The 108703-nt window shown below is 34.9% G+C and overlaps 3 protein-coding genes across 22 annotated transcripts; all 3 read left to right on the top strand.

The window, feature by feature from the left end:
• The first annotated feature begins 8364 nt into the window (after positions 1-8364).
• Positions 8365-9162, top strand: LOC110104687 (transcription repressor OFP7). Its single transcript, XM_020833910.2, has one exon. It carries the CDS (start codon positions 8365-8367, stop codon positions 9043-9045), a length of 681 nt encoding a protein of 226 aa, XP_020689569.1. The 3' UTR covers positions 9046-9162.
• A 9494-nt stretch (positions 9163-18656) lies between these two features.
• Positions 18657-69491, top strand: LOC110104664 (probable serine/threonine protein kinase IRE4). 4 transcript variants are annotated; one of them, XM_028695797.1, is made up of 20 exons: positions 18657-19230; positions 25084-25181; positions 25271-25447; positions 25631-26122; positions 26224-26925; positions 38888-39057; positions 39184-39430; positions 41177-41269; positions 41832-41972; positions 42053-42145; positions 42362-42551; positions 42632-42717; positions 50090-50178; positions 64173-64224; positions 64331-64387; positions 66152-66307; positions 68046-68120; positions 68214-68295; positions 68837-68921; positions 69048-69491. In XM_028695797.1, the coding sequence occupies exons 1-19, from the start codon at positions 19020-19022 to the stop codon at positions 68842-68844; spliced, it is 3219 nt and encodes a 1072-aa protein (XP_028551630.1). In that variant the 5' UTR covers positions 18657-19019; the 3' UTR covers positions 68845-68921; positions 69048-69491. The 4 variants fall into 4 exon arrangements, with proteins under 4 accessions (XP_028551630.1, XP_028551628.1, XP_028551627.1 ...); XM_028695795.1 differs by having other exon boundaries at positions 41817-41972; positions 66152-66298; XM_028695794.1 differs by having other exon boundaries at positions 41817-41972.
• Positions 69492-71679: 2188 nt separating this feature from the next.
• LOC110104675 lies at positions 71680-103627 on the top strand. 17 transcript variants are annotated; one of them, XM_020833890.2, is made up of 16 exons: positions 71680-71809; positions 83404-83618; positions 89343-89479; positions 89548-89661; positions 89772-89873; positions 90248-90362; positions 90449-90649; positions 90999-91167; positions 91318-91399; positions 91486-91588; positions 91845-91941; positions 93316-93409; positions 93985-94057; positions 97929-98102; positions 98503-98625; positions 103279-103627. In XM_020833890.2, exons 1-16 carry the CDS (start codon positions 71797-71799, stop codon positions 103438-103440), a joined length of 1974 nt encoding a protein of 657 aa, XP_020689549.1. In that variant the 5' UTR covers positions 71680-71796; the 3' UTR covers positions 103441-103627. The 17 variants fall into 17 exon arrangements, 16 of the variants coding, with proteins under 16 accessions (XP_020689549.1, XP_028551613.1, XP_028551612.1 ...); XM_028695779.1 differs by lacking the exon at positions 89343-89479 and adding an exon at positions 73498-73572 and having other exon boundaries at positions 71703-71809; positions 89551-89661; XM_028695781.1 differs by lacking the exon at positions 89343-89479 and adding an exon at positions 73498-73572 and having other exon boundaries at positions 71703-71809; positions 83401-83618; positions 89551-89661.
• The last annotated feature ends 5076 nt before the right edge of the window (positions 103628-108703 follow it).

Below are 108703 nucleotides of genomic sequence, written 5' to 3'. Positions count from 1 at the left end.
GAATCTATGCAGATACGAAAATCAAATCAGTAGTCAATGCAGCGGTAGAAGAATCAATAAACAGTAGGAAATCAGTCGATCAGTCAAATCAATCGTATCAATCAAAATAATACTATCTGGTCGATCGGTATGAAATCATCAAATCAATACAATAAAGCCCAGTCTATACTAGCAATAAATTCAATGCAGCAGTTCAATACAGTGTAGAAGCAATAGTATCAATCAATATCAATGAATCCATAGTATCCATATCATAACATCAATGAATCAATCACAGTATCCATATCCATACAGTATCTATAACAGTAGCAATGTGCAACGACCCGAAATCGGCCCGGACGATCCTACTCCAGAAAATCAGCTGTATTCACTGCACTGATCGTCCTGGACGATCTCAATATCGTCCCGGACGATCCTGGGAGGAAAATCTGATCTTGGAAGGCAAATCAAAGGAACGAGCTCTCACACAGGCGAAAGTCCGACAATAGCCGGGGAAGAACTTCTACAGTGGTTGACGAACGAGCGGAAGTTTTGCAGTGGTCGACGAACAAGCGGAAGTCTAATGGTGATCAGGAAGAACTCTGACGATGGTCAACGAACAAGCGGAAGTCCGGCGATGGTCTGGAAGATATTCGGTGGTGATCGACGAACAGGCAGATGTCTAGCGATGATCAACGAACAGACGGATGTCCGACAATGGTCGACGAACGGGTGGAAGTCCGACGATGGTTACGTTGGAAGAACTCCGACGGTGGTCAACGAATGGGTGGAAGTCTGGTGGTGGTCGAAGAATGGGCGGAAGTCCAACAGTGGTTGACAAACTAACAGAAGTCCAGCGGTGGTCGGCAGCAACTCTTCTCCTAAATTCCTCCATTCTCTTCTCCTAAAACTTTTTTGAGAATGGATGACTTATAAATATGAGGAGGATCAAGGTCAAGATGTGAGTGATTTGAATGAATGACTAATATTGATCCCTTGGATCATGAATCATTTATTGATCATTTGAATGTCTTCATGATATCAAAATTTGGTGATCTTGATCTCGTTGGATTTGTCTCGTCGAGCCTTTCGATTTGATTATAAGCATGTCACGTTTGGAATTTGTTTAATATTCCAAATTATAAGTTGTACCCTTCAAATATGATATGGACCCTTGATTTGGGCTCATTTGGAGTTTGATTTGACTGATTTTGGTGTCATTGGGTTCATCTTTTTGAGACGTTCAGTTTGAATATAAGTTTGCTGAAATCGGAGTTTGAATTGTCCATATTTAATTTCGGAAGCTTCCAACTTAATTTTGTTTCGAGATTTGTGCCGATCAAGATAAATTTTTGATGATGTATCATTAATAAAAAATAATATGTATTTGAAAAACAGCCTTTTCATTAGTTTTTATTTTATTTTTAAGAAATTTTTTAAAAAATATTATGATTGAAAAATGAGTTATTAAAACAAAAACATAAAAACTTAGGATTCCTTAAGAGTGATCGTAACTTTTGTAAAAGTACTTATTACAAAATTATTGTGAAGACAATAACTTTTTTAATAACTCCAATTAGAAATAGCCGATCATATTTGAAAATATATGGGCTCCAAACGTCCCAAAAAGTGTATCTTGTCATAGGGTTAAATGAGCTTTTAGTATTAAAAAAAAATTGATTTTCAGAGTATCAGTATCTAATAGTTTATTAGTACATCTCTCTCTCTCTCTCTCTCGGTATAATTATGTATTTAATGGTTGAAAATTAGTAAACGCTATTAATTAATCCCTAATAATGGGTTAAGCTTTAAAGTTATAAATAATTAAGATCTTTTAACTCACTCTTTTGGCACTATTGCTTAAGCTCTCACTGGGAGGGCAAATTATTGCATCCGGTCACCGGACGCAGAGATAGGTCTGGATATTAATAAAATATTATATTATTTTAAATTAAGCGCAGGTAAAGCGCAGGTAAAGTGCAGGTAAAGCGTAGGTAAAACGCAAGTAAAGCGCAGGTCAAAGTGCAGTCAAAAAAGCGTAGGTAAAACGCAACTAAAGCGCAAGTCAAAAGCGCAGGTGACGTAGCAAAATTTTATTGGATGTCCGAACCTATTCTCCGAGTCCGGTGACCGAATGCAATAATTTGCCCACTGAGAGAGGAAAATTATTAGGTGCGGAGTGTGCACCGTCCGCACAAATATGAATACCTAGCGAAACCCATCGATACCAAACGGTACCGAGTGCCGATACCTAGCGCAGAATAAAATTTGTGCGGACGGTTCTCCCGTCCGCACTCCGCAGCTAATAATCTCTCAAGAGAGACTCTCTCCGACGCTAAGAAAAAAAGTATTAATGCAACTCCATACGCAACTGATACATCATTAGCTGAGCAATGACGTAAGATTTTGTTGATTGTGACATAAATATAATAAATATATTTGAAGTTAAAACTTTACACAAAGTTGATAATTAAGGGGAATTTTTTTGTCAAGAGGTGCTAATGAAAATTTGAGCTTTTAATCTTTTTGCGTGATGAAATTATCATGATAATAGAGAGAGAGTTTAATATACTAGGGTTATCAGTTGGGGAAATATAATCTTTGAGCTTTTAATCTTTTTGTTGCTTTTAAGTTTTTTTTCTTATTTTGACAAACAAGGGTTGCAAGTCGGGAAAATATAATATGCTGAAAATAATATCGTAGATTTGAAGATTAGCAAACAATTTTTTTTCTTATTTTGAGAAAATAAGATCACTGTTTGGAGATATATACCTAAAATATTATTACTATAATTAATATATTCAAATTTTGAGGGTGGCCCGCCCTTAGGTAACTATAGATCTACCATTCTACCCCAATGAAGGGAGTCAAACTATTTTGAATTTTATTTATATTTACATGACAAACAACTTCGTATATTTATAGATAAGCTCCCGACTCCCCACTCTTTAGATAAAAGAGGAGCTCTAGATTTGATTTTGGCTTGAGATTCATGAGAGCTCGATGGCTCTAAGAATCTCAAAGTTCAACTCGAGCACGACTGTCAGGCCACATCCTACCATCACCACTCGACCAATCTCATCTAGCCGCCACCCTACCGCCTTCATTAGACAATCGCTTCACCGCCACTGTCAAAATATCGTCAAACCTTCACCCTTGAAAAACCATTCTATAATCGACATCGAATCATTGCTCGATTGCGACCATCAGAACATCGTCCAACCAATACCAACAAAACACCACCCAATTGTTATCGATGAACCACCTTTCGACGTATGTTACCCTCCTATGATTCTCATACCACAATCACCTACCTACAATTTTCCAACCAGTGTGGCCCATCTATAGTCATTCGGCCAGTATCATTCGACTATTGTCATATGGCCAATGTTGTAGGGTATGGTCGCCACATGACTATGGTCTTCCAACCTCCATCATCTGACTAAGATCTTCTAACCTCCTTTGTTTGATTATGATCATTCTACCACTATTACCAAAATACAATCCTTCAATCACTTTCATCCAACTATGGTCCTCATACATTTATTCCTTTGATTGGATTCGCTTGTCTACAATGATGTCTACTAATATCATGACATAACATCACTAACAATGCCAACACAGATCATCACTTATAAAATTGTTGTACATCAATGACATCAACTTTAACTCCTGACACTAGCATCAAGATTTACATTGAACTGCTTCGTCTCTCATCTCCTATTCTCAAAAGAGTACGAACTAACAAACAATCTATTAAAGACCGCTCTTATGACAACATACTATTCCAACTTAATTCAACTAAGTAATATATTCTATGCATTGTATGCTTACTTTCTCTAGGTAAAATACATCATTTGTAACTGATGACAAATACCAGTTGAATCATTTTAATTGGAGTATTGAACCATACTCCATTGTTTCCCCTTTTTCAAAATTTTCAAATCAAATGTCTGGTGTCTTATCCAACTCTTCACACTTTTCTCTTATTTATGAGCTTATTAGATTTTCGTATAATATCAATATGTTAAATTTTATATCTCTCTACTGATGCAAATGTTATGGGACACAACAAAAGCAATTAATCATGCTCTAATTTTTGTTCAAATTTCAAACTCATACTTTAAGATTCAAACTAGTTAGCTTTTATTTTAGTTATAATTTAATAAATTATGAGGTACTTGTCACTTGTAGTAACTCTTTAAATACTTTTTTTCTTGTGTCGCTTAAATAATTAATTTTCTTAATAGATCAATGGCAATTGATATAATTTTGAAATCAAATTCTCGACTTTTTTTTACTTTTATAATGCAGATGATCTTAGGTTTCGTTTAAGATAGTTTTGACATTTTTTAAAGTATTTTTTTAGTATAAAAATATTTTGATAAAAAACTTTATAAGAAAATAATAAAAAAATCATCACAAACTAAGCCTTAATTGCTTGGTGTAGATTTTAGATTTTCAATTAACAAACTTTAACCGTCAGAAAACATAGTGGAAATATAGTAGGCCCGAGCAAATTATACATAAACTATATAGAATATAGTGGACATAGATTATTCTTTACTTGTCAATATTAGCTCCAATTTTACGAGTTTTGGGCCCTCTGACCTGCTCAAAGTTTTGCTTGAAGCTTTCGTACACCTCAATATAGTATTGGGCTGGGCTCTTAAAAATAATGCCTGAGAAGAATATTAAGCTTACACGTGGTGCCTCAAATACGAGAGAAGCTGAGTAACTAATCCCTCGGCGGACCTAACGGCAACCAACCCCACAGGTGCCGGGTCACGCACTTATTTTCGCCCCACTTAGCTAGGGAAAAATACCGCATGAGAGATGAATTGAAGGTTGGAGGTTTCCAACCACGCTCACCCATCAACCCAACTAAGCCCGGCGGGGTTCCAAAAAAGGTCTCATTGTTTAACTATGCTACATATGACTTTTCTTGTTTCAATCATGATTCATACATATGTGAAATAATAAGGGCTTATGATGATGAAGAATTGGTTTCTATTCACTACAACACTATAGTGATGATGGCTCCAGCTTTGCCACCTTAAATGACATTTCTCGCTGTATGTCTCATTTTACTATTAATCTTTGGGTTATTTTTGTGCCTCATTATCTTGTATTCGCTTTCATAGAATTTTTTGTCTATTTTTTTTTCCCATTGTAAGCTCTTTGTGATCATATATTGTATCTTCTGTGCAATATTTTGACCAATTAATAAGTGTTGGGCATGGTCCTCAAATTCCAAAAAAAATATGAGTCTCGATGCATATTTAAATTAAAAAGTTTTAGAATTAAATTCAGCACAATTTGATCTTTAATTTGGTTTTAGTTAACTTATAGTTTAATAAATCAACTCGGTGAGACAAATCCCAAGTATTCAACAACAAAGAAAAATAATTTGATTCAATGAGTCCAAATAACCTTAGATCAAGATCTTGAAGCATAATTAATTAGAAATTTTATGGCATCAATTAGAAGATCAAATTATTTCCAAATTTGATATTCTTATATTCAAATCAAGTGTCTAAATGAGAAAAATCTAACAAACTCAGGATTGCTTATAAGTTACGATAATATTAAGATACATAAACAATGAATGAATGATCTACGATCAAATAAGATAATATTGATCATGCGATGTAGTGTTCAAGATTTTTTTTTTTTTTCATATTTACGAGACATACTACTCTAAAAAATCTATAGATAAACACTCTCTACATAAAGAGGACTATTAGCTTGAGATTCAAGAGATTTTATAGGCTTGAAGAATCTTGAAACTCCACTTGAGAACCACCATCATCTGACTACTACAATCTGACCACCGCATAGCCACTATCACTAGACCACCATCATCAAACATTTGCTAGCTGACCACTATTGTCGGACTGCTCAACCCGATAATAATTGTCAAACCTTTGTCATTGTTGAACTACCACTGATAAACCTCTACCATATGACCATTGTTGTTAGACATCCACCTCACCACCATTATCAGACAACTGCCACCCAATCACTATCATTGGATCATTGTCACATACTAAATACTATCATACAATTGTCAACATCTACAATCATCTGAATGAGACACCCTATCTAAACTCCATGATATTTTTTATGAACTCCCCATACTATAATAATGTCATCTCTAAATTAAGAGACATTCAAATATTTGTAATTAACGCTCACATGACGGAACTATTTCAATTAAGAAGGTCCTTACAAATTTGTCCCTTATTGTGTTTTCGTTGTAAAAAAGATGATATCATCTATGCTCTTTTCATTTATTTATTATATGCTTGATATTCGTGCAAATCTAACATGCAAAACTCTTACACTCTATTGCCAATTAGGAGAATTTTAATAATACAATTAATTACAAGAATATGATTAGATTAATTTTTATATTTCCCCCCCTTGATGTTTAATGTGTTGAGTCATTATTTAAATGTCTTTCCTTCATTTAGGACAATTGGTGCAATGTGCTTCTAATTGAGATTTGAAATTGATGGGAGCATAATCATCTAAATTTATTTATATGATTTACTTGTTGATAATATATTATAAAATATGATTTATTTATCTTTTATAATTTATATGATCTTTTTGATATGATGTGATAGGCAGTTTATGTACATTATTTCTATTGCATGGAAATAATTATAGCTCATATAATTATATATTATGTTGATATTTGATCCAATATTTCTCTTAAAATAATTATCTACATAAACAATATTTTATTCTTTTTTACAATATAAAAATAAATATATTACATTTGCCATATCTAGCAAAACATTGTATAATGAAAGCAAATGAATTTAAATAATTCCATAGATAAATTTTTCACCTAAAAGTAATTATCTATATTATATATTATAGTAGCAAAAAATTAAGTCAAAGATAAGTCTACTTTACAAGAGATTATTATGTGGGGACACAACTTTAGGTCTAGAGGCGAATCAGGTGCAGTCTTGTTATCCAGTATCGAGCAATATTGAGCTCGGTATCGAGCAGTACTAAGCTAAGTACCAAGCTGCGACACCGAATAGGGGGTGATGTGGCGCATTTTATTGGGCTCTGAATGACATTCAGCGTCCAAACAGAATAATTCATCCTATTTGACATAGTTTTCTCGTTGTTTTTGTTCTTTTTTTTTAAATTGCAACCACAAATTTATTTGACTATTATTTTCTTACGACTTTTCAAAAAAATTATATATAAAATTTTATTTGGGACGACTTTCTTATTCTTTTATAAATCAAAGTTTTAATTAAAATTTTTTAATTAATTTTTTTACTAAGAAATTATAAGAAAGTTATTCCAAATAAAACCTAAAACACTATTTTTTGCAACAAATATATCTAACTACTTCAAAAAGATCCTAAATTTTAAACAGCTCTGAAAATCATGTTAATCACTTTGGTTATGGCAATTCTTTTATGAATAAGAATATATATTTTCCCCAAAAATAAGAATATATAAAACAAATCGAATTAAATTAGTAAAAAGCTGCCTCCCTACAAGAGAACACTTGGGAACAAAAACATGCAGGCCCTATATATAATACTACATGAATGACATATACAAAGAAAGCTGGAGAGAAGAAAAGCTCTTCCAACTTCCACGTTTCACCCTCTACAGGGAAATAAGAACCGCGTTCTAGACAGCTCCCCAGCCGACGCACGCCGGCTTTACCAACAATTAATTTATATTATCATACAAAAATATTCGATGATCAATAAATGTAATTGAAATCATTATTTTTTAATAAAATCATACCATTAACGCTAAATTCCTAATATATTTTTTCATTATACAAACATTTTGATGCTGAATTTCTATTTTTTATTATTTAACTATTTAGAATTTTTTTTAAGAATGGTTATATTATTATTTATTGTTAAATAAATATTACTAATTTTAAGATTAATTGCGTTATCATGATTTAACTCTTTGTTGAATCTCAATTGAATATTTTCCCACAATTTAATTTATAATTTATAGTTCATAATTATTAAATAAAACTTTTTTTTATTAAAAAAATGTATCATGATTAAAGAAAATTGATATCTCGTTCATAATAAAATTTATTTTTAAATAATTATAATATATGATTTATTTGATTAGTTATATATATACACTATAATTATCATTAAATAAATTTAAATTTTGATATTCTTATTCTATTCTCTTAAATAATAATTTAAGAGAAAAAAATAGATGAGTAAATTCACTTATAAATTCAGCACCGCTTTCCATTGCCCCGATGGGGTAGAAAACTTGGCAGCTTTTACGAATCCCCATACTCCTCTCTTTAGTCCCACGTCGCTTCCACATCTACTAACTTCTTCCTCATTTGTTGCACCGGCCTCCATGCATCGCTTCCGCCGCCTCCTCTTCGATTCCTGCCGCTCAAATGACGACGCCGTCATCCCGCCTCGAGGCTCCCGCAATGCCCCCGTCGTCTCCTTCTCCTCCTGTAACTTCCGCTGCACCTCCGTGCCTCGCCGGAACACCGTCGCTGCTGATGTCGCCGCCGACGACCTCTCCCTCGCACGGGAAACCCCTGCCTATCTCTGGCGCAAGGAAGAGAAATGGCACGTTGTCGCTTACGATGAAGTCGCCGCCGGCACCTACCCCCGCAGCAAAATCGACTCACACTTCGCCGACGACGGTATCCTCTTTCCATCCAAGTTAGCCGCTCGCCGGAAGTCGAAGGTGGGCCGCGGAGGCTGGTTCTCAAGCGACGACGAAGGCGAGACGGCGCTGATGTCTTCCTCGTCCGATTCCAAGGAATTCGCCGTTGAAGCGGCGGGGAAGGCCATGAGAGAGAGTACGGCGGTGGTGAAGAGGTCGAAGGATCCCCGGCGGGATTTCCGGCGGTCGATGGTGGAGATGGTGGTGGAGAAGGGGATGTACGATGCCGATGAGCTGGAGGAGCTGCTCCGGTGCTTTCTATCATTGAATTCGCGGCACCATCACGTCGCGATCGTTGCGGCCTTCGCCGACGTATGGGAGGCGCTCTTCTCATATGATTCCGGCGGCTGCCGATGAGAATGCCGGCAAAAAAAAAACTCTTCTTCTTTAGATAGCGGGCGTGGGTTTTCACTTTTCAACTTTCATATTGTAAGAAAATTTGATAATGCGATACTGCGTTTGGTGCTTGGTTTTTTTGATCGTTTGGGGCAACTTTGTTGTTAATTTTAAAATAAATTTTTAGTATAATATTTTTAATTTAAAAATTCATTAAAATAATATTTAAAAAAGCATCAAATTAAGATTTTGTTAGGGGTTTACAAAAAAAAATTATATTATTTATAAAACATTATAATTTTTAAAACATATTAAAAATGTTGCTATTAATTTATTTAATATTTCTTTTTCAAATAAAAATATTATATAAAAAATACTCATCGTGAAATTCTTAACTATCCACCATTGCTTAGTTTGGTTGGTGGGCGATTACTATTAGGAACCTCCAACCCATACTCGATTCTTATCGAGCAAGCGACAACGTCTCTTAAGTGGGGCAAATTATTGCGTCCGGTCGCCTAACATGCGGACATCCAATCCGGACACGCCACCTCACCCGGATGCACTGGGCCCCGGCTATTTTTGAGTGACATGACACGTTTTTATTTGTGTCCAGACAAATCCGAACACCGAACGCAATAATTTGCCCTTAAGTGGGCCCAATCAAGTGCAGGACATGAGATTTCTGGGATGAGTGCCTCTTATAGGTCAGCTAAAAACTAATCATGCCATCAAGTGCCCTTTGGAGAATGACAATTGTTGAATATGGAGGTCCCAAAAAATTAAAAGGAAAAAAAAATCTTAACGGTAAGAGTATTTTGATTAGAAAGAGGTAGCGTCATGGGTTATCTTCGGAAACGTATGCGTCTGGAGAACATATTTACGAACAGTGACGTGCACATTTAAAGTGAAGGTATAGTATTTTACTATTTTTCAGCAACTCACTATTTGCTAGACTTCCATAGCCACCTCAAGTCAAAAGCGTGTCAGTCATCAAGCTTTTTCAGCCGTTGATGTCAAATCGTCCAGGAAAAACAATAAAATCTTGCAGTTTTTGACAATTTTCAGATTAAAAAAATATTCGTAATTTTCAGACAAAATGTCAAGGGAGAGTACGATTTAAAGAAAATAAAAAACATAATTTTTTTTATCAAATATTTTGATCCTATCAAACTTAATTATGCGTTATGAAGGCTGCAATTTTGCTAAATTATTTTATTTTAGTCAAACTTTAAGTTTTAATAGATAGCTATTTGGTTTGAAATGAAAAAGGAGAAAATATTTGGAATATAAATATAGAGATTTTTAAAGTATTGATTTATAATTAAAAATAAATAAATATACATTTTAAAATATTTAAAATTCACTTTATTTTAATTTGACCAAGTTCTACCTATGCTTAATTTGAACAAGTTCTACTTATGCTCTAAAATCTAAATATGTTGTCATGAGTGTCATGGCTAGCCGCTTGTTGGCACTACTGATAAACAATGGTTGGATATCCATCATTATTGTCGAACTTACAAGTCGCCATCTGCCACTAGTTACTGTTGTCGGCCACCACGTTGTAGGTTTTATTATGTATTTATTTTACTTAAATTTAATAAATAAAAACTAATTATTTACAAAATTATGTTTGATGCATATTTTCTATTAAATTTAGAGTTAGATTTCGACCATGTGCAACGTGATTGAGGCATTCATTGACACAACCTAAACATATTTTTATGACAAAGTATGTATTTTTTGTCCTTGATGAACTAATAATGCACGTATGTCAAGTACACAAATAGGTAGTTAAAGTGAGAATGAAAAGATACAAGAAAAATTTTAACGTGGAAAACCTGAATAGGCAAAACTCACGGGCATCGCCCAAAAGAGAAGAATTAACTAAATTTTAGTAAACTATAAAGATTGGCCCGTCCCTTGACTTGGAGGAAGTGAAATTATAATAGTTTGGAGAGTTGAACAGTAGTTCGCCAACAGTCGACAATCGGGCGGTAGTCCGAAGATGGTCTAGTGGAAGTCTTGCGGCGGTCGATAATCGGGTGGAAGTCCAGTAGCAGTCGGCTGTCAGGCGATGGTCCAACAATGATCAAGCGGAAGTCCTGCATTAGTCAGCGGCCAGTCCGTGGTCAAGTGGCTGTCGGCGGTCGGGCGATAGTCCGACGATAGTCGATAGAGGTTCATCGGCTGTGGTGTATGGGTGGAGCTCTTGAAGCCTTTGAGCTCTCTCCATTCTCCAATCAAATGTCCAACTCATATGGGCACTATGGGTCTATTTATAGATTTTCATGAGTGACACATCTAGTAAATATGTAGAAGATCCTAGGCAGGTTCGGATACTCCATTTGATGGCCCATATTGATACCCTTGATTATAAAGTTTTTTTTTTCATTTATGTGCCTTAATGATGACAAAATTAAGTGATCATTGGCTCGTTGGATTCATCTCATCAAGCCACTCGATTCGTGTACACTAAATGTATAAGCATGTCATGTTTGAATATTATATATTCATTTAGTTAATGCTTTTAACCTTCTAAATATTCTTTGAACTCTTAATTTGGACCCATTTGGGCTCGGATCGTGACGATTTCAGTGTCATTGGGTTTATCTCATTGAGAAGTTTGATTTGACTATAAGTTTGTTGAAATCAAAGTTCATATAGTCTTAAATTTAATTTTGTAAGTTTCTATCTTTAATATGCCTTAAGATTCATGCCTGATCAATATAGTTTTTGGTGATGTATGAATTGTCCCTCTTTTTTTGGATGTTATTGCATACGGAGTCCGAAAATATGTATTGGTACTTTTCAAACGGCTCTGATTGGTATTTATAAATTTAGGCAATTTATGAGGCACGACCGCTCCCTAGTCGCTAATGCGGACTTTCTTGTTGGGTTGTGAACCAAGTAAACTATAATTTATCATAATTTTAGTTTATGCTGATGTTGGGATGTATATTGGAGCAAAAAGAAGCACAAAATTTTGCTCCAAACCTATCTAAATTGAGAGAAAGTGATTATAGAGGCTTTTTTAGGCTTTGAAAGTGCTAAAATTGAGTATTGAATGTTGAAAAAACAATCCTGATGACCTCAAAAAAGTCAAAATCGAACAATCCATGCTAAAAATTGGACCCGGACACGTATTGGCAGCCGAAACGACCGAATGGATGGTGCCCGCAGGAGCATGTACCGTGTGCTCCTTCAGCTTTTAAATTATGTTTTCCTTAGGGGTTAGGAAGAGAGTACCACTTCTCTAATTAAGCCGGTCTAAAGTTTATCCCGTAAATTAAGATAAAAATGGACAGGCAAAAAATTTGAAGGTTTTTGGCAGCGTTCAAGACTCGATACTCTTATGTAGACTCCAATTATCATGGCCCCCGATGGGGAAAAAATGTCTAACAAGTATTTAAATACTAAAGTCAAAGTTGATCAAGGCCCGATACTCTTATGCAGGCTTTAGATCTCCCTTGATAAGAGAAAAATTACCCAACAAGAGTTTAAATACTAACAACGACTGTGATCAAGACCTGATACTCTTACACTAGCTTTAATTTTCCCTTGATGAGGAAAAAATTGTTTGACAATAGTTTAAATACTCGGCAATGATCAAGACCCGGTACTCTTACGCATGATAATGTTCTTCCCCGTGGGAGGAAAAAGATTCCAATAAAAGTCTAAATATTGTGGGTGGTGATGATCAATATTGCAAGCTTTAGTTCTCTGGTTATGTCATCAATTAGAGGTGAGAGTGCCCTAACTAGCTCTCGAAGAATTGGTTTTGGTTTGTTCAACTTGAAGTAAGTTCCAAAGAACCCAAAGGATTCATCAAGTGCATTCTTTTTTCCTTTCTTCTCTCATTTACATCCTTGTCTTAGTTGCATTTAATTTCAAGTACTTACAAATGTCCAATTCATGCTAGCTCCTCTATGTAGTATGTCGGTAGACATGTTAGAAGTTATCCATTATGCTCGTGAAGTATTAATGTTAATGCTGGAAAATTGTAAGTACTTGTGACTTGACATCAGGTCTGGGCAAAAAATGGATGTCAAATTTTCTGAGTACCACCGACTACTTGATTAATCTTCTGAGTGGCTCAATTTTTTAGAGAATATTTCTCATTGAAAGATTTATATATACCCCAACGACATGAGCTCCAAAATATGGGCACAATTTTCTAGCTGAAAGTATTAATGCTAATGTTATTTTATATGCTAATAGGAAGTGACCCTTCATCTAAGAGAAGATCTTGATGATATAATAGACAAGACATTGCATGTTATTCACCTCTCTGACTAAAATTGTGTTATATATATATATATATATATAAATATTGATTTTGAAAGTAGTGTGGATGTGAGGCCAAATATGTTCAGAGCTATTTGAAAGCTTCAAGATATTTGTTTGTCCATTTGAACCCCGGGTTAAGAGCACCTCTTAGTATATTGAAAAAACCAGTTAGTTCTCCATTGGGTAGACCAAAAAACAAGATAAGGATGTTATTCTTTCGTTTAAATGTTGGACTGCTTTAATATTTCTTGGGGGAATTATATCTCTTAATACCTTAATCATTTGAGGATTGGCCTCAATCTCAAAAGCACACTTGACATGTTTAAGTTGCATGTTGTAGGATCGATGCAAGTAGAATAATTGTTTCAAGTCGGAGATATATTGTAATTTTTAAGACTTTTCACATGCATATCATCTACATATACTTCTATAGTGTGCCCTATAAGGTTTTTGAAATTTTTATTCATGAGGTGCTGATACATGGCTCTAGTATTCTTGAGTCCGAATGACATAACCCAATATAAGTATGGTTTTTTATTAGTTTGGAAAGTTGTTGCTTCCTTATATATAGGGTTCATCTTTATTTGGTTGCAGCTGGAGTAGACATCCATGAAGCTCAATATTTTATGCATGCCCAGATGTAGTGGTGTCAAAATTAATAAATTAATAGGTTTTCAGGTTGGGTTTAGATTGAAGCTAGAATTGACCTGGGTATAAACATGTTGACTTGATCCCAACTCGGTTCTATAAATGAGTCAAATATATAGACTTAGACCCAATCCATGCGGGTTACTCACATTGATCCATCTTGACCCGTAAACATAAAAATAAAGCATGTGGAGTGCAGATGCGAGAGCGAGTTCAAGTATGTCAGTTTGGAGTCTAGATGTGAGAGTGAGTCTGCATGGAGGCCTCATTAGCACTATGTGTAGAGGGCGGAGTTCAGAGAATAGTGCGGGTCCATGGGAGGGTTCGTTGACGCCTAGAAGCTGGTGCTACAATGCGAGGGAGGAGTCCATGTGAAGGAGTGGAGGGCATATTCCATGTGCTATGTGGAGGGTACGTGGAGTTCAGGTGCAGTGAGGATGGGGAGTTCAAATGCGAGATTGAGATGTAGAGGGGTAGATTTTAGGTGCCTCCATGTCATTTTAAATTTTTAAGTCAACCTGAACTCGATCCAATTTTATAAATGAGTTAAAATCTTGAATTCGAACTTAATCCGTATGACAAACATATTGACACAAATCCAAAAAAAATTGGGTTGGGTCTGGGTCGGATTAAAGTTTGACACCACTACCCAAATGTGGCATCGACCAATTGGTCAATAAGAGGGAGCAAAAAAACTATCATTTGGCATACTTTATTGAGGACGTTTAGTCCACACACATCCTTCAAGCTAAGCTAGCTTTTTTAACCATAACGACATCTTCCAACCATGCTGGATAGTATACCTCATATATAGATTTAGCTTCTAGGAGTTTATTAACTTTATGTTCGGTTGCTTACTAGAGATCTAGAGTAAAATTTCTTTTATCTTTTAATAACCGACTAACAAGCTGGGTTTATTTTGAGGGAATGTACGATTATCTCTGAGTCAACTCCAGACATATATGCTAGACTTCATGTAAAAATGTTTCAGTTGGAGAAGAAAATATACACATTATCCCTTCTCCTCCTCTAAGAAAAAATATCCAATTTGCACCTTTATTTAAGGTCTTCCACATAGGAAACCTTTTGAGGGACTTCCTCATTTTGGAGGTAAGGTTATATGAGCTAGATGATTCATCATGCCCACAATATGATTGCATTGGTGAATAAGAAATCAAACAATCAACAATTGTAGTTAACATAATGTGATATTATTTGTTATTATTCTCATTCTTGCCCAGTTATAAAGCAGGAATAGTATGTTATTCGTGCTTCATTAAAGCCTCACATTTCTATCTTACATTGTTGTGTGTACAGTTGTGTTTTTCTACATGACCCAAAAGCTTCTATTTTCTCTTCCAGTTCTTAAATCCTTCACCAACAAATGAGTGTCCACATCCTTAACATGTACTAACTTGCTCTTGATGCTTAAATAAGTAACAATAATGATAAAATACAACCTCTTTATATACATTATATTATATCAAATCAAAAAAATTTTTAAACCATTTTGAGTTAAAAATACGTGCAATATTTCCCATTATTGTTTGGGGAAAATGATGATTTTTCAATTGATGGGGACCATTCAACAAATAAGCTCTACAAATTTTATCCCTCTCATTCTTATCATAACTCCATATTGATGGTCGAAGAATAGAATTAGCAGGGAGATTATCAATATCAATCTCAACACTTCTTTCCACTTAAAAAATCGTTTCATTTTTTGAAATGCTTGATAGTTGTTGCATCCAAGAGTATTCGCGTCGGTAGAGAAATATCATATTTAACGTCTTAGCGTTGTATGAAAATCCAGCACGCAATCAGATAAGGGAGAGGGTCTAGCATTCACATGAGACACAAATGTTTTTACGTGGAAAACCCCTGAAAATGGGGAAAAAAACCACGGGGCCTAGCCCAATTTGAATGAGTCCACTAGTATTGTAGTTGATTACAAATGAGGTCCTTCCTTGGTGGAAGGTTTTAGCTTGATGTACATCTTATGGAGTACATTACATGATGTTAATACAAAGAGTCATTGTTGACATGTTCGTTTAGTCGGAAGGATCGTAGTCGGAGGGCGGCGGAGGTCGGAAGACTTGTAGTATGTGGGCGACGTATGTCAGGAGGACCGCAGTCAGTTGGTGACGGAGGTCAGAAGGACTATAGTCGGCGAGCGACGTAAGTAAGGAGGACCGGCCATAGTCGGCGGGCGACATAGGTCGGAAAGACTGTAGTCGGCGGGCGACGTGAGTCAGGAGAACCGTAGTCGGCGGGCGACGGAGGTCGGAAGAACTGTAGTCGGCGGGCAACATAGGTCAGGAAGACCGTAGTCGCAAGCAACAGAAGTCGGAAAGACTGTAGTCGGCGGGCGACTTGAGTCAGGAGAACCATAGTCGGTGGGCGACGGAGGTTGGAAGAACTGTAGTCTGACGACGAAGATCAGAAAGACAGTGTCAGGTAGAAGTCTAATAATGGAAAGAAATCCATCTTCGCATAGACGTCTAGCGAAGTCCGATAACTGGTAGAAGTCCGGTGTCGGGTAGAAACTTGGCGAAGAGTGAAGGTCTGATGTCGGGTAGAAGTCCGACGTTTGTTGGTGGCAGAGGAGAACTCCGTCTTCACTTGGGCGGAGTTTCGGCGTTATGAGGGAACTCTGTTGTAAATTGGGAAGAATTTCAGCATCACATGGAAGTTGGGCAGAATTTCTGCGTTCTCCCGAATATCACACAGAATCCCGGCGTGTTCGGGCGGCTGGACGAACTCCGGCGGTGGTCGAGGAGGAGCTAATTCTCCTCCTCCTTCTCTTCTTATTCTCTTCTCTTTCTTCCTTGGCTCCCCTCTTATGGAGAATGATGGCTATATTTATAGTTTTTCTGGAGTGGTTCGGCTTGTAAATAGCCGCGATATCAGGGGGAAATAGGGAGTGTCCGAATGAACGGCTGATATTGAATCCTTCTATTGTGCACCGTTCGTTGGACATTTGAGGGCATTATTGATGTCATAAATTGGTCTCAATAGATAGAGGTTGAAAAATTCTACATCTTCCATAAATGCACTTTTAAGTGTTTTTTTTATAATTATTCTGACTTTTTTTTGCCTCCAAAAAATCCCTCCCTCTCTCCCTCCTATAATTTCAAATGAAGATAAAATTTTAATTTACAGCATCAAAACTCCCAAGTGTCATATAATAAAGCTTAACATATGATTTACATAAGTATATAATATCAAGCTTAACTTAACAAAGCATGCCAGTTATTCACCTATAAGCTATGATTTGATGTCATTCACATATAAGCTATGCTTTAAGATTCACATTAAACGCACTCATATTAAAAATGAAAGGAAAAAAAAAAAAAAGAATTTTATCAACTTTTCCTTGCATTCAATCCAAGAGACGAGAACAACGAGGATAAGGTGACGGCTAGCTCGGTTGTTCAGGAACACTAGCAAGTAGGGTTATAGGGGATCACGATTCGTATATGCCGCAAGGATCCATGCTTGTGCGCGTCACGATGGAAAGGGCAAATGCTGTTGGGTGGCTGCGATTCACACAAAGGGGTGCGGGCAAAAAATAGGGTTTGAGGGCAAATTTTATTTTTGAGGGGTTGTAAGTGGCAACACGTGTACATCGTGCCCCCACAACTCATTAGCTTGAAAATGTTTATATTTAAATAACTTTGATTCAATTAAATTGGCTTATATATAACATACAAATAAATTTACTAGTCGTTCAAATTTTACATTGAAATACATATTTATGGATTTATAAGAAACACCAATAAAATTGAAAAATTATGTATGATCACTCAAATCACACATTTATAATTAACAAAAGCAACAATGCATCTTTCTTTGCATAATTAGAACATATTTGCGTAAATAATGATCATGATTAATGATTTATTTGCTTATTAAGTAGTCCTAATTCAATATGAAACTTAACTTAATATCTAACATGAACTTAGCCCAAATTTAAAATTTATTATAATGCAAAACTAGGTAGGACATATATATATATATATATTCTAATTTTGGCAAAGTGATCATTCCATCCCCAGATACAACGATAGAACTAGGGGTGTCAATTCCGGTCAACGGGTCGGGTTCGGGTCGAACCCTGAACTGACCCAACACTATTCGGGTCAACCCGAACCCGACCCGTTTTTAAAAAAGGGTCAGGTTTCCAGACCCGAACCCTAACCGATTCAGGTCCGGGTCAACCCGGACCCAATTCAGGTCCGGGTCAACCCGACACGACACGATTGACCCGGTTTTTGACCAAAAATTGCTAGTTTTCAGGTAAAAAATCAGTTTTCGGGTAAAAAATGGGTCTATCTCAGGTTTTCTGGTCAAAAACGAGTTTTCGTGTCACTTTCGGGTCAATTTCGGGTTGCTGGGTCAATTAAATTATTAAATAAATAATTAGTAGGAATATTATTTAAATAATTAGTTATTTCAAAATAATTAGTTAATTCAATTTTAAATCTCCAACCGTTTTAAATCCTGTTATCTTTTGCCAAACATCTTTCTGAATTTAACAGGATTTAAAAATTATCATACCAAACACAATTCAGAATTTAAGAGCCCAAAATTTATTAAATCCGAATTTACAGGATTTAATAAATCCTACTAAAATTTAATCCAATCCTATACCAAACACCCCCTTAAACTCACAAGTCACAAGTGTCAACCACCGCGGATTTAACACAGGCAACGCACACGCGCCCCGCCCTAAATCCAACTCTCAGTCGGATACCCGCCTCTATCCTTCCGCGGAGAACTTCGCCCAGTTGAATTCCCGCCCTTCAACTCAATCCTCGATCTTCCGCCAACCCTAACAAAGATGACAAATAACATAACGGCGAGCGATATTTCAAGAACGGCGGTTTCTTCGTCCTCCACGGCTTCGCTTCGGCACGTCTTCTCCTCGAGGTAGATGGAGGAAATTGGATATGGTGCAAGGGTTATTCGCACCCGAGACGGAAAACGTTGTGGAGGGTAAGGGGTAAGGGGTTTAGGGTGCGGTGGATGGCGCATTAGGATTTCGGTGCGATATGGCGGAGGTCGACAAGAACGATATTCCATACGGCTTGAATAGGATCAGGACTCAGCGGGACGCATCGGAAGAGCCCTGTAGCTCGGGCGGAGATGATTCGCCAGCCAGGGCTGGCTTTTGGGGGGGCCTTGGCAGGGATGGGCTTCGGCTGGCGGGTCCGCGAGCTAAGGCCGCTGGTAATGGAGGCCGGAAGTCTGGCGGCGGGAAAGGTACGTTTCTTTCTAATTTTTATTTATTTATTTGAATTTGTGTTGTGAATGGTGTTCATGCAACTCTTCCAGTGCCGCTAGTTCATAATCTCTTGAACCCCTGTCGTACTTCTCTTCACCAGCTACTCTTCCCACTGCTGGTTTTTTTCCTCTCTCTCACACACACACACACACACACACACACACACACACACACTCACACACGCCCTCTTTCACTCTATTTCCCTACAACTTTCTCCGCTTGTGAAGCTTTTTGCCATAGACATCGTGCAAGGTATACAAAGAGACATCGCCTCCTATATAATCCTCTGCTCGTCTTTTTTGATGCGGCAGGGGGAATTTGTACACTTTTTTATAATTTTTTTACACGATAGGACATTCATTATTGATGCGGCTAGTAAGATCTGTGTGCATCTTTCTTGACACAACGTGGGAAATTTTATTATCCTGTTTTTGCGTTTTTCCTTTAGGGCATGCAAAATGAAATGAATGCACTACAACAACAAACAACATCAAGCCTACAACAACAAAAAACATCAAGCCTTTATCCCACTACATAGTGCTGGCTAAATGAATCCTGTTTCTCCATTATGTCATGTTAAGAGTCAAAATTCTCATTTAAATTAATAAAAAAATGCCATGTTATAATATTTTCTAATCAAATATTTTTACGTCTAGCTCAACCTTTCTTAACATAGGCCATATCTAATACATTTAGTCTTCTAACATGGTCATCGAAAAGCCGATATTTTGTGTGACCAAACCATCTAAGGTGACTCTCTTTAATACAATCTACCACTACAGCTACTTCAAACTTCTCACTTGTACACTTGTTTTGCATTCCGTGTCTTGAGTGAAGCCACTCATCCACGCGAGCATCCTCATCTCTGCAACACTTAAACTTAATTTTATGGTTCTCTTTTAATGGCCAACATTATGCGTCATAAACCATTACAAGTCTCACCACCATCTTATATAAATTTTTCTTAAATTTGAGGGGTACTTTTCTGACACACAGCAGGCTCGATGCATTCCTCCACTTCAACCATCCAACTTGAAGTATACTAATAATACTCTTTCCTATTTATTCACTATCATTTTGAACAATAGACCCGACATATCTAAAATATGTACTTTTATTAATGACTTAAGAGCCCAAATTCACAATCCCCCACTAGATATTTTATTAATAAAATTGCACTCAATTTATTCGGTTAGATATACTCAAACAAAAACCTTTAGACTCTAAGGTTAACCTCCATAATTCATGTTTTCCTTGGACTTCCTCTCTAGTCTTATCAACATGAAGAATATCATCAATAGAAAGCATATACTAGGGTACATCCTCTTGCAAATTTCTAGTAAGAACATTCATGAATAAAGCAAAAGGATATGGGCTTAAAGCAGATCCTTGATGTAATCTAGCTGAAATAGGAAAATACTTGGTCAAACCACCATGTGTTTGAACACAAGTAACAACTCATGTATAAATATCTTTAATGACTTGAATATAAGCATTATTAACTCATTTATTTTTTAGAATAAAATGAATGCAGTGTAAAATAAAAATAGTGTATTGAAAATGTTGATCAAAGGTGGCAGATGAAGAGGGCGGCGATTGATGGTCTACGGATGGTGAATGACAGTAGTCGGTGATGACAGAGTGAGCGAAGATGGTGGGTGGCTTGTAGTGGTGCCCCACAAACATTACCTTTACCCAAATTTTGTATTTAGAATTCGCTCAAAATAGTAAATCCTCAAAATGAATTAGATAATTATTTCTAAATGCACTTCCAAAATGCATTGCATTTGAAATGTAGTCATTTAAGCACCCATATTTTCAAAATCCAATGTGTTTATTTTACACTCAAAACACAACTAACCAAACAACCCCTCACAAGTAACTCGAAAAAGAGCACTCGTGTTTGCTTTTGATGGCGCTTATGGTGGGCCATCTCACGAATGCAGCTCTTTGCATTCCTGTCTTCCCTACTTGTGTGTGGGATGCATTCCTTCTGTGTGGTAACTTAAGTTTTTTTTTTGTGATTCTTTGGCGTTCACACCTTCTGGGATTAACTTCTCGTGCCTTTTTGGTGGTTACGTCATTAGCTACCTTACATGTTCTCTTTTACAACTAGTGAACTTTTGCACTTCTTAGCACGCTCATCATTAAGCTAGATTGCTTCTTTTACCTCTGAGTTGTGCCAAGAGCCATGCTATTATCATTTAATCTTCCTCGTCCCAAGTATTGAATGTTGGGTTTACTTGCTTTGGAATTGTACCAAGTAGTTGATTCAATTTCCCTTTACCATTGATAGAGAAGTTTGAACCAATCAGGATGAGTTCAATTAAAATTTCCCTTTAATCCTTACACAACATGAATGCTTTGTAGATTTCCAAATAGTTGATGTATTATTATTTTTTAAGTTACCTCCCTAAAATTCCTACTCAATAGAAACTGTCGTTCTAGACATGGGCTGATCTTGGTTGTGGGAGTAAGTATCAAGCATTGCAACAACTTCAAATTGAAAGAGGGAAGGAAACAAGGATGATAAACTTCAATAGAGTTAAATAACCTTGCCCCAAAACAAAAAAAAAATCAAGCAAAACATATGGCTGGTTGATGAACAAAATGATGAAGCACTCAAGTAGGAAATTATAGTAGGAATGTAAATGAAAATCAATTAAAGCAAATTGTAATAGCTCAATAATGAAGAGCAAGCAAACAATTGATTCCTAGAGAAACTTAGCCTTGGAGCTGTGATACCATGTGAGAAAATGTTTGCAACTTGTATTATTCTAACTAGATTCTAATTACAAGCAACATTGTGTTCATATACAAGCTATACATAGAGAAAATTAAGGGAACATATATAATAAAGGAAACAAAAAATACTATCCATTTGAATGAGATTTTCCTAGCGAATCATTTCAAGATCCATAGATTAAACTGAGTTGATATCATAAGGATCCACTCCTGAAGAGGGCATGACCACATGATTTTTTATTGCAATTACAACACATACAAGTATTAGCTTTTGCCATGGAAGATCTTTGTCCAATATTGCATAACACATGCGTGCCTTCCAACAATAGGTGCTTGTGCCTTCCAACAATAGGTGCTTATGGGAATACATCATATTAGATTCATCGGATATAAGTCACGTGATTCTTTCACAAAAAAAGAGTTTATTTTTGTTTGGAAATGCTAAGTTGGCTAATGGGTTTGGCAAAAAAAAAACCCAAAACAGATGGCACAAAACCTATTAATTCATAGATTTGAGAGATTTTTCCATGTCACTTTTAGCATAGTTGACCTTCTTCTGATTCTTCTTATTTTTTGATGGGCACACACATTTCTATTTTCCTTTACTTGGCTTTTCATGACAAACTTGGGCGATGCTTTATTTTTCCCTCTTAAATTTTTATTTGAAGTTTTTAGAACCTTGAGAGGTTGTTTGGCAACAAGATTTATGCAGGTTTAGCATAAATTTTGCCAAACATGATTTTGACTTGGCATAAATCTCACTGTGGAGTAAATCTTACGTTACCATTTTTTTGCTGTAAGTCTCAACTTTACTAAATTTGGGAGTTCGGCGGATTTACGGGATTTGGCCGAAGAAGCTTGCAAAAGGGAGAAAATGGTTACCTTCGCAACGAGCGAGCTCTCTCCGTCGTCGTTCTTACTTCCGATCCAACAAAAGAATGATGAGCTGTCATGAATTTCGATCCGATAGGAAGGTACGTCATCGAAGGAGGTGAAGTAGTTTTTTAGTGACTCCTTCAAAACTCTTACCTCTCACATGAAGCACATACAAAGTCGAATTGCTGGAGAAGAGGAAAATAAAACCGTAGGCCTATAGCTTATGGGAATACAACATATACATTCCTGGAATAGGTGGGCATTAGCCGTACGAATTAATTAATTTAATTAAAATGAATCAAGAATATAATTTAATTAATAATTAATTAGTAGCATATTTAATAATAAATAAAATTATACAATTAGCTTAATTAATATAATTTGAAATAGAAATTATTAATTATATAATTAACAATGTAAATAAGAATTAAATAGTTAAAGTATTAGAACACTTAAGTGATTAATGAGATTTTAAAAAAAGAAAAAAAAGTGATTAATGAGATAATTAATAATTAAAACTAATTAAATAACACAAATAATTAATTAAATGATTAGTATGGGTATTAGTTAAATAATTAGTTATTTAAAAAAGAATTAACTAATTAATTAGATATCAAATACTTATTATATTATTTATTATTATAACTTATTGACGGTAATTAAAATTTAAATTAATAAGTAACTCGTACTTTACACATAAATTTAATTCTAAATACAATAAATTTAATTTTTAAATGAATTAATCGCCTTAAATCCTGGATTACATTGCCAAATAGTTCCATGAGATTTAACAGGATTTATCAGCTGTCTTACCAAACTGTTTTCAAGATTTAATTGCTCCAGGATTTACTAAATCCTATAAAGTTAAATCCTACCTTTTGCTAAATAGGCCCTAAATTTGAAGGAGGTTTTTAATTTAAAAAAAAGAAGAAGACTAAAACATGGTTTTAATTCTCCGTGGAAGTTGGCTTTATTAGTTAGATTTGAAAAACATTTATATGATATTTGGTAATTTGATTTTAGCCAATAATGGTAGCACTGCTGCTCATCCTAGGCACTCATAGAGGCTAGAGTGATGGTTGTGTTTATGGGATATGTTGTGGGTTAAAGGCCGAGACTGTAGTGGATCCATTGGGGCTATCATTACTTGCTGGTTTGGAGATGGCTATCTCAATACATTACATGGCTTCGAGCTTATTCCCAGTCATTTTGTAGGTGCGCCTAAGGAGATTGCATGTTATTTTGGGTTTTTAACTGCGTGAATTTTGGGCTTTATTTTTAAAAAAAAGTTTTGGTGGAGTTTAATACAACCATTCTGCCAAAAGTTCTCTCACTCATTTGTTCAACTAATATGAATATATGAAATTACTCGTGTAATTGAAGATTTGGCATACAATTTTTCTTATTTATATGGATTATGTTTCACAGTCCTTCCAATAACTATTTGTATTGGTTTTACTATGAATAAGAGGCACACGCTGTTTGTGCATAATAATGAAACATAACAGGGGCATTGAGTATATTCTGTTTGTAAATCCTTATTGCTCAAGAAGATTTCATCATGCATTTTATTTATTGTTAATTTTCAGAATTTTAATTGCTCATGAAAGCATTCTAGTTATTTTTTGAAATATTTAATGAATTTAAATAATTCAAGATATTAAAATGATATCCCAAACTTGAAGTTGAAATCAAATGTAACAGTGAAAGTGCTTTTTAAACACTTGAAAATTTTGTCTCCATAGAGCAGCCTCAAGTTAAGTCTAAAACCAAAAGCAAAACCATGGTTTAAAACCTTTTATTAAACCTTGCTTCTGGTATTCTTGCGTGTTTGTTGAATTGATTTTTGGCTGTTCATGTAAATTCCTAGTTGTCCACGTGTTTCTTAAATAAATCTTATGGAGAAAACTCTGATTTGGTTATGTTTTGTGTTATCCACAATGTCTTTTTCTGTTGGCTGAACAGTTGCATGCCTGAACAGTTATATGCCTGTTTTTTTCTGTTCTTTAATGTTGTTTGAAAAACTTTATCTGTAATTCATTGATAAAATAACACTTTTACTTTGCGGTCATGTTGGTTTATTGCCAAATTTATCTTCATAGCTTTTTATATACCTTATATTGTGTTCATCAGACTTGTTACGATTTTCATTTTAGGAGCATTGTGGCTGCCATTGGTTCCTTATATTATGTGATCATTTTTTTCATTAGGATTCCGTAAAGGACGGAAGATTTCTCGTTGGTTTACTTCATATCTTGCATCAAAGGATTTGAATAAATCTTCAAAAAGTATTCCTCCTAACAGTGAGGTTAGTCTGCGGTTTATAACATTATGCTTATATTGCCTTTGTCTACCGAGATTTATTTTCAGAAACCTTACTGTGCATGATTTCTGCAGACAAAGAGGTCCAGTTATTTTCCTGATCTGAAAGAAATAACTGAAAATCAGTTGCTGCAAGAAACTAACTTAAATAAAAAAGCATGTGGCGCACATAAAAGTTTTTCACATGAAATAGCGCCCAGAGGTGGTACTCAACCTGTACAGCCGCGTTCGCGGAGTTATAGTGACTTAAAGGTGATTGGCTTGTTATTGGTATTTTTGAGATAACATAGGGGATATATAAGAAGTGCTAGTTATTTTTTTGCAGCACTTTCTTTACTATTTTGATCTTTGATCTCTCTTTCTCTTGCGCACACACACATTCTAGAAAAAAGAGTATATGATGCACTGCTAAGTTTGGTATGGTTTGAAATTCAGGAGCTTTTGGGTTCATTTCATTCAAAGTTTGAGGCAGCTAAGGAAGAGGTGAATGCTGACCTGGCTGCTTTTGTAGCAGATGTTGCTAACGGTCTTGAGAATGGCACTTTATCAGGAGAGCAGGAAACAGCTGGCTATCTTATTTTACTCTCTGAGAAGTGCATGGAAATGCCACCTTCTAGATTCCGGGATGATTGTGAGGGAATTGTTCAGGTTCTTGCTGAGAGGTGGCAGAAGTGCCAAGGGGGATGTATGAAGCAGCTCTTAACACGCATACTTTTCATCCTAACACGCTGTAACAGGATATTGCAGTTCCAGAAAGATGGTGACCCAATTAATGAGGAGTCTCTCAATCGATTCCAGCTGTGTATTGAAAGTGTTCCTGCTTTTGACAGGAAATGGAATGTCAGTTCTCAGAATGATTATTTTGATATTAACAATTTCCTGGAGCAGGATTGCCACGCTACACATGAAACAGAGGATTATAACAAGGTAATTAGAAATTGTGTTATATTTGTGGTATTTCTGCTGTTGAACTGCCAACTCAAGATATTTTGATGTGAACTACCATATTCCTGTTTTATCCTTTCCAGATCTCTGTCACCTCAGCAAGGAACCACAAAACATTCCCGAGTGCATGCATATCTACATCTCCCGAGAACAACAACAATGGGGATGGTTTGCTACGGCCCCAAAGAATTTATGGCATCATTACTGAAAGGCTATTGGACATTTGTAATAATGATTTTCTTTATGAGAAGGAAGGTTCCGAAGTTCCTGATTTGGTAATCTGCAGGATCTGTGAGGAGAAGGTTCCAGCTTCTCATTTGGAGGCTCATTCTTATATATGTGCTTATGCTGACAAGTGTGATCTTGAAGGCTTTGATTTGGATGAACGGTTACTTAATATTGCGGATGTTTTGGAACAGCTTGTGGAGTCTTACAATCAAAGCTCTCATGCATCATGCAGCAGCCCTGAAATTTCAAGAATCCAAAATGCTGATTCCATACCTGCTTTTGAAAGTTTTTCACCCAAGGCTCAGGATTCTCACCAAAAAAATGATTGGATGTTTGATGATATTCATGAGATGGATACAGCTTCTATAGATGATCCTCTTACACCTGCCTCTGGTCATTGGAAGAGTCTTCTTGCTATGAAGCTAGGATCTTGTTTTCCATCTTCATCTAACGGAAGTCCAACCCCAGCTTCCTCTATGAACACCCCTCGATCGACCCACTTTGACTTGTTTTGGTTAGAGCATAACATCACCACGGAACATGAGGATCTAAACCAGGTTATTATCTTTATTATTATTATTATTATTTTTGATTGGTTTATTTCTGCAATACTTCCCAATTATGACCAAGGATTTGAGCATCCATACTACGGGAGGAGAAAACTAAATAATCTTGCATTTTATCTTTCTCAAACTTAAGCACTTGAGTCATGCAAAAATCAGAACAATGATGAGTTCTCTTTTGTCATTTTGGTCTATCTTGAAATTTGATTCATAGTTTCTATAGGCTTGGCTTCTTATATGCACTACGAAACTTCGTTGGGAGAACCCCAGAAATGTGCTTGTAGTGGCTGCTGCTACGCTGATGAATTGGGGTCCCAAAATATGTTTCACAAATTATCCTCTTCTTTAGTCATATCATAATCAGTTGCGGTTGGCATTTTGAATTCTCATTTTATTAATGTTGAGCGTGCATGGATTGTTAAATCTGCTATACATATTTTTGCAAAATTTTTATTCATATTATTCTTGGCTTATTTCTTTTTGTTTCCTATTTCTTTATATTAATTTTATGATTTTTATCCACCTATTATATTGTTGCCATCTCTTCCCCTGTTTTGTATATGCCCAATAACATAGTTGTATTTTACACAATTTTAGCTTCAGTAAGTTCCACTCTCTCTATTCACCCCAAATTACCATTTCACGTGTCATTGTTTGTTTTGTTACACTTCTATCATAATTCTCTTTTTTAGCATTCAATTTGGGTTTCAATTTGTTTTTTATCATCAAATTTCGATCTCTATAACATGGCCATTTTAATTGTAATTTTATAAATTTTATTTTTTGGCTTCATGATATTATATTGTTGCATGGTACTTCTCAGATATTTCTAAATTTTAACTAACTTTAATCCTAGAAGTATATCTTCATTCTTTGACATAACAGATCTAAAATATTTAACCCTATGACATTTAGGTATCACTTGATTTTATAGTTTTATTGTTTCACACTTTAAATTATTATTTAACCAATATTTTTTCTGTAAGTCTTTGATCCCTCATATTCTTAACACTTCTGCCATATTTTCATTTAAAATCATTTTCATATTTTAGTTTGTTACACCCCGTCTTTATTGAATCTCAAAGTGTTTGAGTTTAGTCAACTCAAAATCAACTAGGATTCAAAATATGATTCAAGCTGAGTTGACCAGACTCTAAACATTTCATTTTGAATCAACTTGAAATGTGTTCAGGCTGACTTGGAATAATCATGTGCAACCTAATTGTTATCAAGTTGGCTTTCAAGTTGGTGTAAATTTATAAGCTATAATAAATAAATATTAAACATGATAACTTTAACTGATCATTTTTGATATTTCATAAAATGTTCTTCTTCTTCTTCTTGTGAGAGCACTAGAGAAGGGAGAGAGAGAGCTCGAGGTGTGAGCAAGCGCAATACCCACCAGTCGTTGGATCGTGGTTAATCTTTCTTATTTACTTTTTCTTCTTTTTCCCATCCTACCCGACTCCTCCTCCTTCCCCTCCCACCACCGGCCATCCCCTCCCACCACCGGCCATCCCCTCCCACCACCGGCCATCCCCTCCCACTCAAATTTCCCCTTTAGCTCCACCACCTCAAAGCCCACCCGCCAACCTAGACCACCCAACCGCCGGCCTAGCCCCACTTTTCCCCCCAACCGCATTCCCAAGCCTCCCACCACCATGCCGCCGGCTCCCCATTGGCCATCCCCCTTTAATGATGATTAATGCCATCATTACCACCTACCAAAATAGTCTCCATTGATTTAGGAAGATAACTCCTCAGTTTGAAATTCAAATTTTGAATTTCAAAATCTTCCCTAATTGGACAAGGTCATATTTGGAAAGTTTTAAAGCTCATTCAATTTATTTTAAATTGGATTTGATTTAATTTTCCTCTTCCTTATTGAGAAAACCAAATTTGGAAGCTTTTAACTCCCCACCAATCCTTCCCCTCTTCCCCCTATGCCGCCGGCCCATTAATGGGTTTCTCCCATTTAATGCCCAATTAAGACTCAAGCCTTATTTGAATTTGAATTCAAATTCAAATCCAACTTCCTCCAAACCCACCCAATTAAAACAAAGCCCTCTCTCCCCTCTTTAAATGGCTGGCCCACTTAAGCCGCCCCTCTCTTTCTCTTTCTCTTTCTCTTTCCACTTTGCCACCTAAGCATTAATTAATTCCTCCCAATTCCCCTCTTTGACTGGCCACCTAAGCTCCCCCTTTTAATTAATTAGATCCCATAAATTAAGGATCTAATTAATTCAATCCCCTCCCAACTTTCCCTCCTAATCTCCACTAATTTCAAATTCAAAATTCAAAGGAGATTAATCTCTAATTATTTGCTAAATCTAAAATTAATTTTAGATTTTATTTTTCTCCTCTACTTAGCTTGGCCGATCCCCTCCTCCCCCTCTCTACAATTTCTCCTGGACAACTATGCATGACTGATCCGGATATTGATCAGAGATTAATCTTTGATTCCCAAGGACGTGTGGATGTTTTGAGATTGTCTTTCGTGACGTCAACGTAGAGATCGATGCCACCATTGAAGATTATGTGGATCGAATACTATTTTCTCTATCAACTGCCCTCGACGAATACTACCTTCCATCCGAGTGGCAACTCTTACACCTTCCATCGACTCCTCCAACTCCGACTAGCTTTCCCATGGACAGTATTGTAAGCTCCCTCTTCCTCGTGGTGATCACATCAGTATTGCTAATATCTTTCTTCTGTTAACCGCAAGAGAGCTTGAGTGAGGGAAACTCAAGGCGACTTTTCTAAATATTAACCCGCAGATTATTGTTAAAGTGCATTCGTCATCGAGTTTGTTATTGTTTTAAATTGTTGTGCCTAACGAGTTTGCAACATTGCCTAAGCAATTTTGCAACTGAGATTTCATTAAATCATTAATTGTGACTCGTTAATCTTTATATTGACTTGCTTACTCAGTTGTCTTATTCTTTCTCTATGCAAATCCGATTCTGTTTGACATCACAGTTCATAAATGAAAATCCAAAGCAATTGAACTTTCAGATAATGCAATAACTATGATTTAATTATACTGGAGGAAGCAGAGGAGAGGTGTGAAGGAAGATGCTATGTTACCTGTGAAGAGTAGAATACAAAATGATGTTAGCAATAACGAGATTAAGTGGTGGTGGTGCAAGATTCATATGCCGGCAGCCGTGTCCTTAAGCTTCCTCTATCATCTCTAGAGGTTGCCCTTAAGTTGAATGTGGATGAGGAGAGAGAACTGAGAAGATGATTGCTGCTTTTTGAATGTTTTTTTGGAATGCCGTAATATTGAGGTTCTTCCAATATTTGGTGGTGAATAGACGAGCAAAGCAAATCTCCTCTATCATCTAATAGATTTGATGAAAAAAAAAAGTGCCGGAGAAAGGTAGAATTGCTAGGATTTGAACCTAAAACAAGCATAATTTACCTAACTTTACGCTTTTTCACTTGGCTGTCATCCTCTTCATAAAATTTAAAGGAATATATATATATATATATATATATATATATATATTGATGAGGCTTGAATCACATTTCAAACAAGCTACATTAGGCTCGAGCTTGACTAGGAAAAAGGATTGAGTTTAGAAATCTGCTTGAAACTTGGCTCACAACTCAAGCAAGTTTTTAGCACTATTTCAACCTTGCATATGCTTGGTTTATCTCTTTTCAGTCTACTTTTGATGCATTTGTGGATTTGAATTTGAATTTGAGATGTGAGTGTGATCATGAGAATTTGCTAGGAAATTCAAAAATATTATTATTAAAAGCCATTGATGAGTAGTTATTTGGTAATCAGTTCTTTTTTTTCATAATGTTTGGCATTTTGATTACCTTTCATTGAAATTAAGATGAAAGTCATTTAATTTTCTAAAACTGTTCAATAATTCATTTCATGCTCTACTAAACTGTTCTTGATCAACGGTGTAAAATTTTTTCTTAAAATTATTTTTTCCTTTGAACAAGAAGTTATATTTTGATTCATTTTTCATGATAACACTTTTGTTTGCGCTCTTCATATTTTCTTAATTTATTTCTTTAGTCTTGGATTTGCTTATTGGATGGTTGAAGTGGAGGAATGCATCGGGCTTATTGTGCGATAGAAAAGTCCCTCTCAAATTTAAGGGAAAATTTTATAAGATGGTGGTGAGACCTGCAATGCTTTATGGTGCCGAATGTTGGCCATTAAAAGAGAAGCATAATACTAAGTTAAGTGTTGCAGAGATGAGGATGCTTAGGTGGATGAGTGGCTTGGCCCTTAGAGATAGGATACGAAATGAGCATATACGTGAAAAGGTTGGAGTAGCTCCAGTGGAAGATAAGATTAGAGAGAGTCGCCTTAGATGGTTTTGTCACATTAAACGAAGGCCTCCCGATAACTCGGTTAGGAAAGTTGAGGTATTAGATTTAACTTATGCTAAGAAAGGTAGAGGTAGTATCACGACCCGGCCTGGATGCTCGTTCTAATGAGGCGGGTACGAAAAGTCGGACGGTAAAATTTTCATTAAATATTTCACTACTTCTTCATTTATACTGAATAGCCACTAAAATACAAAAATGTATATTTACCTGTTGTCATTTGCACACCGACTTCTATAGACAAATTATTCTCTTTCAGCAATTTCTTTTTTTAGGAACTTACCTGAAATATTAAACTCGTGGGTTGAGTTTACTATGTAAACTCAGTGGGTAATTATTTAATATATATTATATAATTTCTTAACTTTATTTAATTCATTTCAATAATTTATACGTATTTGATCATTTTTTTCCTTTAAAACATTTTTAAGCTTTTTTTAAAACTTCAATATTTCCTTTTCCAATTTAATTCGTACAGGAGCACCGTCTCAATGTACCCAAAGGTACAACATTTTTCATTTATCCTTTTCCATTTTCATTACCTTTTCCTTTTCCTTTTTACGTGCACGAGTATGGAGTCCCCAGCCAGTACCATAAGGGGGTGAACTCCTAAAATTTTCATACATATCATTTTCCTTTCTTTTCCATTTATCATAAACATTTCTATTCATTTTCATATGTCATTCCTTTGTTTTATATTTCTTTAATACATACATGTATTTTCTTTTCATTCATATACTTTTTTTTTTATTTTTTATTTTTTTATTTTTTTTTCTTTTCATTCATATACTTGATTTCATTATTTAATGCATACAAATATTTAGGCATTAAATCTTTCAACATTTCGTACACGGTAGTCTTTAAAATAAACCTTTGAAAGCAATATTATAATGCAGACTATTATATCATATTAAAAGAATAATGCTAAATTTTGGATTTCATAATCATAATTACCCACTTTAATCTTTCCAAATTCTCGATCCTTGGAGCAACCTCAACTTTGAGTTCCTACAACATCCACAAAATATAACTTCTATAAAAACGTGCTTTCATAACAAAGTTGAATTAAATTTGTATACTAGGAGAATCACTTACAAAAGGAAAAATGAGGATTTTCTCAAAATCCCTAAATCCTTCTCTCCCAAAATTCCTTCCCCTTGCCTTCGATTCCTTCTTTTATCTTCAATTTAATGTTTCTAATTGATCAGAGAAATAATTAGGAATAATTTTATACAAAAATTTGCAAAACAAACCTTTTCCCTCTTTTTCTCGTCGTTCCTCTCGCTCAATGAAACTTCTTCCAAATTTATCTCTCCTTTAACTGTGGGAATGAAAATGAGTTGATTATTCTCATCTTTTAACACGATCGATTGTTAAAATTGGAAAAAAAAAAAAACGAACTTACCTCACTCTCCCGCACGTAGCTGACCGTCCGCTCCTTCAACAGAAACTTTCCTTCTCACAATTTCTCTTACTGGAAAGAGCGAACTAACTATATCTTATGAGAGGAGTCGTTAATTTATTCCTACGAACACGATCTTTCGTTCAGAATTGCAAACCGACCCTCCTAAGCTCGCCCGTGCTCGCGATCGGCTTGCCTCGGTGGCAATTTGTCCGTTTGCTTCGTTCCCCTAAATCGGATTTTAAGAGAAGCTGGCCGGTTTAGTTGAACCGGCCCAGCTAAACTGGCTATTACAAACTTCCTTCTTATAAAATTTCATCTTCGAAATTAAAATCAAGTATAAGGAAACATACCTTAGTTAAAAAGATGAGGATATTGACTTCTTATCTCAGCTTCATTCTCCCATGTGGCATCTCTGTCTGATCCATGCTTCCATAAATTTTTCACAAAAGGTATTGCTTTATGACTCAGCTGTTTTACATCATAATCCAATATTCGTTCAGGTTCCTCAACATATTTCAAATCAGGCTGCAAGTCAATTGATTTGGACTGGATTCTTTTAGAATTATCTGAGACATACTTTCGAAGTACTGATATATGAAACACATTATGAATTCCTTGCATATTCACTGGTAGATTCAATTTGTAAGCCATATTTCCAATTCTTTCAATGATTTCATAGGGACCTATAAATCTTGGGCTCAATTTTCCCGTCTTTCCAAAACTTTGCACACCTTTCATTGGACTGACCTTTTAAGAAAACAAATTCCCCTACTTCAAATTCAACTGGTCGGTGCTTTGCATCATAATACTTCCATTGCCTGTCTTGAACTGCCTTTAGCCTGTCTCTGATCAATCTGATTTTTCTAGTAGCCTCATCTACTAGTTCAATTCCAATTACCTTTCTTTCACCAACTTCTACTCAACACAAGGATGTTCTGCATTTTCTTCCATAAAGAGCCTCATACGGTGCCTTTCCAATGCTAACTTGAAAACTGTTGTTGTAAGCAAATTCAATCAACGGTATGCGAGTCTCCCAATTTCCTTCAAAATCTAAAACATATAATCGCATTAAATCCTCCAAAGTTTGAATTGTTCTTTCTGATTGCCTATCTGTCTGTGGATGAAATACTGTACTGAAAGTCAGTCACAAGCCCATAGCTTCATGAATTTTCTTCCACAATTTAGAAGTGAAACGGGCATCTCTGTCTGAAACGATAGATTTTGAAATTCCATACAATCTCACAATTTCATCAACATATAATTTTGCCAACTTCTCCACTGAATCTATATGTCTGATTGGTAAGAAATGAGCTGACTTCATTAATCTGTCAATAACAACCCATATTGCATCTCGACTCTGTCTTGACCTAGGTAATATAATTACAAAATCCATTGCAATGTCCTCCCATTTTCATTCAGGTATATGTAAGGGTTGTATTTGACCACTTGGCTTTTGATGTTCTGCTTTGATCATCTGACAGGGAATGCATTTTGCTATAAATTATGCAACATTTCTCTTTAGCCCTGGCCACCAAAATAACATTCTCAATTCCTGATACATCTTTGTACTGCATGGATGAATTTCATATGTTGAGATGTGAGCTTCCTATAATATCTCTTCTCTTAAGCTTCCAACATTTGGAATACAGATCCTGCCCTTATACAGTTATACTTTAATAATCCTTCTGCATCCATGAAAAAATTTTCTAACTGCCCTTTTTGCACTTTCTTTATGATGGCTTGAAATTTTTCATCTTGAGATAATGTATTGAGCACTTTATCTTTCAAAGTAGATTGGATCACTAGCTGATTTAAGAACATATCTTTAGTCTCTTTCTAATTGACTACTGAAATTTTTAACTTTTCTATATCTCTAATTATCTGCTCCTGCTGGGTGATTAGCCAATTCGCATTTCCAAGAGCTTTTCTGCTAAGTGCATATGCAACTACATTTGCCTTTCTATGATGATACTGTATGTCCAAGTCATAATCCTTAATGAGCTCTAACCACCTTCTCTGTCTCAAATTAAGTTCTTTTTTATTGAAAATATACTTCAGACTCTTATGATCTGTAAATACTTCGCATCTGACCTCATATAAGTAATGTCTCCATATTTTGAGTGCAAAAATCACAGTTGTCAATTCTAAATCATGAGTGGGGTAGTTCCTTTCATGAATTTTCAGTTGCCTTGAAGCATATGCCACCACTCCACCATGTTGCATCAATACACATCCAAGTCCTCTCAAGGAAGCATCACAGAAAATTTGAAACTCTTCTGAACCTGATGGATTGTCAAAATCGGGGCAGTCACTAGGCAATTCTTTAACTTCTGGAAATCTCCTTCACACTGATCATTCCATTCAAATTTCACTGCTTTCTGAGTTACTCTGGATAACGGCATGGCAATCTGAGAAAATCCCTCTACAAACCTCCTGTAGTAACCAGCAAGTCCTAGAAAACTCCTCACCTCTGAAACTGTCGTTGGCCTTGGCCAGTCTGATATAGCTTTAATTTTATTCTTATCCACAGAAATTCCTTCACCACTAATCACATGCCCCAAAAAATTTACACTGCTCAGCCAAAATTCACACTTTGATAATTTGGCATATAATTTATTCTCCTTTAATGTTTGCAACACTGCCTGCAAATGACTGGAATGTCTTTCTTCATCTCTTGAATAAATTAGAATGTCATCGATAAACACAATCACAAATATATCCAGAAATTGCTTAAAAATTATGTTCATCAAATTCATAAACATAGCTGGTGCATTTGTCACCTCAAATGACATTACCACAAATTCATAATGGCCATATCTAATTCTGAAACTGTGTTTACTATATCTTCTTCCTTAATCCGTAACTGATGGTATCCAGATCTCAAATCTATCTTAGAGAAAACTGTAGCTCATTCCGGTTGATAAAAAAGATCATCAATCTTGTGCAATGGATATTTATTCTTAACAGTAAGCTTATTCAGTTCTCTGTAATCTATGCACATTCTAAAGCTCCTATCTTTATTCTTGACAAATAGTACTGGAGCTCCCCATGGTGAGGAACTTGGCCTGATAAACCCCTTATCTAGCAATTCCTGTAACTGACAAGCTAGTTTATTTATTTCTTTAAGAAGATCTTTGATGTATTTTTGCTGTGAAATGAAAATCCATTGGTGTTTTTAGTCCCAAGGCTTTTGAAGGTAGTTGGTTATGAGATATGTGACGATTAGTAGGGCTTCCCCCAGTAAGATTTGAGTATACTGTGGTGGAATAGGAATGCTTGGGTGGAGGCTAGAATGTGACAATTTTTTCTTTCTAGAACCCCATTTTGTTGTGGGGTATGAACGCAGGAAGACTCATGAATGATAGCTTTGTTTTGAAAGTAGCAAGATAGGTTTTGGTTAAAGTAGTCTTTGATATTGTCAGAACATTTTTTTTTTTAATTTTTATCCCAAATTGGTTCTAAATCATGGTGTGAAAAATGAGAAGAATGGTGCTAACATCAAATTTATTTTGGAGGAGATATATCAAAGAGACTCGAGTATAGTCATCAATGAAGGATACAAACCAACGAGCCGTAGTGATGTTGGAGATTTTTTAGGGTTCCCATATATCACTATGAATAAGATAAAAGGGAGTATCTCATCTCTCATTTTTATTTGGGAAGAAAATTCTTTTATGTTTGACTAACTCACAAGTTTCATAATGAAAATATTTATTTTTCAATTTATAATTTTTTTTTGGATACATATATTTTAAGTCATCAAGAGATGGATGTCTTAATTTAAAATGATGAAGCCAAATAGTAGATTTTTTATCAACTAGGGATAACATAGTATATCTATTTTTAATGCTATTAGATTTGTTCAGCTCTTCCAAGTAGTATAGTCTTGCTCTCTCCTTTGCAAATCCAATCTTCTTCCTTGATCTCTGGTCTAGAAATAGGCAGTAAGTAAGGTTAAATAGTACTTGACAATTATCATCACTGGTAACTTTTTGTATAGTGATTATGTTTCTGGATAATTGAGGTACGTGGAGCACATCTTTGAGAGTGAGGGAGGGAGATAATGGTATGTCTCTTTGGCCTGCAACTGTAGTAAGAGAATCATTAACAGTGATGATTTTCTTATCACTTGGCAAGTAGTATAATTGATGAAGTGGTTAGTGGAGTGTGTTATGTGATCAATGGCTCCTTAGTTAATGATCCATAAACCTTTCCAATGATTTCTAGAGGCACTTAATCCAATGGATATAAGAAACATACTTGAAAGTGCAAGTGAAGAAGATGCATGAGGTTTTCAATATCTTTAGCTTATCAATATATTTTTTATTGTGCTTATCAATATCTTTTTTATTGGGCTCTTTAAAGCTGGATTGTGATTTAAGGATGGGCTGACTTGTTGTAGTGTTGGCTTGTGATGTGTTATTTTGTCCATTTCTTTGGTTCTATTATTTACTGGGGGACTTTGCATGTATCTTCCTATAGGGGTGTCAATATTTGACACGACACGAAAACCCGACCCGGAAAATTCGGGTTGGACCCGACCCGATTTCAGGGTCGGGTTGACCCGAACCCGAAGCGGGTCGGGTTCGGGTCAGGTAAATCGACCCGTTTGTAAAAACGGGTCGGGTTCGGGTTGACCCGAATGGTGCCGGGTCATTTCCGAGTTCGACCCGAACCCGACCCGTGACCCGAAATTGACACCCCTATCTTCCTACATATCTCTTTTGTATGTCTTGATTTCTTGCAATAATTGCACCAACGAGAGTCTTTGTCTTTAAATAATTTTCAGGCTTTCGACCTCCTTTCTTGATCGATTCTTCTGGTGATGCAGACATTCGGTTCACACGTAAAGGAGGCTCATTCGACTCCGCCCTTTCTGACCGCAAACAAGAAGTTTGTGTTCGGGAGATCTTGCTCATCTAGTTCGGTTTTTGCTTCAGCACGCAGAAAGGACCGTACACAGGGAGGGCTGAAGCCGACAGTTTGACGATCAGTCTTTACGGCAGTGAAGGCCTCCCTCTTTGCTTCCTTTCTATCTTCTCTTACGAAGGTTTGGCAATGGTAACGGCAATGAAGGCTAACCATGGCTTTGATACCATGTCGAATTCAGAGATTTGAGAGTGAAAAGCCGTAGCTTTATTATCAGTGGAAACCATCAGCTTGGATTTAACAATTGCCAACTTTAACAAATATAAACTTGAAGATTTGCATCTACTATAACTTTGTTAATATTGGGTTACTTTAATGTTGTTTTTTATAGAACAATTTTGATTTATCTAGTTGACATTGCAATGAATCTCTTGCAATAAGGATGGCCTTACCGTGCCGAAATTCTAGATTTGCTAGACTATTTCATATAATACCACACAACTTTACGAAACAAACTCTATATTTAATGGCTTATTTTTCCCTCTGTGGATACCATTTATTGGAGAGCGCAATATCTAAACCATCCTCATATTAAATGCATAGATTCTAGCTTTGCATCAATTTTTTTATGTTATACTCATCATCCACCTATTGGATTTATTCGTTACTCTTTTTTTTTTTTTTACGTGTTATCCATCTAAATACGTGAAATATCATATGAAATCCATAAAACTCTTTATTTAGAGGATATCCTCTTTATTAATGTATTTGAATCTGCCTTCTGATTTTTTTGAAGAATGTTAGGGTTGTCTCAATGAACTTTGGTACATCTTCTGTAATTTTTCCATAACTATATCTCCTATTAAAAGGGATGTGACATTTATCCCTCTATGAAGCATGGACAATGAATGGGGATGCATACACATTAAAATAGTAGGATGCTAATATGGCAGTCAAAACGCACAATCGGTTTATTCCCTTTTTTAATGTCTGGGTTCTTTCTGAAGGACACTACTGTAGTGCATAGTTTGATTTCATGATTTGTTACTGTGATTTCTCTGGATTGTATTCAAAATTCATATGTTTTAGTTTCATTACATATGGTAAAGCCATGAGTAGTTAAATGAATGGCCAAATGCATTTCAAGACATTAAGTCTGCTAAAAAGCCACATCAAAGTAAGCTAATTTTGCTTAACTTCAGTAAATTAGGACCTTGACTGATGATTTACAGCTGAGCATCTGTTACGTGCAATCGACAGCTTTCATGTCATAAAACAAAAAAAATCAGTTTAGTGCTAATTATTTTGATTTTTCTCTCCCAGATGACTGAGCTAGTTGATATAGCTCGCAGAGTTGCACAAGTTAATCTTGCAAGTGATGAGGTTTTTGAGTATCTGAATGTGTGCTGGGAAGATTTATTGGATATTCTTCATAACAAACCTAAAGCTCTTGTCCTAGACACTTTCGGAAGGCACATCAGAAACTTGTTGAAGTGAGTCTTTTTTTTTAATCTTTGAGCTCATGTGATATGTTGCCATTTACAGCAAGCCTACTGCTTGTTTTTGGATTAGTTTTAATATAATTCTTCCAATGGATGGCAACATGCATTGGTTGTCAGGGAGAAATATTTGCTGGCTATGGAGTTAGGGGATGAAAATAGATTGAACAGCATTATCCAAATTGAAGCCAATGGACATGTCTCCAGAAATGCATCTGAAAATAAAATATCACCTCCTTTGCGTCTCTTACACAAGGAGAGGACTGGAATTGATGACTTTGATCTTATCAAACCTATCAGCAGAGGGGCTTTTGGCAGAGTTTTTCTAGCAAGGAAACGACGGACGGGAGATCTATTTGCAATAAAGGTAGATACAATAAAAATTGTTTTATCATATTAGTTTGCCCTAGTGCAACATGAAATCATAAGCCAGGCTCAGTTATTCTGGCTGCATTTGCGTAATTGAGTTTCCAGGTACAGTTTATAGCTTTAAATATATTACTTTACTGAAATTTTCTTTTAGTCTTTTACTTGATGTATTTTGCTTTTGTGTAAGCATTTCTTACAGATTGATATTCATATGGAAATAATGTATACTTTGTGGGATATTTTATTCAGCTCATTAGATTTTTCTATCTTTGCTTATTTCTGGTGACTTACATGCATAGAATACATGAACTTTTTTTATATGCTACAATAAATTTTCTGCCTTCCTTGATACGCAGCATTATAACTCCAGTATTTTGAAGTGGAGTGTTAGACTAATTTTATCATTTTCTTATTCCTCAAAATTATAACTCACCAGTTTAATTCCGAGAGATAGTTATATGTAGAGCTGATTTCTTCTTGCAAGAGTTAAATGCGTTATTTCTTTATTTATTTGTTTTTTATGTCAGTTTCTTGGCCATGTATGATAAAAATTCGCCTTCTTCTACAGTATTGATTTGATAGTGATTAGTGAATTATTTTCTTTCACAAATTGATACATTTTTTACATCCATATTTACGTATTTCCAAGAACTTTCTTTTCTTCTGCTCACATCTTCATAATTGTGTTGGGATAGGAATGATGATGGCTTCATTATTGCTCTTTCCATATGTCCATGATATTCAGAATTAGGTTTATCATCAAGCAAAAGTTTCGCTATGCACGCCGTGATCCGTCATTTAGTGCACAACAGTGGATGAATTAGATTGTCTCTCTTTTACTTTTAACTCCATTCTGATTCTGTTATTCATCTCAAGGGATGGCTAAGCTGTATTCTACATAAATTTTATTGGAACGGATCGTTTTATACCTTTTATTGGTTAACTTTTAAACATTTCCAGGTCAAGGTTTTTAATCCTTTGTGCTGTTGAACCCATTTTTTTTTTCCATCCATGCAAATTGGTTTGGTTGTTTTGTTACACTGTCTTTAAGATACACTATCATGTTGCTTAGTTCATATATTGTTCCTCTCGTTGTCCATCAGCCGGCTAATGTCCAGCAATATATTTATTTGAAAATTGCTATTGAATGTGTGCATTCATGTACATGCACATATTATATTTTATGTACTATAAGGTTTTTATGTTTTTTGTGTGTAAATATGCTTTTTCTTATAATTTTATCTAGACTAATTTTTGAATCATGCATCATCATTAGTTTTATCCCAACTATTTGGTGCCCACATAATGAATTAGTAAATTCCATTCATTAGTTTTTGAGTCTTTGGAATTTTATTTTATAGTTCTTTCTTATAGGATAAATCCAGCTGATAAATTGTGCTGATTTTTATTTGATATTTTATGGTCAAAATGTAATTGTTAGAAAAAGTAAACTTTTTCTACTGATAGGATCTGAATCTAACACATTCTCTCTCTCGTCTCTATATTCTTTTTCTATGTGTACAGGATTGTTACTTGTGAATGTTTGTGCGCCTGTGGGTGGTTATGAAGTGTAGTTTTTTTTTTTTTTTCAATTTATATTTAATATTTTAGCATCAATTATAAATTTAATAAATTTGCTTTAATTTTTGGTTAGTGCCTCCTTTTTTTGATCCATCGTAGAGAAAGTATGTTCTGTCTCTTTGCATGCAAAATGATAGCAAAATTCAAATGGTTTTTGGTCCAGGTGTTGAAGAAGTTGGATATGATACGGAAGAATGATGTTGAGCGTATATTGGCTGAGCGTAACATTTTGATCACTGTCAGAAATCCATTTGTGGTAAATTATTAACTTCATCAAACACTAGCCAGTGTTAGTAACCAGCAATAATTGATAGTCTTTATCGTATGTCATATTATAGTTATTGCATGTTGTTTTCTTATTTGTCCATACATCCTTTGCTTTTTTATGTAGTTTTAAGGACTTCATTTGCCTCATAACACTTCGAACTTGCATTTTATGACCCCTACTTTTCTCTTGTTTTGGAGTGTCGTGGCAAAGAATTTCCTTCAAATTAACATTTTATTTCTGTTATTTCATTACTTGTCAGTGTGAATGTAAAAATAGCTGGCTTGTGACGTGGGCATCCAGTTGGCTTTTATTCTCTTTGCTATTCTTTACTTCTCCCTTCGGTTGGAGTATATAGTGATAACCAAGCTGTAACAAGACGGTTCTTTGATTTTAGTTTTATTTTGAATATTGTTCATTTAATTGAAATTCATTTGCAGACACTTAACGGTCATGGTTCCATATGACCTGAACTCTTTTCCAGTATCTTTTACTTCATAAACACAATCATTTTTTTTCGTCTAATAATATTGCATAGGCTACTTTTTTGCAGGTAAGATTCTACTACTCATTCACATGCAGAGAAAACCTTTATCTGGTTATGGAGTACCTAAATGGAGGAGATCTGTATTCCCTACTTTGTAAAGTTGGTTGCTTAAATGAGGATATTGTCCGCATTTATATGGCAGAACTGGTTTGATCTAAACTTATGCTTCAGACATATGCGTAATTGAAAATTTGAAATCTTTCTTTGTGATCATATTATATTCTCAGGTTCTTGCATTAGATTATTTGCACTCGCTTGGAATCATACATCGCGATCTAAAGCCTGACAACATACTCATAGCTAATGATGGACACATCAAGGTTTGAAGTAGAATTTTAACAAATTGGCATCCTTGCCGTTTTATAACTCTCATATTACGTTATCTGTTTGCATTTAAACTTAAACAAACATTTTAGGCTAGATTACATCCCATCATAAAATTAGACTCGTTGAATATTTCCTTCATAATTGCTAATTTATATTTTGTACATAAAAAATTATACTGAAGATGCTTGCTAATGCCTTCATAAAAACAGCTTACAGATTTTGGATTGTCAAAGATTGGCTTTATCAACAGTGCCATCCACTTGTCTGGGACTGCAATATCTGGTCCAGTTCAGTTGGATTCCTCAGGAAGCACTCAACAGAACGGAAGAGAAAGTCAGAGTTTTGCTGTTGGGACGCCTGACTATTTGGCACCAGAAATTCTTCTTGGAACTGGACATGGTTTATATTCAACTCACTTTTCAACCTTTCTTTCTGTTTATATGCATTTGGATTTACTTTCTCAGTCATTCTTATTACAGGTTATGCTGCAGACTGGTGGTCAGTCGGAGTTATCTTATTTGAGCTTATAACTGGGATCCCACCTTTCACAGCTAGCCTCCCTGAGGTAATCCTTACAACTTTTGTGCATCTTAGTATATTTATGCTGCTCAAAAGTAGTTTGTTTTTCATGAAGTGTTCTGCATTGTTTTGAAAGAATGCAGGATATTTGCAGATCCTTCTATTGTCTGTTTGGTAATTATTATTCGGATAACAGTGTCATCTTAATTTTAGTAGTTTTGCTGCAATTATTAGCTGTTTGTTTTAGTGAGACATTTTACTTAATGGAATGCTGTGCAGCAAGTTTACGCTATTTGGGTTGATGATATCTGTGGTTTAGGCATTCATTAGAAATGTTATCATTACATCACAGAAAGAAAAATGCCTCTCCATTACCTTTTTCTACTATGCGATGAGTTTGTCTGAGACAATGTGATGCAGGACTACGATGCTTTTAAATGGATGCGATAAGAATTTGCACGATTTCTTGATAAAACAATTATGATTAAAACTATTAGCAATTTATACGGAAAAATAAAACATAAAAGTCGTAGCTACACTTAGGCCAAGTCACATGACAAATACTTGGATTATCAAAACAAGTTAGAAGTTCAACAAAAACGAAGTAAATAGCTTTCAACAAAATCCCTAATCTAACAATAAGATAGCAACATAGAAAGCACACTCAATCCTACGTTTACTAAGCTTGGCACAGATAGGTGGACAAGACCTTCATGAATCAATTCAAACCACAAGAGAGTTAAACTAAGAGAATACAAGAGTAAGAAGATTGGAAGGCCTTTGTCACGGTTTGGATGCAATCCACCACTGAATGGCACCAAGTTGATCCTCTATGGCTTCGGTGAGAGTATCTAGAATGCTCTCCACGTATTCCTCGACGGTGTTGTTGATATTCGGATTGACGTCGAAGAAAGTGGAGTGAATGATGTAAACGAAACCTTGCTCGTTATAAGCAATGTTGTAATCAAGGTCAGGATCGGCCATGCAACGATCTCGTTGCGTTGAAGTGTTGAAGGAGGTGGTCCTTTTGCTGTCCTTGCTGTTTTCCCTTGAAAGAAAGGGGTTTTTCTCAAGAATCTAAGTAGGAGAAGGTAAGAGAAGGTGGCCGACCAAGGGGGAGAGACTTGGGGAATTTTGGTTCATATTTGGGAGATTAAAGTGGAGGGAAATTTAGTTTCTAAATCCCTTGATTGAAATAATCAAGGGGAAGGAGGAGAGGGGCCAGCGGCAAGGGTCAGAGGGAGGGGTTTTAATTTAATTCCAAAAAGAGAGGTTCTCCTTTGGAAAGAAATTAACTAAGAGGGGCTAGGGGAATTTCGGCCTAGGATGAGGGGAGAGAGTTTGAATTATTTCCAAGAGAGGAGGTGGGCTTTTTGGAAACAATTCCTAATTTAAACCACAAAGGGGGCCGTCGGCTATAGTGGGAAGGAGGAGTTTAATGGGTCATTCAATGCTCACTTAAATTATTAGATTAAGTTTGTAAAGAAATATCTCATCATCTCTTAATTTAAAATTTAAATAGGAATTGATTTAGTAGGTTTCCTAAAATAGGATTTATAAACCAGTTAACTATTTCAAATTCAAATTGATTTGAATTTGATCATAAATAGAGTTGCCAAAATTATGAAATCTAATTTAGGAAAGATTTGGTGGCTAGTGGGGATGGAGGGAGGAGCCAAGGGGAGGCCGGCGGTGGTGGTTGGCCGTGGATGGGGGTGGCGGGTGGTTGTGGGGGGTTAAGTGGCCGGCGGCTAAGGGTTTGGGGAAGGCCTTGGCCGACGTTTAGGGGATGAAAGAAGGAAGACAAAGAGATAATGAAGAAGAACCACGAACTTGGCCATCTCCAAGGTTGGTGAGTGATCTGATTTCCCTCTCCTAGGGATTTCTCTCTTAAGCACTCTCAAGATCTCACAAAGAAATCAAGCAAGGGAAAATTTTTATCATTCAATCATCCTTTGAAGAGAGAACAATAGGGCTATATATAGCCTTGTACAAATGACTCAAGAAAATAAAAAGACGACGATGCCCTCTGGGCTTACATACGACCTCCCTTAAGTAAGGGGTAAAAGCGGAAACACTAATAAAACAAATACAACATAAACTAATAAAGAAAAAATACATAACACGACTCATAAGTACATCGACTCAATTGTGGTCGTAGATCGGCGTCCACGTATCTAATATACTTTCCAAGCTCCGATGTCCCCATCACAATGATATTAGGACCCCAAAGTGTGACCATATGTCGTTGGATTGTTGGATAGAGCTTCTATTGTTGTGTTAACAAGGGAAGCATGAAATCAATAACTTGCCCAGGAAGTCCAACATCTTGAGCTTAAGGGTTTTCTTGGGGTATATATGAAACCTTCTACTTAACGAGCTTGACAACCACTTCATCAGAGGACTAGATAAGACATGCTTACAAATTAAATGGCAAGAGAGTGAAAGTTTGAGAGATGATGTCGTGTTAAGAGCCCCAGAGCAAATATGCTGCTCCAATGAGGCTTATGTCTTGGTTTGACCTATTTAAGACCTTGCTTATTGATGATGACATCAGCAGGAGATTTTGGCACGTTTATCAGAGGAGGCACCGTAGATCGACGATTACGATTAGGAGCCTTTTTTATGCATTTTATATATTGTTTTATTTTATATTTTGATTTTTCCTATTTTATCTCTATGGGTAGTTAGCTTGATGTTGTAGCTTTGAGGGCACTTTAGTCATTTTCTGTTGTCATGTTGAGGCCGATATATAAGGGTCATCTCTATTGTATTTGGTATAATGATTGATGAATGAAAAAAATTACTACTTTCTTGTTCCCTTGAGTGTTGAGAGCTCTTGAGAGGAATTTGGTGTGATCCCTAGGAGAGGGAAGTGCAATACCCACCAGCCGCTAGAGGGATATGAGCTCGTGGTTTTCTTCTTCTCTTCCCAAGCCACCTCCTCTCTTTCCTCCTTCCCTTCCTATAGCCGAAACCCCTTCTTTTTCCCTCATACCCGTCAGCCATCCACCAATCCTCCACCCTAAACCGCCACCTACTTCTCTCCACCGCCCGCCTTCTCGATTACCCAACCCACTGCCCAAAACCCACCGCCAAGCCCATCCTCCACCGACCCAAAACCCACCCCTCTCCCAGCCGCCGACTTGTCTGGCCACATCCCTAGCCGCCGGTTTACCTAGGGCCAAACCTTTGGATTCAAATTCAACTGGCCTCCTAAATACTTTCCTTAAGCATCGAAGTATTGATTTGGAAAGTCCTTTTTTAATTTGAATTCAAAATTATTTGAATTTCAAATTCTTTCCTTATTGAGAAGTCTAAATTAGGAAACCTCCCTAATCCCCTCAATCTGAAATTAAATTAGGATTAATTCCAAATCCAATATTTATTGAATGTAGACACATTCATTGAATGTGGACATCACCTCTCCCTTTCCTCTCTCTTGGCCGGCTTCCTCTCCTCCTTTTTATTAATACATTCCTTAATTACAAATCTAAGGAAGGAAATTAAATCCACCCTTTCGCTCCTCTTCCCTCTTTTGATTTGAAATTCAAATTAAAATTCTCTTATTTAATTCCAACCAAAAATCTCCCTTTCCTCTCTCTTGGCCGGCTCCCTCTCCTCCTTTTTATTAATACATTCCTTAATTACAAATCTAAGGAAGGAAATTAAATCCACCCTTTCCCTCCTCTTCCCTCTTTTGATTTGAAATTCAAATTAAAATTCTCTTATTTAATTCCAACCAAAAATCTGGAATTAAATTTCAGCTTTGAATTTAATTTTCCTCCCTTCCATATTCCTAAAAATCTGAAATTTCCAAACTCCTTTCCTAATCTTGGCCAAAACCTTCAGCCCTCTTCCCACCCAAGTCCGGCCAGCCCTTGCTCCTCCCTTTTTATCATCTTCTTGTTTCAACCTACCATGCATGATCGATCTGGATGTTGCTCACAGATTTGTATTCGACTCTCAAGGATGAGTTGATATATTGAGTTCACCTTTCTTTGATATCGATTCTACCGTGAAAGATTACATCGGCAGAATATTCTTCTCCTTGACAAACGCCATTGCCGACTACTATTATCCAACACAGTGGCAACTTCTACATCGTCCACCGCCTCCTCCAACTCCGGCTAACTTCTCCCTGGATGATATCGTAAGCTTCCTCTTTTTTTAGTGGCATCGTCAATAGTGCTAAAATTCTTCGCCGCTAATCCATATAGAGATAGAGTGAGAGAAATTCAAAGTGAAAGTTCTAGATATTAATCTGAGGATTATTATTACGGCATAACTAGTTTTACTTTACTTTTTGGTTATTATTTTAATTATCTTGTTATCTTAGCTTGTAACCGCATGCCAAAGCAAACTACAATTGAGAATTCCTAAGGTAAAACCTTGTGTTACATACATAATTACATAAATTTGCATAGTTATCCTAGTGTATTAAGGATGAAGATCAAAAAATACTTTTCTTAAAACGAGAATTTGGCTTTTAATAGGACACAATGGAGAAAAAGGATTCATGTAGCCGACCCCACGTAGTGGGATAAAGGCTTGATGTTGTTGTTGTTGTTGTTTGATATGTATCTCTTACCTAATCTTTTTCCTAAGAACTGCATATCTTCAATATTTTGTCTCAGCTCAACGATTTGAATCCTTAACTGTTTCATATAATATTCATTTGTATTAATTATTGTTAAACCACTTTCTAAAAAAATCAAATGCCAAGGTAGCGTTGAATTAATTGGATATTGGTAAAAATAATTTCAAATGCATCGGACATCATTTATATAACATTAAATGTTTCTAATTTACCATATCTTAATTACAATTACAACATCTATTGTTAAATTCTAAAATGATTGAAAGTTAAATTATTAAAATTAATTACCTCGATTAAATTTTCCTTCCTTTCTCGTCGAATCAAGACTCCCACAAATTTGATTTTTTCATATTGAATAATTATATACTGCTCTTTCAATCAAACTAAAAAATTATGCATTTATTTTTTGTCTAAATTTAAGCAAGAAAGAAGAAAATTTAAACGGCTTGCTTCTTCCCTGTTGTAAAAAATGAAGCTCACTACTTCTCGCCAAGCTGAGATCTTTCGATAGCCTCAACAGTAGAGAAACTCCCTCTTACAAATTTTCTTTTACACAAAATTTTCCCCTCTTTTTCTCTCACCCAATTTCCTTTTCTTCCTCTCAGTCATGGTCTTCTCGACTCCTTTTTTTCATGCGATACTTCTGGACAGAGCGGAAGTTGATATCTCACGTGAGGAGTAGCATTTATATTCTTTCGATCGCGTTGGTTTGCTCATTCACGCGATGTCGTGCTCTCTCGCTCACCATCTCTCGCCCGTGCTCGCCCGTTCGCTTTGTTGCTCGCCCTCGCTTTAGTCAAGGGACCGGTTCAATTGGAACTAGTCAATATACGACCTGTTCTTACATGTTTTGTATTATGCAATGCCTTGGTGTCAGCTGGAGTAGATGATTGATGAAATGTCGAACATTAATTACAACAACAAAAATCTTAAGGACCTTGTGTGTCATAGTTGCCACAAAAAGACACTTAAATGTCAATATAAAGCCCAACTATTGTACTGAAAAGAAGAGGATTCCTTTGAATCATTGTTTGAACAACATTCAACTTAAAATGTGCTGCTTTTTTATGATAACTTGTATAGAGACAATGATAACATAGGAGTCATGAGATTTCTTACTTTAGGCAAATCAAAAATTGAAAATTGGTGGAGCAAAAACATCTTTACTCGGTTTTTCATTTGCAATTAAAAGAGTTATAGATTAGTGATTGTTGGGGATAGTGCCATGAGTATAGTTTCAACTCATACCCAATCTAAAATTTGAACCACAATAGCGACCTTTCCATGTGAGCTAGGTCAACTACACTTCACTGCTTGTGATAACGGATGCTTATTGCCTATCAAAATATGTGACTATGAAGATAATATTTGGTGTGATATACTACATATTATTAGGTGACTATGGCAGAAGGAATTCTTATGTATTCTAACATCAGGAGGAAATAGGCAATTTGCTGAAGCTACTAGAAAAATCTGTATCAAGCACCGCTCACAAGAAAAATTCTAAAATCGAAACAGCACCCAATCACAACAAGTATTCCAAATTCAATTGATCATGATCGGTCAACCCTTAGGAGAGTCTATAATTGATTCATCAAAAGGTACCCCACTCATTAGAAATGAGGTAGTTTTGATCATTCAAAATATAGGGTTGACAAAATAGCAGTTAAGAACCTGAAGAGAGAATTCTAAGGTTTGACCGCTTTGAATCTTTTGCATGTAAAATAGTTAACCCAAACCTCATTGAGACTCACATACACATTGTGGTATTTGATTTGTTTAGTGAGTTTAGTGACATATCATGTAAGGGGTTACTTAACAAGCTCGTCCCAAAGGGCAAATGCAAAATGCTATAGACTTAATCCGAGGTTCAAAATTAGCCGATCTCCCACACTATAAAATGAACCTAAGTAAGCCAAAAAAATTAAACTAATGTGTAGATGAGCTTCTTAAGAGAGGTTTTCTCTGGGAGAGCCGTAGTCTTTGTGATGTCGCAATTGTACTCACTCTTAATAAAGATTGCTTGTGAGAATGAGCATAAATAGTAGAATCATAAATAATTCATCATTATTTTGGATGGCATGTTTGATCTTATTTTTGGGCAGTTTGTTTTCTCCCAAATTGATATAAGGAGTGAGTACCACTAAATTTGAATAAAACTTTGAGATGAATGAAAAACAACATTCAAAATACTTGATGGTTTTCATGAATGGATGGTCATGCCTTTTGGACTTTCAATGCACCTAGTACATTCATGAGGGTAATAATTATTGTCTTAGAACCATTAATAGGGAAGTTTTTAGTGGTCTTTTTTTATTTTATTTTGATGTATAGCACAAAACAGAGTAGCAAATTGGAGCAAATTAGGTTAGTCTGCAATAAACTGAGAGAAAAATTGTTCATAAGAGCAAAATAGTTTTCAAAGACTAAGAAGTGAATTCCATAGGATTCATTGTTTCTTCTAATTTCATCAAACCAAATTCTTCCCAAATATAAAATTCATTATAGACCGGTCAACTCTTAAGAGTCTCACGGAGGTAGCAGTTTCCATGTACTAGCAACATTTGCAGAAGATTCATAGGCAGATCTTTGCACTCTTAACTTCTGCGCATTGTTCATCCTTTCATGGATAATTGATGATGGCCTCTTTCACATTTTGTCAATATTGTACATTATCATTCTGGTTAGCTAGTTTTGTCAGTTCATCTTATTTGTTTGTGCTTATTATTTTGTCATTGATATCTGCTATTTCTTCCCTACTCATGTAGTGTTAATGCTTTTGTTCTTATATTTGACTAATTTTTTTTTTTATGTACAGATGATCTTTGACAACATTTTAAACAGAAAAATTCCATGGCCACACATTCCTGATGATATGTCGCCAGAAGCCAAAGACATAATTGATAGGTTTGAACTAGTATCCTTTCATCTTCCTGCCAGTCTTATGTTATGTACTATGCTTAATTTATTTTATCTTTTATGTATTTTTTATGTTGTGTATTAGGTGCTAGTCCTTGAAAGTTGCATGTTGCATTAATTAAAGATAATAATAGAGTACGTACTAGTTTGAAAACTTCTCTGTCTTCCCAAGACAAAAACAAACAAAAGTGTGAATAACTATGCTTCTATCTATGTAACTTCATACATGAATACAACAAAAAAATGAAAATGATGAAAAAAGAAAGAAATAGGAGTTATATTTTATGAAAAGTGAGTTTAGAATGACCAAAATGTCATGATTTGTAAGCATTGCATTTATATATATATATATATATATATATATATATAATTTAAAAAAGTGCACTAGATATATTCCAAGGCATTAAATATGACAACATGTGAAAGTAACATCCACTTACTTGAATATGCATGATATATCATGAGACTTATATTTTATGAAAAGAGTATATAATGACCATTTATTGTGTAAACATGTTCACTAAATTAAACTTCTAAAAACATAAGATAAACTACCAATATGCTCAATATGAAGAAATATCTACTATATTTCGCATAAAAGTTCAATAGCATATTGTAGGGAGTTTATAAGCAATGGACTTGAGTATAATTTTCTCTCTATACTAGAGATCGATATCTCTTATCCAATAGTAGATGGTGTTACGATCCGGCCAGAATGCTCGAATTAATAAGGCGGGAACAAACGGTCAGACGGCTGATTAAATTTTCAATTACTAACTAACTAATTCCAATATACAGAAAGAGCCACTAAAATCTAAAAAATTTAAAATCAAATGCTATAAATACATTTCTCTCGAAGCATTACACCAACGATACACATTCTCTCATCTTTTACTCATTTTAATTATTTGAATAATACTTGTATTCATTTGTAAATATATGACTGACTGTATGAGTGAGTCATAAAAAAACTCGATGAGCATATCATGCTTCTACATTACAGTAATAAAAGACATTGAGAATAATATGCATGCTCATTTCAAAATATAAGGTAATTCTAATTAAATATTGTAAAGATGTTCATTAATGTTATGCATATTTCATATATTTTTCTTTCTCATAAATAATATAACCGTTACAGGAAACATGCCTAAATTAGTACAAATGAAGGTACTCCTTTTACATTTCTTTTTCTTTTTCTATAACCTTTTCTATTTAAGTGCACACAAGGTTTAAAATTGCGTATTCGGGTATTGAGGCGTTTTTCGTTCGTGAGACGAGGCGTAAGCCTCAAAATCAAAAAATTGCGTAAACATAAAATAATAAATTTTGTATATACTAATGAGTAAATAATATATATAACATAAACATGCTATTTATCACATATTTGAGAATAAGTAAGGGAGACATATCACATAAGAACTCACTAGTCATCAGCACTGTCATCACTCATCAGTCATTAGCATTGTCATCAATCATCACTCATCAGTCATCACTAAGGGGGTCTTCATTTGAATCATCATTATGATGAACTGCTCTCTCCTCTTTCCCCTCTCCTATAGAGTCCAATATCTCCCAATCAGCTTCTTCTTCCTCATTATTAGTTATCTTCCTCTTCCATAAATATTTTTGAACAATATCATAATGAATAATAGTGTAATACCTTAATAAAAGTCTAAGAAAAGAAAACTATATTATTTATATATATTTTTTGATTTGTTCTTGAGTTGTGGTGGATGTGGATGCTTTAAGACCATCAAAGAAATCAACATTTAAATCTTCATCTTGTAATTCAGATGGCATCACTTCAACTTCATCATCTACAAACCACTCATCATCAGATGTCACATCATCGCAAAGCAAAGGATCTTCATCATCCATTAATCCTTTTTTTTTTCAAATTTCTATCTCTGAGTGTCCTATTGTACATAATGTACACCAGTGAGTTCATCCTCAATGTCGACAAGCGATTTCTCCTCTTTGTATGTACTTGGTTGTAGGTACTCCAATTTCTTTCACAACCAGATTATGAGCATGTCAAGCCCAAAACTTTCACAGCAAAACGCTGTAATTCTGGAGTCCCATCACCAAATTGAATCCACCACTCAACTAGAGATCGTTTGGCAATTGTATCTTTTGCTTATTGTAATCCAAAAAAACCTTCTTTATTCCTAAAAGGTACCAATTGCAAGTCAGCATTTGATCTTTCAGTTGCATCACTTATTAGACGATCCATGCAATGATATAATCCCAACTTTATTTCAGGGTTTGTAGACTTGTTCTCTGCATATTGATACTGAGGGTTTAGGTAGTAGCCAGCGGCATGCAAGTGTCGGTGAAGCTGTAGTTCCCACCTATCATCAATAATATTCCAAATTTCCCTAAAGCTTCCCTCACTGCCTCCTAAGTTGGAGGCAATCATCTCTTTGGCTTCATCCATAGCATTGTAAATGAAACCCATTGCAGACTTCTTTTCAGCATCCACCATCCTTAAAACATGAACTAAAGGTCTAGTGGTTGTAATGGCATATAAGACACTTAGCCAAAATCTGTCATTTAAAACAATCTTTCTAATCTCTTTTCCCTCAGCCTTCTTCGCCCAAGCACAACTCAACCACTGTGTAGATGTGAACATAACCTCTAAAGGTTGCCTAGCATCCAGCATGCTCTCTAAGGTCAAGTAAGCGGTGGCAAATTTTGTTGCGGCTAGCCTTAGAATTTCTTTCTTTGAAAACTTTCATATAAGAGCTAGAACCCAAGAGTGGTTGTAAATAAACTTGGTTATTTTTTTGGCTTTAGTGAGTGCATTTTTATGTTCATGTTCATCCAACACTTACGATTTTTGGAACAACAAGCCTATGCTCTTTGACACGGTGGGGCAACGAGTCATAAAATTTTCACTTTTGTTCTTTCAGCAAACCAACCAGCAGGGTAATGTGCGAGGATTCAATGATTGGCTGTAATAAAATGTTGTTTGAAGAAACAGAAAGCTCGATTATATGGTCGATTTGCAATTTGGCTAATTTATCCCTTTGTTATTCTGCAAGTGCAAGTAATAAATGTAAGTATGTAACTATGTAAAAACTAAGAAATAGATACTAAGTTACTAATCCAATAGTTAAACTGATTAATTGAATACTAAGTTACTAACCCAATAGAGTGGAGAGATGTATAGAAATTTATGGTACTTGTCAGGCATAAGGTTACACTTCTCATCTAACAAAATGACAAAAAGATCTACATGTTCATTGCATAAATAATTGTCGCTTAATAACTCGTCATTTTCAGCTCTGCAAATAAGAATGTTACTAACAAATAAGATAATATCGTCCCTGCACAAAAAAAAAATAAATAAATTAAATACGCATTGCATAAGCATACCATACGCATATCATAAGCATAAAATACGCATATCATACGCATAACATAAGCATACCATATGCATACAATACGCATATCATAACATACACGTATAATAAGCATACAATAAGCATAAGTAACGCATATCATACGCATAACTCACGCATACCATACGCATAAAAATATTCAAACATAAAATAAGTTGCAATTTTTTTACCTTCGATTGTACTTCTTCAAACATTCATAAATAAAATTTCTCTTCTCAGAACTAAAACTCAGCAGACTTTTTTAATTTTCTATTTCAATTGCATAAACAGGAATTATAGGATTTATCTGAATGTCATCTACTAGGATTGGTTCTTTTGGATTTGTATATGGAATAAGCTGCATTTCTGCTGGGATTGGCTCCTTTTTGGATGGGATTGACTCATTTTTGGGGATTGATTCATTGGGGCTGTGGGGAGGGATATATGATTTTTGTTTGTTTATTGGAAGATGAAGAGTAGCTAACAGATCTTTTCTGAGTTGGTATTTTGCTCTGATCAATGTAATTATTGAGTTTGACCTCCATAACTTCAACTCTTTCAGTTAGGTCTTCAAACTTTCTGCTCAGCCTATCTTCAAATTCAAGAAAAAGTTTTCTGCATGTTTTTTGGCAGGATTTGATTATTCTTTCTTGTAGGGATTCAAGTGCTTCAGCAGAAAAACTTAAGTGTGGTTGCTGAGGAGATTGATGGAGGTCTTGCTGACGAGGTGGGGTATGATGGGGAGATTGGGGGGGATGTTTTGATGGGTGAATATTTCATGAGGGGAATCAGGGGATGGAGGGCTGTCTGATGGATATTTCTCGACATTAACCATATCCATTTCAGCCTGAGAAACTGCCTGGAGGACATTACAAATCTGACTTTTCTTTATATTAGCAAATAAGTTAGTGATCACCTATGTAGTATATACAATATCATCGGCCCATCGTAAAAAATGGAACATTTTGTCAGCATACATAGGAGAATGAAAAGAAGTATGCTCCATGAACAAAATCTGCATAAGATGAAAGAAAATTTTAGCACTCATATTGAGCCAATAAAATTTTGAATGAATTTAGCACTTAGCACTCACAATTAGTAGAAGTACAAAATCGTTGATGTAACCTGCTGGCTTATTATTTGAAATCTTGGAAGAGGTCTTATTAAACTCTCAAACTAAAAATTTCGTAATTGAACTAGCCCAGTTTATTGACAAAAAATCATCTGGATTATTTGCTATTCTTTGAAGCAACCGAGGGATTTTGAAGTTGTTAAGTTGAAAAAGTAAATTTGAACATAAATACTTAATAAACGTTCTTAACATAGTCTCGGGGGGGGGTTTGCTTGTTCAACTCCATCATGTTTGTCCTAATTTCTGATGATGTAACTGAAGTATGTGCTAAAGAAAGTCAGGATATTTCTTCTCCTTTATTTGGCAGACCAGTGAAAAGGGCCACTTCATCAGCAATGAAAGGAATGGCAATACCTTTTAGAACAAAGCATTGTTTTGAAATGTTCCACCTTGAGATCAGCTTATAAATAAGAGGGACATTTTGCTCAAACCTAGAAAATTCTAAAAACTGTATGATCTTTAAACGTTTCAATATGTCCACGACTTCAGGAGTAATTTGCTGAGCAAAGTTATCACAGACTGATCGAAACGAAGAAACATAGCATCGATAGGTAATTGGATGAACATATATCTGAAATTTTTTAAAAATAAATAAATAAATAAGTAAATGAGATACGCAAAGAAAACACACAACATACGCATAATGTAAGCAACGGTCACGCACAGTGTACGCATAACATACGCATATATTACGCACACCATACTCACAATAACCCACATTTCATAGCAGCAAATTATACAAACACATACAGTACGCACATCATAAGCACTAATCACGCATTGTGTAAGCATAACATACGCACAAGAACGCACATTACAGAAAACATGACAATAAATTATACGCACGCAGAAGGTACGCACAACATAAGCAAGGGTCACGCAGATTACACGCATATCATACGCACAACATACGCAGTGCGTACGCACAACATACGCATAGATTACTCGGTGCTTAAAATTTTATTAGGGTTTAGGTTTCAAATTTCAACATAATTTCGAGAACCAATGCATACGCATAGAATAAGCATAAAATACGAAGATCTTCGGAACTTTGAACACCAACGCATAGCATAACCATAAAATACGGAGTACATAATAGAAAACATTGCATTAAGTTACCTTTCTCTTTAGGGGTGACGACATCTTAGAAGAAACTGAGTAAAGAATGCTTGAAATTGCTCCTGAGTTAATGCTTGAAAGTTCGAATGTTTGCTGGAAGCCTGGAACTTGAAAATCGATACGTCGCCTCTGTCATTCGACCTTTACCAGGGTTTGAATGTTGATGCCTCGTCGACATCTCACTAGGCGCGCCACGTCGGCTGTGGGCTCCGAAAATTCGGCCTCGGCCCCCGCTCGCTCTTCTTTTTATTCGGCGAGGGAGTTTTAACGGAATTAAGTTCTGGGGTAAATTTTGGAAGGCAGATGGGTTTGTAGATAAGACACTACCCAGAGATTTCGCCCTCATTTTGAGAGGACTTTATGATCTGAGTTCTGGTTTCCTATAGGCGCAAGCCCCTATAGTTAATTACCCCTCTCGATCACGAGAGAGAACTTTCAATTAAGGTCGTCAATCAAATACGTAGAGATACGTAGTATCTGGCATATAGTAGCAGCATTACATATGGATTTGGATATTTGAAGATTTGGATTGGGAATTTGAAGGTTTGATATTTAATATTTGAAATTTCACCATCTTGCACTTAAAGCGGATGGTGGGGGAATGGATGATGGACCCGATCAAGATCCCATGGTTCTGTCGTCTCGGGCCATCGTGGTCCCTGGTCTACTTAGTCAAAGGAGGTAGTCGACCCAACCTGACAGAAGGATCCTTGTCGGCAGCCATGGGTTGCTTCGTCCAAGGGGACCTTGTAGACCTGGGATGGATATTTGCCTAAGGGGACAAATTTGAATCAACCTTATCTAACAGAGGGCTTTGTGCCATGTCAATCATATCTTATTGATTCATATCTCAAGGATTTGATGCCAATAAGGAACGTATCGGCGCTGGCCATAACCGGTATTTTGTAGTGCCATTTGGCAGCAAAACCACTCGGTTCAGAAGGCCCCGGGTCATAACCGTTTATCCTGCGGTGCCATTTGGCGGCCAACCGCCGGTTAGAGGACACGTATCATGTCCTTATTGGCAGGAAATTGATTGAGAATGAATCCTAGTGATATTTTCGACTAGGCATTTGGCTCTTTGTGAGCTGAATTTATATTTGAATTTGTCCACCTCGACAAACTTTTTGCGGAGGGTGGATGGATTTTGCTTTAAGTGTTAAATGATTTATTTCAATTTTAAATATTTTGAATTTTGAGATTTTTTTGGATTTTTGGATATTTGATTGTCATTTTGAATTTTGTAGTGGACCCCTCTAGTTAAAATTTTCTATTCAACACGGCCATCATCAGGGTGTTTGGGATCATTTCTCTTTGTTGATTGAACCTTGTCAACTCTGTCTGGATGTCGACAGAGGATCGGGTTTCGCGTAGGCTTTATACATTTATTTAGTGAATTCTTTTGATTATAGGCCTTGAAGGCCTAATATGAATGTATTAAAATAAATACATCGGTCCCCACAACCATGTATATTTGTTTGAAGGTTCGAACCCTGTCGACTCCTATTGATCTGCATAGAAGAATCGGATTCGAACTTGAATTCACTTATCGACCCGCGCAGCATCCCTGGACGTCACGTGTGTACCAATAACACCCTTGCCGGGGCCCATGCCGGTGTTGATTGTATACCCTCTTTTAGTGTATCTAAGTGTGTACAAACTACAATGTATGTGCGAGGGTATTTTGAAATATTCATGAAACGCCTTCTGTCTGCTTGTATAGAAGTTGCGGATCCGGTGGCGGATTGTAACAGCTTGTGGATTGAATTATTTTCTGCTTTGTACAGGTAGACTATCGTGCGCTACTTACACGATTTGTGCAAGAAGATTGTAGTGCACTAACGAATCTCCTGCTTTTTGTCTCGTAGGAGCTTGCCCTTGTTGAAAGTCTTCTTTATTTGTTTGAGGGGTAGCACTCTGAGGACATAGCATGTTCCTTACGACAGTTCGTAGTATTTGCATTCGTCGTAGTTATTTGACATTTTGCTTGTGGTCAATACATTGGATGTATGACGAGTCTTCCTCAGCAAATCGTAAGTGCTCACATTCGTTGTACTTATATAAAATCGTATGCGTAGATGACATTTTGCATACATCGGGTCTCCTACAACCCCGCAAACATTTGCACTTATTGCTTGTTGTATCTTGTATGCTTGAGTTTGTCACATGTCACCTATCAAATTCTTCAGCTCGTAGGCGACACTCTTTTCAATGGTTTTGTGTGATATGCCTACTTTGATTAGGAGTCGTACAACCCGTGACACATAAGAGTGCACTATTTTGTCTCTTTTTGAAGACATATGTTCACGGGTTGTACGAGCCGCCTAACTTTAACAGCTGGCGTGCACGCAACTCAGAGTGCCCGTGACTTGCAATGTGACGGACACATTTTTTATCTTCTCATAAAGGGGTTCAGTTTTTTTAGAAAATTACCGGGGATGTGCGGGGATTCCTACGTGTTTACGATGATCACAAAAACATCTTGTAGGAAAGGTAAATTTTTTTACTTTTACTTTTACCCCCCTCCCTTAAGATAATTACTAACCGTATCGGGGTGTATTTACGTTTGTATTTACTTTCGTATTTACGCTTGTATTTCACCTGCTAGTGAATACTCTAGGAATCCAATGTCAGAGCCTCGAAATGGCATCTTAGGATCCTAAGTAGATGGGGCCTGCAGGTGTACCTTCTCCGTCCTTTAGCAAAGGATCCTAGGCTGGTGGGGCCCACAGGTAATTCAAACTCAATGTTATAAATAAGAGGGGGTTTCAACTCATTTCTTCCCATCCCATTTTTGTAAGGAGTTTTTGGTGAGGGACTTAGGTGTGCAAGTCATGAGTTAAGAGGAAGGGGCTTGATTCCTACCTATTGGCGAACAACTAATTCCCTTTAAGACTCACTGTATGTTGCATTTCACATTGATTTATATTTCTTTTGTATTTGTTTTCCAGTGTCGGGAGCCTAGGGTGTCGTGTATTTTTTTTTGTTAACTTAAAACTTTTAAGTGGATTTTAAATCTCTTTTAAATTTTCTAAGTTATAGGTTTTGCTGAAAATTTTGGCAGCACTCCGGCGTAGTCTCCGCGTAGGGGGCTGCATCGGAGTGTGTAAGGCCTTCCCGCATGCCAAGAAAGGCAGTAACAGTAGGTGTCGGGTGACACCGCCGCCGCAGTTTCAATCCCCGCTCGCTAAAAAAAGCGGTCACGGGGTCTTTGAGCATAGATTTAAAGTATATCATTTTCCCCGCCTAAAAACAGTGACGGGTACTTAATTAAATAATTTTTCTATAAATAACAAATTTCCCCGCCCGCTAAAAAAGCAGTCACGGGTACTTAAGTTTCATGCATACGAATTTCCCCGCTCGCTCAGAGCGTCACGGGTACTTAAATTTCTTCGCCCGCTAAAAAAAACGGTCACGAGTAGTTATTTCATGCATAGAAATGTAAAATACTAGTGTCGGGTTTTTTACCTTGGATGTGCAGTAATCGAGGCGGCGACGACAGATGGGGCGACGATGAGAAACCTGCGATACACAATTTAAATTTTTTTTTTAAATATTTTGTGCAATTTAATTAATCATATCTTTTTTTTATTTAAAACAAAAGCTAGAGAGAGAAAAAGGGGAAGAGAGCTCTCTTTTTAGAGAGAGAAAGAGAGGAAAAGAGAGGGAAAGAGAGGACTTTTTGGTGGAAGATGCTTAGGGTGTGTAGGAGATTAGGGGGGTGAGATTAGAGAGAATCTCTCTTTCTCTAATTTTTGGAGATAGAAAGAGAGAAGGGAAATTTTTCTCTCTATGGAAGGAATTTGGAGGTGTGATGGAGAGGAGAAATGCTTGGGGTGGAGATAAAGCCATTCATGAAGAAATTTTACTCTCATTCTAGAGAGAGAAAATTTTCTCTCTCTAGGTTAAAGAGAGAAAATGAGGGATGGTGAAAATTTTTTTATTGGATGGGTGTAGGATATGTGTAGGAACATTTTTTATGAAGAGATGTGGGTGGTTTGGTGAGTGGATGTGGAGATAAAAAAGAAAATAAAATTAGGGTTTTGTAGGTTTAGAGAAATAGAGGTTGGAGGAAGAAGAAGAAGATGAAGGAGAGGAAGGAGAAGAGAGGGGAAGAGAAAAATGGAAGAAAATGAAAGGAAACATGGAGGGAAGATGAAGTGGAAAGAAAAATGGAGAAGGGGAAGAAGAAGGAAGGAAGAAAAAGAAGAGAGAGAATGGAGAATGGAGGAAGAAGAAGAAGAAGAGAAAGAAAGAGGAGTTACCTTGGCTCTTGGAGGGAGGATGGTGGCCGACCGGTTGGAGAATCGCAAGAGAGGAGATGAGGGGGCGGCTCTAGGCATGAAAGTGTCGTGAGAGTGGCGTGAGAGTGTGAGGGAGTGAGGAGTTATGAGGTTAAGTGGGTATTTAGGGCATTTTTGTTTTTTTTTTATTAAAAGAAATTCCTTTTTTATTTAAAAAGGTTCTCTTTCTCTCTTTTCTAATTTTTTTAATTAAATTGCACTATAAAAATAATAATTTTCTTTATCTCGCATTGAGTTTTTTCGCCGCGTCGCCGCTTTCACAAGTCGTCGTCTTAACTCGCGTGCTCAAAATTTAATTTTTCGCCGACTGGCGACCCCCGTCAATTTTGGGTTTTCGGTCGACGCACGTCGGGTGAGTTTTTGCGCGATTTCGAGCTCTTTTGCTTTCGAAATTCACTTTGCGCGGTCGACTCGATCCCGACACTGGTATTGGGGTCAACATCGGCAACTGGGGGTCCGAACTGAAAAAAAAAACTTTAGGTTAATTTTTTTAGAGGCAGCGCCTTAAATATATGAGGCAAGGCGCGTCCGCCTCAGTAAACTTGAGGCGTAAGCCTCATAAACTGAACTTATTGCATGGGTTTTGAAGCTTAAATGGACCAAATTGCGCTGAGGCGCGCCTTTTATTGTGCAATTTTAAACGTTGAGTGCACGGGTACATTGCATCTCTAGTCAGTGTTATAAGGGAGTGTGCTCCATCAGTCAACATGCACATGCAAATATATCTATCTTAATTATTTCATTCTTATATCATTCATTTACTTTCAATGAAAAATTTGAATTCACTAAATACCACTTATCGTCCATACCAATATGAGCAATCATTGAATATGAGAAAATAAAAATATGTTTTAACTTACAACAATAGCTAAACAAATATGAATAATATCCTTCCATGCATTTAAATTAAGAGAAAGCAAAATAATTACTGTAAATAAAAGACATGATACTTACCTCGAAATGGGATGTCTTAACAATTTACTTTAATCATCCCTCTATCACCATTAGCTTAAATCCTATATAAATACATTCTCATTGTTATACTTGGAATATTATCTAAATCTATTATTAATTTTTACTCTCATAAATTTATGAATCTAACAATTATAATATTAAGTATTATTTTTATGATTTTTATTTTTATACCAAATAAATTTCTTTTTTTCTCTCTCTAATTGCTTATTAAATATACCTAAATACTTCTCATTTTTAATTTAAAATTTGTTCTCCTCACTTTACCATTTAAATATGAATAAAATTATAACTTAATTATTATTAATTTGTACTTTCTTTTTTTTAGAACTTTTTATATTTAATAGCTTCTTGCTTTAATTAAATAATTATATATACTCTCATTCTCTATACAAGTTATTTTTTAACTTATCAAGTATTTATTCTTATAAATCTAATTTATGATTTAATATAATATAAGCTTAATTTATTCCCTATCTAATTTAAAATCTTATATACGAATTTAATTATGCTCTTCGTATAATCATACTCAAAACTAATATTTAGTTTTAATATTTTCTAAATTATAGAAATTAGATTAAACTTTCTTATTAGTATTTACTATTTACAAAATAAATCACTACTTATAAATTTTAATCTTACCTTTCCAAAATGTATGTGCTCGCCGCTCGTTTGATCCTTTTTCCTTGCTTCTGCTCTCACTCTTTTGGTCTCCCTCGTCTCTCCCTCTCAATCCTAATTTATAGGATAGTATAATCCCTTTGACTGAATCGACTCGTTTGCTTCGTTTTTTGCGACCCAAGTGAAAGAAGCATCGCAGTCGATTCAGACTTCTCGCACGACCTTAAGTGTCGAAACGACATGACCCTTCAACATTTTCATCCTCACGTGCTCCAAGTAATGAAAGCTTATTCTTCCGCTTCGTCTTCTTCGAATTCTTCATGATACATGATGATGCAATCAAAAATATGGGAAAACTAAGATTGCAAACAAACTAGCGTATTCCTTTCAAAATTGACAAAACATTAAAAATTAACACAATAGATAGGACACAAAACCTAATAATAACAAATAAAAGGACAAACAACACGTTTTAAACTTTTATATATTTTAGAACGGACAATAATTACCACTCACGATAAACATAATTTTAGAACATAAAAACACCGCTTTTCTTTGATTCAGAAGAAAGATACATATGAGGTGGAACTTGCGGATAGAAAAAAAGAGATTAGAAACCTGAGAAGAAATCAAGAGAGGAGAAGAGAACGGGGAACATAGCTCGCAAGCAATCAAAGAAAAAACCCTCAGGTTTTCTTTCCAAAAAATTATCACATTTTTCATCCTTAAAACAACTGCAAACAACCCAAATATATAGGAGAAGAAAGGGAGCCAAACAACCACTTAGCCGCCCCAATGACCCAATCAAAAAAGAGAAGAAAAAAGTCAGCAGTTACTCACGTCGGGAGCCCAATAGCCAAAAGAAACCAGCCATAAATATATGCATGAACCGAACAAACAGCCAGGGAGCTGAACAGGCAATCCACGGGAAAAATAAGGGAGCCGAACATGCAATCCACGGGCAAAGCAAGGGAACCGAACAGACAAGCAGCCAGCTCCCCATCCCACTTCTTTCCAAACACCAAACAGCAATACACCTCAATGGGCCAAGGCCCTTAAGCCAATTTCAGCCCACCTTTAATTGCCCAAATATGGGTATTGCTTGCTTACATCACATGACCTTGGTTTGGGTATTACATATTGACTCCATAACTGTTTTCCTCTTGCTCATCACCCTCAGACTTTGGTCCTTTTAACAAAATCTAAGAAACCAATAATTTCCTCAATTTACGTAGTATTTTCTGTCACCTACTTAAATTTCAAATAAAAAACAACCTCAAAATGATCACTTCTCATGAAATACCTAAGGCTTAAGTCGATTCGCCAGAAAATAACTTGAAAGATCAGATTTCTACCTCTCAAACCTAGCTTCCAGCCTTTGATTTCTCTTCTTGAACATATGGTTTGAGCTTCTTACAACCTTTACTATCAACTGGTGGGCTTATAGGTTTGAAAATAAGGAAAATGAGTGCTTAAGTGTCCGTCTAAAATATACATACATACATTGATACAGACCTGATGAGGAGCCATGACATCAAGCAAAGCCTTTTGAGGAAATAATCTATTTGAATATAATAAATTTTGATCATGCTTTTTTAGGTAGGTATTGTAACTTTTTTATTGGGACTTAACCTCTTCAACCTCTTATCTTTTTGTGGCCTTCAACCAGTAATTCATTGTTGATTTGGGTTCAACTAACCTAAGCCGAAACATAGTAAACCAATCAGTTCCCAAGTCTTTTGATGCTCGGTAGCCTTATCCAAGTTGGCATCTTATTTAATAATCAAATCTTCCATGTATGATTAGGCTTTTTCCATGTGTCTTGGGTCCAAATGATAGTATGATACTTTTATTTAGTTTCAGGATTTAACTTCAAGTATGATAGATATAGGGATCAATAATATGTGCTTATTGCAGTCATTTTTGTTGTGCATTACGGATAGAAAACAAAATAAAATTAACATCATTTTGATCATAACACTTGGATTATTCCTCGACATGATAAAAAAGATGCGCTTGAGAATTGTTAAAAGATGTTCCTCTAATATTTTCAATGATAATAATATTAGGAAGTTGCTCGATTGTGTTACAGAGGAAGAATATTATATTTTTTAACTTACGTTTCTTTTCTCTTTGCAGTTTTGTCCATTCCTTTTTAACTTAAATCACACTTCTTTCATACCCATTTCTCAATCATTAAGACACCAAAACACGTGATATGAGTATGCGGTGGTAATTATTTTTATGATTATTTGGATATTTAGATTAATGCAAGGTTATTGAAACTTAGGTTTATGACTACTCAAAAACAGCAACCAAATTAAGTGTGAAGTACACTTGGGGCTCTGAAGAGCTTCACATTCACTTTGAATATTTAATATGGGATCATGAAAAGTTGTTATTTTATCAAATATTACTAAATATAAGTATGGAACTCATTTACTGCAGATTACTTGTTCAAGAGCCAAACCTACGACTTGGCGCTAAAGGCGCATCAGAGGTAATCCTAATATTTGCAACAACATTCTTCTATGAGTTTTTAAGTTGTTATGTGGAATTAACCATAGTTTAATACTAAGATATTCATTTTGCTATTGCTCTTTCAGGTGAAAGTGCATCCTTTTTTCAAAGAAATTGATTGGGAGAATCTAGCGCTGCAGAAGGTCTGTACAGAAAATGATTGTGAAGTTGCCACTTGTGTCTAATCTACATCAAACTATTTTTCATCTTCGCAATTTATTTGAGATTAAGCCCTGGCTCTGTTGATGGGAAGAAACTATTTCCCGCCCATTTCCTTTCACAAACTAGTTTGGCCTATGTGAATTCCCAAAATGTGTGGTAGAGTTGCCGATCCTCATCTTCACCAATAAAATTGGGTTAGAAAATTTTTGAGCAAGCTCTACAATTAAGACTTAACTTTTTTAATTTTCAAGAACAAGTCATATCACTTTTGGCATCTTTCTTACATAAGTCTTTTTTATGTCCCTTTGACTTGATGTCTTGCTAAGATGCTGTGAAATTCTTGAAATTTTATTCATATATTTTTAGCATAGTGTTTTACATTCTCTTCAATAGAAGTAGAGCATAAAAACAGTTTACTTAGTTGATATGTTTTTGTCAAAATTGAATCGTTATGGGGAGCAACAGGCCAAAAGCTCATGACTTAAATAGTCTAGGCAGTTTTGTGGGAGGGGTAGCTCGTTCTATTCCATAAATGAAGCCATGCATGGGTTATTGATTGTTTGATTATGAGGAGTACTTGTTTTGAAATAAAAACTTAACTCAGTTCTTGAATTCTGTGGATATCCTTTTTTTAAGGTCTTTGCCCCTTCGAGAATTACCTTTGTTTTGGATTCTCTTATTCAAAGGAACAGAAAATCTACCAACTCAAAATAATTGATAAAAGTTTTCCGTAAGTCTGGTTTCCTAACAATTCATCTTTCTTCAGTTTGTCCATACAAATGGGCGAGCTTGCATAAATTTTAATCTTCTTGTTTGTATTTTTATGGGTCTACTTCAAATTGAGGGTGTCCTCTTTCTATTTCTTCTTTTGCAATTTCCATTTTGCAAACCTGAGCTCCATTGTCTGCTCTCAAGGCTGTTCCTACTATCAAATCCACATCTTACTATTCTTCAAATTTTCTCGTGTAAAATTCTGTTTCCTGTGATTCTGTTCTGCAACTCAAATCTCAATGTCCAAATTTTATATAGTGCCTCTGATCCCACTGTCATTATAGTTGAGGGGCTAAATTAGAGCAACGTTATGATCTAGGACTAAAATGGACATACACAAATAGTTGGGGGACTATTTTGAAATTTAACCCTGGAAACAAAAAATTTCAAAATAGTCCTTTGATGAAAATATCAAATAAATAGCTAGATATGTAGATTGGAATATTTTCTTATTAGTATTTATACTCGACCAAACAACTTAACTAATACATAATGAACTATGTCAATTTTTATTAAAATCATAAATCCAATTATAAATAGCAATTAGGTTATATGTTTAAATCATTACTATCAAGCATATGATTAGTTAAACTTAATTAAAGCTCAATTATGACTTGAGCTTGATAAGAAAATCAATAAATAAGCTTGAACAATATTTTAAAACTATGGTCATGTTCAAACTCGACCCAAATTTAGTAAGAAAATAAATTAACAAGCTTATCGATTCATTTACAAATCTAGTTGCATGTCTAAATGCAGCAAATGTGCTATTATTGGTAATATCTTATGCTACAAATGAGTTAAAGCGCTGTATTTAGGCCATTTGCCTTCTTGCAAAAGCATTTGGCATGGAAATATAAGCAGCATTAACAATATCTAGCGTAGGTTTTTTCCTTTCATTGTATGAGGTGAGGTGTATCATTTTAATTAGTGCTTGTATTTTCATTTAATGAATCTGCTGTTACCATTTGCAGGCTGCTTTTATCCCACATCCTGAAGGTGCAGATGACACAAGTTACTTTATATCACGTCATCCACCTAGTACTTGCCAAATGGAAGACAATGAAAGCTCCGGTGACTTTACCTCAAATGCATATAATGCTAACTTAGACATGGACCCTGTGAGCAATGTTCGTATAAGTTAGTCTTTTTTAGTTATGTGAATTTATTGCAAAAGCTTGTCTTAAGATCCAGTTCTTGATTATTTTGAAACGCATTAAATCAATACACCTAGATTCTTTCATCTTGCATTGGAACAGATAGACAACGCTGCATCAAGGGTTAGAGTTGATAACATTGCCACCTAGCAATTTCCAGGATTTAGTATGCTATTTGACAATATTATTGTTTAAAATTAATTTCCCAAGGTAAGCTACGTGTCACAACCTATGCCGGAGGCTCGAATTAACGAGTTGGAAACAAACGATCGAACGGTTGATTAAAATTTTCAATTATTCACTATTTCCAATACATAGAAAGAGCTACTAAAATCTCAAAATTTGAAACAAAATAAAATATTATAAATATCTTTCTTCTGTTGCGCCACGTCAATGATATACATTCTCTTCTCTTTTTACTCATTTTAGTTAATTGAATTATACATGCGAATGTTTTTCAATGAAAAGGGTAAGTCATAAAATAACTTAGTGAGTATAGTAACACAAGGAATCATGAATAATATGCATGCTCAATTTAAATACTAAAGTAATTCTAGTTAATCATTCATTTCATGACCTTCAATGTGATGAAGATATTATATCTTTATATCCTTTCTCTTAAATAATACAACTATCACATGAGTCACCATCTAAATATAATATCAATGAAAATACTCCTTTTTCATTTACTTTTTCTTTTTCATAATCTTATTGGTACAATGCGTCCCCAGCCAATACTATAAGCAGTGTGCTCTATTAGTCAGCATGCACATTCAAGCATAACTATCTTAACCAATTCATTCATATATCATTCATTTACTTTCTATGAAAAATGTGAATAAAAAATCACTTATCGTCCATACCAAATACCAATAGGAGCAATCATTGAACACTGAGAAAATAAAAACATCTTTTAACTTGCAACAATAACTAAATAAATATGAAAAATATATTTCAATGAATTTAATTTAAGAGAAAGCAAAATCATTACTGTAAATAAAAGACATGATACTCACCTTGTTCATATGTTTTAAAGTTCCGCTCTTACTCTGTTGTCGATATGATTAACGCCAATAAAAATAATTCACAAACTCTCTTACTCGGTTTTAAATATTACTTAACATCTTAATTGCCTTATGTTATTGAATTTTTTAATTATATTTACTTATCTCTCTATATATTACTAAAATTAAAAGTAATATTCATAACCTAATAATTATTAAATAATCTTTTAAATAACTTCCAATCTTTTACTTATCCTTTTCTCAAGTATATAGAAGGTCAACAGACCATATCGCTTTGTGTAGATTTCAATGGTTTTGGTTTTCAGCACTTCTAAAAATGCTGAAAAATGGCTAATTAGATGCTAATTATGTTGTCTTTCTGAATGGGAATTATCGGTTAAGGGCCAAATCTCTCTCTCTATATATATATAATTCAAAACCAATTGAACTATTACATGCTGGTGTTCAAAGGGGCATTTCTTGTATATTGTTTTGCCTTGAATAGATGAGAGCTCATTGTCATGCTTTAAAATTCAATAAAAGTAAAAAAAAATAGTTAATTTATGTTTGTTGTCGTCTTTCCTTTTGCCTCTCTGTTCCTGTCCTTTATCTATTTATTTATTTATTTATTTTGTTATTTTCAATGCCGACCCCACATAGTGGAACAAAGGTTTGATGTTATTGTTGTTGTATTTTGTTATTTTCAGGTTGATCAAAAAAATGAAATGAAGTTTGACGCAAAAGTCAGACTAGATCTTGCCTCTCTCAATTTTTCGTTCAAGGTAATTTATTTGTTTAATGAAGTTAACCTTGTCATATACATTTTTTTTTCCTTACCATTCAGCTTGAAGATGACTTCTGAGATTTCCATGCAGAATCTTTCACAATTGGCGTCAATGAATTTTGATGTCCTAGTTCAAAATGGGAAAGCTTTCAAGGGCCCTTCCCAAGTCAAAGGTTCAACCTCTTAAACTCGCCAATATTTGTATCTTTTTAGTAAACACAAAACAAATATATTCCTTAAGCAACCATTACCTTATATATAAGTAAAATAACAATATATAACTAATATCAGTGAACCAAACCCTTTAATTATATTGCCATAATGTTGCCTAAACTTAATTAAGAAAATCCCGTGTGTTGATTTCTCTACTCCCATATTTTTTCCAGGGGAAATTATTAGGTCCGGACACCAAACCTAGAGATACGTCCGGACGTCAATAAAATGTCGACACATGGAGTGGACACGTGGATATTCAATATGTTTAATGTGTCCGCGGAACTTTAAGCCAAGCGCACCAAAAGCGAAACTAAAGCTCAGGTAAAGCGCAGTCAAAGCGAAACTAAAGCGCAAATAAAACGCACAAAAAAAGCACGACTAAAGTGCACTCAATGTGTCAAATTTTTAGTGGATGTCCGGACGTATCTCTACATCAGGTGTCCGAACCTAATACTTTTTCCTCTTCCAGATACTTATTTTTCTTATTCATGTGCTTAGATGAATGAAGATGGTGAAAAGGAGCTCGATATGCAAGGCCGGTCACATATTGCCCCTCTTCATTGATCATTTGCGCAATTCAAGGGTAGGCTTGAGAAAATTTTATAAGTTTGTAATTTGAAAAACATGATTAAGCAAATTTTATTACGTTTTGAAACATGATTTCTAACCTCAAGCAACCAAATTTTATTATGTTTTGAATATTTTGCAGTTCTCATCAATGAATTATGATCTCGTTCAATGGGTGAAAGCTTCCAAGTTTCCTTCCAAGGGAAGGGAAAGTGGCAGACCTCGTAGTGGCAGCATTTTTGTGAATAGCAATCATTCTTGTTCTCAACACAGCCAGTTTTTCCATGTCCACAAAGCCCATCACCAGAACATTTTCATTGTATTTGATTCTTGGGAGGAACTTACAGGTTCCCATAAACGATTGAGGGGGGACTTCTTTTTCTTCATATGAGTTCTCTGTATTTTCGATTCTCCTGTCTCCTCTCTGGAAGAGTGAAATCGCTCCCCAAAGAAATTTACACTAATAAATCAATGTAGGGTTCACTTCGCTACTGTCACAATCACATTTCCCTAATAAAATCACATCGCACTCTATCACTTTTATTGAACCATCTGAACAAAATTGGTTCTAAATTTATTTTTGTTTTTTCTTTTGTGTAATTTCGTTTGGGAAGTATAGCAGCACTTATGCTAGCATTGGCCTCAATTTTGGGTGAAATTATTAGCTGCTGACATCGAACGCCTTTCAAAGCCCAATGAAAATGCGTCACGTCATCCCTACTCGGTACCGTGGCTCGGTACTGAGCTCGGTATTGCTCTGCACCTTATTGGTTTCTGGACGATAAGCTGTGTCCGGTATCTGCACAGAATAATCTCTCCAAATTTGGTTCTCTTTTTTAACCCTCCAGGCCTGGAACTTTTATTCTATCCAGTGAACGTATGCAGAGGAAGGTTCAGTTTTAGGCAAAAAAGTGTCTGTACCGAGTTTTTCGCGCCTGTACCGAGTTTTTTGCCTAAAATCGAACCTTCCTCTGCGTATGTTCACTCGATAAAATAAAAGTTCCCAGGCCTGTATTATATCTGGGGACAAAATCATTTCTTCAGAACATATCTACAAGTCTTTCCAGAATGATGTGCCCAAAATTTAGCTCTAACTTGCTCTGTCAAATCATGAAAGTCTGGCTGCAGAACTGTGAGCTTTACTTGATATGACTTCAAAGTCAGATTTGATTAATGCTTTGTTTGTGATGGCTTTCATGTTGTTTTTTAAAGCAATTTTTTAGTAAAAATTTAAAATTTTTTAATATAAAGTAGCTTTAAGAAGCAGTAAGAAAGTTGTCTCAAACAAAATTTAAGTATGACTTTTATATGTTTTTTCAGATAAAAATGGCTAAATTGTATTCGAATTATTGGTGATTTACCCATCTTAGTAAAGAAGTAAATACATAAATAACATAAGAATTTACTAGATGTTATTTATAGATATTTTTGGGAAAACAATAATAATAAAAGTAAATATTTTATTTAAATAAAGTGAATTAGCAAGAACGAGTAACTCATATCGTTAATAGCTTAATGATCTTATAATTAGATGACCTTGGATTCTTTTCATCAAGTCACCGAAGTTGATTAAAAACATGTAGGATGTAGAAAGCATTTGGTCTTTCAATTAATATCTTGAGGCTTTTAAATACTCTTCAAGTACCTAATTTTGATTCATTTGAGCTCAAATCGGATCACTTATGACGTTGATGAGTTTGTTTCATCGAGACATTCAATTTGACTATATGCTGGCCAAAATTAGTATTTGGATGATCATTAATTTAATTGTGAAAGTTATAAATACAAATATTATCTTGAGATTCATGTTGATCAAGTGAATTTTATGAGGACGTATCAAGTGAAATAATTATAGCTAAAAAATTTATGGTAGTAGATAAGTAGAGCATTTTATATGTTAGCATATATAAAGATTCATCACGTATATAGATGCATCATAATTTTTAAGTAAAAACCCCAAAAAGGTAGCAATAATGGGGCTTGGCCATAGTTTTTTTTTTCCACTATTGGTCAAGCCCCATTGTTGTTACCTTTTTTGGAGTTTTCATTTAAAAATTATGATCCATCTATATGCGCGATGAATTTTTGTATATACTAAATTATTAAATACTATACTACCATAAGTTTTCAACTCTCGAAGCAGTTTTTAGCAATTTTTTTTTCAAAATAATGATAAAATAAAAATTATGATTGCAATATGAATAATAAAATTTATTTCAAATAAAATCTTAAAATCTAAGCCTTTCATGTTTGGATGGACAATATATTCACAATTTTAATTTATTTATCCAACCCGAATGATCTTAAATGGGGAAGATCCGGTCCAGGAGTGAAACGGCTTTAGGCGCCAGCTCTCAGAAAGCATGAATTTTTATTGCGTCCTCCCACCTGACGTAGAGATACGTCCTCCCACCGCCAAAAAACTCGGTTTTTGCTCGATATTGCTAGGTATTATTTGATAATAACGAGGAATATCATCATGTGAAGACCAATACCGAGTTATACCGAGCTGTACCGAGCAATACAAAAAAATACCGAGTTCTTTCTAGGAAAAACTAGGTTTTTTTTTTGTATTGCTCGGTATAGCTCGATATAACTCGGTATTGGTCTTCACATGATGATATTCCTCATTATTGTTTGGTATTGCTAATTTTTTAGCGCAAATTTAGCTCTAAAAGGACGTATCTCTACGTCAGGTGGGAGGATGCAATAAAAATTCGACAAGCACAAGTTAGCTTTTAGCTACGAGAATCTTCGGTCCACGTTAAAGTTTTATGCTTCTGCGGATCACCAGAAAGCTGTCTCCAGACTTCCCCTCTCCTTACTAAACTGCGCTGGTTCACTTCTGTGACAGTGAGGCTCTGCTGCGAATTGCCGAATAAAAAAATTAAATGGAGAAATCAGGTGAGTGGTGAAGTTATGCGCAGTTATTTGATATAGTGAATCATTGAAATTTCTCTCAGAAGCTGTGCGATTTAGCTGTTTCTTTTCATCTCTGTTTGGCAATCAAACTCTAGGGTTTTGCTGCTCGGTTCATGTTGTGGAATTGGTTAAAAATTGCTGATTGGTTTCGAAGTTCAGTTTTAATTTTTATTGCAGTTCCCGATGTATTGCTATTGTGAATGTTCTACTTTTTCCGCTTTGTGTTCTGTGGATCCCGTTTTGATTGCTATGTTGTGTGGTTTTTTATGATTCTTGATAAGTATGGCATTCATTTGTATATTTTATAATATTGAGTTTTTGATGAAGTTTGATCTTTATCGTCCAGGTAGAGTTGGGGAGTAATTGTGTCAGTATATTTTCTTAGTTAATTCAGGGCACGGTTTCAAGTGTAAAAGATGATGGGAAACGGATTTAAGTAATTGCTATTCTCTTCTATTGCATGTTTTGAGAGTATCGACAATAAGGTTATATTTTGATGTGCTACAATTTGGATGGCGAACACTAAGGGATCATAAAGAACTAGGCTGGATGTAGTATAAATGCAATTTTAAGATTGATGTGCCGTGAAAAGCTTGGGAAAGTGTTGTATGAGGTGAGTATGTTTGAGGAACTGTGTAAATAGCACCTGCAGAAGACGAGGCCGTTGAAATTGAATAGAGATTTTTTTACAGCATAATGCGTATGTCAAAACCATGTTTTGTTGTAGCAGATAGAGTTGATGCGAAAAGGATAGGAAGAGAAAGTGCCGTGTGAATGCTAACATGCTGTCAAAAGCTTTTCATAAGGATTCTATCAAAATATGATTAGCAGCAATTCATGCTACTCTTTGGTGGCAGGCAACACTCCTATATAATTTAAATATGTTTAAAGTTCTATAACTCTTCTATTTCTCTCTTTGTACCAATGTTGTTCAAGCACACAGAATTCTTCAACTTTTAGCGATTATGGAAAACTATGTACTTGTTTCTAGCTATTTTGCTGTATAAATTTTGTTTTCTTTAGCAGTGTTCTACATTTTTCTTAAGGTTTTCAGTTTTGTTGCTTATCAAATTTTACATGCTAGAATTGTCTTGAATTTCCTTTTCTTTTACCTTTTTTAGACCATTTGCAAGATTTTATTTTTAGTGGTTTCACATCAAATATATGCTATTACCAATTGTTTTAGTGATTGTAGCATCATAAGTTAATATCTATTACTTTCATGCATATTACAATGTCTTGCAGTTGGTTCATCAACATCATCACTAGCATTATCTCCCACTATTTGGGTTTGGCTTTATGAACTTTTGTCTACTTGGTCATGTTGACTGTTGCTTGTGATGTTAAACCATTTCTTCACAAAATATTTTGAACAAAATTTATCCATTTTACCGTAGTTCTAGTATATGTATTTCTATCATTCATTATATATGTCCAAATTATTTAAGTCTTTTTTCAACTACCTCGTATTCATAGATGTGACTATAGCTCTTCTACTAACATAATCATTTCTTAATCTATGCTCTGAAATTTTTCACTCTCCCATCTTAACATTCTTATTTCTTTCATGTTCAACTTATCTATCAACAACTTTTTTAACACCAAATTCTCGAATCCATATGACATTGTCAGGCTATTTGCGGTTTAATTATTACTATTATTATGTGCAGGAAGGTGAGGACAATTTTAGAAAAAATCACCTTTAAGGCTCCATGATATTCTTTCATTGCAATGGTATTTTTAAGGTACTCCATTTTAACCAACTAGCCTTAATTCTAAAAATTATATTCTTATTTATTTCATAAAGTAGGATTTTTATAGTTAAGAATACGCATGTCTGTACAAAAGGGAAAAGCTAGCATTGTTGATTGTTGGAATATACGTTAGGTGGGTTTTATGAAATTTAAAATTAAAATTGTAGCATGCTTTTATCAAAATTTTGTCTTAATACATGACAATTTAGGGTTAGAGTTTTTTTATACAAGTGGAATGATGTATCTAGATTGCATAAAAGACTTAAAATTCACATATCACAATCCTTTAAATACACAAAAAATTGATTTCTTTAAATGAAAATCAAATCATACGAGAATTAGAATTGAAATGATAATGCAATGAATGAATAAACCCAAAGAAATTCAAAACACACAAAATAAGTGAGAAATTACAATTTATTCACTATAATTAGTATTCTAGCTATAAAATTGGAATAAAATATGGATTTTTAACAAGCCGATAATAAAATATGTAGAAAAAAAATTCCTTCAACGAAAGAATTCACAAAAGACATTTGTCTCATGTCGGTATAAGGAAATGTTTTATCTCATAATTATGTAGCCATCTGATATTGTACTTGATTGAATTTCACATCTAAATTCATGCACGCAGTAGAAAAAAAAAATGTAAATCCCCTTTATATTTTTGCATACAACCCATAACAGGTAGGAGTAAGGCATGGCACAGTAGAGGACCATTACAACTGCAAGCATCAATAACAATAGCAAAGGCCATATAAGGCACAGGAGAAGAAAAGAAATCATAACCTCAATAGGAAAAGAAGGGGGCAACTATGGTCGACAGAGCAGTGTTGTAATCTTGAAGAACAGTGAGAATGGCGGTTACAGCCCTGCAGCAATTTGTTGGTCTAGGAAAAATTTGACTTTAATAAATTGAGCTTACAAAATTCATGAAACAAATCTTGACATAAATGTTATGCTTCCTGCAACGCAAGTCATGTGTCATCATTAATATGGTGTCATGGCAATGAATAAGATATCCATAGAATCTACCATCAACAATCAAGATAATCATTAATCTCATCATCTAAGATAGATTAAAGAGGCAGGTGTATAGATTGTCTAGTAGAGCGTTAAATGCAAATTTGCTAGGAGATGGAAAGAGAGAAGAATTTATAAAATTGATTTTGATTTCGTGAAATAATGTCAAATCGTATGTATTGAAAATTGGATTAATATCATTTTTTTCTTTTGAATTTTCAATTTGTAGGTGTTAGTTTCAATATGCAAAGTGGAAATTAAAGTAGTGTTTTTACTAGCTAGAGACAAATTTATATGCATACAATAGTTATTAAAATTTACCAAATTTAAACCACATCAAATAATACATTTTTAACAAATATAATGGTACATTAATGATAGTAATTTTTGGCCATTTGAAAGCAAAAAAATCAAGGATAAAAATGATATAAATAATAAAGTGATGTAAAAATACTTAAAAATAGGAAATATACTCGTGAGAATGATTGACCAAATAGGATGGAAAGGCTAAGGCAATTGGAAAAAAGAGAGTGTGAAGATGAAGCGTTGAGAAGCATTCTCAAGAAGAATGTTGGAGCATGAAGTTACTAGTGTCAACTGCCAACAATAAGAATTAATGAAAAGTGAATAAGAGCTAGTGGGGGAGTAAGTGCGAAGAAAAGAACCACTAAGACTAGACCAACTCTTGTGGGAGTGAATGAAAAACCAACTCAATGAGTTAGAGAAATAGTGGGGAGAAGCAAATGATCATACATAGTTATTATGGTACTAAATAGAACCATAATATAAGGATTTCACTTCGAGAGGGAGCCAAGCTCACAATGCTATGGCATGACGCAGTGAACAATATGACAAATGTGCTTTGTTGCGAGCTTGCACTTCACAGGCATGCTATACATATGCTCATTGCATCGCTTCACTTTGCTCCTAAGCTGTTCTTTTAACTACACTGAAGCAAGTATCATGCATATAATCTAGTCACACAAACCTCTTCAAAAAACACCAGTCCAAATGACTTAAAAATCAACTGTGATGAATTATTCTTTTTTAGGATTAACATGATGGATGAAATTTTTTAAATTTATTTTAAAACATTAGATATTAAAATTTCATAAAATATCACCCTATGGTTGTTTTATGAATTGGTATGCAAGTTGACTAACATCCAACCAAAAAGTCAATACCAATTTGTCCATTTGAAGTACATATGACTTTCATTGCTAAGTCATCAAGTGTTACCTTCCATTTTGCTTATTTGATGCATTAAGTGCAATATAAATAATTGATTCAATTTCAAAATCAGGCGTAGCCTCGATTTCCATAATGAATTTTGGTTCATATTTGATTTCATTCTCATTTTCCTTTTCATATTCAAACTTTGGATCTTGATTAAACATATATTTAGGTTCATTCTAATACACACGTGGTGGGATAACGGATTGATATTGTTGTAGTAATATGTTCTAATGTAGATGTATATTAAGATTCAAAGATATTAAATGTTGATTTGTATTTAAACTGCAAATAAATTTCTATAGTTAATATATCTTCAAAAGAATATTAATGAACTACAATCTCGTTAATAAACTCATTCACTATGCATGATTCTTGCATTGGTGTATTTTCAATAAACTTTAAATGAGATATTTCTAAGTTTTTCCTATGAATAATCATAGATGTAAGTCTTAATAGGAGAATAGTTGTAACATTTCTCAATTTTTGAAGTTATGCATAAAGTTTCATTTAATACTTTTGGTGAATTGTAGCTTAATTCATCCATAAATTGGCGCTTAAAATCTTTAGTAAAACATATAATAATAACTATATAATCTAAAGACAAATAATGCTTATCAGCCTTAGCTACAAGTTTTGTAAGCCTCATATGATACTTAGATACATAATATTTACATTCTATTTATCTTGTTTACAATTGTTAAATTAATCATGCTTTGATCCTTATATTCACCAAATGATAAGGATTACTCTTTAAGTCTATGTTTTATATCAACTCATGATGACTAAGCAAAAACACTTTGACATAATGATTGAGCATGCTCCACTCTTTTTAATTTAACATATTCAACTTAGTAGGAATCAATTAAATTGAATTAAAAAAGCTTCTAAATTATCAATCCAAATTGAAAATCTTCCAAGATTATACCTTGATCAAATTCAAGAATATATCTTATCATTTAATAGATCCATCATAATCATTAATACAAAGCATGCATAATTTAAAATCATCAAAAGAGGCTACAAGCTTTGAATAATTTTATAGAAAACTTACACATACTTGAAGACTTTTGTGTACATCATTTGCATTCTTTTCTATTTTATATCTCAAATTTGTACACCCATCCATAAAACTAGAGTATAGAATAAATTAGGTAACATGCTTATGATCCTGCCTGCTCCTTTATTTTTTTAAATAAAAATAATCATCATAATATATGATAAGTTAAACGCGCAGCGCAGCGAGATAAACAATTCTAATATAAAGTTCAATTATCAAAGAAAGAAACAATAATACTCATGTTTGTCTTTTGAACTAACTTGAGTATTTTTTATTATAGATTTAACTAGCTTAACGTTGTGATAAATTTTAAAGAAAAACTTGTTTTGATATTCAAATCAATAAAGCAGTTAATTTTAAGCAAGGAGTTTTAGTATTTGTAAGAAAATGAAGTGCATCTTTCAAGTGTTAAATCATGAATTGCACTTTACTTATCAATTACTTGTCACTTTCATTTTTTATTTTCATTATTATTTGTTAATTTCTAAGAAATGACATATAATGCATATAGGCCTTTAGCACATTTATATCATTCATCATCAGCTGGCCTGTCAGCTCTAACAATCACTAATAAAGTTTTTGAAAATCTAACAGAGCAATTTGTCAATAACTCCTTTATTCGAGGTTAAATACTATAATATTAACTTTCTAATATCGAGAGGCGGAAACTTTTTTTTCCTTGTTGAGGCTCATTTTGTCAGAACTTATTTGTTATATATATCACAAACAAAATTCTAGTTCTATCAAATTTGAGCAAATTTAGGAGTTTTTGATAGTTTTATAAAATACAGAGAAGTTTGCTCTTCACTGTTCCATTGAAGTTCTTCTTGCTTGCTAGTGCTAATCTCTCACAGGATACTACATCAGAATTTGGTATCAGAGCTAGATGGCCAAGAGCAGCAAACGGGTGGCTCCGGGTGAAGACAAAAGCCTTGAAGCCCTTTGGGTTGAACACTCAGGTCTCGTACATCAGCTGCAGGAGTTGACGGAGGAGTTCTACTGTTTCCACACTGAGGTATGTCGAGACCTGAGAGCTATTTTGGCTCGTACTGAGCGGAACCCAAACCTACAGACAACATTGCCCACAATCATACTGGCGGCTCGTCGAGGGTTTGAAGGGGGGCAAAATCCGTTACGTGATGTGCCTGCATTGGAAGTTTCCGATTCAGATGAAATAGTAGAACAATTTACCGCCCTGGAGTTTTCAGAGTCTGAAGAGGAAGTAGCTCGTCCTCGTCGACGACGGCTGAGGGAAACATACCGACACTACGGCGAGTTCCGCGTCAAATTGGACATTCTGTTCTTTGCGGTAAGCTTCACATTGAAGATTACTTGGATTGGGAGCGATCAGTGGAAGACCTTCTTTGAATACATGGAAATTGAGCCAGCAAAACAGGTAAAATATGTCGGGTGCCGACTTAAGGGGGGAGCTAGTGCTTGGTGACTTCAATTGCTGCAATCGCGGCGTAGAGAAGGTCGTGGCCCTGTACGTAATTGTTGTCGTATGAAACGGCTACTTCACGAACACTTTCTTCCTACAGATTATGAGCAGTTGCTCTATATGCAATATCAGCATTGCCATCAGGGAAATAGATCGGTTAACGACTACATGGAGGAGTTCTATTGATTGAGTGCAAGAAACAATCTGAACGAATCGGCAAATCAGCTAGTTGCTCGTTATGTCGGGGGCCTGAAAGAAGCAATTCAGGATAAACTTGAGTTGAATGCCGTATGGTCACTGTCTTAAATAGTGAACTATGCTTTGAAGGTGGAGATGCAGTTGGCAAGGCATAATAGGGGCAGCCAAGGAAAAAGAATAATGGAACCTGCAGCTGATAGCAATAGATCTACAACTGTGAATGTTAACCATGTACCACAACCCTCACCTCCTGGAGTTCAGATTGCTGGAAATAATAACAACAAAAATGTTGAAGTGAGAGTGAACTCAAGATTCAAAGGTATGGCCAAAGACAACCCGTATGCGAAACCGACCACCATCAAATGTTTTAGATGCGTTCAGCAGGGACATAAATCAAATGAATGCTGAACAAGACTGCAAATTCAGTTGATTGAGGCAGAAGATGAGGAAGGATTAGATGATGGTGAAGGAGAAGTAAATACATCTCATGAAGACGTGGGAGGCGATGAAGGTGAACCTCTTGTTTGTGTACTTCATAAACTTTTATTAGCTCTCCATCACCCGAATAAATTGCAGCGGAATGCGGTGTTCAGGACCAGATGCATAATCGGTGGTAAGGTTTGTGACTTATTGGTTGATAGTGGTTGCATGGAAAATGTAATATCCAAAGCCATGGTACAAACGTTACAGCTCAAAACCACGAAAAATCCGAATCCATACAAGATTGGTTGGGTGAAGAGAGGCATGAAGATGATCATCACAGATATGTGCCGAGTTTCCTTTTCTATTGGAAAACATTATGCTAGCGAAGTACTTTGCGATGTGGTTGATATGGATGTTTGCCATATCATACTTGGGCGGCCGTAGCAATTTGACGTGGGGGCAACGCATGATTGCAGAGCCAATACATATGCTTTTGAATGGAAGGACAAGAAGCTTAGGTTGCTGCCCAACAATCAAGAAGGTAACTCTTTGGTGGCTAATGATAAAATTGCTATGTTCACTGTGAAAGGGAATCAATTAGTGAATGCTTGGAAAGAGTCAACCGAAATCCTGGCTATAATTGTAAAGGAGCAGGAAAATGCCTCACTTCCTGCAACGGTTCCGAAAGCTGTGGAGACTTTGCTACATCAATTCTCAGATTTGGGACCTGATAAATTGCCTAACAAACTACCGCCGATCCGAACTATTCAGCATCAAATTGACTTGGTGCCTGGAGCAACACTGCCCAACCTGCCGCATTATAGATTGAACACCCGACTGAACATCAAATTTTGCAACAAATAGTGGATGAATTGTTAGAAAAACAACTTATACAGCATAGATTGAGCTCGTGTGCCGTTCCAGCTCTATTGGTGCCGAACAAGGGCGGCAGTTGGAGAATGTGTGTAGATAGCAAAGCAATCAACAAAATAACTGTTAAATTCAGATTTCCGATGCCATGTTTTGAAGAGATGTTGGAGAAATTAGCGGGTTCACAGATATTCTCTAAGTTGGACTTACGGAGTGGCTATCATCAAATCAGGATTTGGCAAGGCGATGAATGGAAGACGACATTTAAAACGCGTGAAGGACTCTACGAATGGAAGGTGATGCCATTCGGTCTATGTAATGCACGGCAACCTTCATGAGGCTTATATTATGAAGTTTTAAAATCATTCCTAAATAAATGTTGTGCGGCCTACTTCGATGACGTGCTAGTCTTCAATAGCAGCTTGGAAGCCCGTTTACAACATTTGAAGGCCATCTTTGAAGTCCTAAGGAAGAATAAATTATACTTAAATATTCCCAAATGTGAGTTTGCAGCACAAGCTGTGCTGTTTTTGGGGTTCAGGATCTCAGTTGAAGGAATATCAGCAGATCCAAGAAAGGTGGCAACAATACTTGATTGGCCAACTCCAAAAACTTTCTCCGATATAAGGAGTTTTCATGGACTGGCGAATTTCTGTAGGAGGTTCATCAAAGGGTTCAGCATTATTTTAGCTCCGATCACTGATATTTTGAAGCTCAAGCAATTCCAGTGGAAGGATGAGCATCAGAAAAGTTTTGAAACTATTAAGAACCTATTATCTACAGCACCAGTCCTCACTCTACCCAACTTTGATAAGCCATTATCGGTTGAAACGGATGCATCCACGGTGGGAATTAGAGCTGTTTTAGCACAGGATAATCGGCCCATGGAATTTTTCAGTGAAATTATGCCCTTCAAGACAACGATGATCGGTTTACAAACAAGAACTGTATGCAGTCGTAAGAGCATTAAAGCAATGAGAACATTATTTATTGCATCAAGACTTTTTCTTATGCAGTGATCACAAGGCTTTACAATACATAAATTCCCAGAAAAACATTAACCGAATGCATGCGAGGTGGATCTTGATCTTGCAGAAGTTCACATTCGTGCTGAAGCACAAAAGCGGAGCCCAAAATCGAGTGGCTGATGCTTTAAGCCACCGGTCAGCTTTGATTACACAGTTGCAAACAGAGTTTGTGGGATTAGAGAGCCTTTGTGACTTGTATGCCGCAGACAAAGACTTCGCCAAAGTTTGGTTTAGCTGTATCAACAAGGAGCCAATAGAAGAGTATTCCATAAGGCATGGGTTTTTATTTAAAAACAATTTGCTCTGCATCCCCAATTCGTCCTTGCGTTAACTACTCATACAGGAAGTACATAGTGGAGGTCTAGCAGCTTATGTTGGGCGTGACAACACGCTGGTGCAAATGCAAGCCAAGTTCTATTGGCCACATTTGAGGAGAGACGTTGCTAGATATGTAGAGAGATGCTCTGTATGCCAGACCTGCAAGGGAGGGGGACAAAACACCGGCTTGTATCAACCATTACCTGTGACAGATTCAATTTGGGAAGATCTAAGCCTCGATTTTGTACTTTGGTTGCCGCTTACAAAACATGGAAATGATTCCATCATGGTAGTTGTGGATCGATTTTCAAAAATGACACATTTTGTAGCGTGCAAGAAGACTTTTGATGCGTTGAACATCGCTAAACTCTTCTTCCGCGAGATTGTAAGGCTACACGGAGTGCCAAGCCTTACATCAGACAGGGATATGAAGTTTCTAAGCCACTTTTGGCGGGAATTATGAAAGAGGCTAAGTACACAACTTCAGTTAAGCTCTGCTTAACACCCGCAGACGGACGGACAGACCGAAGTAGTGAATCGAACACTGGGAAATCTACTCCGCTGTTTAGTGCAAGAACAACTGAAAGTTTGGGATGAAGTTCTCGGCCAAGCTGAATTTGCCTTCAACTCGATGTCAAATTGATCTACGGGTATGTGTCCATTTAGCATTGTATATACAAAAATGCCCAACACTTGTGTTGATGTTGCAGTAATTCCAAAATGTAAGAGCAAAGCGGCTTCAAAATGGTTTGATCAATTCGCTGAGATGTTAGCTAAGGTTCGTCTTAAGCTGCAAAGTTCTAATGATAAATATGAGGCGGACGCTGATGTTCACAGGAGGAAGAAAATATTTAAACCAGGAGATCTCGTTTGGGTTCGATTGAGAAAGGAATGATTTCCTGTAAGCACCTACTCGAAGCTCAGCAAGAGGAAATTTGGGCCCTTCTCAGTCGTCAGCTGTATTAATGATAACGCATACGTTGTTCAACTTCCAGCAGACTTTAACACTTCCAGTACATTTAATGTGGCCGACTTATAACCTTATCATCCTCCAGGTGATAGTTCTGTTGTTGTTGAAAACCAAGTTGTAGCTGCAACTCTTTTTTGTGCAAGGGGCGTATGATGCGGAGCATCATTAGACGAAGGAGTTGGGGTATACTGGACCGCAAGCGATTTGCACATGCTCTGCTTGGTTTCCACTTTCTTTTATTCCCCTTTTAGTTTGTTAGTACTTGAGTTCGTTTCTTTCTTTTAGTCCTTATTAAGTATAGTTATTACAGTAATTAGTTATGCCAATAGGTTTTACTTTTCAGCAATTACATATAGGAAGGGAAGTAGAAAGATGAGTTTTTGATAGTTTTATAAAATACAGAGAAGTTTGCTCTTCACTGTTCCATTGAAGTTCTTCTTGCTTGCTAGTGCTAATCTCTCACAGGACACTACATCACACTTGCACGAATTATTCATCTAATTGGTGCACACAGGACTTAAAATTAGAAGAAGGGATTTTTAGAATCAATATTATTCAATTACATGTCTTAGACTATTTATTTAATACTCTTCAGCCCTATGTTTGACATGTTTGTCACAAGGGTCAATATAGTTTAAATCTTGGTAACCATTAAATTGAAACTTTGATTTTATTTTTTTCTACAATTCAAATTTGTGGTAGTAAAAGAAAAGAGAGAAAAAAAACCGTAAATCCCCATCCCATCAACGCGAACAACCCATAATAGGCATTTGCAAGGCACGGTGAAATAAAGTAATAATTGTAATAACTAGCCACAATAACAACAAAACCCGTATAAGATGCGGGTAAACAAAAGATATCATATTATAACCCAAGAAAGAGGCACAATTACGGACCTAGGGAGAAACATTACAATTATGTAGAAAGCGGCTATACTCTGCAGCATGACTCTTCACTCTTATATTTTCTGTTTATTGCTTAACCTTTGATTTCCTTTCTTTTTCCTGCCACTGATGATTGGATTCAATTGCTATCTCTGAGAGTTATGATGATGCACTGCTGTTATTCATCATGTTTTGGTAACTAATTTCAATGCTTAGTGATTGATGTGGTCTTAGGCTCTTAGCTATCTTTTGAGAAAATTCTTAAGTTGGAGTTTTTTTTTTTCTTTTTTTTTTTTATGAAGAAAATTCCCATGCTTGCCAAAAGAAAAAATAACAAACTTATGATTTCTTCTTTTTATGAACTATGAAAGCAGGAGGGAAGCAAGTGAGTGTTGTCGTGCCCCCTTTAGAAGGGTTAGCTGGAGGGGGTACTGCTTATGGATGGAGTGATGGTGGCCTTGAGGATTCAATTTTGTACACAGGCAAAGTCGATCCAACCAAAGTTCCAACAGCTGATTTGTTACATGTATGGTGCATGCCAAGCACAGCTAATATTGGACAACAAGAAATTCCTCGACCTTTGGAGAATGTATGGCTTACTTTTTCTTGGTAGTTTTATCTTGAAAACCATTTTTTGCAATTCTTTTTCTTGAAAGAGATGTATTGGGTTTTTCTTTACTTGCTTTCTTATTTATTTTGTTTGCTTCGGTGAAGCACTAGGTTGAGTTTTGCTGAATTATATAGTTATATTGTCACATAAGGGGAGTTTGCTGCATGATTTCTTCATGCTTTATTGGCATTACCCGAGTTTCATGTGCATTATTCACATATTTTATAAAATAAAATAAATTTGAATAGGCTAAAGAAAATCATTAGCCATCAAATAAATTGATCTCCATTAAAGATAATCACTCTTCTGGCAAACCTTAATTAACAAAATCCCTAAAATAGTGGAGTTAGACCAACTTAAAAACCCTTTCTTATTTTCTGAGGAATTCATGAAGAATAATCTATATGCTATATGTAAATAATCAATATACTTCTTAATGTATTCTCACTTGAATTTATATTAGAAGTTTAGGTTTTGAGAGTGATGTTCTCGGATAGGTATATTTATGTGCTTAGGTAAGAGAGACTAGTTTGATGGACTTTTAGTTCTATTAGGAACTTAGTTTTAGGAAAAGAGGGTTCTCTAGGATTTAATGAGAGTTTTGTGTACTTGATCAAGTTTGATGGAGTGGGTTTTATGCTCACAAGTAGCTTGCTTGGGATTAACGTTAGAATTTGGCCTTATGTAGTATCTTTTCATTCCCTGGTATAGAGGGAGAATGAGGTGCTTGGGGTAGGTTTAAAGCCTTAATTGCTAGAGGATAGTAGAATCTATCTTCTTAACTCATGAATAAACAACGGTTACATAACTACCTCTTCCTCTTAAAGGTGGCTGCTGATGAAAATATCATTTTAGTATATAGTTGAAATTTGAAGAAATATTAATAACACTTACACAAATTCAAAAGATTATAGATATATGCATTTTAAAATAGAGGAATAATAACCCTTACGAGAAGGATTAGCATCTCTTAAGGGGTATAATGCCATAATTACCTTTTTCATGTAGGCATATAGTTTTGATGTAGCTAACCCAAAGTGGTGTGATTAGCTCAATGTAGCTGTCCTAATGATTGTTTTGGTTGGCCAGTTGTCCTTAAGTGTCTCTTGAATCTTTCCCTTACATACACGTAACCTAGTTAGAGAAAGAATTTTCAATTCTTTTATAAGTACTACAACAACAACAACAACATCAAGCCTTTGTCCCACTACATGGGGTCGGCTACATGAATCTTTTTTCTCCATTGTGTTCTGTTAAAAGTCAAATTCTCGTTTAAATCTAATAAGGAAATATCAGTTCTAATATTCTCTAACCAAGTCTTTTTAGGTCTACCTCTACCTCTTAACATAAGTCAAATCTAATACATCTACTTTCCTAACAGGGTCATTGGAAGGCCGCCGTTTTATATGACCAAACCATCTAAAGTTACTCTCTCTAATCTTATCTTCCACTAGAGCTACTCCAAACTTTCACAAATATGCTCATTTCATATCCTATCTCATCCACTTAGCAGTGCTTTTATAAGTACTAGGTTAAATTTCTTCCTCAACTATGTAATATCCTGAATTTTCAAATTGAACCATTTTTTGATACTGCATTTCCTTCAAATGCTATTTGCGTGTAGTTATTAAGAAGGAAATAGCTAACTAAAGAAAGAATAGAGAAAAAAAAGTTAGTATCCTCACCCAACTGCTCTTAGCCTCTTCTAATGGCAATTCTTTAGGAATTGGCTAGCACCTTTAACAACAGTAAACTCCAGTTAGAAGTTTTCCAAACTCCAATTGTGGAGGAGGCCTTGAGCTTGGAGAGAAGCTCTAGGGTTGTGGGAGAATAGAATAAACGCAAGTAAAATTAAAATGGAAAATAAAGCTACTAAAGAAAAACAACACAATTCCCATAAATAAGTATGACGGTTCTGGCCTACAAGCCTACATGAAGGAAGAAGACATTATTAAATTCAAATTCTAACGTAAAGTTTTATCTTTTACATTGTTTTAACATATCTATCATTTACTTCTCACTTTAAACATTTGGAATTCAAAATGACAAGGTTGGTCAATAATTACAAGGAAGCAGTTTTGATGGCTGCTGTTTTAAAGTGGATGAAGGGGCAATTTCATTTTTAGGGACTTCATGGTGAGCCCTAATTATACCTTTTGATGTGCCCCCCTTTGAATTTGAATCTTACATGGAGTTGGTCTGTGGTTTTGAGATGTAGAATTTAATTGCTTTAATTCTTGCCCTAAATTGTGCCTTCATCTATGATGCATCAACACTTCTCTTCAATGAGGTATGCAGTGTCTGACATGCATCGGACACGACACACATCCAACCTGCCTCCAATACATATCGGACACGCTGAAGACATGCCCAATTAAACAAATATTAAAATTAAATTGGGTATACGTGTCTTAAATATTTTATGAAAATCTTTAAATATAATTTCTTATATTTTAATATTTATTTATTAAAAAATAAAAAATTAATTCTTTATTTCCTCTCAATAATCTCAAATCAAATGCCCACACTCAATACCCCATTCCCTAAACATACCATTTTCATTTCTATCTGCAGATCGTGGCTAGTGTTTCACAACAATGCTCAATGGCATCACAACATTAACATCCAATGCAGTCACAACATTAATGTTTCAAAACCATCTGAAAATCAAAGGTTGATGCTAGCAATTTCTACCTCTACAATCACACCCCTACGTCGTCTCGATATCTCATCTTTGACCAACATTATCTCAACATAGACGATCGACTCTGTGTCAACATCAACGCTTGATGCCTGACTTTTCATATCATTGTTTTATCCCCTCTCAACATTTGAACCATGACATTAATGTATAACTCCCGACATTATAATATTAATCATATTAAGCACAAATTTTAGTTAAATGATTTATTATTACTTAATTATTCTTAATATTTTGCTTACTCAATTTTTATAAACTATTTTTAAGATATAAAAAATATAACACTATATCCAATTCATGTCTATGTCCTATATTTTTAATAATTGATGTATCTCGTGTCTGTGTTGTGTTCTTGTCTATACATCATAGGCCATCATTGACTTGAACTTAGGATGGCTAGCTACATCATTATTGCATGGATAGTGAACCATCAACCACTAGTTATTCACATTGCAAGTAACTTCCAACTAAACTAACCTCCAATTAACTTTTATCTAACTTTTTAAACTGAAGATTACAATAATTAATGTTATAACAACATCATGCAAAGTGTTGAGATTTGACAACATTTTGGACCTTGGCTTCCTTTAAAATCCACTTGCATTCATCCCATCCTTGTTTGCGTGCTTGTTCTTGAGCCCATTTCTCCTGCAAATTTTATTAGTGGTCAAGTTGCCTGCATATTGATCAAGGCAAGCACCTACATCTTTCTCTTAGGAACATTTTAAATTATTTCAATGTTTGTTAGAATCTAAACTTCTAAACTAATTTAGTAGCTTACACACTTTTCTTAGATATGGCATTGCATCTAAAATCTCATAAAGCTGCAGTTGATATTTAAATATTTACTTAAGATGAGTGGGTGCATGCTGCACCCAATTTTATTTGATTTTGTTTGGAGAAATATGTTTTGAATTACGTTATTAGATATTTAGATTCATGCTAATTGCTAGTCAATTCTAATAACTATGTTGCTCCATGCAAGTTTTTTTTATATTTATATGGTGGGAGGGAAATGGATATTTTTTTGTTGCAAAAATTATGTACATGCCACCCAAAACCTGGCTACTTATGAAACTAAGGTCTAACTCTGAATAAAAAAAAAAAAAAAACAAACCTGCATATTTCGGAATGCCATGACTTTCTCATTAAGAATTTGATGAAAGGAAAACTATGACTGGTTTTGTTACACTCTTCCATCATTTAGGCGGTCATAAATGAAGGTCATTGGGTGTTAATTTAATAGGATTTAGAGGTGGTAGAGCTTTAAAGAAAATGAAGTGTGGAAAAACTAGTGGACCTGATAATATTCCAATAGTGGTGTGGAAATGCTTAGGAAATGAAGGAATTTCTTGGCTTACTAAACTTTTTAATATTATTTTGAATACTAAAAAGATGTCAGATGAGTGTGTTGATTCTTATTTTTAAGAATAAAGGTGATGCACAAGATTGTGAGAATTATAGAGGAATTAAGTTGATGTGTCATACTTTAAAACTTTGGGAGAGAGTTATGGAGTATAGGTTACGACATGATACTAATGTTTCTCAAAATCAATTTGAATTCATGTCAGGTAGCTCTACTATGGAAGCTATTCATTTATTGAGAGGTTGATGGAGAAGTTTATAGAGAATAAGGAAGATCTACACATGATATTTATTAATTTAGAGAAAGCAAATGCTAAAGTTTCAAGAGAAGTGCTAGGGAGAGTTATAGAAAAGAAAAGGGTTAATAATGCTTATATTCAAGTCATTAGGGATATGTATGCAGGAGCTTTTACTTGTGTTCAAACACAAGATGGTTTGACCAAGTATTTTCCTATTTCAGTTGGATTACATCAAGGATCATCCTTATGCCCTTATCTTTTTTCATGGATGTTTTCACTAGACATTTGCAAGAGGATGTACATTGATGTATGCTTTCTGTTGATGATATTTTTCTTGTTGATAAGACTAGAGAGGGAGTTGAAGGTAAACTCGAATTATGGAGGTCAACCTTAGAGTATAAAGTTTTTTGTTTGAGTAGATCTAAAACCGAATGCATTGAGTGTAATTTTAGTAGTAATAGACCTACTGAATGGAGATGGGAGTGTTGGGTGGGGGGGGGGGGAGGTTGTGACTTTGAGCGATCAAGTCATTAATAAGTGTACTAGTTTTAGATATCTTAGGTCTATTGTTCTGAGTGAATGGTGAAATAGATGGAGATATTATTAGTAGAATTCAAGTCAGATGGTTGAAGTAGAGGATTTGTTGTGTGATAAAAAAGTACCACTCAAACTTAAGAAAAAAATTTATAAGATGGTGGTACCTGCAATGCTTTATGAAGCAGAATGTTGGACATTAAAGAGAAGCATAATATTAAGTTAAGTGTTGCTGAGATGGGGATGCTCAGGTGGATGAGTGGATTTACTCTTAGGGACAGGATACGAAGCGAGCATATCCGTGAAGGTTGGAGTAGCTTTAGTAATAGATAAGATTAGAGAGAGTCACCTTAGATGGTTTGGCCATATAAAACGGTGGCCTTCTAAAGACCCTATTAGGAGAGTAGATGTATTAAATTTGGCCTATGTTAAGAAAGGTAGAGGTAGACCTAGAAAGACTTGGTTATAAAATATTAGAAATGACATTTCTTTATTAGATTCAAATAAGCATTTGACTCTTAACATTATACAATGGAGAAAAAAGATTTATGTAGCCGACCCCACATAGTGGGATAAAGGCTTGATGTTGATGTTAGAGGTGGTGGGGCTAGATGGAATATGGATTTTTTTTTGTTCCAAGATTTTTTTATATGATATTACTCATTTTAAGGCATCTGATTTTTTCGTGCTGAAGCTTCTAACTGTTTTTTTTAATGCTGCTGCCCATGGGAGTTCCGTTTGTTATGATAATTTAATTTTTTCTTTGATGGTTATCGTGGTAATTGCATTTCAACTTTTCTTGTTTTCTGTCCCTATATATGTAATCATTCTACAATTGTTTCTAATGATGAGTTTTCGTTGAAGATATCTCTATTGGCTGCAAGAAATGAGAAAGAAAGCGTTCAAATAGTTTTGCGCCCCAAAGTTTCTTGGGCTTGTTCTGGTATTGCTGGTACCGTACAGATGCACTGTACTGACCTGTGCTCCTCTTCTGGTGATAGGTTAGTTTTTTTTCTGGAAAATTTTCTTTTACCCTTATTTTTCATTATTTTTGTTACGATTGTCTTAGCAGGTTGGCAGTGGGTCAGTCCTTAACTTTGCGCCGTGTGGTACCTATCTTAGGTGTGCCTGATGCTCTTGTTCCTCTTGATCTACCGGTCTCTCAAATAAACTTGCTTCCTGGGTATTGGCTTTACATATAATATCTAAAATTGAATCCAGGTGACGATGACCTTTTGAAGCCTTCAGTTTTCCATTAGCGATCTAACAGTTTTTTTTTTTTCCCTCGCACAGAGAAACTACGGCAATCTGGCTTTCTGTTGATGTGCCTCCTGGACAGCCACCTGGTCAATATGAAGGAGTAGTTTCCATTAGTGCTTTGAAGGGAGAGGTGGGGTAAGTCGGCCCATTTAGGGTTGTTTAATCCCACATAGTTAGCTTACTTGGCATATGAATGCAGTATCAAGTGAATATCACTTTTCAGTTAAATAGAATAAAATTCATTTATGAAATTAATACTCTCATTATTATTATTCCAAAATCTAGTTAGTCATTTTACTTGCATTTATTTAAGAGGCATTTATTCAAGAGTAAAGATGCTTACTCGCCAAACAACTTCTTGAAATCGTTTGGCTAACTCACAATCTATGCCTGCAATAGTCTAGCTTATAATTATTTGCCTCGTTAGACTGTGTTTCGTGATTTAGTTGGCATTCTTTGTTAGTTTTATTTATCTCAGTTTGTATGCTGAGGTTTATCATATTTTCTAGTTTCAGATGTACATCACAATCTATGCCTAAATTAGAGAAGTCTGAACTATATAGAGAACTCAAAAGCTGCCTTGATTCAGTTGATCCAGTTGATGGAAGAACAATGGATGAACTGGTAAGTTCGAATTATTTATATTTGATGCAATGGAAATTTTTATTAAATATGTTCACGTGCACTATTAATTGCCTTGTAATATTTAGGTGGAGAGAGAAAAATTCACAACATCAGTTTTGAGAAGAATACTTTTTTCACCAATGTTCCATGAATTTTCCTCTGATAATGGTTCAACTGAAATGATGGATGAGGATGCTTTGACAAATCTATCCGTTTTGTTAAAGATAACCGTTACAGTGTGGGATTTTACCCTTCCAATAACACCTTCCCTTCCAGCGGTAATTGGTGTATCCCACATTACTATCTTCATGTTGTTGGAGCTGCACGGTTTTGTTCAGTTAAATATTTCTTTTTTCATTCTGGTTTTAATAGCGATAATGGTGATTTTTTGCAGTGTCGCATTTTGTTGAGTTCTGATTAGCATTATTGCCAAGGAATATGAACATGTTCTTGTGATAAGGAACGGCTATACTTATAAAATCAGTTGTTAATTTGTGACAAATTCAAAGCATGATTTATTCGTCAAGTCAAAAGTCTCGTCAAAATGCTTATCTTAGAATTCTTTACCCTGTTTTACATAATGAGTAAAATGTTGCATTAACGAGACAATTGAGTATTTCTTGACTTAAAGTTTAGATATCTGAAACTGTGATTGAGGACCGCTTTAGGGTAGAACATGGCACTGATGGCTGGTTTGATGCGTTAGATCAGCATTTCAGGTGGCTTCTTCAGTATAGGATCAGTCCATTCTTTTGTAGATGGGGTGATAGTATGCGCGTCTTAGCTTACACTTGTCCCTGGCGAGGTAATTTGTCACGTCTATTGGCTTATGCTACATGTACTATGATTGGTTTTACTGGAAATGAAAGAGAAATTATTTGGTTGTAAATTTTTTTTTTTTTTTTTGTAACCATAGCATTCCTGAACAATCATTGCTCTGTTTTGTCTAAAATAGCGGATCATCCCAAGTCAGATGAATACTATTCCAATCTAAGATTAGCGGCATATGCTGTACCTTACTATCCCATTCTCTCTGGGTATGCTTTTCACTCTATATGCTTTGCGTGCAAGTTGAGACTGTTGTTGAACTATATAAGGCTATTCTGGTTTTCTTGACATGTAGCTGTAGTAACAGTGATGCAGAAAAAGATTCCTTGAGGAAGGAGGTAGAGATATTGAAGAACAAGGCTCATTGGGGAAAAGCTTACTTTTATTTGTGGGACGAGGTATGGATATTCAATGCAAGCTGTTTTTTATCTTGCTATCATAAAATCTTGTTGATAACCGACTGATGCAGAACCATGAAGTTCATAATTTGCCTAGGCATAATGTGATTAGGTTTCATATTTGTTATTTATATAAAGCATTCCTTTTTTTTTTTTTAAACCTATGCACTTATGCAGTAATTCACCAATTGTTTTACGTTTTACATCATCTTTACTCATCATTAATGATTCGCTAAACATAATGCTTATGTTGCAGCCATTGAACGCGGAGCAGTATGAGGTGATTCGTAGCATGTCTAGGGAAATAAGGACTTATGCGCCGGATGCACGCGTCCTTACGACTTACTACTGCGGTAGGAAAAAGTTGAATGCATTTGTTTACGCTAATGATTCCTTTTTCTTAAAAGATACAATTTCTATCGGGTCTTGCTTTGCTATAAAAAAAAAACTGATAAACTACGTATTTTAAAGTCAACTAGTGAGTATCACGATATATCTATGAAAACGTGGTCTTTTTTTGTTCCAAAATAAAGAAGTCAGTGCTCATATTTATATTTAGAAATATTGGCAAGTGAACTGTGTTCTATGAGTCTAATTTGTTCAAAAAAAAGTTGCTGTACATACTTTTGTTTGAGAAACATCAGTTGTAATGCGATTACTTACTGCTGTGGTGAGAAAAAGTTAATTGCATTTGTCTACACTAATGGTTCCTTTTTTTAAAAGGGGGAGTTTCTACCCCGTGGTTTTTATGTTGACCAAAAAAAAATCTTTTAAGATATGTATTTTAAGTCAACTAGTGAATATCACAATGTGGTCTTTAAAAAAAAGGTTATTGGGCGTATATTTATATTTGGAAATTTTGACAAGAAGTGAGAGGTGGTCTGTGTGAATCTTTTTAACCTTTGCTTTTAACGTGCGCTGGTACAACTTTTGTATGGAAAAAATAAGATGTAAATATTGAGTGGAAATGAATCAAATAAATGAACTCTCTTTTCAGCCTCATTTGGCGTAGCTTGCAGTGATAATCACTATTTTTTAGTTTTTTATTGCACTTGTGAAAGCTTGGATATGAGTAATTCAGTATTATTATACTAGGTATCAGGAAGTGGACTTCTGTTGATAAATTCTCAAAATCAAAACATAAAGATGGGCCAAAAGTGAAAGAGATATTTGAAATATATCTGAAATTAATTTGGTTTTGATTGGTTCAGAAAATTTTGTGGATCATGAGAAAACTCATGGAGATATGCTTGATACTTAAGGTTAACGCTCACATACTATCACAAACTTTTGGCTACTTGGAGGAAAAGTTAGATGATTAATTCAAGGTGTTCTCCATCTTCTTGATTATTAATAACAATTAGATCTTCTCATTACAGAGAGGGTGGGCCTGGATCAGTGGTTAGGTTGTCTTTATTTTGACATAGAGGTCACGGTTTCCAGTCATGAAAATATTCTCTTCAATATAAGGGTAAAGTTGCATAATCAAGCCCTCTCTATACCCTACATGGATGGGAGCTTCATTCATTTACTTGCCAGTCTCAGAGGAAAAATTTTAAATTTTCTCGTTCCACTGTATCATGTTCTACATTATGTGATATTTTGTTACTGTTTTGTTTATCAACAGTGTTCCACCTAGCTAAACTTCTTTTACTCTTTGTTAAAGATTTTGATCAAAATTGCTTCTTAGGGTTGATGCATCTTTTGGAATTTAATGACCTGTGCAGGCCCTAGTGATGTGCATTATGCTCCTGGTACCTTTGAGGCATTCGTTAAAGTTCCAAATCTCTTACGACCCCACACTCAAATATTTTGTACAAGGTATGCACTACCTTTACCATTCCTTCAAGGGTTTTAACTTTTTAGCTCTTGGCTTAACTACGTAGTGGCAGCTACTTTGTACCCTTTTTTTAGCCCCTCTTTTTCTATTTTTCTTTGAAAGAAACCTTAATCTCCATCGTATCATATTTTGATCTAGTTTTGTGTTTCGAAGTATCATACACACCTGAGTGTTGTAAAATATTCTATAGTCCCGGAATAATCCTCATATGTTCTTTGTAAAGAAGCTTTTGTAAAAAATTCTTGTTGTCCATTGTTCTATTAGATAAATGTTTGTAAAACATCCTAAACTGATCATGACCGAAGTTTCACTGCACAATTAATTCCATTGAAGTATCTGCAAATTGGAGAGGCGTCCCGAAACATTGTATATGTCACTAGTTGATTTTAGATGGCTTGGTAGTGATTTCTGGAAGTTCTTTTATAAACTATTATATTTACCTCTCCATCTTCAGTACCAAAGTTTATTAGATAACATAACGTAAAACGCATATTAAGTATTTTTATTCTTCTTTTGCTTTGTTTTGCATATGATTTATATTTACTGAACTTTGTAGCGAGTGGGTTCTTGGAGCTCGAGAGGATTTGGTCAAAGATATTACTGCTGAGTTACGGTCAGAGAATGGTGAGGTAATGCTTTATTACAGATATGCCCCTTCACAGTTTCATCAATTTTCTTATTTAATATTTTGTTTCTCGTACTACCTTTTTTTTTATTGAAAAGTTGGGCGTTGCTCATAATACTTATAATGTTATGAAGTGAATGTCTGCTTTTAGCATTACAATGACTGGAGGTGTCAGTTCACTTATGGCTTTTATTAGAATTGAGATTTTATGGCTCTGGAATTTTATTATTGCGCCATGTTAGGTTTTTTTAGCTTAGGGAATAATCGATTGGTTCTAGAAAAAATGTGTCAGTATCATCATGATTAGGTTTACTCAACTTTTTGTGGTCGGCTCATTTATTCAACAATTTGTTTTTATCAAACATTGCATGTGTCAATCTTAGCTCTCACCTTTGTGCAATTTATAGTGATGCTATTTTTGTTCTCTCTATTCCTTTATATATATATATATATATATATATATATATATATATATATATAGGGAAAGTTACTTTTCATGCTTGATACAATAAGAAATCTGTTTTTTTCCCCTTGATTTTTTGGGCAATTATTCTGCTTCACCTGTTTCTTAATCATATTCTTTTCCCACATTCTTTTCCTTCACTAGCTCAGGTGATGCCTGTGGCCTTGAATGACAAAACACCTACTTTAGTTTCGTGGCAAATGTTGTGCTTATTGGATTCGTGCTTTGATAGAAGTCTCCTTGATTGTCAATGCCCATCTCTTACACCTCCCCACCTCATTTACCCACAATATTCTCCACTGCCTCAGATGGTGGCGATGGCTTTCATGGCAACACACCACAGTATTCTCCACGCAAGACCTTCAGGCTGTGGCTTAAAACAAAGCTTGGTGCCTTGCTGGGATATACCACTCAGTGTAATGCTGTCTTGATCTGCATTAACACGGTTAAAGAGCTCTATCTCTTGCATGAGACCATTCTCATTCTTGGAGAGGATGGATATGCCATCATGGCAGCTAGTGTTTAGAAGTGCAAAGTTTTTTTTTGGTTATGATGCGCAAGACACAAAATGAAGTGGAGTTATTATTAATTAATTATTCAAGACTTGCATTTCATATATATGTGCTATATGTGTATAACACTCTTAAACATTTAAAAAGATTACTACATAAAGTAATAATGTTTGTTAAAAACAATGTCGAAAAAAAAAAAAGTAATAAAATTGTACAATTCTATCACATAATGGTATGAGACATTTAAATAGTAGTGTTGTCTAAAATTAAATTATTTTAATTGTTGTAATCTAATTTAAACTTATGGTATAGAGTCTTAAACCTAATTTGAAGACAATACTTAAAATTCACTTTTCAAATTCTTAGAAATTTCAGTCATTATAATCTTCATCAGCCTTATCCACAATTTATAAATATGAAACATTTTATAAGAAGTAACAAAGTAAATTAATATGAATGGTAGTAAACAAATTCAAATACTTAAAATAGTGATCATTAATATTGAATATGATTGAATTTGTATTCATTTCTTCAGTTTTCAATAGTTTTAGAATTTGTTGTCATCCTATTTTTTATGCTCAACTTTTCTCATTTAGGCTAAAGACCATCTATGGAGGTTATTTCATGAATTAAATAAAAAATATAGAAAATTTTGAATAGTCAAGAATGACATTAAGATGCTTAAAACACCTTGTAGGTAGGTTATAGTATATGCCATGAATAATGATCAATCATTTTTATGCCAAATAGTTGAGGAGGAGAAGTATACACGTATGAAAGTAAGATGTAGAGGGTCATTCTAGAATTAGATTGATAGGAGGGGAAGGGAGTTTGAGCAATCAGATTGATGAGGGAGGGGTGAGGAAGTGCTTAATAGTGAGAACTGAGTCAAAATGGAAAGGGTTAGTCAATCAAAAACCATAATAAGAGTTTAGGTTAGGAATAACCATGATGAAAAGGGGAAAGGGAGGTGACCAATAGTCCTAAATGCTTCATAGTGAAAGGAGTAAGTCTCATATAGCGATTGGTTAAAGAAATCCTCACCGCATCCATGTATGCATCCCTGATCAAGTTCACAAGAAAAAGGGTTAAGAGGGGCATAGTAGACCATAGAGGTTCATCCCATGCATTAATCATCAATCTATGGAGTTAATTAAAAAAAAAATCTTTGGAGTTAATTGAAGAAAAAAAGCATCACTATTGAAGATATCTGATAGCAGGCCCTATTGTCTCATGGTGACATGTTTTGGTCATTAAGAGCTTTGGATAGGTAAGGAGAGAGAAGAATTGCTAATGGAGATGAAATAAAACACTTGGATGCGGGAAATGTGAGTAGCTGTGTAGCTACACTGTGAAGGAGTTAGGAAGAGATGCTAATATGGAGGGTGAGCATTCATGTTGAAAGGGGAGAGTTAGGCGCCTAAAAATCATAATTGAATCATAAAGAAACAGTTGGTTGAAGAAATCATCATGACATAATGCTTCCATCCAAATTAAGTACAAAACCAAAAAGGTTATTAAGGGAGACAAGAAGTCGTAGTGAATTTTGTTTGATGACGTGATGTATAGAAAAAAGTTCTGCATGATTGATAGCGTCATTTGTAAGAAAAATTTACAATTATAGAGAAATTTATGTTGTAGCTAGGAAAGATCCTCTTGCAGCATGATGAAAGCTTGTGAACATTAGGTGCTTTGAATGTTGTTGGATAATAGTGTTAATCATTGATAACCAGATGAGGGAATAATCATCAAGGTGGATGAGATTCAATAAATGTTAGGGTTTCCTTGAAGAAGATGGGTCCTCAATTGGATTTGACATCACTCAAACCAGTGGAGTAGACCCTTTTGGGCCCAGTATCTAGAACTAGTCACGATCAGGATGAGAATCTATGGGAGGCTCACCTGGATCACGCCAATATCCTTCTATATTTGGGTAGCTGAATTAGGAAGGATTATATTGAGGCAATTATGTATCAATTAGAAGTTATTTATTTTTATTAAGACATCTTGTATAGATCTATAAATAGGGATAATTTTCTATAATAATTAGAATGTATTTTTACCATTCTCAAATTCTATGAATTATAACAAAAAGTAATGCTCTTCCTCCTAGGACTGTTTTGAGCATTTTGTAGCAATGCTGCACTAAAACATTGGAGTGAGCGCATGGACACCCTGAAAGAACTCTTTACACAGCTCTTTTGATAAAATTAGAATCTGGGCTTATGGGGTGGTAACCATCGATAAGAATAGGAAATTTGTGACGAGTAACCATTCCATCGCATATGATGAATATGGGATGAGCATAGTTTGTGTAACAAAGGAAATAAAATTAAATAATTCAGTGGTGGATGCATACTTGATTTACTACAGTAATTTTGCTCTCTCACTTTTCCTTTTCTGGTCGAGTAATACTTCATTCATGACAATATCTGGAAGAGGCAAATGTAAGTTTTAGCTCTGTAAAGTTTGAAAGTCAGAGGCTAAATGTGGGTGGAGATGATTTTTAATTCACTTGCTTTGATTCATCGGAAAGCTTTGTTTGTATAGGGTATTTATAGATTAAGTAATTATATTTCTTCTACTGAATTACATGAATTTGTCCCTAAAATTCATATGGCGTGTAGCTCTATTTTTTTGGAAAAAAATTAAGAAGCGAACTGCTTTGTCAGAAAGCTTTGTTTATATAGGGTTTATAGATTAATTAATTATGTTTCTTCTACTGAATTACATGAATTTTTGTCCCTAAATTCATATGGCGTGTAAGCTCAATTTTTTTTTGGTAAAAAATTAAGGAGCGAGCTGCTTTATGTGGTGAGGTGCTATGTTATCTTGCATCTACCATAGTTTCTAGTAGCATATAGTTCGGTCACTCAGTTTTCTCCTTGTCAGGAATGCAGGAATGGTGGACATATGTCTGTATGGGCCCTACTGATCCCCATCCAAATTTGCACCTTGGGATGCGTGGCACACAACATCGTGCCGTGATGTGGAGAGTCTGGAAAGAGGGTGGCACAGGTTTTCTTTATTGGGGTGCAAATTGTTATGAAAAGGCGACGGTGCCCAGTGCTGAGGTAGTTTTCATCAGAAAATAAACAAACAATGTTACTTCTTAAACATATTACTTGGTTATTTATTGATATTGGGTTAGATAAAAATTATGGTACATGCCAGTATTATTTATTTATTTCCACTGCAATATTGGTTTAAGAAAACCTTTTAACTTAGTTATTCAGTTTTGAGAATTGATGAGCTAGAATGCAATATTTTTAATATATAGACTATGTAGACCATTAGGTCTTCAAAACAACCATTTAACAGATTGTAAAAAGAATCTTTTTCTCGGCATTACTAAAGTGCTAGGCCTTAAATGTTTGTCAGGTGGTATCAATTAATTATTTCCAGTAGTGGACTATCAGCTCAACAGGCTATTTTGTAAATGTCTTTTCAAATACAATTTTTACTTCGATGTAGATAAGATTTCGACGAGGTCTGCCTCCAGGTGATGGAGTCTTGTTTTATCCTGGTGAAGTCTTTTCTTCTTCAAATGAGCCAGTTGCTTCAGCCAGGCTTGAGAGGTTGCTTAGTGGTTTGCAGGTATGCTAAATATATTTGATGGGTTGTTTGTTATTTTATAGTTTAATATTATAAGGCTTTATGCCTTACATGCCAAAGTTACTGAAAGTGATGCTCGTCTGATTTGGCCTAATATTTGACTTTTCACCATTATCTAGTTTAGATGCTGTTACGCCGGCCCAGGAGGGGCCGGCTGGACCGGTCCAACCCGGACCGGTCCACTGTTACTCCAGGCGGAGAAACAGAGGGGCGGGCGGAGCGTGAGGTTCACGTGGGCGCTTGGGGGGAGGTTTAGGAGGGAAATTTTGAATGTGAGGGCTGTTTTAGGAAGTTTATTATTATCCTTTATGATTAATTTTGTATAAGGAGGAGTTTAGAGAAAAATTAGGGTTATCTTGAATTTGAGTTTTCTCTTTGAGATCTAGTTTTTGTCTTGGGCTCTTGGCTTTGCCGGAGATCGTTGGAGAGTTCTTCCTTCCTCTCGAATTGAAGGAAAGTTGTATCTTGCAAGTGCTTTTAATCCTCTATTGAAATAAAAGTGTTTGCAATTATTTTTCCTACGTTTCTCCCACGTTTTCTCTCAGATTTTCTCTGGTTTGGGCTGTATTCCTGCTGTGGACAGCAGTTTTTCTTTATTTGATACTTGATTTGGGTTAGGATTGCTTGGGAATACAAGCACTTCCTATCAGATGCCTTGATCTCTTTGTGCATGGATATCATTAGATGATCTAGATCTTTGTATAAGGCTAGAAAACTTGGCATGACATGTTAATTATGGAGCAATGTTCTCAATAATGACTTTTATCTTCTTGGCAACCGTATCTATGAATGAAAGAATTTTCCGAATGCTTGGATGAACATGAGGAAAAGCACGAGTTCATTAATTTGAGGAAATATTGAGTTGGGCTATTAACGAGGATATGCAAACAACATATAAACACAAGAATTAATTTGCCGATCTTGTCACCTACTCCGGCTTTGCTGAGAGAGTTTTAGGTCGATATGGGTCAAATTTTTCATGAGGATTGGATTGCATATTAGAAACTACTTAGAGATTTCAAAAATTTCTTACGAAAATAGATTTAGTTCCAAGTTTTTCATAGAGATAAGCTACTATGATTAATTACCTTTCTTAGTGGCAATAAAGAACTTTAGATTAAAGCTAGTTGTTAAAGTGACATTAAGTGCTTGGTGTATGATAGCAGGAGTTTGATTTTAGAGTTGAAGGCAATTTACTATTGTTAATATAAAGTGAATGGTTGGAGTATAATGACAAACCTAATAAATGTCATATTATCCTATCATCCCTTAATAAAGGTATTCGTCCCAATTGGTCGAAGGATCCTTTTGAACAACTATTAGTTACATCATCTAATTGGATTTTGTAGGCCTGGGATAAATGTTTGTATTATAGAATGAAATTTAAGTCAACTTTAGCTAGCAAAAAGCTTTGTACTCTATCAAATGTATCATACAATTCACCACTCAGGGGATTCAGAGTCATTGGGGAACATCTAGGCTATAAGCATAATCGTAATTTAATTGTTTTATTTTGCAGCAAAAGCACACAATCAAAGGGCCTTGATTATACCGTTATTTAATGGTGGCATTTGGTAATAAAGTCACCTAGTTAGAAGATACTTGCCACATATTTACTAGTGTGATTTTTTTAGAATGAACATAGTGATATATTTGACGTGACATAATTAGAGGATTTCGGTTATAACCATTTTGGCAACGAAATCATTAGGCTAGAGGATATGTGTTACTTATTGGCATGAGATTTTTTTGAGAGTTAAAATAGTGATACAGTTGAATGGGGATGTAAATAAATGACCCGGCCAACCCAACTTGTAATTTATATTTTTTTGGAGTTGTTTGTGGTGCTATTTTTTATTTGATTTGATGTGAAAATTTTTGTTTATTTCACATTTAACTCTTCTTGCACAGTCCAGTTGACTTGTTGGCATTCGACTTTGAAAAATACCAAAATACCAAAAACTTTTATTATCTGTTGTTGAATCTAGAATTGTCCATGAATCACACTCAACTTTATTGAAAATACAAGGTGAAAAAGTGAACAAAGACAGAGAGAGAAGAATTTTAGAGTAACAAGTTCTGAAATTTCTATAAAATAAGTTTGATGACATAAATTTCATAAATTGAGCTCAACCCTCAACTCCCTATTTATAGATTCATATTGGGCCTTTGAACTGGCTATATACATAGCTATATAGAAAATAAGAGAGAATACTATAGTGATGTAGCCGAATTTGAAGGTATGGCTTGATGAAGTTGTTTATTAAGCTCTTATGAAGTCGATGGCTTGGCATGCACTAATTGTCGATTAGCTGAGATGTCAATCATTAATTTTCCCTGAAAACTTGTCTCTCATTTAGCAGTTATTATAGTTTTTTTTTTTTTGGATAGTATCTTATTTATCACCTAAGTATTGGCTGATGTGGATAAGCAAAACAATGTAAGAAGTTAATAATTGTTAGAAAGTACCGTTATATGTAAGTTTAGTAATTGTCTTAATCGTCCTACTATCAGTTCTCGTCTCATTAGTTTGAGTATTTGGGTCAGGTCGTTACACCCTTGGCCCATCTTAAGTAAACTAGGGTCGGCCCCTTGCCTAGGGCCGGCTGAATCGGTACATTATTGACTGGCGGTCTAACAGAAACCCTTTAATTTTCATCCTTTTGAGTAGAAAATCCCTAGAAACCGTGTCAAAATCCTTAAATATATCAAATTTGCACAAGAAAGGCTATCCCTCTTTGTAGAATTGAAATCAAATAAAATTTTAGAGGCAATGAGAATATTATCCGAAACCATTCTATTTTTCATAGAGCCTGCTTGAGCACGATCAATAATAAAGTGCATGATAGGCTTTAGTCTATGGGAAGGATCTTTGCAATGATCTTGTAGAAGGTATTACGAAGAGAGATGGGCTGGTAATCTTTAATATGACTTGCATTTGGATGCTTGGGGATGAGAGATAATCCAGTTGCTTTAACCTTCTTGGGAAGGTAACTCTTGCGGAAAAAGTGATGGACAAATTTGCATACATGAGGACCAGAGACCTCCCAATTGTAAAGTAGAATTCAAAGGAGTAGCCATCAGGCCCAAGGGTGGTGTTCTTGGAGCTAGAGAAGACAACCTTTTTAATGCCGACATTAGAAACGGGGCAATGAAAAGGGGAATCAAATTGTTATGGATTTTCTTGCCTAATGGGAGGGGGTGTTAGAGATAGGAGGGGCATTCAATAGAGTCTGATAATGCCTAATGGAAGCATTTGCAATATCAACATGAGTGTGGAAGGTGCCTTGGTCAGTGGAATTGGGAATTCTTCCTGCCTCTGATTTTTCCATACAAAAACTTCAAGTTAACTTCCCTAACTCGAGCTTGTGAGTCAAACTCATGTCAAAAGTTTGGGGGATGTAACATGGAATCACAACCAGAATAGCAGGTTGGCTTCCAATCGTATTGGACATTTAAATTTTGCAATATTTCAGCAACATTGATTTGATTGTCATAAGGGAGCTTTGAGTTCTTATCTATTTGAATGCAAACTTGGGCAGTAAGGGAGTCAACTACAAGAGGGGTTCCAATGATGTTGCCTATTTTTGAGATTTGGAAAGGGTTCTGAGGGAGCGAAAGTCAAGGTTAGAGAGAGCACCAGGGTGTTGTATCTCGTGAAGAGAGGGATGGCAAAGTAGAAGAGAGCCTCCGATAGAGCCTAAAACAGGGGAGGTGAAGGGGGACCAGACAGCAGGAGGCGGCTAGGATAAACTAAAAATCTTTTAGTAAATTATATCTATTTAAAAAAATGCAAAAGTTGTATTGTCTAAAAAAATGCTTGGTGTTCTTCTAAATGCAGTTGCAAAAAATTGCAAAAAGTCAATTACAATGAAAGCAATTGCAACTACTGTTGAGCTTCCCAAAAAAACTACAAATGGTGAGTTTCACCTATTGGATCTCAATTAATTTAGCCTGTAACCTATTGTTTCTTCTACAAAAAAAAAAAATAAGTTGTTTCTTCTTCAACAAAGCTTCTTCTCCAACTGGACATTGTGATTTCCCCCAAATAGTGGAGCTCTTGCATTGACTTCTCTAGTTTGCCCGTCATTCTTCTTGAAGAGCATCGACTGATCGTTGTGACTTCATCCGGGCTCTCGCAATGACTTTCCCAGTTCGCCCATTGTTCCTCTTGAAGTGCTCCTGCCGACCGCTGTGACTTCGCATAGGCTCCTGCAGTGTTTGTTGTGACTTCATCGAAAAGCTGCCATCGAGTTTGAGTCGAGCTCTCAATCCTGGGACAAGCTAGGCTCAAGTTCATTTCTTTGCTCAATTTTAGCTTGAGCTCAAGTTCGAATCAGTCTTCTAACTGATGAGCTGAGTTAGAGTTTGCTGCTACTTGAGCTCAACTCAACTCGTTTGCACCCATAATTAGATCTAGGTTTTCTTGATATCTAGATGCGCATCAAGTACATAGCTTACTTGCTATCCAATATACTGGAAAAATCTAAGTTCTTCAATCGTTAATAAATGATGTTGATGTGGAATGATTGGAATATTTCTTTCATGTAAAAAACTCATAACATTGCTCTCAGTATATTACTCCCTAAGCCCTCCAGTTTCACTAACCCAGTTTTATATGTTAATTGCTTCCAGGACATTGAATACTTGAAGCTCTACTCTTCAAGATACGGCAGGGAAGGAAGTATAGCTCTTCTGGAAAAAACCGGTGTCTATCTTGGCCCTGAGCGTTACGCAGCTGATCACATACCTGTGGACTTAATGCGAGCTGAGATCTACCACACTTGTCATTCTTAAACTGCCATTTTTTCTCTGCTTTACTGTGATTCTTCCTCCATCTTTTTTCACATCCTTCAGGAACAGTATAATAAGCTTGAATATTAACTTCAATCTTTTTTTTTTAATTATTATTGTTATTAACCATTAGAATAATCTAATGCTGGGATTAATAATTATTAGCTCTCACTTTGTTGGGCATTGTGAATTTTTATGTTATAAGTAATTCTATAGGTTAGAGCACCACATGAAATTATAGTAGGCTATTTTAGTGTTTTGTTGGGTCGACCTCGGTCTCTTTCGATGGAGAAGTTATTTTTCCTGCAACATCTTTATATTTGGTTCTTCTTCAATCTCCTTTTTAGAAGAGAGATTTTTGGATTATCTTTTTAAGTGCTTTTCAACTTTCGGTTAATCCCCCTTTTTGAAGGAGAGGGTATGCCCCAACCACTTTCAATCACAAATCAATTTTGGATCATCCAATTTCTCACCTTTTAGAAAGGGATTGTCTTAATTTTCCTTAATCTTCTTATATTGTTAATTCATTCCATCTTCTTCTTTTCTGACTTTTCTCAATCACTTACCAAAATTTAGTTATTTTAGATTTGATTGCCATTCATCCATCAACTTTTAAGTATTTCAATTTTCTTTTTATTTCAAGGTACATTAAGTTGTTCTTTTACTTCAGATTTGATTTCTTTTACTCTTCTTGGAAGAATAATCATTTCATTTGTTCGTCATCGCCATCTAAAATATAATGTCCAAATTTTTGTCTCTTCTTTCTCGTTTAAGAGCATGCTTATCTTAACTATCCATAGTAGTCATTAAGACTTTGTTTGCAACGACTTTCTTACTTTTTAAAGCAGTTATTTAGTATAAAATTAAGAAACAGTTGAAAAGCTGTTTCAAACTAAGCCTTCGTTTGGGGCGGCTTTCTTATTGCTTTTTAAAGCAGTTTTTTAGTTCAAAAAATAATTTTTTTTATTAAAAAACTGCTTTATGAAGCAGTAAAAAAGTCGTCTCAAATGAAGTCTAAGTCTAAGGCTTCGTTTAGGGTAGCTTCTTTACTATTTCTAAAGCATATTTTTATTGCAAAAAAATTGAGTTCAAGAAATTTTTGTATTAAAATGTTGCAAGGAGAATGCCATCTCAAATGAAGCCTAAAACTCTCAAAAATCATCTTTAGATTGTTTCATTTCTACATACAAGGAATTTAGTTTACAATGAGATCCATACCTCCTTTAAATATTTCACCACCGCTGCCACTTTTGAGAAATTATTTTGTGCAAAGTTCAGAAGGAAAGAATTGTTTGAATTGTTGCATATTTACTGAGTATTTGTAGTTTTATAAATATGCAGTAAATTCGGACGGCTTTCTCCCCATCCAGACTCCGCGCATAATAATTTCTCCCCACTTTCACCTCTATAGAAATAATTAACGTGCAAACGCACTTCCACACTAATTTACTTGTCTCATCTTCATTAGAATAATGGCAACTTGTTTAGATTCTCACTAAACATATACCTATTAGTGGAAATTATTTCATTTAGGTTAAAGATCTTAAGCTCATAAAATCTTAATCAAAAGCATTGCCATCAATGTCTTTTAGCTTCAAGCCCTAACATTTGCAGCTCATTTTGATCTATTAGCTGTGAGGTTTGAAGTTCGAAACTTTTGTATATAATGTGTATATAAATTTGTCGTAATTGATCACTATAACAGTACTAAAAAAACAGCTCTATTATGGCATCAAAAATAGAAGCAAACAGCCAAACCAACCAACAAATATCTTCAGTGGCTTTATTAATGCCACCCATAAACTTCTTAAAAAAGAAAGAAATGAAGGCTTAAAGAGGGGCTGAACCAATTATTTATATATTTTTTATCCCTATCAATATTAGGTTTTGAAAATAACTGATTTTGACAGTCTTATCTTTAATTTTGTCCAATTAAGGGGCAAACAAACCGACTATTTATAATTATATTTTAATGATATAATTGATTAAAAATCATATTTTAATGATATGATTAATTAAAAATCTTTTTTTAAATTAATCATATACTTATAATTTTTTAAGAGTTATGATTGTTGGCTATAGGATTATAAAGTATTTGTGATAAATGATAATAATTTGATCATATTTTAAGTGTTTTATAAAGAAAACAAGACCAATAAACTCTCTTTAGAGTGATGATAACAAATTTGAATTAGGCCTAAATAAGTTCAAAGTTTAGGGCTTAGAGGGATTTATGCACATATCATGATATTATGAATATGCATAACTCATTTTTTTTATTATTTTTACTTTTACTTCTATAACATTTAAAATTTTTAATTACATAAAATTTTAAAAAATATCATTAAAATCAACTTTTTAAAATTAAAATACATCTTTTTATGTATAAATTTGGATGAGATTGTGAAATCGAATAGTTATATTAGTAAATATGAAATTTTAAATATTAGATATACAAATTCAAAAAAAAAAAGTGATATATATGTAAATTTCACTTTATTTTGTTCTCTACTTATTTATGAAATAAATTAATGAAAATAGCATATAAAAGAATGTAATTCAAATATATTTGGATAACTAAGTTTTTTTAACAAATGAGTCTCTATCTTCCTTTTCTAGTACTCTTTTTGATGTAGTTGGCGAGCAGAAGTTAGATATGCAATTGATGAGCTAGGTAAATATGCAATATAACAATATGACATATTTAAATTACAATTACATAAGTTTGAAAATGTTTTTTTTTTTTTTTTTTTTTGTTAATATTCTATGAAAATGACAGTTATTTTGCTAAGGGCATCTCTAAATGAACCTAACAACATTCGTCTATCGCCTGTTTCCAGTTGCTGCAAATCTCCACCTAAATGTCAAACAAGAGCGTATTCTATGAGCAGCGCGAAGTCAATATTGACATCGCATTGTTTAAAACGTGAAAATAATATTTGACTTGCCTCTCAGTTGGACTGTCACAAATACTGCAAATACGAGAATGCAGTTCCGTTGGAGATGACCTAAGGTGCAAAAGTATCTCTCACGAATTTGTGTCATAAACATAATTTTTAAGTAATTTTGGAAGATTTTTTTTTCAATTTTTTTCTAGTAAGCAAGTTAATCATGAAAAAAAGATAAAAATTAATAAGTTTGAGTCCAAGTCCACAATAAAAAGTGTTCGTGTCATATCTCCGTTTCAATCCAATCTAATCCAATCTAATCCAATCCAATCCAATCAAAAGATGAACCAAAAGATAAATTATTCTTATTTTTCACGAGTTCATTGACCTAATGCAAAATTCACATTTTTTAGCATTTAAATTTAAAAAATAAGAATAATATTATAGTTTTTAATATACAAAATGAATATCATGTTCCAAAATTTTGTATAAGTATATTCTAATAAAAACTTTAAGTCATTAAGGCTTCATTTAGGATAGCAATCTAACTATTTTACTTTTAAGATTGTAATCGTAGTTTCTATTTCACCACTTTTTTTTTAGCTTTTAGATAATTTTTATGATAAATAATTAGGCTTCATTTGGGACAGCTTTTTTACTGCTTCTCAAAGCTGCTTTCTACTACATTTTAATTTTTGTACTAGAAAGTAACTTTAAGAAGCATGAAGAAAACCATCACAAATGAAGCCTTACTTTCTACAGCAGTTTTCAAAAGAATTACTTTCTACACAATAGTTTTATAATCATATTTATAAAAAGTTGCAGCTATCCTAAACGGATCCTAAATCTATATTTAAATAAATATAATATAAAAAATAGGATTAATATATATCATACTAATTTTAAAATAAATCTAATAAACTTTAAATTTTGATTTACATACATAACACTTTATTTAATACTATTTATATATCTAACACCTAAAACATTAATATTACATATCTATCGCTTATAGAACAAAATTAGGTGCATGGAATGAAATATTAAAGTTTATAGTATGAATGATATAAATGAATTATATGAGTGATATATTTAATATTAAAGTTGTATATGAGTGATAGACATATAATATTTATATTTTGAATGTTAAATATGTAAATAACATAAAATAAAATGATATATATGTAAATTTCCCTTAAAAAAAATTAGCTACTTTAAACGCACAAACCCTCCCCTTACGCTATCGCTGATCACAGCTCATTGCAGCCTGAAGAAAGGGACATTAACATAGCTTTTTTTATTTATAATTTAATGATATAATCACTAATTTTTAATAATTTTCAAATTGGTACAGGCGATATACTTTTTTAAATAATTGTTATGTCTCTAAGAATATTCTAGAAGATCTGATGGGATATCTCACTCGGTTTCAGCTGTCAAAGGCTCTTCTGTAATTATCGTTCTTAATTATAAAAATGATCTTAGGGATAAGTTATCAATAAGATTCGGTAATTGACCAAAGATAAAATAAAAAATACTTAGTGTACTTTTTGATCATTAAATAAGTGATTAGACTAAGATTTTTAATTAGTTAGGGTTAATCACATGGTTATGCAATGCATGAATCGAAAGGCTAAAGAGAAGTCGCAATCTGCAATCTATATTAGAATTTTTGGTTAGTTTAATCTGTCATTAAATTATTAATTAATACAGTGCAGAAAATACAAAATTTTTTATTTTTTATTTTAGGAATATAATTAAATATTAATAATATGTAGTCATATTTTAAAAAAAAATATTAATAAAACAAATTATTTAATCATTTTCTTAACTACATTTTTTAACTGTGGCTATTGCTTATTTGAAGAGAATTTTGATAAGTTTTATGCTTCCTTTAGAACGAAAAATTATTAGGTGTGGAGTGTGCACCGTCCGCACAAGTACTGGGTATCCAGCGGTACCGAGTGCCAGTACCTAGCTGGGTATAGTGCTTGTGCGGACGGTTCTCCCCGTTCGCACTCTGTACCTAATATTCTCTCCTTTAGAACAGCTTTTGACCACTTGTTTTTCGTTGTTTTTAAGGTATTTTTTAGCTTCCTTAGGGATGACTTTCTTACTTCTTTTTTAAAGCAATTTTTTAGTAAAAAATAATAATAAAGTCATCCCAAACAAAGCCTTTACTTTTCACTAAAAATTTGTTTTAAAAAATAGAGGCAAAGTTGTCCCAAACGAAGATTTTTAGACTTCCTTTGTAACAACTTTCTTACTATTTTTTAAAATAAAATTCTAGTTAAAAATGTATAGTCATAAAAATTTTTGAATTAGAAAATGAAGACTTGGGTTTTGTTTGAGTCAACTTTCTTAATGCTTTTTAAAAT

This window comes from Dendrobium catenatum, unplaced genomic scaffold (genome assembly GCF_001605985.2).
Source record: "Dendrobium catenatum unplaced genomic scaffold, ASM160598v2 fragScaff_scaffold_72, whole genome shotgun sequence".
In the NCBI taxonomy this organism is placed as follows: Eukaryota; Viridiplantae; Streptophyta; class Magnoliopsida; order Asparagales; family Orchidaceae; genus Dendrobium; species Dendrobium catenatum.
Note: the sequence above shows the minus strand (reverse complement) of the source record. Positions and strands in the feature narration are given on the sequence as shown.

Bases quoted from the DNA above. Each gene is read 5' to 3' on its own strand.
- LOC110104687 (XM_020833910.2), top strand. From the start codon at position 8,365: ATGCATCGCTTCCGCCGCCTCCTCTTCGATTCCTGCCGCTCAAATGAC.
- LOC110104664 (XM_028695794.1), top strand. From the start codon at position 19,020: ATGGCGGAGGTCGACAAGAACGATATTCCATACGGCTTGAATAGGATC. The intron at 25,448-25,630 runs GTGATTGGCTTG...TTTGAAATTCAG, and splicing joins GGAGTTATAGTGACTTAAAG to GAGCTTTTGGGTTCATTTCA. The intron at 66,308-68,045 runs GTTCGTATAAGT...TGTTATTTTCAG, and splicing joins ACATGGACCCTGTGAGCAAT to GTTGATCAAAAAAATGAAAT.
- LOC110104675 (XM_020833888.2), top strand. The intron at 91,168-91,317 runs GTAATTTGTCAC...TGTCTAAAATAG, and splicing joins TTACACTTGTCCCTGGCGAG to CGGATCATCCCAAGTCAGAT. The intron at 98,626-103,278 runs GTATGCTAAATA...AATTGCTTCCAG, and splicing joins GGTTGCTTAGTGGTTTGCAG to GACATTGAATACTTGAAGCT.